At 42.7% G+C, this 144,179-nt stretch overlaps 2 protein-coding genes across 6 annotated transcripts; both read right to left on the bottom strand.

The window, feature by feature from the left end:
- Positions 1-37,191: 37,191 nt before the first annotated feature.
- On the bottom strand, positions 37,192-122,039 carry LOC306711382 (unconventional myosin-VI-like). Of its 5 annotated transcripts, XM_079180308.1 has the most exons (36): positions 121,891-122,039; positions 108,341-108,472; positions 104,064-104,133; positions 103,742-103,815; positions 102,850-102,979; positions 102,427-102,532; positions 102,217-102,272; positions 102,014-102,111; positions 101,463-101,627; positions 98,143-98,223; positions 92,410-92,590; positions 90,012-90,156; positions 81,357-81,514; positions 81,161-81,252; positions 80,067-80,139; positions 74,769-74,896; positions 74,143-74,238; positions 73,677-73,847; positions 68,445-68,483; positions 68,208-68,301; positions 62,990-63,120; positions 62,817-62,894; positions 61,343-61,472; positions 58,942-59,032; positions 56,812-56,962; positions 54,163-54,371; positions 52,825-52,903; positions 51,382-51,542; positions 50,829-50,867; positions 49,850-49,885; positions 48,365-48,403; positions 46,397-46,500; positions 43,592-43,723; positions 41,749-41,775; positions 38,790-39,011; positions 37,192-37,393 (listed from the first exon to the last, which is right to left on the bottom strand). In XM_079180308.1, exons 2-36 carry the CDS (start codon positions 108,452-108,454, stop codon positions 37,194-37,196), a joined length of 3,900 nt encoding a protein of 1,299 aa, XP_079036434.1. In that variant the 5' UTR covers positions 108,455-108,472; positions 121,891-122,039; the 3' UTR covers positions 37,192-37,193. The 5 variants fall into 5 exon arrangements, with proteins under 5 accessions (XP_079036434.1, XP_079036435.1, XP_079036436.1 ...); XM_079180309.1 differs by lacking the exon at positions 48,365-48,403; XM_079180310.1 differs by lacking the exons at positions 48,365-48,403; positions 49,850-49,885.
- Positions 122,040-125,453: 3,414 nt separating this feature from the next.
- senp6a (SUMO specific peptidase 6a) lies at positions 125,454-141,635 on the bottom strand. The gene is given in 24 exon segments (XM_079179763.1): positions 125,454-126,166; positions 126,384-126,534; positions 126,995-127,063; positions 127,165-127,253; positions 127,346-127,425; positions 127,566-127,783; positions 127,785-127,865; positions 128,439-128,531; positions 128,618-128,740; positions 128,832-128,948; positions 129,213-129,406; positions 129,650-129,843; positions 129,960-130,148; positions 130,859-130,892; positions 131,426-131,566; positions 131,895-132,139; positions 133,257-133,641; positions 133,875-133,978; positions 135,042-135,112; positions 136,038-136,199; positions 136,692-136,798; positions 137,474-137,537; positions 138,143-138,239; positions 141,528-141,635. Coding segments are annotated over 24 exon segments (3,258 nt in total). The 5' UTR covers positions 141,559-141,635; the 3' UTR covers positions 125,454-125,947.
- Positions 141,636-144,179: the final 2,544 nt, after the last annotated feature.

Genomic DNA, 144,179 nt, shown 5'->3' with positions numbered 1-144,179 from the left:
TGACATTTAATGCAGATTTCTGTGACTCTTGCGATCATTTCTACTTTGCTATTTGTTTTTTTTGCTGCCGAATACCAGCCCCGTCTCCTGAAAGGTACGAGACTGCATTGTACATTAGATTTTGAGTGAAACACCTGCACAGGAAGGAGGATGGACTTTCACCCAGGAGGCCGCTGTTAATGTCCTGTATGAAACCAAAAGTCAACGTTCCCTTATTTCATTGGCAGCTGTGGCTCAAATAACCGAACAAACATAGTAATCTTAAACCAAACCATGTTTTTTACTAAATATAACAAGGTAGTGTTGATTTTTTTCAATTTAAAAACGCTAACCACTTGTTTAAAACTGTTTAAATACATTTCCCTCAGAATGTAATTGCAGTTTGTGAATGTAACTTGTGTTGGAGACGGGGGTTGCAAATACTCCTTTTCACACTACTTTGTTAGTTTAATCTTAATCACCATAGAAAGGACTTTTCTTGCAAAGAAATAATGTGAGAAATCCTCCTTTTAAGCGTTATTTCCTCGTCCATCTTTGGCTCAGTGCTCTGGTGATTCTGCACTCGATGCATGTTCTTCTTTAGTAAAAGCTCCTTTCTCTTTTTTGCCGATAGTGTCTTATTAAATGTCCTTTGCACAGCTTGACTTATAATTACTGTGGGCATACATTGACCTAAATTGCAGCCCCCTTCTGAGCGGGACAGAGTCTAACTGTGATATCGATCTTTTCTTCTGCTCAGTAATTCTTCAGCCTTTTGAGTTATGACTTCCCTGGTGGCCGATGAGGCTGATTAGCTGCATTGTGCGTGAACAAGTCCGGGATATACTCTCCGAATCTGAGCACAAACTGCACTGTAATGTAAAATTATGCAAAGGTCCGTCTATCAAGCGTTATACAACTAAATAATGGTGAGTTCTATTGTGGTGACGATCGTTGAGACGAAAAGAGATTTCGTCCTCTGGGTCAACGTATGAAATCCTACGATTCATAGCGACAGCTGTGACAGCTGGTTGTGAAATCTCGTTACATGAATTCATTTTGTATTAAAACAATTTAGTAGAAAACTCTATTACTTTTTATACACTTTACACTTTGACTCTTGTATTTAGTCTTTTGTTTCTTTCTTTGTTTAATTACTTTACTCTTATTGCTATTCTATTGTATTTTACATTGGTGTCATTATTACTTCTTTTTCACTATAATATTAATACAAATTATTAATAATAATTGTATTTTTTCATTTTAATGCTTTTTGTTATTCCTCTGTTGTAATCTTTGATCAAAGAATTTCCTTCTGGATCAGAAAAGTTCTATCTGATGTGATTTTATCTTAAGTTACACAACAACTACTGGACGTATACTTGTTGTTTAATTGTTAATCACATGCTCGGTGCTTTAAAATGCGACGACAAGACGTCCTGCAGGATAAAACACAAATGAACCAGCTTCGGCTGCTCGAGCCTCTTTTTAATTTCACCCTTTTTGAAATGAATAATAATAATGAGGAAGCTCAGAACTGAGTGTTAACGATGTTTCATGTAAAATAAATTTGCTTCCATTAATCTTTTTTTTCTTGTGCTGTGAAATTAAACGTTACCTCGACTTATTCATATTCTTCCCAGCTCGTCTTTATTTTATTTTATTTCCACAAAGACGTGGATGATAATAATCTGGCTCGTGAAACAATGTGACAGCTGGTTGTGAAATCTCTTAAATTTGGGTTTAATAATGAATCCTCCAGCTGCTCAGCTGGTAACACAGTCGAGCGTCTTCATAGTATTCAGCAGAGAGCAGCGTGTCTGACAGGGTTTAGGAACTGGATCAGAATTAAAGCCTTTTAAAAGCCTAGAACATAGTTTCACCTCTTTTTTTATTATTCAGAAGTGAACTGTGGAAGACATTCAAGTATCGACTGGTGTAAATGTTCTCCAGTGACCGTGAAGCAGACTCTATGTGAAAGCCAACACGGCTGAAATATATACGAACTCTAACTTCATCGCCTGAAAACCGTTTGATTTACAGGTGAAGTGTGACGTAATGTGCAGAACATTAAAACACAGATCTCTTCTACCAGTTTAACCGGACGGAAGTCGATCTTAAACAGAAAACGGTACGATCTCAAACAATAAAAGGGAAAATTGTCGAGAGTTTGAGTTATTCAAACATTGAAGTTGTCTAGTTTTCATTCCACACTGGCACCGAAACATCCGGCAGCTTCTTTGTTCAACCCTTTGTATCTAAAACAACAACAACTTCTTTCACACAATATAAAGCAAAGTTCTCCTTCACGCTCTGACAACCTTCTGTGCGCACCGATCACGAAGCATTCTTGAGGTTCGTATTAAGCATCAAGGCTGGTTGACAACAAAGCCAAAGTCTTTTCCGAGTGAAGATGATGTAATAATGATGTAATCATGATGTAATGATGATGTAATCATGACAGAGGAAGAAAACGGTCCCCTCAGCGGACAGGAAGTCAGTCGGAGCACGTTATCTCACTACACAAGTAATAATCACCAAAGTTCTGAGTCCATTTATCACACTTATCTCCACAGGCCTGATTCGGTGCTAATGAAAGCCGGCCTCATTAGCAGGTCCGCGGGGTCGTTTGTTGCTTTAATCGCTCTCATTGATTAAGTGGCTGAGACGGAGGTTTCTTCCTGATAAAGTTCTTGCACACGAGTCAGTGGTGGAGGAACAACTCAATGCTTTTAAATTGTATTGTCTAATAAAAAGTAAAAAGAGTAAAAGTACACGTTAGTGGAGAAACGGACCGTTGTTCTGCACACGTGCGGATTAATGTCACAGTTTAACGTTAACCGTCAGAGTGTAAATAAAGTTTAACGTTAACCATCACAGTGTAAATAAAGTTTAACGTTAACCATCACAGTGTAAATAAAGTTTAATGTTAACCATCAGAGTGTAAATAAAGTTTATCGTTAACCGTCACAGTGTAAATAAAGTTTAACGTTAACCGTCACAGTGTAAATAAAGTTTAACGTTAACCGTCACAGTGTAAATAAAGTTTAACGTTAACCGTCACAGTGTAAATAAAGTTTAACGTTAACCGTCACAGTGTAAATAAAGTTTAACGTTAACCGTCACAGTGTAAATAAAGTTTAACGTTAACCATCACAGTGTAAATAAAGTTTATCGTTAACCAAGAATAAAGTTGTACTGACTCAGTAGAACTTGTGTTTCTAGTCTCTGATCTCTGATCATGTTTCATTGTAAACAACCAATCAGAGGAGAGCTAGTAACGTTAGCAGCACCGCTAACGGCTAACCAACGGAGGTTCACTTCAGTTAAATATCATTAAAAATAATAATGAAGAGATTTATTTTAATCAATAATAATACAATCTGTTATTTCCTTATTATTTGAATTGTGTGTTTAAATGAAGAAAAAAAATATAAATGACTATAACAAAGTAAAAATACAACATTTAGTATTTTTGATGTTTTACTGACTTCAGAGCGTTGAAATGATTTTTGGGAATAATATTCTGGATCCTTGATCCAGCTGCTATAATCAAACATCAAAGGCATCTGTATCTGTTAGTATTGATCATCAATGATCAATAATTGGTGAAAACGTGACCGTTGATCTCTGAAAGTTATATTTTGTCCTTTTCCTTCTTAGCGGTGAGTTTCTTTATGATCCGTTGCCGTGAATCCTCACAGAGATGTGTTTTGGTGAACTGATCCTCACAGAGATGTGTTTTGGTGAACTGATCTTCCAGTGGCAGCTGGTTTCAGGCTGCCGTGTAAACGGGCCTCTGGCTCCGTGTTTACTCTCCGTGCAGAATTCATTTTCTTCTTCATCTGTCGGGTTAATGCGCTCTGTCTCTCCGAGTGTGCAGACGAGACCCGAGGGGCCATTCGTTGTGGAGATAATAACCTTAAACTGTAAATATGCTGCGTATCACTCACACGTGATGCGCTAATGACGGAGCGATCGTTTCCCAATTACATCTTAACTGCGGCTGACAGGCAGCTCTCTGTAGTTCTATAACATCAGGTGTTCATCACCAACAGTTCACCCACCCAGCAGCATTTAAACTGTCTGTCGTGTTGGGATGGAATCATAAGCAGCAGGTGAGGTTAAGGCATTTAGCAGATTCTTTATTCCAGTCTACATGACTCAGACTACGACGGTAGTTTTGGTATATATTCCAAAGCTTTTATTTTATTATATTTAAAGGAGAGAGAATCAGAGTCCTGGAAAAGCTCATTACATGTGTTGTGTAATGTGTCGTCCATCTTTATTTGCTTTAACTATTTTGGACTGAATAGAGTTTTGGTGACATTGCGCAACATTTCATCGTGATAACTGGATTGTTCTGGAAACAAAATAATTTAAGAGGACTTTGATCAGAAACAGGAAGTTGTCTCTTAAGCGGTGTTGTTGCCGGAGGAGTCGGGAGGATTATTTTAGGCGGTGAAAGGTTAAAGGAAGGAGGCTCGACGGACTCGATTAAGTGGATTATGTGTCGTTCTGGTCTGGATCCACCGGAGGAAAGCCTCACAGTCATGTCACCTGTAAACAGGTTCACAGATTCTCATAAATTACTTATTTTAAACTCTTTGGAATTAAAAAAAAGGAACAAATGTATTCGATCAGCCCTTGAGCTCGATATTGAGACGAAATGTTTCTAGCGCGGAGCACAAAAGACGTCCATTTGAATACTTAACGATTTGACTCTTTGTATTAAAACCACAGATAAATTCACTTCCTTTTCATTTCCTTTTTATGTCAAGACTCCTTTGTGAATATCAGCTTTTAAGTATTTAATCAAATGTCAGAGTGTGAGCCCAGAGAGCATGATTTATAAATACTTTAAAATAACAATAGGTGAAGCTGGCTTCAGTCCCTGCTTTAATAGATGACACAGAGAGGAGAGATTGTGTTATCACTGAGAACAAAGACCTTGATGTGCCATTAAATACCACAAAACTCAAGTAGTATTTCTGTTACAACCACCATAACGGCTTCTACTACTTCTTAATACTTCTACTACTTATATTTCTGTGAATGAGGCCCACAACAACTCCTACTGAATGTTCTCCTCCCACTCCCGCTTAGTACAACTACTACTGCTACTACTACTGCTACTACTACTACTGCTACTGCTACTGCTACTACTGCTACTGCTGCTACTGCTACTACTACTACTACTACTACTACTGCTACTGCTGCTACTGCTACTACTACTGCTGCTGCTACTACTACTACTACTACTACTACTACTACTACTTGTAGCGGACCCCAGCCGGACAATGGTGAAGCTTACTGATATTTCCAGAGGCCTTTATTCTTGTTCAACTTTCATCCTTCCTTTGATGAACAGAAATATATGTTTCTCCAGAAAACACCGTAAAAGCTACGAAACAGATAAAACATGAGTGAGCTCTTACGAGTTTAAACATTCAGTGGCTTACATTTAAATATACATGGGAGCATTAATCAAACATTTTCTCATGTATACTTATCAACAGCATATGTAAACCCGAAATCTAGTATTAGCCCAAAATTACAGCTGAGTCATTTAGCTATACCCGTTAAGCTAACATTAGCATCTAGTTAAAACAGTAATACAATAAAACACAATAAACACACAATACCTTGTTCCCGTTCCAGCTAGGTGCTTAAACGTTAATTATGAAAATATATTGCAGAGTAATATATTTCATGCCACCTTTCCTTTCAGTCTGTACCGTAAATTTCGTTCTCAGCTTGAAGCGAAGTCAAGCTACCATACTCGGACGAGATATGGCTCTGCTTCCGCTGGCCGAAAGGACTTCAAAATAAAAGACCCAAAACGTAAAAAAGGCACTTACAAAATAAAAGCTAGCAGGAAGTGATTAACTTGAGTAAAGTAAAAGGTTTGTAGGAAATAATCACAGAACCTCTTAAGAGTCCTTTACACTACTACTACTACTGCTGCTACTACTACTACTACTACTACTACTACCACTACTACTACTACTGCTACTACTACTACTACTACTACTACTACTACTACTACTGCTACTACTACTACTACTACTACTGCTACTGCTACTACTACTACTACTACTACTACTACTACTACTACTACTACTGCTGCTACTACTACTACTACTACTACTACTACTACTACTACTGCTACTACTACTACTACTACTACTGCTACTGCTACTACTACTACTACTACTACTACTACTACTACTACTACTACCAGGACGGCTGCTGCTGCTGGACACAGACGGGGGACATAAACACCGGATTAGAGATTAAAAGCAATTTCTAATCTTCTTTTGCTATCGCCAAACTCACTGATGTCTGAGCTTCAGCTGACCTAAAATGAGGTAAAGCCTTCAACTTTCCCCCACTTGTTCACATCAAAACAGTGACTTGTTGGTGTTCATCTCCCACTTTACGGTCTCAGGGAACCAACAAAAAAGAAATTCATTCATTCAGCGTTTTAGATCGATCAGCAAACTGCATTTAATTTCCTGCAGTTCAAGATTGAACGATTAGTCAGTGAATCGAGCAGTTGATCGACAGCTAAAGCTATTTTATTAATCAATTGTTTGTTTGAGTCATTAGATGATAAACGTGAACGTTAGTGTTTTCTTCTTCTGTGGTATTAATACGGTTTTGGGTCGTGGAACAAAACAAGCAATATGCCAACTTTTGGCTTTGTGAAATTGTGATTTTTTTTTACTATTTCCTGACATTTCACGGACTAAACAATGAATCAATTAATTAAAGGAAATGTTAACATCATAAGAAATAATACAAATGTTGGAAAATGTGTCAATTGCTGCAGAAAAGGAAATATTTGTTTCTGAGAAAAGAAATAAAAGTTTGAACCCAACTGGAATTTCTGTCTTTTACTCTCTGTAATCATTTCTGTCTTTGTGCTGCTGTTTAATATGAGGTTTATCTTCTCTTAGAATATTAAATGAAACAAAAGAAAACTCAGACATTTATGTAGTTTAAGTGTTTCTTTTATTTGGACAGTTAAATATAATGTTAACATATGAAACAGAAGATACTGACAGAAAGAACATGAAATACAACAAAAAATATGTTCTACAAAACCACAAGAATTGCAAGACATTCCAACAATGTACAAGCACGTTGAGATAAATGTTTGTATTTATCTTTGCAGTTTAGTTCTTCTTTCCGATCCGAAATAAAGAGTCTTGAGACAAAAACAAGACTTTTCTTTAATACTCATAACATCAGAGCCGTATTGTTCTTCACTGGTGTAACAAACATCTTTTGTCCGAGGCGTCCTCTGAAGCCTGCGACGGCGTAAGCTTCACGACTTATGGGATTTGTAACAAAAGCATGAAAGTACGGTCAACAGAGGATTTAAGTATTCATTTATTCCTCAGAGCCAGACTGCGATGTCACAGCGCACGTGGAGACTCTGCAGCAAAACACACCAGCACCATGAACGTCACCTCTATTTAAGACCCTTTCAAATTAAAATATTTGGCGGGAAAAAAAGGACGAAAAGCAGAAAATACAGCGACGTGAAACTTAAAAGATACAACAATTTTACAGGAATAAAAATAAATAAAACTCAAGATTTAGACCTTTAATCTGAACACACGTGCCTCCAGGTTGATGTGTGTAAGAACCACTCTGACCAGTATAGAGTGGTGGAGCGATGACATGTTTCTTCACTGGACGAGTCCGGTTTACAGGAGCGGAGTTTCATTGTTGTAAATGGCGTCCCGGGTCACGTATCCCTCCGCCTGCTAAGAATACACCCAGCGGGGAACACCTGTGTCAGGTGGTCAGGGAAGGCCTGGAGGGGGGGGGGAATAAACTGGTCGACGTGGTTGACAGATGCCCCCCCCCCCCCCCCCCCCACCCTGCACTCTAGAAAGCCACTAACAGGATGACGCCAGCGCTGCGAGGGCCGCTGGGGGGTAAAGACGGATTATGTCTGAGCAGCAGATAAACAGATTATTCCCTAAACGGTGCCTTCTTTTTTAACCTCGTCACTCTTGCCACACACTCGCTGCTCCTCACTGTCCCTCGCTTCACCCTCTGGAGAGGAGGAGTTGCCTTCTTTGTTGTACCAGCTGGAGCTCAGAGGGCCCTCAATGATCCGCCAACGTCAACTCATCCTGCTGCAACCTGGACTGGACCCATGAGCTCCACCTGAGCTCCACCTGAGCTAGAGGACGCCATCCAGCCAACCCCCCCCCCCAACCCTGCTGGATTTAACTTTTCACACTTTTTGGGAACTCTTCTTCCACGATGCTGTGGGAATTGGGACTCACGCTGCTGTTCGCGCTCGCTCCACAAGCTGCTGGAATCAAAGGTAAGCCTCGTTTTGTTCTCAACGATCCCTTTGAGCCTCGACACTTTAAGTCCTTTTTACAACTTAAAGGAGTCCCGCGCTTTCCCACCTTTTATTCTCTGCAACAAAACAAAGAGGAAAAGAATAACGTGGTCAATAGATAAGAGCAGTCCGATACAAGGATTTAAAGACTATCTGTGGTCTTACTAAACTTGGTTACAATGCACAGCAAAGCCTATTAGGATTGCGTAAGTACTCGGCTGTGACATCACCAAGGTGTTGGACTCTTCACCCGAAGGCCACAAAAGAAAAGTCGGTTTTTGAACGCAGCAGAAAACAGCGAGAAGTTGAACTTTTTGTCTTTCGTCTTTATTCCCCCGAACACACAGCCGGAGTGAAATCTGTGTGCCGGATCACGAACACGTCCCACAATGCAAATGAAAATGGGAGAGCGGGTGATAGAAGCGCTTCACGAGATTCATTGCCAGCTTGGCAACAGCTTGACAATTTGAATTACAGTGAAGGTGCCAGACTTAGTCGTGTATTTTGTGGGAAACGGCTATAAACATGTCAAAAGAGAGAGAGAGAGGGGTTGTTAGTCTCCTGTTTTATGAAATCTGAATATTATAAATAAAAAGAAACATCCTGCATGTGACGTTCGCCCTTCACTTCACAAAACATTTCTTATTAAGCGGCGATAAGCACGCCGGTTGTATTACGACACCCCACTTAACGCCGCCCTAAATACATCCGCTGGATTGTGCCGATCAAAATGATTCCTATGTTGCGGTGCGCTGTTGTTTGGTGGATGCTTCTGGTTCCGAGCACCCTTCAGGTGCAGCGAGTGCTTTTATTTTTAGGACGAGTGGGCACAGAGGAGGGAGAGCGAACCCCCGAACCCTGGCAGGCAGAGATATGTAATGACAAAACTCCACTTTAACACAAAACACAGACGCTTCTATTAGAACAGATTCGTATAGAAAAAGAGTTTCATAATTCACGGCCTTCATCTGGAAGCATGTGTTTCATGTGTTGTAAAATAGTTTTAAAGTATTTTTTCTTTCATGTCTCGGTGCATCAAAGGTCGTCGTGTTTCATTCCTCAAGAAGAAATTGCACTCTGCAGCAAACAAGGTCCTCCAGCAGAGAGGTTGGAAAAAGCTGAAAATAGGCTTCTATTAACACAAATAAAGTACAGATAAAAGGAGAGAAAACTCTCATAACTGCTGCTGGTGATGAGTCGAGAAAACCAGAAAGGCACTCAAGAGGGTGCAGAACTCCGCCGAGGCCGCTTCCACAAGTGCATATGGATGCATGGAACCGCCCCAAAGACTCACGCTGCACACTTCCACCCAGTCTCATGAAAATCAGGCCGCAAGTTTTTTTCCGTAATCCTGCTGCCAAACAAACAAAGAAAGTGAAAACATAAAAAAACACGAAGCCTCGATCGAGAACAGTTGCTTTGGCGCATAGAAGTCATTTAAGAGTTGGTGCGACACCACCACCGATATGTGCCCAGCACTGTTGCCGTTGTTTGCGCTGTTAGCACCGTTAGCACCGGGTGCTAGCTGCCAGCTGCTAGCTGCTAGCTGCCGGCCCGGCTCCAGGTGGTCTTGGCTGTATGGGGCGGTAGCTGCTGCTGCTGTAGTGGGCCAATCACGAGTCAGCGTTAAATCAAAGAACACTTGCGGTGATTGGCTGCCAGTAAAACCAATTAGGTCTGATTAAACCGTTTGAAATAACTGTTTAGTAAACGTGACGTAGCGGTGAACAACAGATCACACGGGGCTGCAGCAGCTGCTCTGTCTTTGTGTGTTAAACATGTAATGTGCTTTTTAGTGGGACGCCTTCAACACATCGTCCCCAAACGCTGTGTTTGATTTAAGCTGCTTGTAGCACCAGACGGGTGGGGTTTACAGCAGATGAAGTCATCTCTGTTGCCGGGAACAGAAAACAACTAAATCCAATTTGCAACTGTTTTCAAATGCTTCCTAAATCTTCTGACATTATTTTCCTTTTTTTGTAGTAAACACAACCCGTCTGTTGCTCTGAACGGAAGGATCTGGATCAGTCCAGGATCTGGTCTGGCGAGTGAGTCTTGACCCTCAAATCTTTTTTTTATTTCCCGGTCTTGTTTCCATGTCCAGAGGGCGGCGGCGGCGTCGGGCGGGACGCGGAGCTGAAACCGGTGGCCGGCGGCTCCGCCGTGCGCCTGGTGGAGCTGCTGAAGACGTCCACACAAACGGAAGGTTCAGGGTTCCAAGTGGACCGACGGCGGCCCAAGAGGTCCGTGTTCTTACACGCTGGAGTGAAAATCTGCCCCCAGGAGACCCTCAATGAAGTGCTCGCCAGCCACCAGGGGTATTACCAGCTCAGAGGTACCGACACCACGCAGTCAGAGTTTAGAACGGATGTGTCGTTAGCTTTAGATTGATCAGTTTTCTTCTTTGACGAGGATTTCTATTCTTCTGGCAGCTTTCAGTCCAGCAGGAGGTTTTGTTGTAAACTTTTAGTGGCGGTGCATTCAAGGACATCCCCGAGACATCGAGGAGCCAATGAAAAGTATTGTAGCGATTATACTGGAGTCTGTTTAATGAGGCAATGAGACGGAGAGAGAGAGGGATGCTGACCTTGAACGCCGGTTCAAATCCCGTCAGAGACATTTCAAAATATAATGTCTTGATTCATTAATTAGGGAAAGTGCACATTAATCAACATTTCAGTTTCTGCCTCAATGTAAATGAGCCAGAGTTAGCTTAGAGAGATCATTTTTGTCCATTTTTGACAAACAAAACACCAAAATAGCTGCTCGAGCTCGGAGTGTTTCTGACCAGATGTGACACCAAAACAAAAATTCATTTCAGACTTTTTTTTTCCTCAGATATTTTTTGACAAGAAGTTAAAATTATAGAATCAACCCACATTCTATGTAGAAGACAATACAAATGGAATAAAATGAAGAATAAAATGTGGCCATTTTAAAATTGTGTTTGCGTTATTGTGATAACAGCACATTGACAGTTTTAATTATTGTTGACCACCAGCTGTTTTCTGAGCTCACACCGTGTGAATGAATGAATGAGTGAATGAGTGAATGTTAATGTTACTGACTGGATTAGAGTTTGTTCTGTTGATGATAGAAACTCATCAGCTTCTATTCAACATGTTTATGTAATCTCTTATTCTTCTCATCTATTGTCTCGTCTTCTCCCTTTTGTTTGAGGCGAGTCTCTCTTCCACAACACGTCTTCTCTCAGAACAGAGGAGAGAAAACATATTTTACTAATTTGTCTATTTGCGTCTCTAGATTTCTCCTAAATTCAACAAAAGTTAAGGTTCGATAAAGCCTTCATGTTTAAACGCATCGCCGTAACTGTGTCTTCAAGCTGATGAAAGAACTCAACAACAAATATAACAAAGATCAAGTTTTAATGTTCTAATTCTTCCCTTTGTTCCTGAGACGATGACGCCGTTGTTGTTGTTGGAGATCACACAGTTTCATGGAACGCGTCTCTCACCGCATGCTTTTAAAATCAAACACCTGGATTTTGTTCTATGCACAAAATACCTTTTGATAAACTTTTTATTTGTTTCACTTGTTGCCAAACGATCAAAGAAAAATCTGTCAACAATTTGCAGACAAAGACGTCCTGCGAGCGATCAAACATCTGGATCTCAGCTGGAATTCAAATTCAGAGACTCGGCCTCATCGTTTGACTCTTTAGTTTGCAGAGCAGGTTGTCAGTGAGTTCCTGCAGTGTGTTCACAAGAGGCTGTGTGTGTGTGTGTGTGTGTGTGTGTGTGTGTGTGTGTGTGTGTGTGTGTGTGTGTGTGTGTGTGCGTGTGTGTGGTCAGTTTGTCAGGAGGCCGTGTGGGAGGCGTTCAGGATCTTCTTCGACAGGATTCCCGGGACGACGGAGTACCAGAAGTGGGTTCACACGTGTCAACACGAGTCGCTCTGCATCTCCGACCTCGCCAAAAACTTCAGCGCCTCCGAGGAGCACATGAGCATGATCCACAGGGTGAGAACCTCCAAAACACCCAAAAAACACCAAAACACACCCAAAAAACACCACAACGGGCTGAGAGAGCACGCCGCTCATCAGAGCTGAGGTTTCTGTTGATAGATCTAAACACTCGCTGTCAACATGTGTCTGGTTTTCTGCTGTAAACTGAAGCATGACTCAGCGTTTTATTGTTCAGAACACAATGGTCTCCACGGTGACTCTGACTTTAAGCTGCAGAGAGGACGAGTTTGTTTTCCAGACAACAAGTTAGCAAACTAACTGTGGCAGGAGGAGAATTATTACCTAAATAATAATAATGATAATAATAATAACCATATGAATTATCATGAATTTTGATAGTGGTATTAATAATAATAATAATTGTTGTTATTGTTCATCAGCGTCTTTTAGCGCTAAGATGACAGAAGACCTTCCTCTCAGTGGTCACTTTATTAGGAACACTGCTCGTTCATGCAGATATCTTAAGTCAGCCAATCACGTGGCAGCAAATTAAAAACATAAAAACATCCAGAAAGCAGCAGTTCTGTGTCGACCATAATGCATCATATTTGATTTCTGTCTCCTTTTATTTGCAACATTAAAACACGAGACAACACAAACCTGTAACATCTGTCGACATATACTTCTGTTGAATATCATATATTATATATATTATATATTATATATTATATATTTATATATTTAGGCTTCTTGAGGGTATTTCACCATCGACTTTCTCATTATTGCTCTTATTTTGTATTTGTTTTGCAGATATATCATCATTAACTATAAAAACACAGTACAAACAAACTAAACACATAAATAAATAAAAAAGCAAAGATTGCAAACATTGTCAGAAATAAAAACAAAACTGTCTGCATGCTGGAAAATAATGAAGTGTGTAAAACTTTAAAAAAGAGAAACGTTTTCTGTTCTGGTGAACAGTCACTCATCTTTATATTCATTCTGAGGAGATTTAATGTGTTTTTACGGCCTGAAGGCTGTAAAACTCCCTCCAGACTCCAGAGGCGACTGCAGCTCAACGTATTTACAAAACCGCAACACACAACAAAGCAATCAGCGCATAATTATATTTACACAAAGTCCAAAGTAGAAAAGACCAGAAACGAGCTAACCGAAGGAATCAGTTAATCAGCTGTTCAATCTGTCCTCAATCTAAAAGCAACACAAACAACCAGCGGCCGCTGACATCATCATCATCACCAACACAATAATCATAATCATGTGGACAATTACCTGAGAGTTAAACGGTGTGTTTGTGTCTCCAGAGGATGAACCGGATGAGAGACCGGAGGCCTCCGTCACGGTAAGCTCCTCTCTCTCTGCACACAGACTCACACAAAGAGTTCATCAAACGTTCTGTAAGTCCTTCATCAGAGACGTGACAGCAAATGAATCAGAAGAAGAAACTGAAAGCTTAACCCAGATTACACGAGGGTTAGGGTTAGGCTCAGTCTTCATTCCAACAGCACCTTTGACACGAAGCGCTTCAGATGTGACCGACAACTATTAAGAAGATAATAATGTGAAGTGGACCCAAGGTGCACTGATCCTCAGCCCTCTATCTAGACTGCAAGGGTTTTACAATTGCAGGAGGGACCCGGGTTCGATTCCCAGGCTGGACGGTCCTTCTGTGTGGCATTTGCACGTTCTCCACGTGTCTTTGTGGGTTCTCTCTGGGTTCTCCTGCTTCCTCGCACAGTCCAACGACACGCAGCTTAGGTCAATTGATAAGTCTAAACTTCCCGTAGGTGTGCGTCCGTCTCACGGGCGTTACCGCGACTAGAAGCATCGTTTTTAGGAGCAAAACACCGGCTCACTCACGCACATCTGGCCCGTCTCATCACCTCCTGGTGGGAATAAGTAGACCTGATTGATGTCGCTCGCAACCGGCAGCAGCGTGATGACGATAATATTCAAATTCAAACGCATTTGTATAGAAACCAAATCAAGCAGAAGCGCTTCTGAGTGCTTTGCATAAAAACGCAATAAAAATGCAGAAATTGTGCAAATATAAACCGAGACATCCATGTAGACATATATACATATAAAACATTACACGCACACATGTTCACTGCTGTAGGTCCGTAGATACCGAGAGACGTCTCACACGTTCCATCGTTCTGACTCTTACCAGGTTGATCACGGTCAACCAATCAAGCAAGACAATTTAGAAAAAACCCTGAAGATATACCGTTTAAAAAACCAACATTTGATGAGCTATATTCATATATATTTAAGACATTTAATGTGATAACATTGTACAAATCAAACCACAGATCCTTGTATTTTCTTTACATACATTCTTGTGTCATGATGGCTGAAATGATCGATGTTTTAATACTTTTGTTCTGCAGAGAAGAGGCGACTCGTGCACCGATGATCCCCGATGAGGAAGCAGGTAGAAACCCTTTATTTATCTATTAGATGTATTATGTCGTTATAAATGTCTGTTGGACACACGTGTGCTGTAATGACCTCTTTGGACCATGAACTGTGAAATGTATATTGATTATATGACTGTAGTACAGTTGCAGTTATGTTTCTCACTGATGCTCCTGATACTCTGTGATTAAACGGTCTCTCTGGTGTAACTTTAGGTGCAGATGTTCAGACCGTCGCCCCGTCAGCGACCCCGCCGGTTCTCACCAGCACCGCCGCCGCCGCCGTCCTCCTCAGCCCCGAGAGTGCCTCTCCAAGCCTCGAGCAGAACCATCCAGTCGAGGAGGAAGAGGAGGTACGAGCAAGCACTTACATTTACACGTTGGGTACAGGCGGCAACCTCCGGTTCTGCCGGTTGAAACCAATGCATTCTCTCTAATGACCACCAGGGGGCGACTCCTCTGGTCGTATAGAAATCTATGAGAAAATGACTCTACTTCTCTCTTGATTTATTACCTCAGTAAACATTGTAAACATGAGTTTATGGTCTCAATCTCTAGTTTCAAGTCTTCTTCAATACAGCATGATGTTCATTTAGTACATGATGGTCCATTTAGAGTCACACAGACCATAAAGCAGGGGATGCTTTAGGGGCGGGGCTACACAGTGATTGACAGGTCGACACTTAGACCCTATTTATTGATGTCTTTGTGTCTAAGTGTCTAACGGGGACAACAATGTTGTAAACCGGTCCAGTGTTGAAGGAGGAGGCTGTGTAGTCCCACATGTCGGTACTAAGCAGGTTTTTCATCTCCCCAGACAGTCGGTTACATCCCTCACAGTGTGTAATCCATTCTTTCCAGTATTTTATATCTTGATTAAAATCGTAGTCTTGAGGAAAACGTCATTTTCTTTTCACAAAGTGTATTTCGTTGAAGATGGCGACCCAGTCGTCCTCCTGATCCGCGTTTCTTTTTTCCTGCATCCACTCCCGTGTGACGGCTTTCTCGCTCTCTCACTTCACGGAGTTATTCATCCCGGGGCCACCAGAGTGTGTCTGGGATTGTCCCCCAGGTATAATGTGACAAAAGAATAATCACCTCCTGCTCCAGGAGCCTTCCTCATTTCTCTGGCAATCTCCCCCCAAATATCAGTCCAATCATCCCGGGTATCTGCAGGCCCATTCCTGTTTCATCTGGACAGAAGAATCATTTTTAGAGTTTTATCATCTGTTTGTGATACAGGATGTGTTTGTTTCATAGCCTTACATTTCTCAGTGAATCTTTATTGACTTCATTTGTATAAATACGTTTAAAACTTTGTCTTCGTCATAAATGAGAATAATTTGAACATCTTAAGGTTTTGGACTGTAAGTCTTTCGGTTAGACTGTTGCTGTGGACGAGTGAGTTTTCCAGATTAACAGATAATAGAAATGGTCGTTAACTGCTTCAGAGTGATGAATCAGAGCAACACGTCACAACGTGATACAGATTAAACAGACATCAGGCTGAAGTTAGTTTCATACCAAACACAGTCTGTTTACTTTCTCCACCGACCGAAAGACTCCACGACAGAAACTGATCCTTCGTTTCTTGGGTCACGGACGTTTTCATTACTAATAAACTATTAAAACCAAACTGGACCAACAACGCAGGGAAACTATAGAAAGGCACTCGGGGACGTCTGCCGAGGACAATATGTTCTTTGAGAGAGAAAGTGATCGGGTTCTTCTTTGACCCACGCTTCACACGTCCACCAAGTTTCATGAAACCGAACCTCGTTGTCGTTCGTTGAGGTAATGAAGCTCTTTTTTATTGTGGCGGTGAACCGACCTAAAGCCAGTTTACATTCTTTACTACGGTAGTTGTTTGGAAAAACCAGAAGCAACCTGGAAGTCTGGACGTTACTAAACAGAAAGTAAAAGCCAACTTTGCATCAACCTTTCAAAAAGGACAAACAAACTGTAGCTGGACTTCCAGCTCACAGACCGATCACGTGACGGTCCAGCTGCAGACGGTTTATCTCACGATCGCTGCTTTCACCGTCCGTCGCGGTGCTGACGGAGGTAGGCTTTATTGGGAGTTTCTGCTCATTGTTATCTGCTGATTTGTTCTTAGATGAAGACGTTCACGCGTCACCTCGTTCCTCTTGTTTCTGTGAAACTTACTGGTGTTTGTGCTCCCGAAGGACTCGGAGCTTCCCAACGTGGTCCCCGAGGGTCCGGTGGAGCAGTTGGTGGAGTTCAGCATCGACCTGGTGGATCCGGGTTACAGAGAGCTGCTGGACGATCCGGACTCCCCCCAGTACATCGACCTGGCTCACCACCTGCAGGACCAGGTGGGACTCTACACTGAACCTGCTTTCATCAAGGCTCTCCGTTCAAACTTTAATGTCCCCGTTTATCATCATTTTATCTTTTTAATTATTCTGTAGAGGTTAGTTTGTGATGAATATTACCGAGTGGCTTTTAGTCAAACTATCGACCTGTTTGAATCAAAACGGAACAGGAAGTAGATTTAAAACAACAGGTCAGGGGTTTGGGGTAAGGTAGACCTTTTACCACGGCTGCAACGCTGACCTGGACCTGGACCTGGACCTGGACCTGGCTGCTGTAATGCAGCGCTGTAGATGTGAATGTGGAGGCACAGGTGGTGGTGAGGCAGCTGCAGAAACAACATTAAACATGATATCTTCTTTTTCTTAATGTAGAATTAGCTGCGGCTAATAAACGTCACAGATAGATTCATGTTTACGTTCTTTTGGTGTAATATCTGCGAAAACTATAAACTATCAGAGTTGACCAATAGAGCACATACTGTAGAAGTTATTGTTCTTAAAAACGCAGTAAGCAGCAGTACTAGCAGTATTAGCAGTATTAGCAGTATTAGCAGTACTAGCAGTATTTGCAGTATTAGCAGTATTAGCAGTACTAGCAGTATTAGCAGTATTAGCAGTATTAGCAGTATTAGCAGTATTAGCAGTACTTTCTCCCTCTTCTGTGAAATGTTAGCGGTGATGTCGCTAACGATGCATTCAAATCCAAAAGGACGCAGTAAACTTCAGCTTCTTTTGATAATAATGTGACATTGTAAACGACAGATCTGCTGTTTTCAGTCATTATTTAAATTCCTATAGATTAAATCACACTTTTAAATGAAAATATGAAAAATATACGATTATATATATATTTAAAAAAATGTTGATTTTAAATACAGATAAAGGTATTCTTCAAAGTATATTAATATTCTGGTTTGGTTTTGGTTGTGAGAGATTAGAAGGGGAGGCAGCAGATGTAAGAATTGTGGGAATATAATTTTAATGTTCAGATGCATTTCGTGACCTTTTCTTCAGGTCAGGTCCTCCTGACCCACCATGTGGATCAGCACCTGTCCCCAGTCCACATGAGTCCCTGTCCCTGATAGTAAAGGAGCTTACACCAGACGGGCCGTAAAGGTCAGAGCCAGAGAAAGGGAGAAGATTACCCACAATCCACTCTTTCTGCCGGCGTTTTTACTTTTAATCGAAGGCCCTCAAATAGCAGAGCGGAGTCGATAAACGAAGTCCCTTCCGTGTTGTTTCCTCATCGAAGGACTCGTTAAAAAAAGCATCGGGAGCCTTCAGCAGGAAGTTACCTGACGAAAGGCCGTAAAGACGATTATGTCGTAAGCGTCCGGGTGCTTAACTCGCCCCAGAGATAGACGTCAGCGAGGCCTTTCTCGTGCTTTCTTTATACGACACGTCGCCGTCCCTCCAGGTTATTAACGAGCTCCCGTTCTGACGGCTCGGAGTTAATCGCATCAGCCTCTGCGGAGAGAGAGGCATCGAACATATAAAGTACTTTCTTCTCTCTACAGATGCAGCACGCGTTTGACAAACTTCCAGGATATAAAGCCATCCACGTGCTGAGAATCAGGTGAGTAAACATCTGAGTGTGCAGAGGATGAGCGGGGACGAATCAGCGAGGCGCTCCGCTGAGCCTTCATAATTTCATTAGATTTTAGAGGACGGCCTGCGAAGAAGACGAGAGGCGGGCAGTCGGATTATGTTTCAGCCTCGACGAACAAGACGTTTAGGAGAAGGAGATGTTTTATTCATATTCACAACAATTTAAACTCCGATGATGACGAAGAAAACGTGGAGAAATTAAATCTAAATGGTTTCTTAACAACGTCATCAGCACCAGTGATGAAGCAGAAGAGTTTTTCTTTCAATCGTACATGTTTATATTCTGTAATAGTGAGACAAAAACTAAGACTTTTTTAAATCGTTTAATGAAAACAGGAAATCGCTGCATTGATTTCTAATTAAAGAGCAAAACAGCATTTTGAGTTAAGATGTGGAGAAACTTAAAACACCAATATGGACAAAAGTGCTGAAAAACACAATGTTGAGAAATAAAACTTGAAGAACTACATTACTTTAATTTAATTTCACTTATCATAACATGGAATTTCCTAACGAAGGACTCAACAGGAACAGTTTCATGGCTTAAATTGACTAAAAACCTTCAGAACGGGCATTGAAGACCATCACTAGTGTCACTAGTGTCACTCATTTAACTTATTGCTTATTTGTGCTCATCTCTTCAGTGATAAAAGAGAAAATGTTGGAGCCAAAGTGTCCTTTCTTTGATATCATCATGTCAGTTAACAGGCTTGGCGTGCAGATCACCCACCAGTTGATGGTTAAATGGTTGAAACTGACTTATTGTGTCCGTTTTGGGGTTGTTGTCAAAATATAAAAACTATTTTTTTTCTGGAAATTTGTCTGGGGTAGAATCTTTCCAAATAAACGTACCCGTCTCTTTCACATGTTTTCGGATCCTTTGGTAGAAACATTCAGCCTCACCATCTCTTTAAAACGCGTCTCTCGTTGGTTAACTAGTCGCCTACTGAGCTAGCTCCAGTCAGGTAGCAGCACCTGGCTTCACCGTAACGTTAATGAGATGCAAAGCCCAAAAGGATTTGGTTCCTCAGGTACGTGACAGATGAAAACCTCGGCTGTCTGACTCCCGTTCTCAAGTGGAAACGCTCAACCGTGAAGCGTTGAATACCTACTTCTAGCATACTACTGTCTTCTAGCATTAAAACACATCATGTTGACACGTTAACGAGGTCACAAAAAACCTTCTGCATGTGTTGTCTCTGACTCAAACATCACAAACACATCACACTTTGTAGTTCAGGTTGTTGTAACGTGTGATGGTTGATTCAGACGCTTCAGTCAAACCCAATGTTTAGTGTAGAATCTGGTTTCTGGCTCTTCTTCACCCTGTTGCTGTTTTTCTTGCTGTAAACAGTTTATTTTTATTTCCAGCTCTTATATCTTCTTTTCTTCTCCCCAATGCAAGCGAGACGCAGGACACCGACGGGTACGTGACACATTCCCTTCAGTCTCCAGCTCACACATGTGTGTTTGTGCAGCTTCCTGCAGCTCAGCTTTTTTATTTTTTAAAATCCAAGTCAGACACAGAAAGGAGGATTAATCAACGCAAAACTGTCCAGACACTTCAACACAAAGTGGGAATGTCACGGTGACCTGAGAGAGAGAGGATGTTTGTCCCGTGAATCTCCTCCTCGTTAAAAAGTTAACACGAGGCGTCTTGTTCTCTCTCGTTATCGGAGAAGGCAGGTGAGCGGCGCGACAGGAAGACTTGTGGATACAGTAATTGTCAGGCTGCTCCCCCCGTTAATTTGCCCCCCCCCCCCCCCGTGGTGTCTGGCGCTGTCACGGCCAATAACACGGAGGCGAAACCTCAGCGGGAGCTCGTCCTCTAATCTCATGAAGGATTCACAACTCCGCCTGCTTTTGTCTGCCAGACTCTCACAAAACAAAGGAAACACATTGTGTGGAAACTATTCGCTGTTCTCCAACAACAAATTATAACGCAGAAAACATTTGTACATTTAGCCAAAACAGTTGGTGTTTATGTACTCTATGTTTTTAATGCCAAACTGTGTTGAATGGAATCACAGACTGAATATGAGAAGTGGGCGTCGTCATCGTGACGTCGCCTCGTTGGTTTGTGGACCGATGTTTTGAAGCCTCGAGTAGTGCGATTTCGCAGTCGCCATCTTGGATTACGGATGTCGCCGTCTTGTTTTTTTGCAACCAGTGAACAGGAAGTGACCATATTAGGACTGAGGAGGAGTGACGTAGAGACACCGTGTACAGAGACCTGTCAATCACTGTGTAGCCCCGCCCCTAAAGCATCCCCTGCTTTATGGTCTGTTTGACTCTAAATGGACCATCATTTACTAAATGAACATCATGCTGTATTGAAGAAGACTTGAAACTAGAGATTGAGACCATAAACTCATGTTTACAATGTTTACTGAGGTAATAAATCAAGAGAGAAGTAGAGTCATTTTCTCATAGACTTCTATACAACCAGAGGAGTCGCCCCCTGGTGGTCAGTAGACCACAAACTTTCACAATAAAAGCCCCAGACTGGGTCACTGTTTATCAGAGAACAAATTCTTCCAGAGCATTCCAATAAAAGCTTTATTGGTCACACATCTGGTGTGTGAAGGCCTTTATTATAATGTAGACGTGGAAGCTTGTAGTGATGTTAAGGCCGATGAGTCTCTTGTAGCTCTGTTTTTGGTCTCCACCGCCTCCTGAGGGAAACATCCGTCTCTTTAGCTGCTAAACGCTCCACCGTGCTCGGCAGCTCGTCTGTAGCTGTCTCGTCTGTTTGCTGCTTAGCAGGAAGCGTACGAGGCGCTTATCAGAGCTCGTTTAATGAAAAACACTGAGAACAAACGAGACAGAACATCTGCCATAGAATGTAATACCGTGAGATAAAAAGAGGCCACAAAGCTCCTTAGAACTGCCGAGTTTGTCCACATTACAAGCAGTTCTTTGAGTCGTCGTTAATGTAGAACGCATTGATCAGTGGAGCCGTCGGGTTACAGACGTCATGTGGGAACAGGAGACAAAGACGAGGGATAAACAAGCCAAACAGCGCATCTCTCTACATGAGATAGATGAAGAGAGAGGTCGTTGAAACCGAAGGTGTAACGCATACAAAGACAAAAGGGAAGAATAAAGCTGTTGTGCTTTGTATTCGAGGGGAAGGTTGAACTCTCCCCGGTAAGAACAGTTCAAGGCACATTTCTCTGCTTTGAGAAGTTAAAAAGCCTTTTAATGTGTGGGCTGCACCCGCACGCCTCCACCGCCCGCCTTCATCACAGCACAGCGAGAACAACAGAAGAGCTGCTCGGAATACATGTTGGGTGACGACGTGATGCGGCAACAAGTGAAGCAATGGAAGTAGGTTTTAGACACACACTGCCTGTTACTCTTTGAAATGACGAATATAAGGCAAACAGCAAACATCCAAAGCATCAGGAAATGCTCCACGTAGACGTCCTCAAATGGATTCAGGACAGCAGCCCCCCTGCAGAGCGGAGCCACGAGACACAAACGGGTCCACTTCAGACAGAACGCTGTCTGAGTCTTCAACGGAGTGATGCGGTGGAGCTTTTCTTTGTTTAGATGCAGAACCAGCACTGAAGAAGTGCAAGGAAATTCACATCATCGCCCATTCTACTCGCTCTCTCTTGATAATGATAGCAGCTGTGCAGAATATAGACGAAGCTTTTGATGCAGTCTCTCTCTTTTTTTTTAAAACAAATGATAGATATTCATGCCTGACATTCTGAGTGTGGCGTTCCTTTACTGCAGCGCTGCACGACTTCTGATTACCTTTGCTGGTCACCTGCTGTGCGTTAAACGGAGGTCCTCTCTCTCTCTGCAGCTCACGCTGAGAGTCAGAAACCCTTTAATCCAAAGTTATTATCAACGTTTTCCAGCAGGCCTGTGTCTTGCGCAGGGTTGATATAGATTAGTTGATGAATAACATTTAGTGTGAAAGAATCAGAGCTCTGAATCACAGACATAATATAAACCCCTTTTCTTTTTTTTTAAGGCCCGGTGGAATCTCGGTGCATTACTCTCTGGTCTTTGAGATTAATTCGCCTGAAATCGACTCGGAGGCGTCGGCGACCGGCGCCCCGGAGTCTTCGGTCGTCTCCGGCCTCAGAGAGATGGTGACCAAGGCTCTGCGTGAGGAGGCTTCACTGCCCATCGATCTGGACTCGCTGAACTTCAAACCAGGTGCCGTGTTTGTTCTTAACAGATGTTTATGTCACTTTCTACTGAACGTAGAGTACAGTAAATGGACTTGCAGCATATTAAAAACTATCTGAAATGCCTTGGTGTCATAGACCTCAACTGTCCAACACAGAGAGCTGGCGGGCAAATGTGAATAATAAATTGGTATTTAATCTAAATTCATGCTTCTCAAGATTACATTTTCTGTTTTTGACAGAAGCGATCCTCCTGCCGGCGCTGACGGCAACCTTGACGGTTGAAGTAGTGAATGAGGTGAGAGGTTTTTATCGATGCTATTGGTACAATATATATACTATACTATACTATACTACTATATAGATACACTGTAGTGTGTTGACTTTGATGTGGTTGTTGAAAATATAGTGATTATAGTGAAGTATGTGTAGAGAGCCTGTGATATATTGTGTATGATATAAATAAATAGTATAATAACATTTAAATTGTACCAAATTACATAATTCTTTCTGGAAACCTTCCTGAGAATTTCTAGTTAAAACATTCGTCCTCTGATTAAATCTTGAGGAGATGAATGTCTATAAGTGAGGTTCTTGGAATACTGTGTCACTGACAAAAAGCTCCTTTTTTCATGCATTAATCACGTCGTTTATTCATCTCTCCGCAGTCCAGTGAGCCCGATTCACACAACGAGTTTGAGGTTTTCACCGACGAGCCAGCAGTGGATAAACCTCGGCCGGTGGTTCCCCTCACCCCGCTGGAGAAGGAAAACGCCCTCGTGACTCTGCTCGATCCCACGGCCGTCCCCGATGATGAGGAGACGGCGGTGGTGACTGGTGGGATGGCAGAGAGCAGCGATCGCTCCTCGGCCTCGGGGGATATTACCGAGGAGTCGGAGGCAATTTATGTGAGTGAGCCCCAGCCATCAAACGAGGAGGAGGAGGAGGGGGAGGAAGAAGAATTGCCGATCATTACGCATGAGATTGAAACCATCCATCACGACGAAACTGGTGAACTTGTGAGGGACTACATCCCGACCCCTCCTGTGATTCTCCAGCTGGAGACAGACGCTCCATATATCAGCCTGTCTCCCAACCTGATATCAGAGGAGGACCTGACTCCCGTTGATGAGGACCATGAGAATCCCAGTTTATACGCTGTTACCCCGACTGCACAGATATCATTGACCACAGCTCCTGCTGAAGAGGAACTGTCCGATGTGGGACTCCCAATCACGACGCTTTCAGGCGTCACGGGCCAGCCGCCGACAGTGAACCCTCAAGAAGACGAAGATGTTAACGTTCTTCCAGAGGACGTCTCCGAGTTGGAAAGTGAAGTTGAATTGCTAGAACCAGGCGGAGAGTTGGTCGTGGAACCCGATGAAGAAGCGCCTGAGCCTTTGCAGCCAACACCCGAGGAAGAAGTAGCTGAAGTTTTAGAGCCAGAGGAAGAAGTAGCTGAAGTTTTAGAGCCAGAGGAAGAAGTAGCTGAAGTTTTAGAGCCAGAAGAAGAAGTAGCTGAAGTTTTAGAGCCAGAAGAAGAAGTAGCTGAAGTTTTAGAGCCAGAAGAAGAAGTAGCTGAAGTTTTAGAGCCAGAGGAAGAAGTAGCTGAAGTTTCAGAGCCAGAAGAAGAAGTAGCTGAAGTTTTAGAGCCAGAAGAAGAAGTAGCTGAAGTTTTAGAGCCAGAAGAAGAAGTAGCTGAAGTTTTAGAGCCAGAAGAAGAAGTAGCTGAAGTTTCAGAGCCAGAGGAAGAAATAACAGAAGTTTCAGAGCCAGAGGAAGAAGTAGCTGAGGAGTCTCTGGTAGAAGATGAAGACACGGTAGCAGCTTCAGAACTTGAAGAGAAAGAGCTTGATGAGGATTCAGAATCTGTTGAGGTTTCTGAACCAGAAGAATCTAAACCAGAGGCGGAAGCAGACGATAGCGTGGTTGAGATTTTGCATGAAGATAGAGTGGAAGGTGGAGTGGAAGTTCTGCAACCGGAAAAGGAAATAGTTGAAGTAGGAGGTGAGGTCAGCGAGGAACCAGAAGAAGATATATTTGATGTGTTGCATCCAGGTCCAGAAGATGAGGTCTTAGAACAAGGAGAGGAGGTAGTTGAACCTGAAGGATCAGAAGAAATAGTACCTGAAGTTCCTGAGGAAATAGTACCTGAAGTTCCTGAGGAAACAGTACCTGAAGTTCCTGAGGAAACAGTACCTGAGGTTTCTGAACTGGAAAATGAGGTGGAGTCAGTTGATGTTGTGGAACCGGTAGACGAAGAAGAAGAAGAAGAGGTCGTTGAGGTTCCAGAACCAGAATCAGACGAGGAAGTGGTGGAGGTTTCAGAAGTAGATGAAGAAGTTGTCGACGCTTCAGCGCCAGGTGAAGGTGCGGTTGACGAATTAGAACCATTATCTGAACCAGAACAGGAAGTGGAAGTGGTAGAGGTTGTAGAGATTGCTCCAGAACCAGGGGAAGAAGAAGAAGAAGAAGTACCACAACCAAAGAAGGATGTAATTGAGAACGTAAAAGCAGAAGCAGAAGAAGAAGAAGTGATCCCAGTACCAGAGAAAGAGCCCACGGACAATTCGGAAACGCAACTTCCACCAGAGGCTGGAGAAGATGTTTCTGCTGTTTCTGTGGAGGAACAAGAGGAGGTAGTTGAGAGTCCAAAGGAAGCATCAGAACCGGTTGATGGCGCCGTTTATGTTATACCACCCACAGAAGAGTTACCCGAGGTTTCAGAGACGGAATCAGAAGAGGAAGCAGGAGTTGATGTCTCAGAGGAGGAGATAGTTGAGATTTATGAACCGGAACCAGAAGAAGAGGACGTTACTGAGCCACCGGCCGAATCAATTAAAATCCTTCACCCACTGGACGGCATGGAGGATCTTCACCCTGGAGAGGATACTGTTCAGATTATTGAAGATAACGAGTTCCTTCCACCAGTCAGACCGGACTATTATCTGCCAGATGAGGAAGATAACTTTGTACCGATAGACATCCAGCCCGCCGAAGAAGACGGAGGTGAACCTGACTTTTCCACGGAGGAGGATGTCGACAGCATCACACTGACAGAAACATCAAAGAGTGATCCACAGTTTGAAACCACCTCTGATATTGTAGCAGGTGAGGAACATGAAATATAATGTGATTAAAGGCAGTGAGCTATGAGCACTGACATTTAAGCAGATAATTAAACATCCGGTGACATATAAATATTCTATTCTTAGGGTTTCAGTACTAAACATATTGTGTTACATGCTGCACCGATGTTTTCTGGTTATCAGACAGGATTTATGGATCATTTTAAACACTATAGAGTAATATCTATGTTGTTAAATCAACGAAAAAGTGGGGATCCAACCCGGAAATGCAGCATGGAGCAGTTTGAATGTATTATACATAATTTATCCTTTTTTTTGCCCGACGTTTCAAAGAGGTGACAGATCCAGACGACCCCGACACATCAGAGGGCACTGAAGGCTCAGAAGACTTGCCGCCGCCGGAGGAGACGCAGCAAAGCGAACCGCCCTCAGAAAGAGACGTTACTGTAACGGCAGCGCCGGCTTCAGACTCCTTCCCTACACCTTCGGCAACGTCCGAAGTGTCCGCGCCCGGCCCGACCACAGACTCCGGACTCTTTGAGGAAGCGGAGTCATCGGAGGATTCTGAGTCCGAGTCGGAGCCGGCGGTCGTGGTCATCGACGAAGACTTGGAAGAGGCGGCGCCGAAAGGAGGCGAAAGCCAAACCGCCTCGCCGGCAGCTGCCGAAGACGGCGTCGACGAGGCGGTTCGGGACCTGACGGTGGAGTTGGATCAAACCAACGTGGCGGCGGCGACGGACGCCGACCAGCTGCTGCCGGACGAGGGGAGCGGCTTCCAACCAGCCGCCGGCGTCACGTACCTGACCACGCCCTCCATGACCACGGCCAGCCACGGCCGCGAGCTGGTGGTGTTCTTCAGCCTGCGCGTCACCAACATGGACTTCTCCGAGGACCTCTTCAACAAGACGTCTTTGGAGTACAGATCCCTGGAGAACACCTTCTTAGACGTGGTGAGTAGGAAAACTAAAAATAAAGTTGTTTAATGGTTGACGTTAATTGACTGTAACGTGATAAATTAAGTTATTGTCTGGTATGAAGTCTGTATTTTAAAACCTGTACATTTTGAAGTGATGGCAGCTTCAAATGTTTGAAATTGTATTATTATTATTTTTTTGCTCTATAAGCTGAATTTACAAACCCCTTTAAATCTGGTCGGCACAGAAATATAAAAGTGAGATCTACTGGAAAGCTGCTGCGCTCTCAGTCATCTGTGAGGAGAATCAGATGCTCTAGCCTCAGTACATTAACATGGCTTATAAGGCCATTTTAGGTAAAAAGAAAATTATAATAATAATTGGGATATTATGCAAAATTAAAGTGGTAAATTTACCAGAAAACTACTGAAATCGGTGAGTTGTTTTCTTCTGAGTCGGGTCTTTTCACAGCAATAACTGGATGATAAAATGGTGATTCTGAACTAAAAGCATGAGAATGTCCTTATTGCTAAATCCAACTGCTCCGTATAATGTAATTGGGTCATTCACTGCAGGAATAATCCCCACAAAGCAGCTGTGTGTGTGTGTGTGTGTGTGTGTGTGTGTGTGTGTGTGTGTGTGTGTGTGTGTGTGTGTGTGTGTGTGTGTGTGTGTGTGTGTGATGAGGTTGAGGTTAAAACGTGAAGCGATGTGCTTCCTTGACAAAAAAAAACAAACTTTTATTCAGAATTTTTTACCATAATCTCAGCGAGTATTCACTCTTTTTCTTTTGCTTAAATTTCTTTCTTGTCAGTTTACGGAATATTCCCCCGGCTCCGTCATTTATGTTTTACCTACGAGATGCCGTCGTGCTCTTGTGACATTTAAAAAAAAGCTTCTGACTGTTAAAAACAGAAACGCTTCGTTTTGTTTGCGGCTTTGTCTTCATTCTGAAAGAGTTTCCCAGAAGAACTCAAGAGTCCAGACCTGCCGCTCTGCAGCTTCTGCAGCTCTGCCGCTCTACATCTCTCTAGCTCTGCCGCCGCTCTACATCGCTCTAGCTCTGCCGCTCTGCCGCTCTACATCTCTCTAGCTCTGCCGCTCTACATCTCTCTAGCTCTGCCGCTCTGCCGCCGCTCTACATCTCTCTAGCTCTACATCGCTCTAGCTCTGCCGCCGCTCTACATCGCTCTAGCTCTGCCGCTCTACATCTCTCTAGCTCTACCGCTCTGCCGCCACTCTGCTGCCGCTCTACATCGCTCTAGCTCTGCCGCCGCTCTACATCTCTCTAGCTCTACCGCTCTGCCGCTCTACATCGCTCTAGCTCTGCCGCCGCTCTACATCGTTCTAGCTCTGCCGCTCTGCCGCGTTGTGAACGGACGTGTTTTGATTTTTTTTGGATGAATAGAGGAAGTGAAGGAATAATTTCAAGCTCAAGCAGGTACGATGCTGCAGCCCTCATTTTACTACAAACAATGACTCGGCTAAAAGAAATGAGGCCGGGAGTCACTGCTATGGGCCATAAATGGGAGACGATGAACTGCTGGTGCATTTATTCTTTGTACAAACTGGTTCAACGGGCCACAGAACAAAACATTTCACCTCTCGTGAAGCACTTCTAACGGCAGAACTGGTTTCATTTCATAACTTTCCACATTCTGGATCAAACAGTAGCTTCTGATCAGCTCCTCACGGGACGCTCACACACTCTGCTGCTCTATCGATGGCGGTTGCTCTCGTGTGAATGCAGCTCTGGTAAGTCTCACCGTTCTGCTCAGCTTCTCAACCGACCCACGTGACCGGGAGATGCCTTGCTCGTGGGCACTGAGCGAACTCAACTCTCTGCTCATCGCTGACGGCGGTGAAACAAACGCTGCAGCACTCGTTAATTATCACATGAAGAGAATATTTTGGCTCAGGATTAAATATATATATCGCCTCGTTAAAAAACAAAAAGGGTTGAGTGTGGGGGGGGGGGGGGGCCCTCACCCTCAGGATTGATTTTACTATTCATGTCGCTGAACAGTTTGCTGACTGCATCAATAGAGGTAATTATGAACGGCCGCGTGGGAATTAGAGGAAGTAGATTGTTAATTGTGCGCTCTGCAGGAATGCGGCGGGGGGGGGGGGGGGGGGGGGGCATGACGTCTAGTTTGAGGTGAAGACGACTTCTTAGATGACAAGAAAGAAGAAGTGAAGCCTCGTTAGTCGTCTCAGTGAGCATCACACACACACACACTGCTGATCAATTATCCACACACACACTCTCACACACACACACACACACACACACACTCCTGTCTCCTCTCTTGTGGTCACATGACTGTTGGTCATGACGTCATAGTTAAAGTGAACTCTTTATTAGAGGGATTTTGATGAAATATGAAAATCAGCTTGGTCACACGTGATGTGTTGAAGGGCAGTCGGAAAGTTGAAAATCTAGAGATAATATATATTTTTCATAAATGTTGTAATTTGGGGATTTTTTTAACGGTTTTGCCGGTTTTGAGGTCCTTAAACAAGCAGGAGAACGAGTAGATCTGAATGTTTGGCTTCACATGAGCTGGAGGACAGAATCAGGTCGTTTCTATGAATTTATGGCTGAAAACGTAGTTTTTTTATCGGCCCTTCAGCTGTTTCACAGCAGACGTTGTTCAGAGGAGACGAAGTGAGTTCATGAAGCAGAGTTCAGTTCTTGCAGGAGTTCTTTAAACCAGTGTGAGTTCCTCCTCATGTCCTGGTGTGGATGAGCTCTCGCTCTCACGTTCAGGATCAAACATGACAAAAGGTTTCGTGTGCGCTCTGCTTCCTCTGCCCTGCAGCTGCTCCCGTACCTGCAGGCCAACCTGACGGGCTTCAAGAACCTGGAGATCCTGAACTTCAGGAAGGGCAGCGTGGTCGTCAACAGCAAGGTGAAGTTCGCCAAGTCGGTGCCGTACAACATCACCGAGGCCGTCCACTGCGTCCTGGAGGAGTTCTGCTCCGCCGCCTCCAAGGACCTGCACATCCAGATCGACACCCGCTCCCTGGACGTGGAACCAGGTCCGGTAGCTTCTTCCACCCTCTGAACCGCAGACCGGCTTCAGGCTCACGTTGTTCTCTGTGATCTAAAGTTCTGCTGCTCTGTGACACAGAACCTTCACTAGAACTAGAGAACTAGAACATCTTCAGTGCAGAATAACTCACTTACTGTGAATCACAAGAACAAAAAGTGACTTTTCTTTGATCATTTATTTTACAAAACTTGGAAAACAGTGAAATCTATAAATCGAACATGTTGTCAAAAAGCCACGAGTGTTTCCAACTCAGATAAAAGATCTACAGGCTGTAAATACTGGAAATACTGTAAATACTGTAAATACTGTAAATACGGAACTATTCACGAAACAATCACATCGTATAATCAGCCGGCGGTGATCAAATTCACTCACTGCTGTGATATGCAGCCGGCCTCATGCTGCAGCTAAATGTAGTATTTCCACAGTAATGCCAAAGATATAGAAACACACCACACATTGGATCATATATATATATATATATATATATATATATATATATATATATATATATATATATATATATATATATATATATATGTGTGTGTGTGTGTGTGTGTGTGTGTGTGTGTGTGTGTGTGTGTGTGTGTATAAATACATATGGATGTACAGTTACACAGTCAAACACTGACCACACGTCGTGGCCTCACATTTCATCCACACAGACCCTCCGGACATGCTAATTTCCCCGGAGTGCGTCTGACGTTTAGTCTCGGAAGCCGTCCGCGGCCGGAGGCTAAATCTTAACATTTCAACGCGGAGCCAGAAGCTGAGAGAAGCTGAAGATCTCATTAAAATCAAACTGCTCCTCAGCACCTCGTGGAGCGAGAGGAGGTCGCTTCATGAATACTGATGGTATATTCTCTTATTCTTTTTCTCTCCTCCCTCTGCAGCCGATCAGGCGGACGCCTGCAAGTTCCTGGCGTGCGAGGAGTTCTCCCGCTGCGTGGTGAGCGGCCGGACGAAGGAGGCGCGGTGTCAGTGTGAGCCGGGCTTCCTGTCGGTGGACGGCCGGCCCTGTCGGAGCCTGTGCGTCCTGAAGCCCGACTACTGCCGAGGAGGCGACTGTCACGTTCTCCCCGGACGTGGAGCCGTGTGCAGGTAAAGAACGCACAACAGCAACGCTATGATCTGTTTCCCACATTACCTACGCTTTTACGTAGCTCCACGTCTTTCCTCGTGGCTCCACGTCGCTCCTCGTCGCTCCTCGTAGCTCCACGTCTTTCCTCGTAGCTCCTCGTAGCTCCACGTCTTTCCTCGTAGCTCCTCGTAGCTCCACGTCTTTCCTCGTAGCTCCTCGTCGCTCCACGTCGCTCCTCGTAGCTCCTCGTAGCTCCACGTCGCTCCTCGTAGCTCCACGTATTTCCTCGTAGCTCCTCGTAGCTCCACGTCTTTCCTCGTCACTCCTCGTAGCTCCTCGTAGCTCCACGTCTTTCCTCGTCGCTCCACGTCGCTCCTCGTCGCTCCACGTCTTTCCTCGTAGCTCCTCGTAGCTCCACGTCGCTCCTCGTCGCTCCTCGTAGCTCCACGTCTTTCCTCGTAGCTCCTCGTAGCTCCTCGTAGCTCCACGTCGCTCCTCGTAGCTCCACGTATTTCCTCGTAGCTCCTCGTAGCTCCACGTCTTTCCTCGTCGCTCCTCGTAGCTCCTCGTCGCTCCTCGTCACTCCTCGTAGCTCCACGTCTTTCCTCGTCGCTCCTCGTAGCTCCTCGTCGCTCCACGTCGCTCCTCGTAGCTCCACGTATTTCCTCGTAGCTCCTCGTAGCTCCACGTCTTTCCTCGTCGCTCCTCGTAGCTCCTCGTCGCTCCTCGTCACTTGTGCCGTATGAGGTTTGTGGTGCGCTCGTGCGTTACTTTGTCTTCTGTGTTTACGCTCCTCACACACGGACTGATCTCTCGCACACCTCCAGCCCTCACCGCTGTAAATCGGCGCTAAGTTGATTTTTACAGATAGAAAGAGTTTCTGTTGCCGCCTTTCTTCTGCCAGAAAATCTAATTTCATCCCCGTTACACGGCAGCACCTCCTGACACAGAGCACCTCGGAGGGTTTTCTATTGAAACATTCATTTCCCATCATCTGAAGGTATTTTTAGGTCACGTTCCGATCATCTTCATCACGTCGCTCTCTCAGACAGAAGGAATCTCATTTTCTGAATCTCCTTCCAGCCGTCGGTCAGTAACGAGATGAACCACGATGTCACCAACACCTCTCTGTGTTCAAAGTACTGAGATCTTTCACTAAAGTACCACCGTGTACAAATACTCTGAAGTCCTAAAGATCAAAAGATCTGCAGGTGTTCAGGACAACTTTTGATTCATCCTCTGGGGACTATAAATATTCCATTTATTTATATAAATATATATTTAAATGTACTTTTGTTCGTGTTTTTTATTAGATTTAAACCCAGAAAAATGAATAAAAAATGACAAAACTCACAACAGATAATATATTTGATCCGAATTAAAATTCTTTATGTTTCTGAATATTTTTAGGAGAATATTGAATCATTCTTTTGGTTTGTCTGCTGGCGGCTGAGCTGGAACTCTTTGCGTGATGATGATGATTTGAAGCAACGAGAGACGTTTAGTCACATTCCTCGTCGTGAATATTGTGATTCATTCTTCGTGTGCAAACGGCAGAAAAGCTGAAGTTGTTCTCCGTCAGAAGTCTGAGGCAGCAGCAGCTTTTCTGTCTGGTTTCGGGGCTTGAAGGGGGTCCCGGGGGGATTTGCCGTCTGTCATTAACACTGAACACCGTTCGGTCTAATCCTGCATCCAGACCGGCCAACAACAGCACAGCAAACAGCAGTAAACACGCAACAGAATCCAGGAAGTTAACACTGCAGAGTTCCTTTTAATCTCATTTGGCAGCTTGACGACACATAGAGCCGCCGGAGGAAGCAACACAATCACTGCGGTGTGAGATAGAAGCTCGTTAATCAAAACCTTTACGTCGTTGCGTTGAGATTCTGTCCTGCACCTTGCTCTCCGTGTCCTCCCGGTACTCCGGGTCACGTTTCTGTCCTGCAGCGACACGCTTTGCTCACCCGGCAGGATGTGTTGGGTTTGGATCGCGGCCCAGAGTCGGCGGTTGTGTAACTTAACAGATTTGGCGCTCGCTGGCTGACTCTGAATGAGCAGCAGGTATTAAAGCTGGTAAGCTTTGTTATATTTGTGTTTGTGACACGCGTCGTAAGATGCTACTCTATAGAAACACAGACTTGTTGTGTCGTTAAAGACGAGTGACGTCAGTATTTACTTTGTGTAATTATAGGTCAGATCGCACATATTTGGTTACGGTTCAGTCCGGTTGAGCAGTTTCACTTTTCTGCATCGTGTGAATAACTAGCGCTGGTGCTTCCTCTTCAGAGGCAACCTGTCAATCACGTGTGTGGGCGGGGCTGTGATGATCAGTTTCTGCTTTACCACACGAGCAGAGCTCCTCAAGCTTCAGGGATCAGTTTACTCTGGGAGATGTTTTCACAATAATGGAGAGAACTCCTAAGATAAGAGATGGATGGATGGATGGATAGATATATAGATGGATGGATAGATATATAGATGGATAGATGGATGGATGGATGGATGGATGGATGGATGATAGATATATAGATGGATGGAAGGAAGTTGTTGATCAGCTGGCTGGAAATTAAAAATACATACTTGTGTTTACTGATTGTGTATTTCTGTAGTTCTGTGTATTTCCACCAATTTTCAGCTGACTACGTATTTGTTTCTACTCTGAGGATTCTCTCTCTTCTCTCTTTTGTAGTCCAACACATCTGCAGCACGTTCAGCTCTTCTGTGAGATCTTCTCTCTGAATCCATGTTTCTAGATTCTTCAGTGCACGTGAAGAAGAGTTGCTGTCGCTGCTCTTCTTCAGTGCACGTGAAGAAGAGTTGCTGTCGCTGCTCTTTCTCTTTCTCACCTTCATTTGTTTCTCTTTCCACAGATACAGAGACAGCTTCTCCCTCCCAGGCCGGGCCAGTTAAAGGGAACATATTGGATCGGACGTCCTCTGAGAATACCACAGAAGGTAGCGAGGTCGTTCCGTTTAACCCCCACACGTGCAATCATGTGCTCCTGCTGCAGGAAAAGATGGCGCTCACTCAGCAAGGCTCCAGCTTTACATTAGAGCTGAACGAGGTGACGGTGTTATCTGATGACGAAACCTGCAGCTTCAGATCCACCGTGAAACACTTCAGCGTTCAGAGATAGAACATCAGCGCTAGAACATCAGCGCTAGAACATCAGCGCTAGAACATCAGCGCTAGAACATCAGCGCTAGAACATCAGCGCTAGAACATCAGCGCTAGAACATCAGCGCTCCTCATTTACTTTACATTTTATCGCCCTCGCCAGATTTCTCTGTGAAGTTTTAAATGACAAACATGAAAACATGTTATGATGTACTAGACTATGACGTTTTTATATACTTTTTGTTTCTATACATTTTTGTATTATATACTATACTATAGTAAATACTAGTTTTCATCACATTTTTAATGACATACTAAATTATGTTTTGTGACATTTTAGACTTTTATGTCATTTTTATGACGTAATTTTTATGACGTAATATACCATAACGATTTTATGACGACATACAACACTGTGACTCTTTTATGACATTTTGATGACCGACCACACTTTGTTTTATAACATTTTTATGGAAACAATGTACGTACTATCCTAGGGTGTCATTTAATATTCCATAAAAACATCAAATGTTTTTACCATGATCATTTTAATCATACAAAACTTCAATGTTTTCATGATCGTCTTTATGAAATACTCTCCATACTAAACTATGACGTTTTATGACATATACTGATTATTTTGTAATGTTTGATATACTGTATTATGACTTTTTACAAGTTATTTATTTTATATATAATATTTTATAATATATTACAACTTTTTATGATAATTTATGGAATGTGAAACTTTGAGGCGTTAAAAACACTGTTCTATGACTTTGGTCTCCACGTCTAATAAACTGATCGTTGTAATAAATCTTTCTCTCTTCCAGACTCAATGACTCAGGACTCAAGGACTCAAGGACTCAGGACTCAAGGACTCAGCAGCAGGGATTCGGGACTCGTCACCGCCTCACAGTTAAGAATCAGAAAACGACGCCGAAGAGTTTTCAGGACAAACTTTGCTCCTCAGAGCGTCTCTTCAGAGGACTTTCTCCTTCAGGACGTCCCGTCACCGTCGTCTGCAGCGGCGATGAAGAGGAGCACAACCTCTTCATCGCGGACCGACCGCGGACTGTTTTTGTACAAACGTTTGCTGCCTCGTGTGTTTGTGTAGTGAACTTGAGATCGAAGCAGACCACACAGGGTCACATAGATCTCTAACGTCGTCACCTTTTCTTGTATATTTCATGTAAATAGACAAAAACAGATTTACAAATGTTTATTGCTGCTTTTCTGTCATTTGGATTTTTTCCTATTTAAAGTGTTCAATGTTCAGTCTTCACATCTTAATAGTTGAAATACAAACTGTGTTGAATAATAGACGCCACGTTGTTCGTTGTATTCGGCAGTGAGGTGAAAGAAGGAGCCGAGAGCAGCGTGAGACATGGAATGCTTTTTTTTATTCATCCGTTAAGAGATCAGCGTTAGAAAAGTGACGTGGACGAAGGCAGTGCTTCCCCGAGGAGGAATGATTGTAACGTGTGGAGGAGACATCTTCATGGTACATTTGAGAAGGAACATATTTAAAGTTCATCACTGATACAAACCAAATACTGAGATGAGAGTGTGACCCCTTTAAAGTCAGCATTAACAGACAGGAAATCACAGCTTCCGCTCAGATTCAAAACCAAACCGGATCTTTGAAAGTCAGTTCTGTTACTGCACACGTGTGACAACACGTCTAGACACGCTTTGACCAGAAGAGCACCGAGTCTTGTCCCCGTTATATCTGGACTATCAGACCGTCGGTGCGTCTCGGAGCTCTTTCCTGCATGTTAATGCTGTTTGAACAAGAGGAGATCAGACGATCGGAGTCTTTGTTGAGCGGAGGAGAGCCGTCCACGGGAGTAGAAAGCTCAGGAACAAACGTGGCACCTCGGGTGAGTTAAAGGTGCGACATCGCAGCAGACTGTCTCTACGTGTTCTACGTACCCGTCGGAGGTCGTGTCTCCTCTTTAGCTTAGTTTGATTTATTGCTTCTCGTTGGAAGTAGAAACTGTTCTTTCCGTAAATAAAACGTTCACATTCCAGCGGAAACATCAGATATTCAGCGTTCCAGTTCGAGATGTTCATGAGATTTTAAAACACTTCTGAGATCAAATGACGTCCTGAAACAGATTCTAAGATGAATCACAATGAACACGTGAGGAATCACTGCGTTTGGCAAATTATGTTTCCTTTGTGTAAAAAGATCAAAATTTGAAAAGATGGTCCAGAGATTATTCATTTATTGTGCAGCACTGATCTGGTCTCAAACAGCCTGCGAGGAGTTGCATAATGATTTCACTTTGCTTAATAAACGCAGACAAACAATAATAATAATAATAATAATCATAATAATCATCAGTGAGCTGAATTACTGCTCGGCCAAAAGAAAACAAACCCAACGAGGGTCAAAGTCAAACGTCGTCTCTCTCATTAGCTTCACACATTAATCACACGCAGCGAGGAGATAAAGAGGAACCAGAACAAATCAACCACATTCTGGAAAGACAAAAGGAAAGAAAGAATGTTTAAAGAATGTTTAAGTCGTGTTTAGTTTAGTCGCTCACGCTGACGCTTTGTGCAAGTGTTTGACTTGTTCCTGTAAGAACCGGAGGAGACGATGTAAACAGCAGGTTTAACGAGGAAGCAAACACACCAGAGACACGTCGGTGTCACAATCAGGAATGCATAATTACAGAGAAATCACCTTGTTTTTTTGGGGAGGAGGAGGAGGAGGAGGAGGAGGAGGAGGAGGAGGAGGAGGAGGCAGCTCTGAAGAAAGAAAAATAAATTCCTACTTGTGGCGTTTAAACCCGTGTTAAAGTAGCAGTAAGGCCTCGTAGTTAAGACAGGAACAGAACTCCCGGGATGTGATAATTTAGTCGGATGTTTCTGCATAAGGTTCAAAGCAGAACGTGGCTCCTCCCCCAATTTGAAGAACCGCAAAGCCGGCGAGAAAGAACGACACCGTGAGGAGAACAAAAGGACAGTAGAGAGAACCTGTTGGCGTCAGAACGCTCGCTCTGCTTACTTTAGGTAGCTGGTGCATTTTGTCCCTTTTGTTTTTAAAAAGTGTAGAAGCCCCTCCCCCTCCACACACAAGCCCCTCCCCCTCCCCTCCCCCCCACAGACCGGGTCTACTTGAGCGCGCTCTGCAGCATGGCCGTGGCGTAGGTGGGCCGCGCCTGCCGGCTCTCGATGGCGGTGCGGAGGTACAGCGTGCCGCCGCACCGATCCCAGAACTCCTCGAACTGCCGGGGGAGGATCTCCGCTCCCCTCTTCCTGGAGAGACCCGTCTCCTCCAGACTCAGCTCGCACATCTCCATGTCGTCCTTCCCTGAGGACGCAAGAGACGGAGGAACACGTGACGACACGACTAAATATACAACTGATGAACTATTTTATCACATTTGAGGACAAACCACACCATGTTTTGTGAACTTTTTATGATCTACGATGTTTTTCTAAACTTTTTAATGACAGACTATATATTATGACTTTTTAATGTCATTTTACACGTTATAATATTTGACATTTTAATGTTTTTTTTCTTTCTTTATGACATTTGAATTAATGAATTAAATGAATCCTAATTAGAGCGCATCATCCGGCTCACCCCACGGTCACTAACGAGAGGACGAGAACATCAGAAGCTATGACCTTTAGGGTCCGACTAATACTTGGAGCACTCGCTACCGTCCCATCAGGGTTTAATGCAATGGAAACGTTCTGTGCTCCAGTAAATAGGACGGACCTGAGATACGGACCATCGTGACAGTATAATGACGATGTGATGTTCTTTGTTGGATTGGTGAATGTTGGACTTGTGTTGTTCATTCTGAATAAAAAGTGGAGCGACTGAGCTCCAGCAGACGACGCGTTGCTGCTCGTTTCCACTCAGTGAGTACAGCTCAGCACATCTGCAGCTGTAGAGGCAACAGCAGCTTCCAGCTGTGTGTGTGTTAGTCTCCCACATCCTGCTGCTGTCTGGACCCCCGCTGCACCAAAACACCGCTTCACTTTTAAATCACACGACGCGGCTTCAACGAAGCTCCCGAACGTTCCTCAGCAACAGCAGACGGCCGCGACGCTCAGAGAGTCTAATAACGGGAACGACGGCGGTCGAGTTCTGCTCGTGGAGAACGTGATCGTTCTGCTGAGGAAGGTTCTCCGTCGCTCTCATCCATCAGTCAAACACCAGCTTCCAGAATAAAGGAGCGCGTTATGATGTTAATATGTTCTCTAATAAAGAATAAACGTGTTTTCCTCGTGGGGTTATGAAACCGGAGCAGATATGATATGCAGAGGACTTCGTGTCCTCGTCTCTCTGCTCATGAACTACGTCACGTAACGTGAATCGATCCGCGCTGCAGCCGTCACCGCCGGGTTCTGATGAGAGCCGACAGGAAGCTGAGCTCTGACGTCCTCCCGGGAACATCTTCACAAATCCCGATCGATGAAATCGTGCCGAGACGTCCGACTCCTCACGAAAACAAAAAGCCTCACATCGCCTAGTGCAGGACCGGCCCTTCATCATTATGATGATGATGATGATGATGATGATGATGATGAATGTGCTGCACAAAGTCAAACGTTCATTAAAATGTCACTTTTGAGTATCGACTTGTCCTTCTACCCTTCCTTCCTTCCCTTCCTTCCTTCCCTCTCTCCTCCTCCCTCCCGCCCCTCCATGTATTCCCGGTTTGTCTAAAGAAGCTTCGCTCCGCACTGACCTGCCACCAGCACGATGGGGTGTTTATCCGGGTGCAGCTCCATCTGCCGGGCGATCCAGGGCCCGTCGAAGTGTGCGTACCACCAGCCCTTCTTCTTGTTCTGGGGGTCTTTGTACTGGTCGCCCGGCCGGATGAACGGGATGCGGAAGTAGCGCTGCTGCCGGTTCATCGCCACCTCGTACTGCCGCGCCGGGATGATGGGCGGGGCCGGGTTCTGCTGGGCTGTTTCATTGGATGCAAAATAAATTTAAAAAAAAGACCCAAAACGTGAGACGTCTTCACTGAAACGACAGCAGGAGTCAGCGGCCATGTTTACATGCAGCCTTGAAGGGGAGGATGGAGAAGCCTTCAGCCGTACTCCTGCTAATCAACCCGAGCAGTAACGCACAGACACGTCTTTACAAAGTGTTACAGAGTCAGTGTACAAATAAAACAGGAAACGTTAGTTTCTGCAGTTAGCTTAGCTTAGCATAAAGAGGAAAGTCTACCAGCACCTTTAAAGCTCACTGAACACGGCGTACTTTGTTTCATTACGATTTAAAAGAGTAAAAACAAGAATTTAAAATGTATTTTTCTAGACTTGCTGCCTCAAAACGAGACGCGTGTTAATCAACGAGCTCCATCTTCTCACAGCGTCAGATTATTAGACTTTTAGACAAATATTAGACGTTAAATAAAGAGCAATAGTACAGATTAAAACAGGAATATGGCTGTAAAATAATAAAAACATGGAACAGAGCAGTGAACCAGAGACATGAAGCGTGCCAGATGTTCATGGAGGGGTTTGCATTCTCATGGAACATAAAACACATTATTATCTACAGAAGCGTGTTTTTAAATAAAGAAACTCTGCAAAAATGCTCATTTTAATAAGTTTATAAATCAAGGAATGTGCATAAAAGACTTTCTTTATGTTGTACATTACGTTAACAGAAGAGGTTTTATTTCTTTCTTCAGTTCATGATTCAGCAGCTCGATGACGGGTTGAATCGGATTAAAACTCGTTAAATTGAGTCTTTTTGCAGCATCAGAAAACTATGAAACATCTCTTCTGTTTCACCGTCACCAACAGAATGTCACCCAAACACCACGAGAACAAAAAGCACTGCACCCCCCCCCCCCACGTCTAGAGAGGAGGAAAGATTCCCAACAAAGAGAACTCAGTTTCTGGTTCTTTAAGGAAAGAATTGTGAGTCACGGAGCGCTCGAGAGCTGCTTCGAGGGTTCAGGGCCGATGAAAACAACGAGCACGAGGATAAGCTGGCAACAGCTCACGCTCACGTCCCGGACTCAAGGAGTTCAGCTTCTGTCTCTCATGACTTCATATTCTACGTTTTCAACCGACGACGACTTCCTGAACAAAGTCTGTAAAAAGCTGCAGTTTCATTTATCTGTTCAGCTTCTGAACGCCCAAAAGTTTGTTATGTAGATATACACGTTATCTGTGCCTCGCCAAAATATAATATAAAGTTCATTTGAAAATAAATAAACTCAACAGCAGGTTGACTCGACAGACTTGAAGCCTGAAATCCTCATTATTATTATTATTATTACTATTATTATTACTATTATTACTACTACTATTATTATTACTATTACTATTATTACTACTATTATTATTACTATTACTATTACTACTGTTTTTATTACTATTATTATTACTACTATTATTATTACTACTATTATTATTATTACTATTATTACTACTACTATTATTATTACTATTACTATTATTATTACTATTACTATTATTACTACTGTTTTTATTACTATTATTATTACTACTATTATTATTATTATTACTATTATTATTACTATTATTATTACTATTACTATTATTACTACTATTATTATTACTACTATTATTACTACTACTATTATTATTACTATTACTATTATTATTACTATTACTATTATTACTACTGTTTTTATTACTATTATTATTACTACTATTATTATTATTATTACTATTATTATTACTATTATTATTACTACTATTATTATTACTATTACTATTATTATTACTATTACTATTATTACTACTGTTTTTATTACTATTATTATTACTACTATTATTATTATTATTACTATTATTATTACTATTATTATTACTATTACTATTATTACTACTATTATTATTACTACTATTATTATTAATATTATTACTACTATTACTATTACTATTATTATTATTACTACTGTTATTACTACTGTTATTACTATTATTTATCGTTAAATGCTTTGATAGCAGTGAGATGAAGATGAATGAGTTTGACTCTTTAATAGTTACATGAATCTTTTTGTAAAGTCTTTTTCTAAACATTCATTCGTTTTCTCTCCACATTCAAACGTTAAACATCAGGTTTAATCAGCAGCTCGTCCTTCACACTGACCCTCATCAGGCCGTGATGATCGGTAGTTAAAGTCGACACCTTCAGCACCGTTTCTCCTCTTCCTCCCGTCACACTCCTGTTAACGTGACCCCCCCCCCCCGCTGAGTATTCCTCAGTGTGGGAGTTTGAATAAGTCGCCTTCGGCTCTTTATCACGAGGTGGAAGTCGACGGCTTCCAGCCTCAAAAAATCGCTCAAATAATTTCTTCCAACACACGTCTCAATAGAAAGGCAGCGGTTGCCGTGGAAACCCCATCCTCCACCACCTGAAGGGAAACTTCATCATCGAGCCGAGAGCAACAAAAACCAGAAGAACCCAGTGATCCCAGTCAGGAGCAGCCCCCTACTACGGTGGGTTAGGGTTAATAAGGTGGAGGTGATGGGGGGGGTTAGGGTTAATATAGTGGGGGGGTGGGGGTTAATAAGGAGGTGATATGGGGGGGTTAGGGTTAATATAGTGGGGGGGTGGGGGTTAATAAGGAGGTGATGGGGGGGGTGGGGTTAATAAGGAGGTGATGGGGGTGTAGTTCTGCTGTTAGTTGGCGTCACACACTGGAGGACACTTACATGCTTTGTTCACAGGAGGAGCACGATCTGAAAGTAAACATGCCAGGTTTTACACACACGGACGTACAGCGACAGGAAGTGATGCAACAAAGTTGCGGATGATGACTGAGCTTTGACGTGGTAATCGTGTTATTCATCACGAGATGAGACGAAACGATGAAACGAGTACAACGAGAGAATGAAATGTATTTTACATCTGCAGAAGATTTACATTAAAGACATTAAAGTTCTACTTCAAAGGTGGAAATATGTGGAGAAATGTGAAAATGAAGCAACACATTTCTGAAAGTAACACAAGCGCTCAGTAAACTCTTTAACAGAGTATACAAGTATTGTGTGCATCAACAAAACACATCAATGAGTCCCAATGTTCCTTCATCACCACGAACTCTGTGGTTTAATCTGACTTAATCACGTACAAATACTCACAAGAGCACCTAATGTGGATTCATACGCCGCTGAAAATAGTCCCCGACAAATGAAACTATTTATTTGTGTTCTTAAAGCTGCATTCTCTCTAGTGTCCACCAGGGGGCGACTCCTCTGGTTGTATAGAAGTCTATGAGAAAATGACTCTACTTCTCTCTTGATTTATTACCTCAGTAAACATTGTAAACATGAGTTTATGGTCTCAATCTCTAGTTTCAAGTCTTCTTCAATACAGCATGATGTTCATTTAGTACATGATGGTCCATTTAGAGTCAAACAGACCATAAAGCAGGGGATGCTTTAGGGGCGGGGCTATGGTCACTTCCTGTTCACTGGTCGCTAAAAGACAACAACATGGCGACGGACAAAAAGCCGACCTCGAGGCTTCAAAACGTCCACAAACCAACGAGTGACGTCGCGACGACTACGTCCACTTCTTATATTCCGGCGGTGGTTTGGATTCAACCAAAGTCTCACAACGACTAACAGACGGAGGCAGCAGAAGACCAGCGCCGCCCCGTGTTGTGAGAGGTTAGATCACTGTTCCTGTGAATGGAGTCATCAGTGAAACAATAAAGAATCAAACATGTCTGACCTCTGATGACGGACCGCTCCTGAATCTATAAGACCGAGTCAGATTCACACCTCAGGTATGTACACATGTATCCGTCAGACGGTGTGTGTGTGTGTGTGTGTGTGTGTGTGTGTTCCAATCAGCAGTCGGCGCACAATAAACGGCTCCGAACAAGAGCTCTCTGTCGTCATGACAACCTGGCGGCGGCGGGCGGGAGGTGAGAGTCGGTTTTGTTCGTCGTGTCTGAGCGACGAGTTCAGGTCACCGGGCAGAGTTCACACTTTACACGTCCACGTTCAAGACTTCAAAGAGACGTGGAGACACGTTTGTAGCCATATTTCTGTGACTCAACGCACGAACCACTTCATCACACATGAGGGGAGAGAAGGAGAGAAGAAGAAGAGAAAAATACAAGAAGAAGAGAAAGAAAATAATAGATAAGAGAGAAGAGAAAGAAAGATACGATACAACAAGAAGAGAAAGAAAAGAAAGAAAAAAAATAAGAAAAAAATAAAGATACAATACGCCAAACTAAGCTAAACTCAGCTAAGCTAAGAAAAGATAAGATAAGATAAGCTAAGCTAAGATAAGCTAAGCTAAGAAAAGCTAAGCTAAGAAAAGATAAGATACGCTAAGATAAGCTAAGCTAAGCTAAGAAAAGCTAAGCAAAGATAAGCTAAGCTAAGCTAAGCTAAGCTAAGATAGAATGTGAACAGGTATTTATAGAAGAAAAGCTCATATTTAAATCTTCCATTGAAGCCTGTTGGTGGTCTGGTCCTGATGAAGTCCTCTACCTGTGATCAAACCCTCACTCTGCAGTAATGCGTAGCGACGTCGTACCGTAGTCGGTGACGGATTTGGGCGCTCGCTGCTCCGTCTCCGTGTTTCTCTTCTTGTTCTTTGACTTCCAGGCGTGGTAAACTTTGAGCCGGCGGTGGAACTCCTCCCTGCAGGCGGCCAGCAGCTCGATGTCTACAGGAGAACAAATAGGAAGACGACATCAGCACGAGGACACGTCAGGAGGACATGTCTTCTTCTTCCTGGTCACACAGGTTCTTTCAAGTAGGGTTGATTCTCAGACCAACAGCAGCTGCTTTCAACCATTTCATTATATGACTTTTAGTTTTCTGGTTTCATTTCAAATTATTTTCACCTGCAAAAATTGGTGTTAAAACCAGGAGACAACCTCCGGTTCTGTGTTAAAGCTGCATTCTCTCTAATGACCACTAGGGGGCTGGTTGTATAGAAGTCTATGAGAAAATGACTCTACTTCTCTCTTGATTTATTACCTCAGTAAACATTGTAAACATGAGTTTATGGTCTCAATCTCTAGTTTCAAGTCTTCTTCAACACAGCATGATGTTCATTTAGTACATGATGGTCCATTTAGAGTCAAACAGACCATAAAGCAGGGGATGCTTTAGGGGCGGGGCTACACAGTGATTGACAGGTCCCTACGTCACTCCTCAGTCCTAATATGGTCACTTCCTGTTCACGTCCACTTCTTGTATTCAGTCTGTGGTTAAAACCGTCATTTCTTTTCTTTATCGATATCGGGACTAAAAACGACGGATTGGTGCGTCCCAAACTAAAATATCTTTGTATGAACCAATAAGATTCCTCTTCACTGTCCTCACACTGTTTGTTAACGACGAGCCTCACAACATGATTACAGACAGGTATATTGATTTTTGTTAATTTCCTCTCTAGAACTGCCACAACAATCAATATCTTTACAAGAAAATCAATATGTGTGAATGTGGTGAAGCGGCGTTAAGAGAACACACTTCATCAGGATGATTCCGATCATTTCAAACAGTCAATGCATCATCCAACAGTGATCAATGAGATGCTTAATGCACACTAAGTGCTTCGGTAACCTGAGCAGAAGAGGCAGACAAAATATAAATGAAAAAAAAACAACAACTTTGCAATTTAGCGTGTGGAGCAGAAACCACTGCAGGATAAAAACAGATGTGAACAACCCCATCGCCGCTCTGTTACGTTTCATTCTGCAGATCATCACATCAGTATTCAATCTGCCCGTCTGTCTGGGAGGCGAGGTGTGTGTGTGTGTGTGTGTGTGTGTGCATCAGCTTCTCCACACACACACACTCGTTTCCCTCTTCGTCCTTCACGCTTCCAGCGGGAGGATGAGGACGGGTGAGCTCCGGGTTAAGCTCCACATTATGAGGGCGAAACAGAAGGAAGAGGTGGATATATTCGCTTTAGCTCCATTATTAAACCATTATCTGCCCCGAGAAGGCGGGAATATTAACACACCCACTATCAGGGTGAACTTATGTTGTTGAAGAAGTATTTACGTCTGTTACTGACCACAGCTTACATGTACTTGTCACACATGAAAACATCGGGATTGTTTTATGCCCGATGATACAAAACGACTGGTAATGACTCAATAATACTAAAATGCTACATTTAGCAGCTTTAAGCTGCTCTGAACGAGACCTTCATCTGCTTTCTAAATGTCAGTACGAAGGTTAAGTGGTTCTCATCGGTCGGGTATGTCACGATGACAGAATCTGGTATTGTCGTATTTACTTTGAAAGCGATACCACCGCGGCATCATCACGGTGAGTTTTTTTGTCCAAAGAGCGGCGGATTCACTCCCACGTGAGAGAAGTGGCCATAAAACGAGGCCGAGTTCTCAGAACATGAAAGTGAAGCAGGTGTTTCTGTCAGAGCGGGTCTGTTTGGTGGGAACGAGGCTAAAATACTTGTGATTTTGATATTTTAATGGCCTTACAGTTTCGACCTGATCAGAAGTTAATTGTGGGTCATTCAAACGTAACCAGTTCATCCTCTGGGGAGCAGGAGTGTGATCAGTATGTTTCAGTACAACCTCCCTGTTATGTTTGGAGATATCTCGTGGACATTGTTGACATTTTCACTTGAGAGTGGTGCTCGAGGAAAGTTTACAAAAAGTGCACAAAATCAAAGGGTTCATCCTCTGGGAAGCATGAATATGCTTTTGATACGTCATGCGTACAAGTGAGAATTTTGTTCTGATGTTAGTTAATCGTCTGAGGAAATCAAATTATTTAGTTTTTCAACATGTTTGGTAAACTTTGAAGTTGATCAAAACATGGATCATAAGGATCAAACAGGTTCATCCTCTGGAGAGCAATAATGAGCTCCAAAATAATCATTTAAAGATAAGATTATTAAATATCAAGCCTGCAAAGCTTACAATTTGGCTGGAGCTGCAGGGGAAAGGTCAAGCAGTGAGACCGTTGTTAGGACTCATCTTCTGGGGACAATGAACCCTCATAACAAAGAAAATAGAACGATGGCTATTGGCAGATAATTTGTCATCGAGCATCGAGGGAAAATGTTGGCTTAATAGTGGTGCAAAAGCAAAGGTCATGTTGTCAGCACAAGGTATTTGAAACCTTCCTCTGGGGACCAAGACAAATTATAAATTCCATGTCATTCTGACCAACATCCCCTCTGGACCACAGTGTTCAAAACCGGCCTGTTTAAAGCGCGACGATAACTGAACAGAAGTGTAAACGCTTGCTGTCTTTGTTGCGGGTACTTCAAAAGATTTGCAGGTTTTTTCCGGTGTTTATTTTGGGGTGAATTCCATCGACGCCATGTTGCCGATGACTCGGCGACACTCACCACACGAGGTGTTGATGGCGTCCCGCAGCTCGGCGTACTTCCACTTGCTCAGCTCGTACTTCTTGGCCCCGGCAGCAGCCTTGGTGGCCTGGACCTGTGGACCTCTAAACAAGACAAGGGGGGGGGGGGGGGGGGGGACGCCGGAAAAGTCAGAAAACAAATATCCTACCAGCATTGCATTGTGGGAAAAAAACCCGGCAGCAAGGGGAACGTAAGAGGACGGCGTCATTCGCTTCAATCTGAATTTGAAGGATTTGCAAGTTATGTTTTAACTTATTAAGAACTAGATGGGTGAAGTTTACAGATAGAAGTACAACAAATAATTATTATAATAAATAATATAATTTGATTTAATGCCCAATGTTATAGTTTGAGACCTACTGACTCCAACAAATACTATTAATCCTGTTATATATTTGTCATTTTTACGTCAGTTACGTGTTGTTAAAGGCAGCGAATAAGTCGTTCCTCTTACAGTAAACTCCACCCGACCTCAGAGCAATAAGGACAGATTCAACACAACAGTATTAACATTGGTTGCAGACGTTAAGGTGAAAGCGAGGAACGAACGGGGAGTCAGATTAGCAGCATCGTAGTCAAAGGAGGAAAAAGAAAGATGGCTACAATAGAACTACAGAGGGTTTGAGATCATTGTTAGAATGCATGCCGTCTCAGTCGCCAGGAGTCAAAATAGCGCCTCGTTAATCCGTGACCGGGATTAAGAACACCGGGGAAATTGGGAGGCGGGACCCCGCTGGTTCTCTAATCCTATTGGGTGTCTCTGGGGCGAGGGGGGATGACATCACTCACGGCAGTAATCTGTGGAGACGAGAGCGTGACCGAGGCTTCTAGTTCACTGGATGTTCAAGAGGTTAAAAATACCTCAGCAGATTAGCACGAGGTGAACACGACGAGCTACCGACAGCTGCACTAAAAACAAAGTTCGGGAAGGATTTAATAACTAAAAAGCTCAATATTGGTTATTAGTAGTGAACCGTAGTTAACTTCACAGTGTGAATAAAGTTTCACTGACTCAGTAGAACTCGTGTTTCTAGTCTCTGATCTCTGATCATGTTTCACTGTAAACAACCAATCAGAGGAGAGCTAGTAGCGTTAGCAGCACCGCTAACGGCTAACCAACGGATGATGCCTTCAGGCTCTGCTCAGTGAACATGAGTACTGGCTGAAGCTACATTGTAACGTTATCATGATGCGTTCACGTCATCTGTAAAATGTAGTTTTGGTGATAAACTTGAATAAATCCAGTAGTTTGAAGGAGATGTTTTCACATGAATATAAAATAGATGTTAGAGATGAATTATGATGTTTAACTTCTAACACGAGCTCTAAGCTCATTATAATCTCCTTAAAGCTAGTGTTGAAACACCAACAGGTTCCGTTTTAACCATTTTGTTTTCTTTGAAACATCCAGAAGTCAGAAGCAGATCAGATGACGTCATGACTTCGTCCCAAGTCGTGTTTTCTACTGAATGAGCCTCTCAGAAAATGAAAGAGTGAAGGAAATGAATGGTTGATCATAAAACAATAAAACAAACTAAACCACACCGATGTGGTCTGGTTTAGAAGCAGCGCAGCAGGAAGTGCGTATTGAGGATTATTGATCAGACTTCTCAGTAGATCTATAAACACTGACTCCGGTTGGAGCTGACGGTGTTTTTACTGGAAAAGTGGAGTAAAAATCAGGAGTTCTTCACATTTAACGAGCAGGTTCAAACGTCTGCAGGTCGACGATCAACGAGACGAAAGGTGCATTAAAATAAAGATTAAGATGAAGAAGAAGAGGACGAGACCTGCAGCGGATATCAAACTGTTCATCAGAGTTCTTCAATTAGATCAAAATCATCAACGAAATCAACGTTGGGAGGATTTCTGCCTCTCGTGTGATCACAGATCTGCTGCATCGAGGCGATCGATTGATGGAGATTCGTTCTGAGCGTTCGTACCCACCTCGCCAGCAGCTCAGTCATCTCTTTCGCCATTTCCTCCCTAAAAAGCACCACGTCAGCGGTTTCACATGTTAGTAAAACGTTGGATCAGGTCGTTTCTTGTTTACAACCAAGTATACAAAGTACTGCACAGAAATACTCATAGTAGATAAATAACATGAGGAAGAAGAGGAAGAGGAGGCTTTAGGAGAGAAGAGAAGAGAAGGAGGAACAAAAGAATGTATGAGAGTGATGAAGAAGAAGAAGAAGAAGAAGAAGAAGAAGAAGAAGAAGAAGAAGAAGAAGAAGAAGAAGAAGAAGAAGAAGAAGAAGAAGAAGAAGAAGAAGAAGAAGAAGAAGAAGAAGAAGAAGAAGAAGAAGAAGAAGAAGAAGAAGAAGAAGAAGAAGAAGAAGAAGAAGAAGAAGAAGAAGAAGAAGAAGAAGAAGAAGAAGAAGAAGAAGAAGAAGAAGAAGAAGAAGAAGAAGAAGAAGAAGAAGAAGAAGAATTTGCAACAGAAATAATGTTTTGGTTGATTCCACCAAAAACATTTTGATCTCTTTAACGGTGGAGCGACTACTTTGATGTTTACGGACGTTTTATGTCACATAATATTTAATAAACTGTTCACAACGTGTGTAAAGACGGAATCTAAACACTCAAACCTGCTCCTTTAGTAATGTATTTATGTATTGTATTGTGTAGTACTGTGTTGTACTGTGTAGTACTGTGTTGTATTGTGTAGTACTGTGTTGTATTGTATAGTACTGTGTTGTATTGTATAGTACTGTGTTGTATTGTAGTGTTTGCTGTTGAACTGTGCTGATCATATTAGGACTTTAATAACCTGCTCAGGGACTACAGATGAAAACAAGCTTTAACGTTGATTAATGAGCACCGACCCTGTTAAATAAAGAGATACCTGAAGACTTCAACGCACTAAAGCTACTTTGCAGCACTTTGTGGACTTAATTACATTTCCTCCAAAAGCATGAAGCAGCATGAACAGGTGAAGGAGAGAAGAGAGGAAGAGGAGGATGAACGAGGAAACGAGAACATGGAGAAGTCATCTTTAAGGTAACAGTCTGTCTGTTCTACATGTTCTACATCTTAAATGATTCAGTAAAATGAGTCAAAAATAAAAAGTTGTATTCATGTTTTTTCTGCTCGTTTTCAGTCCGTTTGTGAGAGAAAACACATTTAATAAATACTAAAGAGATATTAGTAAAACAAACTGTGTCAGAACTACAAAGTGCTGCGAAGCTCCAGCGTCCTCGACGTGAGGACGAGGAACGGGAACTAAAAAACACGCTGAGAACTTTGAACGTCTCAGGATGCAGCGCTGAACCGGTTAACAGATCTCAGGAGGGACTCTCTACAGAGAGCTCAGAAACACAGGGGTGTGTGTGGTCCCTGAAGGTGTCGTGTGTCGGTACTGAGAGAGCTCAGAAACACAGGTGTGTGTGTGGTCCCTGAAGGTGTCGTGCGTCGGTACTGAGGGGAACCTACATGGTCAAGCTCTTGAGCTTTGTGGTTCCAGCGGAGCTGCAAACAGAAGATTGTAGGATTATGAGACGGAGCGACACTGAACAATAAAAGTAACAATAAATCAGGAGGAAGGTGATTGTTCTTCTGATCAGACGACCCGGATTCATCAAACAGCTGGAACATCGTCACAAGATGGTTTAACGTGATAACGATCTTTAAACGTGCTTAAATCTCTAACGTTGGTTAATAGTGACGATGTGTTTCAGACTCATGTAGATCTGTAGCACACAAGTCATTAAGTCAATGATTTAGTTTGAATATGTTTAAATCTGTGTGTTTATTTATTTTAATTGTCATTTAATATTCTCAGTTGATGTTTTTATTTATTTGCATCACTGATATCTGTTGTGCTTCAATTAGTACAGAATATTATCATCGTTTCAAGAGAATAATGATTAAAAGAAACGTTAATCTTTGTTCTTAATAAATGAAACTAACAGAAGAGTTCATATGTATTTACTCACGTGTTTCTTTAAACACAAAGCCTTTAAATGTGTGTAGTTCTGCAGCGTTCTGTGTGTCTGTTGATCAGAACGGCTTTAACTGGTCAACTGTTCAATGCAGGACGTGGTTTATTCTATTTATAGCACATGTCTAAATGTCAAATATATAAATTACAGAGTTGTCTTTAAAGGTCACTTGAGACTGAGTCATGTGATTATTATTATTATTATTATTATTATTAGAGATTTCTCCTCATGTTTGATAAAAACGGGCCCGGATCAGGTTTCTGGTCACAATCAATGTCGGTGCAATAAATGAAAAGCATTGAACAGTTAAAGGTTCTTCTATGTGAATGAAAGATGGAAGAAGAAGAAGAGAGCCTTCTGTCAGACGGCTGGGTTGGGGGGGGGGGGGGTGTTACAGCATGCAGGGGGTGTTACGGGTTAAAGGGGGATTGGGGGTTAAATTAAAGGGCTAATAAATGTCCGGGTCTTACGCTGCTCTCTCTGGGGACGATGGAACTGAGGAGCCGTTACTGAGAGGAAAAAAAAACAAAAGAAAGAAGAAGAAGACGGTTAAACATGGAGAGACGGAGTTAAACCACATCGACAGGAAGCTGTTGAGAAGAACTCCTGCAGAAGAAGAGAGAGGAGCGACCGCTCCTCAACGCGTCACACAGTGATGCATCATCAACAGTAAAACATGCGTCACAGAACATTCAGCGTGTTTCTTTCCACAGCGAGTCAAACATCACAGCAGACACACTGTGAGAGAGCAGAACACAAAGAGTTAACTCTCCATCCGCATTATGAAGACACTTTACCTTAGAAGTCTTTATAGAATCATTTTTACAGTATAAGTATGTTTATAACGCATTAAAGACAAGAAACCAACCACAACAGAGCCCACATCTCCTACAGTGGAGAACCTTTGACCCGTTACAGACAACTCCTGTTTTTTTATGCTCAGAACTGAAATGTCCTCGAGCCCAACGAGGCAGGATGATGAGGTTCCTGCTCAGAGCGTCACAGCATGAAAGCCGGGTTTACCTGCGCAGGCCGGCGTCGTTCTGCGCCTCCTCTGGGATGAGCTCCGACTCGCTCTGGGCGATCCTCAGCGCCAGCTCCCTGTCCCTCCTCTCCTGCTCCAGGACGGTCTGCCGAGAGGCGTCCTCCTCCCGCTCCGCCTGCAGCTGCAGCTCCATCTCCACCTGAACCACAGGAAAAAGAGTTTTAACTGCCTGCTGCACCGCCCGGAGAGTCGTCGTCTCTCCGCCGCCGGCGACACATGTTCACGAGCTGGAAGTGTCGGTGAAGGACCGTCTACCATCTGCAGGTCAGATGAGATCCGGCTGCTGCGTCCTTCACTTGACAAACGTCGTCTCTTTAATAAACCTGACGGCTCCGTCAGGAGTGAGACTGTTCTACGAGCCAGCTGTTTACAAATGCAGATGTCCTGAAGAGCAGATGTTTGCAGCTGTATCACAAAACAACAACAACAACAACAACAACACGCTGTTTTGTTTCAAGGTGGGCCGTGATTGGCTGGTCACACACAGCAAATGTAGCTAATATAGCTAATGTAGCTAATGTAGCCTCCAGAGGTCTCACTTCTTTCTTCTTTAACTTGTTTTTACTTTTCAAACTTCCGTCTTCACTCGAGGATGTTTATTAGACTTCACACATCTGGACACACTTGAGACTTTATATGTTTTTTTTTTCTTTATACTTCTTAATTAAAAGCTGTGATTTGCAACATGACATCATCACCGGTCATGTGACTTTGACAAGTTTTGGACCGACGGTTTTACCGCATTACTCATATTCTCACCGATACATTATGGAGAGCAACAAAATAAGTTTCAATCTATATGCAGACGATACACCGGTTTATATAACCAAATAACCAAATAACCAAATAACTATATAACGGTATATAACGAGTCGGTCCAGTTCTACGGTCTTTACTCCGACTTCCTGTCTGTCAGAGAACCGACTTCATACTGTTGGCTTATAAAGCAGCGAATGCTTTATTACATTGTGAACCATCCGGACCCGTCAGGTCTGCTTCCTGTCCCCCCAGACTCAAAACTAAACCCGGACAAACAGCGTTCAGTCTTTAGGATTCATACATCTGAAGCTGGTGGAGGTGCGTGAGGTCTGTATGGAAACGCAGCCTCGGGGGCTCCGGGACGCCGGCCAGCAGCTTTGATCCAAACGGACGCCGCGCGCCACTAAAATCTGCACCTGATCCGGCCGGGTCGACGCCCCCCCCCCCCCCGGGGCTCCACTGGAACCGGGCCTCAGCCACGGCAACAGACGGGCTGGACGATGAACATAAAACCCAGAGAACCGTGAAAGCCGCCGTCTCTCTGCTCCGCCACACAAACACAACGTGTTGGCATCGGGAAGCAAGAACGTTGCATCTGCTGCAGGTTTTAGATATCCGTCCTGCTACTCTGGACGGAGGTTTAACCATCTGCTAACACCCACCTGCATCTTCCTCTCCTCCTCCTCCCTCCTCTTCCTCTCCTCCTCTTCCTGCTTCCTCTTGTGCTCCATCTCGGATTTCCTGACGGAGGGAAGAAAAACAGAAAGAAGGGGAAGAAGATGAAAGAAGGGAAAAAAAAAGACAGAATCATGAAGAGAAAGAGAGAAAAGAGCAGCGAAGGAGACAGAACAATAAACTTCTTCTTCTTCTTGTAGAGATCACGTGTTCTCCTGTCTGGTTCTCTAAACTCATCCACTGCAGGAGAACACTGACTGTCACCACCGTCCCTTTGAGCTGGTTTCTCTGCTCTTTGCCTCTTTATTTCTGTCGTGCGCTCACATGAAACCAGACGCTCTGACATGACTGTTGTCCTCTCGGGTTCAGGCAGGAAGTGAAGGTTGTTTCTTCTGCTGCACACAGGAGTGACGTGCAGTCACAACCTTGTGCGTAACCGTTCGGCTCTAAGAGGAACTAAACAAGGCGTGTCGGTGACTTTTATCTTCTAAACGACCTCCGGTCTGTGACCTCCAGCTGGATTCTTGGGACTTCATAACTTGCCAGCGGAGGAGACCGAAGGGACGGCAAAGTGGACCATAAAGTGGAGTCCGTCATCTCTAATGTCTTACATTAGCGGGCAGCGGTTTGTGACGAACACAACGGTCCCCCATCAGTCCTCCTCCAAGACTTCTCAGGAGGAGGGCCGAGAGGACGGTCACACGACCGACACCGTCCGGGATTCAGACGCCTCACCGGCAACAGATCTCCTTCATTCTCACATGTTTTTATACTTATTCCTGCTGAGCTGCACAAAGAGGATCTGGAAGTGCCTTAAAGGGACAGTACTGATGTTCTGTAGTGTGTGTTTGAGGTTCTTCACAGTCAGGGTTCTACTGCAGGAGACGAGCTTATAGAACCAGCACGAGACCAAAGTGATGTTCTGCTGCGGGCGTATTTTAGACTCCTAGTGAACGCTGTATTTAGAACGTTTCACCTCTTTACCTTGCTGTCAGACACCGAAACTCTGAGTATTGAATCAATTAAAACAAGCCTTTGCCTCTTCTGTGCTGAGATGACGTCATGTTAAACGTTTATCTGAACCGTTTGACTTCTTCTCTCTCGTGGTGACGAACGTTAAACTGAAGCAACAAACCCGGCTCGTGTATGAAAATACATCCCTGTGGCGTCGTTATGTAAATCCTTAAAATGAGTGGACACTGAGTGCTTCTGTCCACTGCAGCAGTTTTTCGCCGGGTCGAAAGAAACGCAGACAAGTGGCTCTTAATTTGTTGTTTTTGCTGCGTACGTGACGGCAAAACCACCAAAAAACCTTCAACACTCACATCTTCCGGTCGTCCTCCTCCTGCTTGCGGCGCTGCTCGTCCTCCTCCCTCCTCTTCTTCTCCCGCTCCATCTCCTCCTCGATGCGTCGCAGCCTCTCGCGCTCCTCCTCCTCCTTCTTCTTGTCCTGCATGGCGACGAGCAGCTGCTCCGACCGGGTCACCAGGGCCTGGTACTCGTGGTCGATGTCGATCCGGGTCATGACGGTGCGCTGACGGGACACGGAAGCAGAACAGAGTTATAATTATGCATTCAGGCCTTTATCTGGATATGTTTCCCACCCAATACAAACTCAAAACGTCCTCCACGTTCACCGGCTGTCTTTAATCATATCGGCCTCTTTGGAGCGCCTCGAGTTTGGTATTTTGTGGCTACGCCATCTTGGATTTTGTGCCGTGGGCATCTGAAGCTGTTATCTACGCTCTCCTCAAAGATTTAACCTGAGAACACAGGAGCTGCTGGTCTCCTGCTGCCTCCTTTCAATCCAGACTATAGTGTATAGTTACTGTGTATGAGAAGAGGACGTAGTCATCGTGACGTCACTCGTTGGTTTGAGGACTGATGTTTTGAAGCCTCGAGTTTGGCGATTTGGCCGTCGCCATTTTGGTTTTCTTCGCAACCAGTTAACAGGAAGTGACCATATGTGGACTGAGGAGGAGTGACGTAGAGACGCCCTAAAGCATCCCCTGCTTTATGGTCTGTTTGACTCTAAATGGACCATCATTTAGAGTCATTTTCTCACAGACTTCTATACAACCCGAGGAGTCGCCCCCTGGTGGACACTAGAGAGAATGCAGCTTTAACACTCTTCAGAACCGGAGGTTGTCTCCTGATCGAGACACATTTTCAGAGCTGTGTTCATGTCCAAAGAACGCTCCTAACACCAGAGTAACCGTAGTCACTGACGGGTGCTTCACCGCGGTAAATGTCACATGATTTAGAAGAACAAACTCGGCAGAGAGGAGCTGCTGTCACTTCAAAAACCTTCTTCTCTCTGCAGCTTTGTCGTGCAGCGACTTGGCTGTCGGAGGATAAAAGGTTGAAGTGACAGCGAGATGCGTATGAATATTCATCTGCCGCGAGACGGCAACACGTTTTGCAGCGACGCCTGAACACACCGCCGGTGACCCCGTGAGAGTCCTGAGACGTTGCAGCTTCAGTGTCTTGTCTGCAGCTCTGACGTCCTCGTAATCACAGCAGAGAACTTCCTGCAAAGACGTTTGTCGGCTTTTGGCCGCGATCGTTAGGATTTACGTTGAAGGAAATAAAACTTGCTGGAAAAGATTTACGTGTTCTCGCTGCCTTTTCTGAGGATGCAAGCAAACGTAAATCTTTTTAAATCAGATAAATCTTTCACTGGATCACAAACTCCTCTAACTTCTACTGGATGCCGACTATTTGGAGTAAAGTTGAGCGTGTTTGATCATCCGACTCTCTCGCCTGGTGTCTCACCTGATGTGCAGGAGATTTATTTCCTCGCTCATCAGACCTGTTGACTTTTACTTTTTCCCTGACGCAGCGCTCATTTAAGTAGAAGAGGCGGCCACTTTAACTATGAAAGGCTGCAGGAGAAGCCTCCTCTGTGCTTTATAGCAACGCTACGGAGCCCTGGAGTGGACAAACAGAGAATAGATAAAGAAACCCGGGCCACGCTTTATTCATGCACATAATATCGAGAGACAGAACCACAGACCATCCTTTCTCTGCAGTGCTGCTGCTACAACAAGTTAAGTTGATTCTGAGCTTCCAGGGCAACATTTGGTGCCAACTCATCAGAAATGAAATCATCCTAGAGAAGTCATAACTGGATATGAAACCTCCGAGTCAGGATATAATCCACAAGCTCTCAATATCCTCTTTAATTGCCTTTTACGAACAATATCCCTGAAAAAAAATGAATAACTCATCCTGAGCTGAGGTTAAGTTTAACAAATGATTCTCTATGCAGGGCTTTCTACAGCCAGGGGGGGGGGGGGTGTTAAAGCTGCATTCTCTCTAGTGACCACCAGGGGGCGACTCCTCTGGTTGTATAGAAGTCTATGAGAAAATGACTCTACTTCTCTCTTGATTTATTACCTCAGTAAACATTGTAAACATGAGTTTATGGTCTCAATCTCTAGTTTCAAGTCTTCTTCAATACAGCATGATGTTCATTTAGTAAATGATGGTCCATTTAGAGTCACACAGACCATAAAGCAGGGGATGCTTTAGGGGCGGGGCTACACAGTGATTGACAGGTCCACGTGGAAAGTTATATAAACCGTTTAATAAATTGGAAAAGCATCACAAGCTGGACTTTTACCGTTCAATATATATAGATATATATATATATCTATATATATATATATATATATATATATATATATATATATATATATGTTTTTTAATAATTCCTGGGGATCAAATCTGTTCTCGTTGCGTCTAACAGCACCGGCTGTCTGTCAAACTGCTCCGCGTGCGGTTTAATTTCATGCTGCCCGTCATTCACCGAGAGGAGGCGGAACTCTTGTCAAAACGGGTTGAAACAAACCCCCACATGTGTGTGTGTGTCACAGCAGACAGCACAACAAAGGCTGAGGAGGAATTCAGGCTTTATGGGGGAAATTCATAGATAATAACAACAATAATAACGGCGTCCGTCCCTCCCCCACCTTGATCTGGACCATCAGGGAGTCGATGGCGGTCTCCAGACCCTGGATCTGTTTGCTCATCTCCTGCTTGCCCTCCTTCAGCCCGGCCACCACCTCGTTGAAGCGACCCATCCTCTTCTTCAGGTTACGCACCTTGACCAACCCGTCGATCCTGAGACACACACACACACACACACACACACACACACACACACACACACACACACACACACACACACACACACACACACACACACACACACACACACACGTTGGAGGTTTTAATTTAAACTGATTTTTGTTCCATAAAGTCTTCTAAACAGTGAGGCAGCAGAGTTTTAGTCTCACTTCCCACAATGCAACTTGTTTTCTTACTTCTTTTGTACTAATTACATAGTTATTACTCTTTTGTTTAAACATGATTATAGTTGTATTCTTGGTGTTTTTTGTGTCATCGTCTCATCATATTTAGATTAAATCAGAATCAGAAGCCAGCGAGTTAAATACGGGAAATAAATTACAGATCACTCTTCAAAAAAAAAACCCTCAATCGTGTTCCTGATGTTTGATTCTTGCGTAATCCGGTTTGATGAGCGTGAATCACGTCGTCGTCTGATCAACGAAGTCCGACTGATGTTTCCATTTCAGGAGAAATGTTCAAACACTGATCGAGAGGAAAGTCATTTTGATTTGGTCGTTAAAAAACTGACTTTTACCTCCATGTTTGTAGTTCTGTTTTTGTCAGTTATTATTATTATTATTATCATCCTGTGTTATTCGGGGAGAATCTCCGGAGACCTTTCAGGTGAGAGGAACCTGAAGGCATCATTACTTTAAACCGACAGAAAACACAGAAGAAGAAGAACGATCGACAGAAGAAAATGACTCCGATGATAAATCTCCACTTCAGCAGCTCTTCATCCACCAAACTACACGTTCACACAGCACTCACACACATCTATACAGTTATTATACAAACATGGAGGAAACGGATGTTTTTATGGCTGTTGGCAGTGTTTCCTGATGGACTGAAACAAAGAACATTGAACCTGGTTTTATCTAATATTTACATTTATGCTCTGGAACATTATTTTAGGACTAAAAACAGGAAGTTTAGGACTTCACATCCAAAAAAAACTGTAATTTGCAGAAACAACAACGTTGCTTCACATCTGCTGCTGCTGAGTGAAGTTTCACTAAATCTGAATCTCCGCCCCCCTCATTAACACCCCCCCCCCCCTCATTAACACACCCCCCCCCCCCCCCTCATTAACAGCCCCCCCCCCCGTAATCAGCAGCGCACACAAACACAATCACACATCCTGTTAGCAGGAACCTGCAGGTTGCCAGATCAGACTAAAACCCCCTGCAGAGGAGGAAGAGAAATCACTTCTTCACCTGAATACTTCATCTGTCCTCCCACCTGCCTCCCCCCCCCCGCCCCCTCCCCCGGGGCCCCGCTGTTTATCACCAAATATCGGAGGTAATAAGCAGAGCTGCATGTGTCACCAGGTGTGTGTGTGTGTGTGTGTGTGTGTGTGTGTGTGTGTGTGTGTGTGTGTGTGTGTGTGTGCGCCAGGCAGACACTGCTGAGCTGTGAAAGTGGCAGATAATGAAGAAGAAGAGGAGGATGATGAGGGAGCGAGGGAGGAACTGGAGGAAGCAAGGCAGGGAGAGAGAGAGAGAGAGCAAGAAGGAGACGCATGTAATGAGGAAGGTGAGGAAGAGGGGAAGGATGGAGGAAGAGGAAGGATGGAAAGGTGGGACAGAAGGAGAAAGGAGAGGTTGAAGGATTAGTATGAAAAGGGGGAAGGACAGGAGGAAAGAAGGTAGAGAAGGAGAGAGAGAGAGAAAGGATGGAGGTGCTGGAAATATGGAGGACAGGAAAGGGAAGGAGGAGAGGAAGAGGGATGGGAGGATGAGGAAAGGATGGAAAGTAAAAGAGATGAAGCAGCACGGAGGGAGGGAGGAGAGCAGGTATATAGGAAGGAAGGAAGGAAAATAAAATTCATTTTGTGTAGATCAACATCATAAGTTGGCCTCAGAGGGTTTTACAATCTGTAAACATGAGGAAGGGAGGAGAAAGAGAGGAAGGGTTAGTGGGGGGAGAAGATTAGGAAGAAGTAGAAGGAAGAGAAGAAGAATCCTCACCGAGGTTTGTGCTTCTTCCTACAGAGCCACATCCGAACCGTCTTCTGCATCTTGATGCAGGCGCTGGTTCGATACACAATCTTGTTCTTCACTGAAACAAGAAAGAAAGAAAGAAAGTCAACTTCCTGCAGACGTCACCTGTGAAGGAGGCAAATGTCTATGAATAAGACCTTCATGGTGTAAACGTGACATGTTTCATCTGATTCATTTGCACGTAAATCAACATTTTAAACTGTTGATGAATAAGTATTTTCTTTCCTGAGCTTTCCGCATCATGAAGGCGTCGACCAATCACGTCGTGCGGAACGAGTCAACGTTACATTAATGAAACAACAGCAGAAGTCGGCACCAAGACAGAAAACTTTATTCGTCCTTTCAACCTTGACGAAGGCAGATCCTTCCGTCTCTACCTTTCAGAATAAAAGCCCTAGACGTATAGAAGTCACACGAGCGTTTCTTATGATGGTGTCGTTTATTCCTCATGATCACATGATCTGCTGTGATGGAGGTGGACCTTGAGTTCCTCTGTAACGGAGCCGTTCAGGTCCTGTGTTTTCGGGTTTCCTGGTATTCTCTGTTTTCCACTCACTCACTGCCAAGTGATGATCAACTGATCGATCGATCTTTGGCCCCGAGGTGTTCTGGCACCGTCACGTATTGAACGAAGCAGGAACACGGTGTTGATTATGGACAGAAGGCTCAATACCAGAGCACCACTTGGAGGCCCCCCCCCCCCCCCCCCCTCGTTTCTCTGGGACTAAACCCAGTGACTCCGAGAAAAGTTGTGAAGTGTGAGCTGCTGTTTGATGCGTAGAAAAGAGTTCAGAGCCTCCTTTAGCCCACTCGTGTAAACGACCAATCAGTGTTCAGACCAGCAGGAGGAGAGCTAGCGTTAGCTTAGCGTTAGCTGGATGTTGTTGAGCCAATGAAGCAAGTTGATCAAAAGATGGAGATAAAAAGAAGACGAGGGAGATCTGGAGGGATGAAGGGTGAAAGATAAATAGAGACGGCCATCGATTACATCGCCGCCATGCTGCCAAATTCATTTCATCTCGTTAATGCCTCAGAATAATTAACGTCTACGCCGTCGATAACGGAACCAAACTAATGACTTTGCATTTTAATGAACACAGGACGAGTATCTACTAACTGCTGCTGGGACACTATAAGCGTTTATTTAATCTTTAATAGGATATGATGATGTCCTTTGAAACACTCCATCCTGCTTTTGGGATTTGATCGATAAAGAGAGTGAGAGGCAGAGATGGAGTGAGGAATAAAGACAAAGATCGGTGTAGATATGAAGAGAAGAACAGACGAAGAGACAGAAAGAGAGAAACTACCAGAAAGGTAATGGAGCCATCGAGAGCAATGGCGGCAGACACAAACACAGAGCAGCGTTATGACAGCACTGAGTGACGTGATGAACCCGAGGCAGCAGACAGAGCTAAGCCTCTGTGAGCCGTCTGTGCACAATCAATCAGACAAGCTAGCTCGCTAACTAGCCGGCTGTCCTCTCCGGATCCTTACGTCTGTAGTCTGTAGTCTGTAGACTGTAGTCTGTAGTTTGTAGACTGTAGTCTGCAGTCTGTAGTTTGTAGTCTGTAGTCTGTAGTCTGTAGTCTGTAGTTTGTAGTCTGTAGACTGTAGTCTGTATTCTGTAGTCTGTAGTTTGTAGTCTGTAGTTTGTAGTCTGTAGTTTGTAGTCTGTAGTTTGTAGTCTGTAGTTTGTAGTCTGTAGTCTGTAGTCTGTAGACCGTAGTTTGTAGTCTGTAGTCTGTAGTTTGTAGTCTGTAGTCTGTAGTCTGTAGACCGTAGTTTGTAGTCTGTAGTCTGTAGTCTGTAGTTTGTAGTCTGTAGTCTGTAGTTTGTAGTCTGTAGTCTGGTCACGTTGGTTTAATGTTTAAGTTACGACAAGGAACTTTTATTTTGCGTTGATGTTGGCGGTCCCTGTGGACAGAAGAGGTAGTGTTTACCAGCGACGCAGTTCCTTGACCAAAAAAAAAAAACAAAACAAAGAATTTGGGACATTCATTCAAATTCATGACTTTATATTTCAGAGAATATTCCGTTTTTGAGTTCTTTCTCTGAATATTATTTCCTTGTCGACGGCTCTGCGAGATGCCTAAACACATAAGAAATGAAAGCTCCTAATCGTACATGAATCCTCTGCAGTGCTGCTCAGTGGTTTGCACCTGGTTTACTGGTGTAGGTCCGATAGAGGATCAGGACTAAACTGAGACCGGTTCAGGACCGGGTAAAAGTTCCTCATCGAGAGCAACTTCAGCCTTTATAACCACCGTTAACCGACGTGTTCAGAGAACTTTAGCACCTCCACCATGTGAGCACGTGAGCTAACAGAACAAAGGGGGTCCGGACCCTCTGGACAGACGCTGCTTACGTTTGATGACGGACAGAGAGCACCACTGGACCTTCTTCCAGCGGCTGTGGATGAGCCACGTGTTGACCTTCTTCACCAGCTCCGCCAGGTGGTCCGGGTCCGACTTCATGATCTGGTCAAACTCTTTAAACTGAAAACAGAAGGAGGGGGGGGGGGGGGAGAGTGTAAAACACAAACAGTGAAGCAATAGCTCTACTAATGTCCTTACAGTCAGTGCAGCTGATTACACACACACACACATACAGGAGGCTGTAAACCAGCAGCACTTCCTGAACTAGAGGTGAATCTCAAAAACAACACAAAGATGTGTGACTTTAATCTCAGGTCAGTTCTGAGATGTTTCTTGCAAACGTATAACTTTATCATCTCAGAGAACAGCTGCTTCTGAGCTCTCTCTCTGAATATTAATGTTTATTTTGTGCCTACAACGGTCCTAATACACAGTTATAGACAGTCCTATGTGATGCCTAAAGAAATACAAATAAAAGGCAGCTCATCGCAAAAAATGATGCACAGAAATAAAATGTTCTTGCAAATTTATGACTTTATATTTCAAAGAATATTCAGTTTGTACAAATAACAATGAAAGCTCCTAATCGTACCGATGCATGAATCCTCTGCAGTGCTGCTCGGTGGTTTGCACCGCAGCCAGATGATGAATACCAAGAGCATCGATCCATCAGTAAACCTGTGGTTCCCTCTACGAACATCAGCTTATTGCCAAACACTGCTCCTATTTAGTACACATGTTGTCATTTTTTCAGACTCTACAGTCAAAGTAATACGGATTCACATCTGCACGTGAAAACCCGATCCACATTTCACTAAAGCATGAAGGTTTGTATTTATTCTGTTTGTCCTTCAAGCATCTTTTATAAGCTGCTAACACACGAGCTGATATTCGCCGTGTCCTCTGGAAACCTTGAGTCAGCTGCAGCTGCTTTCATTGTTCAGGCAGCAGCAGCAGAGTCGTTATTTCTCTCGACGTCTCCTTGTTGTCAGTTTACCGAGTTTGATTTCTGACAAAAAGGGGGGGGGGGGGGGGGCGGGGGGGGGGGGGGGGGGGGGGGGGGGCAGCTGACCCTCGAGTATCAGGAGTCCGGAGCTTCTCGCCGTTGTGAGCAGCGTTCATTCTGACAGACCGCTGCGACCGGCTCCTCCCACGCTACAACAGTTAAACACAAGAACCGTGTGACGGTCTCTCCTGGAGGGACGTGAGGAGTAATGAAAGCGTCCCAGTTCAGCCTGCAGAGGACGTCGGTATTAATTCAGTCCTACAGAGTCACAGTTACACGCTGTGTACCGAGGACCTCTGCAACAAACACCCCCCCCCCCTCCACCAGAGACCACACGTCTAACCCACATGTGATGAATTATTCAAATAAATACAACACAACACATCTGTTGGCTCACCTCAGCAGCCCAACACCACTCGTGTGCGTTCACACTGAATCTATGATTAGCTGGGTCTCACCTTGCCGGGCCGGAAGAACACTCTGGTCAGACCGAACTTGTAGTCGTTCTCGTTCAGTCCCAGAGCTTTGAATAGAGCCTGCAAAAGAAACACGGAGGAGCATCGATGAACATGGGAACGTGTTCGAGGTGCCGATGATGAAAAGCTCGGCGGGGGGGCTCCGAGGAACCGACCTTGCAGAAGAGCCGCGGGTCGAGGCGGGTGAGTTTGGGAGGCATGTACTGCTGGTACATGTTGTAGAGTTCGTGGAAGGGAGCCCTGGAGGGGAAGCCGCCCTGCATCAGGTCCAACACCGACACCATGCCTACAGAGGAGGGAGGACGGCGTTCGTTACATACACAGCTGAGGATCGAAGCTCCAAGAAGTATCAAAAACTCTGGCATCTGGTTCATTTTACTCTGTTTTTACATGTTTCTTGGCTTTAAGCGTACTTCAACCCTTTTGTGTTTTCATGTAAAGCAGTTTTTCTATCATTTCCAGACAGACAATCATTAGTTAGTGATGTTTAGCACAACAAATCCAATTATGAACCTTTACCTTTGAAATAAATGTGATCAAAGCAGCAAACCACATCTAACCAGTGAAGCCAATTAGCGTCATTCGTCGGCATCGTTTACTCTGCTTGTGATTTTAACTCTGTGACCCGGCTCCCGTTCGTCAGCTCCGTCTTGTCTGTGATTACGTCGTGAGGACTTTCCAGACTGTTCCCTTTGACATATTAGCTGAACTTGTTTCCCGGAGACCCCCTGTTCTCCCTCTCTCTCCTCACTTTGCTGTGAAAGCTGATATCAAAGGGCTCATTTTACAGAACTCTTTCACAGCAGACAGGCGCCGCTAATTGCCATTCAGTGTAAATGAAACACTCCTGCGGCGGTTTGAAAATGCCATCGAGTCACCTCAGAAGTCATTTTCTAGTGTTGAGTGTTTTTTGTGCACAACATTGAGTACATTCCGTTTCACAGCGTTACGTCACCGTTAAAGAGCCGGAGGACATCCGCTGGTTCTTAAAACGCATCGACTGATTCTGGAAAAATCCAACATTGCAGCTCGACGCGTCATGAAACTGTAGCATATTAACATATTAACAGTTAGCCTTCATCCAAACTACATAACACAAACGTTAGCACGATGCCAAGGCTACTGAAAGCCACCGTTAGCATTAACGCCAATGCTAGCGTTTGCATTTTATGTGCTGATGTTGGCTCATCATTTTAAAACACATTTCAACACCAAATGCAACAAGGAAAATATGCATAAAACCTCTGGGATCCAACCTGCTTTAGTGTATTGCTTTAGTGTATTAGTAGGTGGGAAAAAATTTGATATTTGACCATTTTTCATCGTATGAACAAACAGAAGTAATTTGTCGCTAAGCTGAGTTGGACTCTGTGATCTGATCGCGTTCAGTTTGTATCTTCATTGTTCAATGTTTTTAAGCAAAGCTGGCAGCAGACAGCATTTGCTTAAATTAGATGGGAAATCCTACAGAAGATGAATTTTGTTCTCATGAGTTTTGATGCCAATTGTGTGGAGAGGAAACTTGGAAAGCAAATTACAACTTCCTCTGTCTCTCACAGCTGCGATAGTATAACTCTCCTCTTGTGTATTCAGATAACGCTGAACACTAATTGCTGCCCCCGAGGTGCACATCTCTCATGTGAGACCTCCGGTTATAATTGCCGTACAATTGTTTCCCAAAAGGAAACGCTAATCTTTGTGTCGCCCTGAGCCGAGACGTCTTAACTGTTACATCAAGGCAATGTTCATCCCGGAGTCCTTTTAATGGGGAAACACTTAACACAGACGCCCGATCGCTTAAACCTGAAGCCTCTTATTGCAGCCTAGTGGTTCTAGGAACCAGAGATCTTGACCATATAATCCTGGTGTTAGTCTCCCTCCACTGGCTCCCCATAAAATCACCCACTGGTTGTTGAGCCAGTCGCCAGAATTGTTTTTGCCATTGTATGTTTCTGTAAAACTGCTGAATACGTTGAATCTCGACGTTTCTCAACCAAAAAAATATGTTTCGTATCGGCCTCGTGTGACGCTAGCAGAAACGCGTTGTGGTTGTGAAACGATTGGCTAGTTTTAGGTTGCTGGATCGCATGTCACAAAGCGTTTGTGTCCGGTAAACCAGAGCGCGGACCAATCAGCATCCCGTGAGGAGCTACAAAGAGAAACGACTCTTAAAGAGGTTAGCGTAGCTTCATTTATAGCGAGACTGGAGAGTATTTCTTCATTGAAAGAAGAGCAAAGGACGACTCCGGAGACAACAGTTCGCCTGCCAAGTGTTCTTTGAAAGTGCCTGAACAGTTTCCGATGATCGTGGTTTGGACCAACGTAGCTACCGTATACAAACAACAAGCGCCTCTTAGCGGACTTCCTGACGCTACGAAACAAACGGAACGTCAGTGTTTTCTTTTTGGTTTCTCGCGGGACATGACCAGCGGTCACCTGGGTGAAAGTCCTGCGTTTGTTTGACCCTCAGTGGACGTTTGTTTTAATGGAGCGTAACTTTAAATAACCGTCTTTGTAACTTGTAATACGACCTCACTTGCTGCGTAGACGCCCACAATCACGGTATCCGTTGTTTGCGGAAACGTAAAAATGCCAATATTTCTGTTATCAAGTCACTTTATTAAGTCCTCCTTCTAATTTCTAATTTACAGGGTGTTGCTCAGCCTCGATATGTCACTAATTTAATTAAACTGTATCTGGTGCTTTCTGCTCAAAAGAACAAGCTCGAGGCCGCTCTGCTCACAGAATCCAGCCCCGTCGCAGGAAGCAATTAAATCTCGTTTCAGGGATCCAAACCATGATGCAAAACTTCTTTTTGTGTTTATCTTCTTGTATTTGGTTTGTTGAATAAACCAGATTAACGACAGAATTTGTCAGGATAAGCGTCGGACATACTGGGAACAAAAACAACAAATCACACCAGAGTTGAGACAGTTTCAAGTCTTTTAAAGCAAATTAAAGTTATTCCCACTAAAGGCTCGGAGGTGAACCCCTTTAAAAAAACACCGCTGTTCAAATATGGATTATTGTGTGTCTTTAAATGGTGAATTTGTATTTATAAAATAAATTGTGTTAATCCACGAAGGCAATTTGATTGTGGGCAAATAAAAACAGGAAACAGACAGACAACGAGCCGCTCGACCTCCGAGCCACAGCCGCCGCGCAACAACGTCTCTTTGTAGGATTAGTGAACTTTCGTCATGTTATTTTGGGATTCTTGCTCGCCGTACTTTCCCCCATCGTGAAGCCAGCAGTGTCATGTTGGCACACTGAGGCCTCCCCAGTCTCATCCAAACTATCAACACTTCCATTCCCAGTCCAATAAACGTGATAAAGAACTTGGCGGGGGTGCAGTATCTGAACAGGGCATCGTTGAGTTTGTGTGCTTGAGAGCAGAATCGGACTCTCTGAGGATATTAAACCCGAGCTCATCATTTCTTTTCTTCCAAATCTGAGAGGGGGGGGGGGCACAGGCTTTTTGATTTGGGGATAACTTTAAGAAAGTGGTTTCAAAGTCACAAAGCAGCTTCACAAAGACAGGAAGCACAGGACGCAGGAAATAACAACCGCCAACGAGAAACACGTGATCTGGTTAAAAGGTTGTAAAATGTGACCGGATTCTTCATTTGTAGTTATTTTTGTTAATTTTCTAACTAAGTTGAACTTTGGATGAGGCAACAACTTCTTCAGACCAAGAAATAGATTCAGATTTATTATATTCAACGCGTCTCAGAGTTTTCAGTCCGTCTCATCTTGGAAGAATCTCTTCGCTGCAACAACACAACCCCCTAAGCTTTATGCTAATGAACGCACGACGATGTCACCAATATGCAAATGAGCGCATGACGTTTGGAGCTAATGCTAGCTTCTTTTATTAGAAAAGAGCTACGGACACACACAGGACACACTACATTGTGTGTTCCACTGTTACTGCTGTTGTTGCTCCGTCCACCGTTTCCTCTGCCGGAGTAAATAAGTGAAGAACTTCCATTGATGCTCTTTGGTAACTGGTGATAGCTACCGACAGCTAACAAAAAGCGCTATCCGCTTCCTGTTCTGGTTGACGCGATTAAATGAAACCTTCATTTTTTACCATGAGATCGTCTCCTTTGGCAGACAGATCTGTACAGAGGAAGTGAGGCGTCTCTGTCTTTACTCTGTAGACAACACTGTCAAAGTTTACTCCACAAACACTCGTCTGTGGCCACTTCAAAAGTTCTCAAGAGGCTTTCTTGAAATCAACGAGGTGAACTTCAGTTCCAGACACAAGAGGTCTTTGCTGGCTGTAAACGTTTGGGCGGTGAGTCACTGCTCATGTGTTCCGTCCTTGGTTCTTTTACCTTTTAGAGGGTTTGTGTTTATTCACCGTTTTATTTCTCCCCCGGTGAAGACACTGTTCTGTAGACTCGCGTTTTCACCAAACAACAGTCGGTGTGGGTGGAAGGGGCAATAAGAAAAAGACGGGATGTACTGACGGTAGATGTGTTGAAACATCCTGAAGAGAGATTATACAGAAGAGAGAAGTCGCAGGAGGACAAACCTACGTACCAAAGAAACGTGTTGAGACGCTTTACGGTGAAACGTTCTACACAGAAACAGGATCTATTTGTACCATTTAAGGTTACGATAGTTCAGAATTTTATAATTTATTTTAGGTTTTACTTTTAATTTCATTTTAGTTTGGTTTCATTTGGTTTTCAGAGTTTGTTTACAATATTTTTCACTGTTTATTTACTGTTTTAGTTACTAAAATAACCCGGGTACCGATAGAGAGCTGAAGCGAGAGACGAGTAAGAAAACCTCATTCAGAATCACAGAGATGTTAATCACACAGGTGGAGACACTAAAGACGTCATTCTAATGTTAAACCTTTGACAGTAGAACTCAATGAACCAGCAGAGAGCTCCTTTAACTTCATTAGATACTCACATATGTTAGAATATAGATCGTAAAGGAACATGTTTCACTTTTGTTTTTTAAAAAGCTGTCATTTAAAATGTAATATTGAGAATTGACATCCAAGTATTTCCCAGGAATTATTGCCCAAATCTGTTTCCAGCTGCCATCCCAGGATTTAAAAGTACCACTGAAACTGTAAAAAGGAGGATATTCCTCTGTACACACTAATAACATCCACATCACCACCTGGACGTAAAACTAGAGGAGAGGACATGATGTTGTACCACTTAATTGATCAAATATCAAGAATAACGTCATCAAATTAGAATAAACTTCATTTTTATGATTATTTATCATGTGAATTCAGGGAATATGTGCTCTGTTCTGGAGTAACAACCTGTTTTAAATGGCAGGAACACGTTCAACCCTGTTAATAATGAACATTCCTGACATCAGGAGGAGGCTCTCACTGACCGGAGCACTGCAGCTGGGAGAGAATCTGAGCTCCTTCAAACTGGTGGCTGATCATCTTCAGGTTGGGCTTGATGCAGCGGATGAAACTGGAGCCCTGCAGGAGGAGAACGAGGGACACACGGAGAGACCGAAAATCAGACATTAATCACGTTGTGACTCGGGGACACACTCAGGAGCACCGCGTCACAGTAATGAGCTCATCTTTACTGCAGGATGTGACATCGAACCAACACTGACCGTGCTGCGCAGCTTCTCCAGGAGAATATTCAGCTGGGTCTGCAGAAAAACAAGGGAAAGAAGAAAACACATTGTGTGATTAATGCAGAGACAAGAAACATATTGTGCGGTGGTTCATGTAGTTAACTTTTATTTCCACGTAATGACAAAGACAAAGCTGTGTATCCAACACGAGTCATAATGTTATGTGTGCTTCTATATACCTTCAAATAATATATGTTTACGTACAACATTTCAAATAACGTGACCAGCAAATACAAAAAGGAATAAAAAAGAAATACAGCTCCGAAGTTTATCCTGAAGATGATCTTTATTCCCACCAACAAATATATATATATATATATATATATATATATATATATATATATATATATATATACACACACACATACAGTATATACGTATATATATATATATATATATATATATATATTGTGTTAGCATTCATTCCAGCCAAAAGAAGAACATGGCGGTAATGTTACCTGCTATGAATGCTTGTACTCCTATTGACTTCGGCCTCTTGTGGCCAAAATGAGAACTACAACAACAAACCCTAAAAAAAACATTTTCCTAGTAAAACTTTCTGTTTCACACATTAAATAAATAAATAAGAAAAGTTATTCTTGCAAAACTTTTTTACTCACTTCCTCTTAAGTGATAAAAACATTTAGATCAGACTCCTTTTTTACTACCTTTCAGGGCTTCCGTAGGTTCAGCCTTACTTTGAGCTTTTTTAACTGTGACAAATCTTTTGATCTCTTGGTTTTTATTATCACTATTTCTAACTTCTGCCTCTCTGGGATTCCGTACTTATTTCACTATATTTAGCAGTAAACTCACGAGAATCATATAAATACCAAACGGTGTAGTTTCAGCATTTATGCAGAGAAAGAAACACTTCTCAAGACACAATCTGATTCCTCTCACTGTTCGCTCTCAGCTCATCAGACACGAATGTAAAGCCTTCTGAGGCTAATTAGTCACTCGGGATTTTGGACTAAACAAATAGTTTTGAAGAGTTATAAATGGAGGTGTAAATCTATAGTCAGTCGAGCACTTTGACCGGACATATAACCGTCCTTTTCACTGTTATTGTACTTCAAGAATTAATCTGAGACAGTTTGAGATGCTGCTGAGGTTGACAAGAGAGGACCGAGAGAGATAAAGCCTTTCAGTTTGGTATGCATTAGCAGGAATCCTCTTACTCGGCAGGCTGTCGAGGGTCAAGACGGATTAACTCTTTACATTTGATGTGACTCACTTGGAAAAAAACCCCCAGCAGTGCAGGGTTTCTGATAAGCAGAACCTTTTTAGAAATGTGCATCATCAACATCTTAGTTCCAACGGCTGAACCGTAAAGTTTGTTGCGTTAGCTTTACTCAGCTCGGAGGCCCAGTCGGGTGGAGCTCCTGATAAGGGTTTTTGTCTTTGTGTGGAAGAAAACCCTCACATCGTGAATAATTTTAAAGTGTGAATTAAAAACTAAAGAAAGACTGTTACAAAAGAAATTCTTCAATCATCAAACTCTTTTATTATTGATGAGTCATTAATATTCCAACAATAGTGGGTCGGCCCTTTCCCTGCACGGTCTGCAGCGTTCTTCACCTCATAACTTCTCATTATGTTTAGTGATGGTGATGCATTATTCAAGCGCATTCTAGCAAGGTTGTTTTTTTCTTCAAGTTATTGTGGACATGAGGTGCATCAGTGTTATGAGAATGTGAATATATGTCAATGTAAATACGGGTAAACTGACGAGGGTCAATGAAGGGACGACGCGGTGAAGTCGAACAAACGGTGATAGATTGTAGAGAAGACGTGCAACGGCTACTAGGAGCAATTAGCAGCTACTAGCAGCTACTAGCAGCAATTATCAGCTACTAGGAACCATTAGCGGCTACTAGCAGCAATTATCAGCTACTAGCAGCAATTATCAGCTACTAGCAACCATTAGCAGCTACTAGCAGCAATTATCAGCTACTATGAACCATTAGCAACTACTAGCAGCAATTATCAGCTACTAGGAACCATTAGCAGCTACTAGCAGCAATTATCAGCTACTAGGAATCATTAGCGGCTACTAGCAGCAATTATCAGCTACTAGGCGCCATTAGCAGCTACTAGCAGCAATTATCAGCTACTAGGCGCCATTAGCAGCTACTAGCAGCAATTATCAGCTACTAGGCGCCATTAGCAACTACTAGCAGCAATTATCAGCTACTAGCAGCAATTAGCAGCTACAAGCAGCAATTAGCAGCTACTAGGAGCCATTAGCAACTACTAGCAGCAATTATCAGCTACTAGGCGCCATTAGCAGCTACTAGCAGCAATTATCAGCTACTAGCAGCCATTAGCAGCTACTAGGAGCCATTAGCAGCTAATGGCTAGTAGAGCCATGACAATAAAACCATTTATTTTTTATGCTGTAAGCTCAATAATATAGTTTAAATGTATAGTAGTGTGTAATAATGTGTAATAGTGTCTAAATATAGAATATGACAGACTTGGTCTCTTCCTTTATTTATTTGCTTTATTTATTATCACTTACATAACTTCATTTTATCTGCAGCGGCCTTAAATTTGTCCAAATACTTGAGCTAATAAAGAATCTCTTTTAAAGTTATTACTTACATCCTCGTTTTCATGCGATCTATTCCTCAGTGATCAACAACAAACTTTTCATAAGTATCCCACCGTTGTTGTTTTTTTCCCATTCAGGCTAAAAGAGGGTCGACTTATGTCTGGATGAGCCGTCGGATCAAGACTCTTGTTCTGGGGTATATTGAGCCGTTATTGGGGTATATTGAGCCGTTATTGGGACAGAACACTGTCTGGTTATAATGAAAACCTCCACGTCCTCCGCAGCCCGAAGTCTCTCCCGTCACCTCGACTGACTCCAGATTTATCGGCGCTCATTCCCACCATCCGCCCCTCTGTTTTCGGATCCTTCTCTCCACCTGTTGAACTTTAATCACAGCTCGGGTGGAGAGAGAGGGGACCGAGGGCAGGTTTTAGGAAAACACTTCAGGTAACCGAGCTCACAGGTAATAAAAACTCAATCTCCTCGGAGCCCGGTTCAAATCCACCCTGAGACGAGCGCCGAGGCTTCAATCTTCTAAAATAACTTTTCTAACTTTGTAAAACATTTAAAGGCAACATTTTATATTTTATATTATTAGTTTGTTTGTTATTTGGTATCAGTTGGTAAATTAACTTTTGGCATGATTATTATCTTCAGGAGAATACCACTAAATATCCACTAAAATGCCGATAGTGTCACATTCATAATATCATCAAAAACTAAATGTTACCCTTCAGACCCTCTCCAGGCTGTGTTGATGTTAATATTCTGCTCCTTCATGCTTCTCCACCTTTGTCTGACTGTATATCAGTAGTGGACATAGATACCGTGACATCACCGATTGGTGGCCTAAGGTTTTGAACCCTCGAGTTTGTCATTTTGGCCGTTGCCATCTTGGTTTTTAACAGTCACCATCTTGGTTTTTGGCCGCTGACATCTTGGTTTTTAGCAATCCAGTTTTTCTGACCATCGTCATCTTGTTTTTTGTCCTTCATCATTTTGTCACTCACTTTTTTGTTTTTAGCAGTCATAACCTTGGTTTTTATCAGTCACCATCTTGTTTTTTTGCTATCTTGGTTTTTAGAAGTCACCATCTTGGTTTTTAGTTACCTTGTTTTTTTTCGCCGTTACCATCCTGATTTTTACCAGTGACCATCTAGCTTTTTGGGATGTCACCATTTTGGTATTTGGCCTTCGCCACCTTGGTTTTAAGCAGTCACAAGCTTGGTTCCTGGTCGTCTCCATCTTGTTTTTTTGCAACCAGAAGTGACACGAGTGAGTGGAGCTCAAGTTCACGCTGAGTAAAACATTTTTAGGAGACAAAATTGTCACAAATAACTTTCATGAACTGAAAACGGTGAAAGGGTTAAAGGAGGAAAACATGGACATCAATCACCATGTAGCTCCGCCCACAAGCATTCCCAGGTTTAAGGTCTACTTTACTCTTAATGGGACCATCGTTTACTATATGCACATAGAAAATTGTGACTAAGTGACATTTTAAAACAAAATAAATTCAGCTTCTAATGTATGATGCATCAACACGTTTCCTGTGCGTCTCAGTCAAAATAAAATAAAACTAAATAACCCAAAGAACAGGGCGACTGCCGGGATAAAACAAACACATAATGGATTATTTTCATGGAGTTGAGAATCTGTCAGCTCTGGCTGCAGGATCTAACTCCTCAGTGATGGACAGCGTCCGTACAGTCTCAGCGATGTGCTTCACATATAAATCACGTCTCCGTACACATGAAAGGATAAAATATGTGTACATCAAAGACTGCTCTCTGACCTCCGATAACAGAGCCGGACATCATTCCCTCGGGGGGTTGTGTGCTTTTGTTTTTAGTATTTTTAGGACACGTGGTGATCGAGTGGAGCCAAGCGCTGTGATTTTGTGTCGTTGCCTTTGGTTCGGTGACACATTGGAGCACATATGAAGGTGAGATGCTGAGCCGGATGAGTCACAGTGAAGGAAAGTAAAGAAAAAACTCCACCAACAACAAAGAAGCTGCTCTCTGTTCTCTCAATGTGCTCTGGAACTCAGTGGAGCTTCACACGGAGAGAGAATTGCACTTCCTGTTCTGACGGAGAGACTTTGTGTTCCACTCAGACGGCGCGACATCTGACCGATTTCTGGATTCTTGAGAATAATGCCGACGTCAGTGTAGAAGAACTTCATAGAACCACACTTCTAAACACCAGAACCGTCTCTTTACTATGTGCTCATGGGCTTTCTGTAACGGTGAACCTGAGCCGGCTTCGTCCTGACCATGAGAGCCGCAGTCCGTCAGACCTCTTGTTAAAAGGTGCTGCGTGATGCGTTTCTACGCCTCCATAAATCATTGATCCCCGATACGTTGGCGTCATCACTGCAGCTCTGGCAGCAGGAGGTACAGTAGGTCTGTTGTTGCAGAATGCAGATTTTATGCCCCGTAGTTTATTTTCGGTCCCTTGCGTTTTGTTTTTCTTGCATATTTGCGGAGTTAAAAATAGAAGGGACGACACGTTGTTTTTAAAAAATCTACTATGAAGGTATTCGTGGTGTTGAACCCATAAATGAAACGACATCAGAAAGGTTCACTTTCTGCTATGAAATAAGCATTTCAGGTCAACAAATTCTCTTCATTTCAGCCAAAAAAACTCACCCTGAACTTGTTGCCGACGCTGATGAAGCCGAGTTTTCCCGCCTTCTGCTTCACGTCTTTGCTGTTGTTGGAGTTCTCGAAGAGTTCTCGGACGAAGCGGTCCTTGGACTCGCTGACCAGACACTCCAGAGACATGTGCAGGGCGTCGTTGTTCTTCTCCACGAACTTGGTCTAAAAAAAAGGAACAAGTTCTCAGACTTCATTGTTTACGATTCGTCCGGCTGCGTCTGCTCACTGAACGGGTGAATCAACACATATCAGGATATATCAGACTCACAACATGCGGCCTCATTTAGACGAGACCGTTTAAAATGCATCACCTCATCTGAACGGTCTCTCGCTTTGGTCCGGAGTGTCCGGTGAGATTAAACAAAAAACTAAATAAATAATTTTTGTGTGACATTCATTTTCAAAAGACGGCTTTTCCGGGAGAAAGCCGAGCGGAGAGAGTTCTGTGAACACGCACCGTCTCGTAGCACACGGCTCCTGCAAAGTGTCTGATAATGAATCCTTCATCATCCCTCACGTTCCTGTGGACGGACAGCTTAGACTTCCTGGGTACCTGAGGGACACACACACACACACACACACACACACACACACACACACACACACACACACACACACACACACACACACACACACACACACACACACACACACACACACAGGAAAACACTTAGACTCAGCAGACTTCCTGCATATTTTCCATTTACAACGACGTGTTAACTCCCGCTCCCGTCAATCACTCCGGGCTGGAAATGAGGATTAAGAGTCAAGTGTTCAGCTTCATGACATCATACATCTGATCTGATCATAAGACCTGAACCACCTTTTGGACTAAAAATTAAAAGGACACGGACTACGTATTGTTTTTATGTGAAACACAAAGGGGATAATAGTCGGAGAACAAACTAAAACAAGTTATTTAAAGGTAAATGTGACAATTTATGGACAACTGGTCTCTCCAACTCCATCTTCCCTTCCTTTAAAATTAAAGACAAATCACAAAAACAACAACAACGCAGACTTCAACTTCTTATTCAAAGCCCCAGTTTAGAGGAACAGCTTCCTGTCTGGGAGCGGACTCACGGTGAGGCGGAAGTGGTTCTTGTGTTTGTTGTGAACGGTGTCGGTGAAGTGCTGGTCGCTGGGCTGAGGGAGTCGGTTCTCTTCGTCCAGGATGTCCAGGACGCCGACCACCTTCGCCTCCACCAGGTCTGAGAGAGAGCAGCACGAGAACACGGACGGTTAGCAGTTAAAGGAACCACCCGAGGGCTAACGGGCAACACCGCCAATTCAATCAAGGAAACCATTAAAAATCCAATCACAGTCGAATCCAATCCGAGCTGTGGAAACATTAAGAGTTTCTCGTTGACCTGGTCGAACTCAGAAGGTGACGGGGAAGCAAATTGTTATCGTTATTTTAATTGCATTACCATTATTATATTATCATTATAATATCCGTACAGTGCTGAACACCTGGAGGTGCAAACGTGGTTCATTTCATCCCGACGATAGAAAAGTCATTTCAACGGTAAAGAATCTCCATCGATCATCATCGTTCATCAATCTTTAAGTTCATTTATGCAAATCAACGGTCAACTTCAGCTAAAGCGCAGTTCAAGTTAAGGACACAATGAGCAGGTACTGTTGTTAAAACGTGGTATTATTGTCACAACTGTACTACTCCTACTCCTACTACTACTACTACTACTCCTACTACTACTACTCCTACTACTCCTCCTACTACTCCTACTACTCCTACTCTTCCTCCTCCTACTCCTACTTCTACTACTTCTACTACTACTCCTACTCCTACTTCTACTACTCCTACTCCTACTACTCCTCCTACTCCTCCTACTTCTACTCCTACTACTCCTACTCTTCCTCCTCCTACTCCTTCTACTCCTCCTACTCCTACTACTACTCCTACTACTCCTACTACTCCTACTCTTCCTCCTCCTACTCCTACTACTACTACTCCTACTACTCCTACTCCTACTACTCCTACTACTACTCCTTCTACTCCTCCTACTCCTACTACTACTACTTCTACTCCTACTACTCCTACTCCTACTACTCCTACTCCTACTACTCCTACTCCTACTACTCCTACTCCTACTACTCCTACTACTACTACTCCTACTACTCCTACTCTTCCTCCTCCTACTCCTACTACTACTACTCCTACTACTCCTACTCTTCCTCCTCCTACTCCTACTACTTCTACTCCTACCACTCCTACTTCTACTCCTCCTACTCCTACTTCTACTCCTCCTACTCCTACTACTACTACTCCTACTACTCCTACTCCTACTACTCCTACTCCTACTACTCCTACTACTACTACTCCTACTACTCCTACTCTTCCTCCTCCTACTCCTACTACTACTACTCCTACTACTCCTACTCCTACCACTCCTACTTCTACTCCTCCTACTCCTACTTCTACTCCTCCTACTCCTACTACTACTACTCCTACTCCTACTACTCCTACTACTCCTACTCCTACTACTCCTACTACTACTACTCCTACTACTCCTACTCTTCCTCCTCCTACTCCTACTACTACTACTCCTACTACTCCTACTCCTACCACTCCTACTTCTACTCCTCCTACTCCTACTTCTACTCCTCCTACTCCTACTACTACTACTCCTACTCCTACTACTCCTACTCCTACTACTCCTACTCCTACTACTCCTACTACTACTACTCCTACTACTCCTACTCTTCCTCCTCCTACTCCTACTACTTCTACTCCTACTACTCCTACTCCTACTACTCCTACTCCTACTACTCCTACTCCTACTACTCCTACTCCTACTACTCCTACTACTACTACTCCTACTACTCCTACTCTTCCTCCTCCTACTCCTACTACTACTACTCCTACTACTCCTACTCTTCCTCCTCCTACTCCTACTACTTCTACTCCTACCACTCCTACTTCTACTCCTCCTACTCCTACTTCTACTCCTCCTACTCCTACTACTACTACTCCTACTCCTACTACTCCTACTCCTACCACTCCTACTTCTACTCCTCCTACTCCTACTTCTACTCCTCCTACTCCTACTACTACTACTCCTACTCCTACTACTCCTACTCCTACTACTCCTACTCCTACTACTCCTACTACTCCTACTCCTACCACTCCTACTTCTACTCCTCCTACTCCTACTTCTACTCCTCCTACTACTACTACTACTTCTACTACTACTACTACTCCTACTACTACTCCTCCTACTACTCCTACTCCTACTACTCCTACTACTACTACTCCTACTACTCCTCCTACTACTCCTACTCCTACTCCTACTACTTCTTGAAGGACTACTTAGTAAAACATGGATTAAATGAGTCTGCAGGGTTCTCTTAACATGATCTTAAATAAAGAACTATGTCACACATTAGAGAGTGACTTTAACACACCACAAGTTAAAACAATGAAGCGTTCAAACCCAGAATGATAAAGAACACAGCTGCTGGATGTGCTCTGGAAAAGGGCCAATGAGCGCTGGAGTCCAGTAATGAACCCCTGCGGGCTGGAGGATCGATCGATAGTGTAATAAAGAGACGGAGCACTTCATTTAGAAGTCGGCGTCGGGTCGTAAACAGTCGTATCTCTGTTGTGGGCGGCTTTTAGCAAGACTAACAAGGAGGAAACATCCGGTAGCACCGCATCAACACGAAGCTGTGAAACGGATCTGAAACACAACGCAGAAGCAGCTGATCCCAAGTCAGCGACGCGTCCACAGGAGAGGTCAACAAAGAGTGACTTCAAGAGGACGACGTTAAACTGAGCTCGTACACGCAGCAAATATACTTTTATGAACCTTCAATGACATCCTTTAAAAATGTCTCTCCGGTCACAATGCAGTGTATTTTATGGGATATCTTCTTCCACACAAAGCTCCCCGTGTGTGACGAAGAAGAGGCCGGACTCCTGCAGCATACGTCAAACACGGCGTCACAAACACTAGTTAAGTGGTGAGAAAGGTCAGAGGCAGTGAACCCGATGAAAGGCCTGGAGAGGTGTCGGTGTACACTACTGCAGCGCTGCACTGACTGAGCATGACTCACCGCGTCTTTCTGAGTCATGAATCGGAGATGCACAAAGCGGATACAGACTCCTACTCACAAACTCACTGCGTCCAACTAGCCGAGACCACGGACCAGCAGCCAGACTTCCTACTCAACACCCCCCAGAGACATCCCTCCATCCCTCCATCCAGCATCTCTACCAGTCTCAAGGAAAAACAACATGGACACAGACGGGGACAAAGCGGCCATAAGGAACGAAGCGTTAACAAATAGAACTGCCCGTTTGGACTTGAAGTTTTTTTTGTCTTTCACGAAGTCACGTATCTCCCGTCTGTACAGATTCAATTTCCTGCAACATCAAGAGTGAGTTTCATGTGCTCTCTGGTGTTTGTGTGGACCGAGTAGAACACACAACAGGAGCCCGAACAAACAAATGCATTTGGGTAATCTGCAGTTTCTACAGAGCTCATTGTAAACAGTGTGACTGCCGCCTCCCTCCAGCTGTCTCCGCTGTAGTTCAGCATCTGATACCGATGCTGTTTCACAGAGCTGGACATCAGCAAAAAGCATAATTAACCTCCTTCACCTCTAAACCAGCTCACCATCCATCTGCCTCCCTGTTTACGGAGACGCTGCTCAGTCAGGACAGGAGTTCACGTGCTCCGGGAGCTTCCATCACTCCGTCTGTCCGTGAAACAGCACCGAGGCTCCGGGGTCAAGCTGTGGAGCGCCGGCTCTCGCAAAAAAATAGAAAATAAAACCGAGGGCTCGGAGCCAGCGGCGCATCAAGGCCAATAATGAGCAGCGTTCTGCAGCCCTGGGCTCGCAAACACAACCTCTACTCCTGTGTGAGAAGACTGGAACCTCAGAATGAGCAATTTAAAAGTTAAATTAAAAAGAATACTACAAACAACCAGGACCAGCAGCAACAAGCTCCAGAACCTCAGGCAGTGACTCGACAGAGCATTAGAGGTGAAGTGATACCTGCAGCTACGTTTGCAATGCTGTACGAATCCAGATCCAAGTTCTATTTCAAGTCCTTCGTCAAGTCCCAAGTGAACGCAGACAAGTCCTGAGTCATCGGCCAAGTTAAGACCGAATAGTCTTTAATCTAAATCCCAAGTTAAGACCAGAGAGTCAACGCAGGAAAGACACTTTTCACTTCGTAAGTTAAGACGTGAAAGCTGTACGTCGAGGTCTGAGCTCAGACAGAACGGTTTCACGTTCAGTTCCAAGTTCAGAACTTCAAGTCCCATAGCGTGACTGGGAAGTCTCGAGTCAAATTTCAAGTCATGACCAACACAAGTCCCAGATAAAGACAGAAAGGTCTAGTTCCAAGTTAAACACAACAACATGCAAAACAAGGAGCACCAGGTCGAGTTCAGCGTGAAGAACTTCACGTCGTATAACAAGACTGGGAGGTTTCAAGTCTAGTCCCAAGTTACGAGCTACAAGTCCCACGTCAAGACAGGAACGTTGCAAATAAGTCATAAGTTAAGATCTAAAGGTCCCGGGTCAAGACCGGGATGTCCCACGTTAAGTCCAGAGTCAAGGCGAACAAGTCCCAAGTCAAGACCCAAGTCAAAAACTACAAGTCCCACGTCAAGAGAGGAAAGTTTCAAGTCCCAAAGTAAGACCTTCAAATACCAATTAAAAGTTGAAAGACACGTCAATTTAAGAACTACAAGACCCCAAACAAGTTACAAGTCACAAGTTAGGATCTAAAAGTCCCAAATAAAGACAGAACAGTTGTAAGTCATGTCCTGAGTTTAGCATGACGAGACCCACATTGAGGAAAGTCTCAAGTCAAGATCCGAGTTAAGACCTTCAACAGGACTAGAAGGTTGTAAGTCAAGACCAACAAGTATAAATGACCAAAAACAAGACAGGACGGCCCGTCAAGTCCCACGTCAAAACAAGGAAAGTTACAAGTCAGGATTCAAGACCTTTAAGTCTGACATCAAAGATTTAAAAACAGTTGCAAAGCATCTCAAGTTAAGAACTACTAGACCTACAACAAGATTCAAACCAGGGAGAACGACCCCGTGTCTGAACACACGGACTGCAGAGAGCTGATGAATTCGCTGCTCTCATGTATTTTTTAAATGCTTCTAGACATTAAAGCACCATCTGAATATGTGACACAGCCTGACTGTGTAGTTAGTAACGAGTACGGACAGCTTTCTGTGTTCTTCTTCCTCTTCCTGTGTAGCTTGAGCTCTGCACACATACAGTCATACAAATCATAAAATAAGCAGGAAAACACTCAGATATGGAGGTCGAGCCACCGGAGCTGCTCTGAATGCAGGAAGGTTTATCGTGAGAGCGGCGTCTTCGTACCTATGCAGTCCTGATTGTCGACGTAGTGAACCTCGTTGACTCCGAGCCCCTCCCGCTGGTACAGCTCCTGCTCCTGGAATGCAAAACGAGACATTTCTAATGAGAATCCATAACGAGATCCGTGTTCGGCGTTCGTCTAATGAGGAGGAGGAGGAGGAGGACGGGGACTCTGTGGGGGGCTTTCTAGCCCGGAGGGCTTTCTAGCTGTCTAACAAAACGCCGCTTAGACCGGAGCTCTGAGCTGCTTCACTTCCACGCAAAGTACAAACGAGCGTCTCACGAAGGCTGCTGCTCTCATGGTGGACGTTTTCTAACAGATGTTTCTGGACGCTAACAACTCCACGTATGTAAAGAGTTTTAAGGGTTAACATTTGACGGTTGTCATCATGACGTGTGTTAATGATGCTTCTTTCAAACTCATGAATATATAATCATCTATCACGATGATCGTTAATGATCCAAAATCGTTGGTTTCTGCGACTGAACCAGCGTTACACAGCGGGGTCGTGTCATCAGACCTCGGTGTGGTCAGCGGAGCACTAAAGCTCTAAAGAACGATAGTAACGTTACGAGGGCCTCGGCTTTCCGCCGCCGGCTCAGCGTTGGCGGAGGTTTATAGCACTTGAGGGCCTTAATAATACGTCTAGCATCATTAGTTTCCAAAACAGAGACGTGGAACATTCTGACGGCGTCGGGTTTGGTGTCTCTAATGGTTGTTTGGGTGCTGAAGACGTCTGTAAATGAAGAGTTTCATCCAAATATGAGACACAAAGTTCACGGAGAGCAACAGAAAACTTTCTACATCCGGTCATTTTTAAGAGAAATCATGCAGGTTTCTTTTTTAAAACGGTAATCACCACAACACACACTTTCATAAAGGGGAAACTACACCGTGACACGGAATGAAACGCTCCTTTGAAAGTCTTGATTTCATGTCTTCAGGTGTCTGAGCTTTGGAAACTGAATAATGAGACCTACTCTCACAGTGAGAGAAGCACCTAAACGTCTGAATCAAAGCGCTCTGACTTGCGGCTGTCTGTCGGTGCCGGCTGGCGACCCTGAGGAGGCGTTTGGAGGTGAACGTCGGCTCTCACCTCCTTCAGGATGCGCTCGTTGAAGAACTGCTGCAGCTTCTCGTTGCAGTAGTTGATGCAGAACTGCTCGAAGCTGTTGTGTTCAAAGTACTCTGTGGAAGGGAAACAGCAGCGGAGAGTCAGAGGATCATCACGCTAAACATTCTATATAAATATAAATATATATATTGATAAGAGGGTTCCGATGGGTACCGACCGAAGCCGGCGATGTCCAGGACACCGATGAAGTTGGCGGAGGACTCGAAGGGGAAGCACTGGTTGGCCCGCGTCACCACGTGGTCGAACAGGCAGCTGTACACGGCCTTCGCCAGCGCGTCCCGGGCGTTGTTGGCCTGCTCCACTTTGAGCGGCACTCTGGAGACACACGGGGATGAAAAAGTGACGGTCACACGGTGATTCATGAGAGAGGAGGAGGAGCGTTTCTGTGTGAAACGCATAGAAACTACAGCGTTTATCAGCCATTATCGTCAGATTCCCATCTTTCCGACGGTCTTTGAACACTTGGAAACACGTTGGATAGATAGAATCCAGTGTTTTCATTGGTTCATGATGTTCGTGTTAGTGTTTTATATTCCTGTACATTTAGTATCTTTGTGTCTTGGACACCACGACATTGAACCCCGTTATCGGTTCTTTAGCGTAACGTTGCTAACTTAAAGATCTATATATCTTATAACGATATATATATATTAATATATATATATATATTGTGCTGCGTATCGCGTTGAGCTGATGGCCTGAAGTAATGAATGTAAACATGGATCCGTCTCCTCCTTCAGTGTAAACGAAGAGGACTCTCCGAGCAGATAATCAGATAATTGTGTTATTGACAGCTGAAGAAAGAGAGATTGGCTGTGTGTGTGTGTGTGTGTGTGTGTGTGTGTGTGTGTGTGTGTGTGTGTGTGTGTGTGTGTGTGTGTGTGTGTGTGTGTGTGTGTGTGTGTGTGTGTGTGTGTGTGTGCAGGTATTGTAATTGCTTTTGACTGTGTGTGTGTGAGTGCACGGTTCAATAGCGGCAGAACAAAAAGAGGAGCGATCCGATGGCGGAGGCCAGATAAAATGCAGCGCATTAATCTGCTGCGAGGCTCAAGCTTCTGCTCGGGACTTCAGCTGCAGTGAACTCAAGGACACGGCAGGAAACAACTCCCAGAGCGCCGACTCCCAACACCCATCCATCCATCCCTCCATCCATCTCTAGGTGAGGAATTATCTCCTCTGCACACACCTTTTTAAGCCACATACATCACTGGGAATACTGGAGCCTGATCGCTGCAGCTTTTCTAACACTTCAGGCTGTGATCAGACGACCAGAAGTCCCTAAAGCTGCAATCAGGAAGTCACTTCTGCACCTGTACGCTGCCTGCAATCCCATCAGATTTATATATATAAATATATATATTTATATTTATATATACACACATGAATGTGTTGCATTCGTGTCCCAGGTTTGTGGACACACAATCAAACAAAGGTTGACATAATAAACTAAAATCAGGCGACAACCAACACAGAGAGAAGAAATAAATGAATTAATAACAAATAAAAAACAAATCTGCATTTCAGATGTCTTTTATTAAACGTTGACGTTGTGTTCCCTACATTCTGTTTTGTGGTTCCTGTACTTTATTCCTGTACTTTAACTTCTTATTTTTTTATTATTTAATGATCCTAATGAGTCCTGACTTCTACACCGCGTCACTTTTACATTTATTGCCCAAAACGCCTTCGTGAAACACATCGTTTCCATAAAGAAATAAAATAAGTTCAGAGAGAAATTCAACCTGCTCGTTGCTTTTTAAGGTTAAACTATTTTTCAGTTAATTCGTGACTATGAAGAGTTTTATGTTGAGTCTTATTGAAGCCATTATTATTTCTACGTTGTAATAAAGTACATTTATGACGCTCAAATAGCAGTTTGCTCTGCAAACATCAACTCAATAAAAAAAAACATCTCAGCAGCTAGAAACCGACTTTAAACCTCCGACTTGTCGTCCATCAACACTCCCACAGCTCCTCACCTCCACCTCCGGCCTCTCGCTCCACCTCCATGTTTAATTCATGCCGCCGGCTCCTCCGAGCTGGAGCGCCGCCGCCGCCGCCGCCGCAGCCAGAGGTGTTAATACGCCGCTCATTTAAAAACCAAGAGGTCTAAATGCCAGGGCAGCAGAATGTCAGAACACTAATGGTACAAGTAGCCTAATATGTATTCCCCATGAGCCTCTGTGAATCTTTCTCCATCTCAGTGTAATTACTGCCGTCTGCTCGTGTAGGACTCGAGCTCTGCCACTCCGTCCTCAAACGCACCACACGAGGACAAGTTCTACTTTAAAATCGACTTTTTCAGCTCTGAAATGTACCGAAAACATCCCGATTCTGTCCTCCGTTAAAGATCAGCTACAGGTGGGAGTTTGAGGGCACGGCCACTTGTTTTTGACATTCAGCAACGTTTTGAAAACTATCTGCAGAGAGGACGATTTCAAAATAACGATGTTAGTGATAAAAAGAACTTCCTGTAACCTGTAAACCTCCCAGTGATCACTCGCTTTAAATGTCAATGCAGCAAATTGACTCTTTTTAAAATAAACTTCCATCTTCACAGGAAACAACTTACAGATTTAGAAAAAGATCGTTAAATACTTCGGTTTAGAAAAAGATCGTGAAATACTTAGGGTTAGAAAAAGATCGTGAAATACTTAGGGTTAGGAAAAGATCGTAAAATACTTAGGTTTAGAAAAAGATCGTTAAATACTTAGGGTTAGAAAAAGATCGTTAAATACTTAGGGTTAGAAAAAGATCGTTAAATACTTAGGTTTAGAAAAAGATCGTTAAATACTTAGGTTTAGAAAAAGATTGTTAAATACTTAGGGTTAGAAAAAGATCGTTAAATACTTAGGTTTAGAAAAAGATCGTTAAATACTTAGGGTTAGAAAAAGATCTTTAAATACTTAGGGTTAGAAAAAGATCGTTAAATACTTAGGTTTAGAAAAAGATCGTTAAATACTTAGGGTTAGAAAAAGATCGTGAAATACTTAGGGTTAGAAAAAGATCGTGAAATACTTAGGGTTAGGAAAAGATCGTAAAATACTTAGGTTTAGAAAAAGATCGTGAAATACTTAGGGTTAGAAAAAGATCGTGAAATACTTAGGGTTAGGAAAAGATCGTAAAATACTTAGGTTTAGAAAAAGATCGTTAAATACTTAGGGTTAGAAAAAGATCGTTAAATACTTAGGGTTAGAAAAAGATCGTTAAATACTTAGGTTTAGAAAAAGATCGTTAAATACTTAGGTTTAGAAAAAGATTGTTAAATACTTAGGGTTAGAAAAAGATCGTTAAATACTTAGGTTTAGAAAAAGATCGTTAAATACTTAGGGTTAGAAAAAGATCTTTAAATACTTAGGGTTAGAAAAAGATCGTTAAATACTTAGGGTTAGAAAAAGATCGTTAAATACTTAGGTTTAGAAAAAGATCGTTAAATACTTAGGGTTAGAAAAAGATCGTGAAATACTTAGGGTTAGGAAAAGATCGTAAAATACTTAGGTTTAGAAAAAGATCGTTAAATACTTAGGGTTAGAAAAAGATCGTTAAATACTTAGGGTTAGAAAAAGATCGTTAAATACTTAGGTTTAGAAAAAGATCGTTAAATACTTAGGTTTAGAAAAAGATTGTTAAATACTTAGGGTTAGAAAAAGATCGTTAAATACTTAGGTTTAGAAAAAGATCGTTAAATACTTAGGGTTAGAAAAAGATCTTTAAATACTTAGGGTTAGAAAAAGATCGTTAAATACTTAGGGTTAGAAAAAGATCGTTAAATACTTAGGTTTAGAAAAAGATCGTTAAATACTTAGGGTTAGAAAAAGATCGTTAAATACTTAGGTTTAGAAAAAGATCGTTAAATACTTAGGGTTAGAAAAAGATCGTTAAATACTTAGGGTTAGAAAAAGATCGTTAAATACTTAGGGTTAGAAAAAGATCGTTAAATACTTAGGTTTAGAAAAAGATCGTTAAATACTTAGGGTTAGAAAAAGATCGTTAAATACTTAGGTTTAGAAAAAGATCGTTAAATACTTAGGGTTAGAAAAAGATCGTAACATTTTTAGTTCGGTTTAGAAAAAGATTGTTAAATACTTAGTTAGATTTAGGAAATAACTTCATACGTTCTCCATTATTTTCCGTCGGTATAGCTACGAGCGCCGGATGAGAGCAGCCTGCGTGGGCCGATGACAGATTTCTAGAAAGTGTTTCAGGTAGAAAACGATCCGGACGAAATGAAGTCAGAGAAGTGTCGCTGAAACGTAGATGGATGTGTTGAGACCACAGAAGTTACGTCTGGCTGCCGGGTTGACGGACTAATCCCACCTCCACTCTCACCGGAGGTTAACCTCTGACCTCACTGTGATTGGCAGCTCTTATTTTCTCTTTGCCGGGTCTTTGCTCAGGTTTCCTCCCGCTCTGTATGAAAGTAACTCCCTCCCCCTTTTTACTCACCCGCTTCTCCCTCATTAATCATGTTACTTTACCGGTCCAACGAATAATTGCCTTCTTCACATACGAGTGTTGTTTCATTCGGAATTGTGAACTGTTGAACTCTATTGATTTAAACCGAGAGGTGTTTCTGTTATTTAGGCTTTCCTCATTGATAGCAATGGGGTGGACAAAATAATAGAAACACCTGTACCAGGACTGGAGAAAAATCAAATATCACAATATTACTTTACCAAATATGACGATATCTCAGCAATGTGCTGAAGCTTTATATCATTTTTTTTTTATGTACAATCATCAGTACCGAGTATATAAAGTGACAAATAATAGAAGAGCTACTATAGTCTGGTAAATTTAGAAAATTAGTTTTAAAACCAGGAAAATACAACACTTTTGCCATATTACAATATTAACATACAAAACCTTTGACAATACCTAGTATCAAATCAGAATAAAGACATAATATTAAGATTCTTCCCAGCAAAGAAGTACAGGAAGTACGTTGCAGGATCTCTCAGTTATTTGTTTGTAGCAGCTTTTGCAAAAATGGCACCAAAGTTTGTGACTTTTTTAAATATTATTTTGCTTCACACTGTGGTTTTACTCTCAGTGGAATAAAAGCTGATCGAGTCCAGGACGTCTGTGTGCAAACGCTCGGATTATTTTAATGTTACTCAAACGTTTATTCTTGTGTTTATCACGTAAAAGAGATCTCAACGAGGGAAACCTGCTACATGAAGGTGAAATGTTTCGCACCTCTTCTCCGTCTGTTACACTCTCACTCTTTTCTTCTTCATCGTCTCCTCTTCCTCGCCTCCATCACACAAACAAGCCGGTTTACATGGAAACAAACACGTTTAGTTGCACTTTAACTTCACGTCTGTTTCACTTTGCTTTACCGTCGTTGCACATAATTAGATTCCTGTTTGTTAAAATACACCGAGCAGAAAATAATACACAAATAAAAGGAAACAAAAAGACAAATTATAATTCTCTCCCTCTCTAAATCCAATCTCCCTCCCACACTCTCTCTCTCTTTACTCCCCCTCTCTCTCAGCCACACACACACACACACACACAGACACACACACTCCTGCTTACATAACAGACAAATAACTAACCAGCTTAAGTGATGCAGCCAGCTGGCAGCGCTCCAACACGCCGCCTCTCTTCACCTACTGGTCTGGTTTCTTCCACTTTTACCAAATCAAAGCCGTAATCTGTGAAGTGTTTTCGTATAAATAAGATAAGACCGAGTCACCGCTCGCTCGACATCTGCTGCTCTGAATGCGTGTGTGTGTGTGTGTGTGTGTGTGTGTGTGTGTGTGTGTGTGTGTGTGCGCGGTCTGAGAGAGAAACTCACTCAGTGAAGTAAGTTTAACGTGAGCAGAAACTCCATCGCTGTGTTTCTAGGTTGTTCTCTTGAGTCAGTGTTGAAGACACTCGGCGTAGATCAGACGTGGATGTAGTCGTCATGACGTCACTTCCTGGTTTGAGGACGTTTTGAAGCCTAACGTTCGGTATTTTGGAGGTTTTAGACACTTTTCTGAACCGGAAGTTGCCGCCTGGTTGACGTCCCACCAGGCGTGTGTCTTGGCGTTTTGTCAGTGATCGATGGCCGCCGTTGATTTATGGCCACATTTGGCTGCTGTTTAAAGATCAGATGTCATTTCTAAAGGAGCCGGTCCACCAGATGATTGACAGCTCGCTCTCCTCCAATCAGACGTCGGCATAATGAACCCTGATTACAGCCGATTGGATAAACTCGTCGCTCTGCGTTGCTCGTCTTTACCACAAGTTCTACAAACGTCTCCAAATTCTAGTCGAGCTGTTTTAGTCGTGCGGAGTATTCTGAATCTATTTAGATCTGTATCTGACCCGTCCTACTTCCATATTCACACTGTCAGGATTGAAATAGTTTGCACGAGATTACACCAAGTCTGAGCATCACTGCTAGCCCAGCTGAAGATGAAGGCTGCTCTTCCCATAAACTGGGATGCTTTGTGCAGCTTCCCCTCAGTCCTCCTGAAGGGGATGAACATGTTGGAAGACTTTTCTCTTTTTTCTTCCTTCCATCCCTTCAACCATCTGCCGTCACCAGAAAGTCTGCCGCCTCCTCCTCCTCCTTGTGCAAAGAGGATCTTTTGCTTTCTCAGTCAAAAGGTTTTTCTTTTTTTTGGCTTTAATGGAGAGAATAAACAAGTTGGAAGCGATTATTCTCATCAGCTTTTCTTTCCTTCCACCATCTGCCACCAGCAGAGAGCCCGGCGGCTCCGTCTGCTCCAGACGAACAGCGACCTCTCCGGCTGATCGTCGTCCACGTCCAGCCTGCTGGAGCTCCATTTAAAGATGCAGCGCGGAGGATTTTCAACAGTTTTCTTCTTTGCTGTCTGTCAAACTCCTCCATCAGTAATCCAACATCCAGAGGTGATTGCTATTTATTCTGGGCTTGTCTTTACAGATCAGGAGCTGCAACAGGCTGACGCTTTTGTTTTATATTTATGTACACCGAGACGTACAGATGTGGAACATTTAATCTGGGAGAGGAACCTGAATAACAGCAGAGCGGAGCGATGCCAGACACATGTCCGTTTACAGAGCGTGTACCTGGCAGACGAAGACGAGGGGAGAGCAGCTTCTAATTCCTCTGCTCCGCCGATGAGAAATAAACATTAGCGTGGGAGGTTGTTTTTTTTTTTTTTTAAATGGAGGCGGGTGGCTTTGGCATTCAGACGGCGTGCGCTGAGGCCGAGCTGCCGGCGGAAACAATCGCAGGCTTTAGAGCGACGGGGCTCAGAGGCTGGAGGGAGCACGGGTGTGTCGGTCTGTCGGTACAAAGAAAACACTTCGGCTCTAACGCAACCGAGCGGAGGTCGACTCACCTGTTGACATTACACTGAGGCTTAAAGTCACAGAGAAGACGTGTTTTACACCGTTTATGACCTCAGGTTCACCCTCTGCTGTCAGCACGGCTGACGTTGGCTGTGTTAAACTGAAGTGCTCTCACAATGATCGGCTGCAGGCAAAAACATGCACATGCTGATACGTTTCAGATCTGAGCTCATAAAGAACTGATTGCAGGAATCGTTTGACTGGAGAAGTATTAATACTACTCGGTACTGGGTTGTTGTTTGGTTTTTATCAGCTAAATGTAGTAAAAGTATTGATTGATCAGTAAGATGTTCTACTATTAGTTACATTCCACCACTGGTTTTGTCCGACCGACATGAGAAAGCGCAGCAAGATGTTCCATCTCCAGATGTTCTATCTCCAGATGTTCCATCTCCAGATGTTCCATCTCCAGATGTTCCATCTCCAGATGTAGATTAGGCCTCTCGCAGGTTAGCATGCGGTGCTATCGGAATGCTAACGGTGAGGACACAAACACGGAGCGGGCGAGTGGAAGAGGAACCGGCTGGTGTCCTTGTTTTAGACACAGGAAGAGTCCAAAAGATGAATAAATAAACCCACATATTCACACAGAGGACCTCCCGCTGACAGATTTACATCGCAGCGCTTCTCTCCTCTTCTCTCCATGAATTGTGCTTTTATTCACCTCGCCTTTCCAAATAGGGTCCATTAATAATAACAGAGGAGGATGTTTTCCATCAGCGTAATTTGTGATCCTTTTCTGGAGGAAGCCGACCATAAAGGTCACCTCCAGAGAGAGAGAGAGAGAGAGAGAGAGAGAGAGAGAGAGAGAGAGAGAGAGAGAGAGAGAGAGAGAGAGAGAGAAAACAGGAATCCCCTTCACGGGAGAGGAGAACGTCTTCCTCTACTTCTGATACGTTTCTTCTTCATGTGCTGTGTGTGTGTGTGTGTGTGTGTGTGTGTGTGTGTGTGTGTGTGTCTACAGAACACCGAGGATCAAACGCTTTCATATTCACACCACAGAGATCATGCATCATGCTGTGGTTCTTTTGCTGCCGGGAAAAATGTGTTCAAGTGATCAGGAAGTGATGACGGTGATATTTTCAGAATGCACGCAAATCCATCTTTAAGAAGACATCACAGTCATTCACACTGTTCTCACCTAAAGGTACCAGCAGCTGCAGACTACCATCACATGGACTAATTGTGTTATATATATACACATATATTATATACATACATATATATATATATATATATATATATATATATATATATATATATATATATATATATATATATATATATATATATATTGTATGTTCTACCTGGATGATAAACTCATTACAGACTAAATCTCCCATAATACACAGTTTGACCTTTCTGGTTTGTTATGTGCAAAGATAACAGCAGTGAATGTTTGAGGCATTGAGTGTGTGTGTGTAGGTGTGTGTAGGTGTGTGTAGGTGTGTGTGTGTGTGTGTGTGTGTGCTCTTACTTGATGACCGTTCCTTTGGCGCCCCCTGCCGTAGTGAGCATGACCCTGGAGGTGAGGCTGACTCTCAGGTCCTCCTCCTCGAGGCCCAGCAGCTCGGCGCAGTGCTCCAGCGCCTGACTCGACTGCTTCTTGATGGTGCAGCCACCTGGAAGACAGGGAGGAGGGCAGACATGAGCCCACGCTGACAAAACCAGCACCGGGGGGGGGGGGTCGGACCGGTCCGGATCCTGAGGGTTCTACTAAGAAACCACCACAGCTGCTGCTTTCACTGACAGACCATCAAACACTAGAGATTTATACTTCAATAGAAACGATGGAGGTTAAATTACTCTGCTTCAGTGCACAACGTGATCACAAGGCATTCTGGGTAAAAGACCTGCACTCACCAAACGCTCCGAGTGAATACGAGTTTCCTCTGGTAAACAGCTGTGTGTGTGTGTGTGTGTGTGTGTGTGTGTGTGTGTGTGTGTGGGGCTTTTATTGTGAAAGGTAAGAAGGGATGGATCTGGTCTGCGCTGCATTTTGTCAAGATTGAAAGAAGTGATAAAGTTTTACACTATGTTTTGAATACGTCCGTTCCTCACAACCTGATTGGTTGATGCTTATTATTCGCGACGCAAAACTCAGAAAAATGAACCTTTTTCCAAAAAGCAATTTAATTAAATTAAATCTGTTTTCACAGACATGAAGGTTTAAAAAAAACAAAGTCACCAAAGAATATAAATACTGAAGCTACTGAAGAGGAGAGCGGCTGAAACATGTGAGTAGTTTAATATTTATAACACGTGGAGCTTCTGTATTTTACTCCACGTTGGAGTTTAACAGGCTCTCTGTGTGAGTCTGTGTGAGTGTGTGTGAGTGTGTGTGAGTGTGTGTGAGTGTGTGTGAGCTCCTGGGGGGGTTTACTTTCTCTTGTGGCCCAGAAACACAAATAAATATTCCTGAAGAGCTTCCCTGAAATCAGAGCCTCCAGAGACCTCAGACTCCGGATGATTGCCTCCTCTGGCTGAAGGCGCCGCGCTCGCTTTACTGTAAAACACGCCTCAGCATCGGCTCCCGCTGCGACAACCAGTCCGTTAAACAGGCGCCCCGCTGGGCCCCGCTGGGCCCCGTCTTCCACCCCCGCGCGGAGCGAAGGAACGAGGGCGGAGGAGCCGAGAGCTCCGGAGCTCCACGGCTGAAGTTCAAAGCCTCCGTAGAGCTGCGTGGAAGCCGAGCCTCCCTGGAGCGGTTCGCTCGCAAAGAAAACCGCTCAGCAGAATGAGGCGTGAGATGAGGGAGGAGCCACTTGACATGCAGAGAATACGACACTTCAATCCTTTTTGTTTCTAATTATGTAATTAATGAATATAAATCCAAGCCATAAGTTTCCTGTAATGATTCCTTTGGGTTTTAATTAAAGGAAAATCCAAAAGGTCGGGGAGGGGGGGGGGGGGGATGAATATTACAGCCATCAATCAAAAGTGCAGAAGTCTTGAGGGATGAGATCAAAAATGGCGTCTGCCTTTCAGGAACCCGATCTGGAGCGGAGACGCCCGAGAGACGGATGCTCTCTGATACAGAAGAGCTTCTGTTTGTCAGCAGGATTACGGGAAAAACCACCGGTGAGATCTCTCTGATGTTTGTTATAGCAGCTGGTCTACAAGGATCCAGAATACTTCTTTACACCACCGTCCCAAAATAATTTAAACCGCCAAAAATACTAAATGTTGTACTTTTACTTTGATATAGTCATTTATCATGTTTTTTTCTTCATAAAAACACACAATTCAAATGATAAGTAAATTAAATATTGTGTTTTTATAGATTAAAACATCTGTATATTTAACACGAGACTAGAAACACGTTTTACTGAATATTGGAGGAGAACGATCGTCAGTAAAACTTTATTTACACTCCGATGGTTGACGGTTATAACGGTAGAACTTTATTTACACTCTGATGGTTAACGGTAGAACTTTATTTACACTCTGATGGTTAACGGTAGAACTTTATTTACACTCTGATGTTAACGGTAGAACTTTATTTACACTCTGATGGTTAACGGTAGAACTTTATTTACACTCTGATGTTAACGGTAGAACTTTATTTACACTCTGATGGTTAACGGTAGAACTTTATTTACACTCTGATGTTAACGGTAGAACTTTATTTACACTCTGATGTTAACGGTAGAACTTTATTTACACTCTGATGGTTAACGGTAGAACTTTATTTAAACTCTGATGGTTAACGGTAGAACTTTATTTAAACTCTGATGGTTAACGGTGGAACTTTATTTAAACTCTGATGGTTAACGGTAGAACTTTATTTACACTCTGATGTTAACGGTAGACTGTCATTAGTCTGAGGTTCTCATGCGTGGACATCGTGTGTGATTCCAGGTGTTTCTGCTCACCTGAGGTGCTTCCAGCCTCCTCAAAGTCGATGTTTCCGAGGTGCAGCACTCCGGCCACCACCCTGAACAGGTCCAGCTTCTCCGTGTCGTCCAGGCCGATCTTCTTCATCGCCACCGACATCCTGTTGAAGTCGACGTGGTCGTCCAGCAGCGAGTCCTTCAGGGGCCCCGACTTCATGTGCTGAAGAAGAGGAAGAGGAAGAAGAAGAAGAAGAAGAGTTACTGACCGACGCTTCAGCCTTCAGTCACTAAATAAGAGCTTCTTTCCTTCTGACGCAGCAGCTGCATCCTATTAAAACATCGGACTCTCACCTCCTACCAAACTATTCTTCTTCTTCTTCTTCTTCCTTTAGTCGTTGACTCTCTACCTTCATTCTTCCTCTTGTTCTTCCTTTCACACTTCTTCCCTTCTATCCTTTCCTCACTTATGCCCTTCTGTCTTTGCTTCTTTCCCTCCTTCACTCTTATCTTCACATATTTATTCTTTTATTCCTTCTTAATATGTTAATATTTCCTTCTCTATTTATATGTATCTAGTGTTTGACTGTTGCAGTATTTTTGATTTTCTCTTACTATGTTTATTGTTATGTTCATAAACAATGAACCTGTTTGTAATTCATATAAATCAATATTTCTCGTGCGCTTGTTCTGACTTCTTCTGCCCCCTGGTGGCCAAACATGTAGCCATGCAGCTTTAATGTTCTTCTAGCTGGTTGCTTATGAAATACTGCACTTCAGTGAAGGAAATGTAATACTTGTACAGACGTAGCAATAAAGCAGATGTTTCATCTGACAGCCGGTACGTCTTGTGAGGAGACTTTTACCGAGAACACAACGTGTGCTGAGACACGAGCGTCACTTCAGTTTGAGCGAAACGCTCCACGTTTCCTACACGGCAGAAGGAAAGCAGGAAACCACACAAAGAAGTCCAGAGGAAGATAAGAACCAGGACGTTCACACCAGCGTGAAGAAGAAGGACGACACCACAGACCCTCATCTAGCAGCCAGTAACCATCTCGCGTCTTTCATTTCATTCTGCTTTATGTCTCGTGTGGGAACAGAAATCGGTGTTTCCCTTCAGCCGACAGTGAGGCTACTCTAAACACAACGCATTTAATCGGATCGCCTCCGTCAGATGGAACGTGATGTTCTGTTGCTTCAGGCTGCAGAGTTGTGTAATGTGTTGTTTGTTCTCATCACTGGTTGTGTAATATGTGTGCGTGTTGTTGTTGTTGTTGTTGTTGTCTTTATCATAAGTACTGCGGGGGAAGAGATATAATAAGACTAATAATTAGTCAGAGAATATTTACTCCAACAGCAGAGCTTCGGTGCCAGAGCTGAACATTTCTAGTCAGTTTATATTTTAAATGAAAAGCAGAGAAAATATAAAATATATTTCATATATTCATGTATTTATATTTGTGTAACTATTGCTGAGTAAACAAAACTGTGTCACATGTTACATTATGTTACATTTATTCATGAAATGATCTTCAATTAGGGTTATTTATCGTCAAACTACTATTTCTTCTTCTTCTGTTTACATCTTTGAGTTGGTTCTCGTTAAAGTTACGTACTGTAGAAGTATAAGTATATGTACGAGTATATGTACGAGTATATGTATAAGTACGAGTATATGTACGAGTATATGTATATGTATAAGTATAAGTATAAGTATAAGTATACTGATGTATTTTATACTTTAATGAAGAAAAGCAAAGTGATGTTCACACATCGGTGGAACGTGAGCTCAAGAGCAGAATCCTGCAGCTCCGAGCAGCAGCATTCATCACATGGAGATATATTAAATGATGCATAAGAATATTAAAACAAACCATGATACATTATTAAAGAGCGCGGACATGATGCAGGCGCTTAAAGAGAATGTTTCAGAGGAAGTTATGAGCTCAACTATGAATTTATATGATTGGATTTATAGATTTTCAATCCGTGTTCCTCTTGATGGAGATAATTAATAACGCTGCGCTGCAGGGAGATGCCGTCTGCAGCGTCTGTAATGGAATACGTGTGCATAATTAATCAAAGGCTGAGGGCGAGAGGAAGGAGCTCATTTCACACCGCGGCCTTCTTCTTATTAATGCGGCGCATTAGAGGTCTTTGTGCCGAGGCGCTCGGCTAATTCACAGGTTTGCTGATATATATTTATTCTAAATATCTTATGTTGAGATCATCTTCACTGGGTCGTAGCATCGTAATTAAATAAACACATATTCAGAAAGGCGTTCTTCTCCGTTTCTCTTCCACCTCGGCTGCTTGAGGTGAGAACACAGGTCAGGACTGAAGAAGAGGAGGAGACCAACCTGCAAACCTCACACCTTCAATGGTTTCATTTTCTACAGCAATGATCTCAACACTTCGTTCCACTGTAGAGTCTGTTAGCTTTGGATATTTTTTGGGAGTTTTAAGACTTTTTTAAAAAGCCTGGAAGAGACAGATCACTTTTAAAGAGACACATTCTTACTCTTAAAACTTTAATTCTAACGCAATGAATCAGTTCTACTTGGGGCCCTATGGCCGCTTCTCTAAAGATATACAGTGTAATATAATATAATATAATATAATATACAGTATATAACTGTTTAACTGGGTCAGTTTTCTGACTGACTACAGTTTAGATATTTAATTATCTCTCACGGCCGCAAGGATTCACTCTAAAGCCTGAAAATGAGACTGAATCACTTATTAAAACATTCTGTCGTCTTTTACTGAGTGAATCCCAAAGACTTTGTAGAACAGCTGTAGTACATCTGTAGAACATCTGTAGAACATCTGTAGAACATCTGTAGTACATCTGTAGTACATCTGTAGAACATCTGTAGTACATCTGTAGAACATCCTGCATTAGTGGCATTAGTTAGTCAACATTGGGCTTCTCTAAGGAGAGGGACTAGGGAGAGGGACTAAGGAGAGGGACTAGGGAGAGGGACTAGGGAGAGGGACTAGGGAGAGGGACTAAGGAGAGGGACTAAGGAGAGGGACTAGGGAGAGGGACTAAGGAGAGGGACTAAGGAGAGGGACTAAGGAGAGGGACTAGGGAGAGGGACTAAGGAGAGGGACTAGGGAGAGGGACTAGGGAGAGGGACTAGGGAGAGGGACTAAGGAGAGGGACTAAGGAGAGGGACTAGGGAGAGGGACTAAGGAGAGGGACTAAGGAGAGGGACTAGGGAGAGGGACTAAGGAGAGGGACTAAGGAGAGGGACTAAGGAGAGGGACTAGGGAGAGGGACTAAGGAGAGGGACTAAGGAGAGGGACTAGGGAGAGGGACTAGGGAGAGGGACTAGGGAGAGGGACTAGGGAGAGGGACTAGGGAGAGGAGAGGGACTAAGGAGAGGGACTAGGGAGAGGGACTAGGGAGAGGGACTAAGGAGAGGGACTAGGGAGAGGAGAGGGACTAGGGAGAGGGACTAGGGAGAGGGACTAGGGAGAGGGACTAGGGAGAGGAGAGGGACTAAGGAGAGGGACTAGGGAGAGGGACTAGGGAGAGGGACTAGGGAGAGGGACTAGGGAGAGGGGAGGGACTAGGGAGAGGGACTAGGGAGAGGGACTAGGGAGAGGGACTAGGGAGAGGGACTAGGGAGAGGAGAGGGACTAAGGAGGGACTAGGGAGAGGGACTAAGGAGAGGGACTAGGGAGAGGGACTAGGGAGAGGGACTAGGGAGAGGGACTAAGGAGAGGGACTAGGGAGAGGGACTAGGGAGAGGGACTAGGGAGAGGGACTAGGGAGAGGGACTAGGGAGAGGGACTAAGGAGAGGGACTAGGGAGAGGGACTAGGGAGAGGGACTAGGGAGAGGGACTAGGAAGAGGGACTAGGGAGAGGGACTAGGGAGAGGGACTAGGGAGAGGGACTAGGGAGAGGGACTAGGGAGAGGAGAGGGACTAAGGAGAGGGACTAGGGAGAGGGACTAGGGAGAGGGACTAGGGAGAGGGACTAGGGAGAGGAGAGGGACTAAGGAGAGGGACTAGGGAGAAGGACTAAGGAGAGGGACTAGGGAGAGGGACTAGGGAGAGGGACTAGGGAGAGGGACTAGGGAGAGGAGAGGGACTAAGGAGAGGGACTAGGGAGAGGGACTAAGGAGAGGGACTAGGGAGAGGGACTAGGGAGAGGGACTAGGGAGAGGGACTAAGGAGAGGGACTAAGGAGAGGGACTAAGGAGAGGGACTAAGGAGAGGGACTAGGGAGAGGAGAGGGACTAAGGAGAGGGACTAGGGAGAGGGACTAAGGAGAGGGACTAAGGAGAGGGACTAGGGAGAGGGACTAAGGAGAGGGACTAGGGAGAGGGACTAGGGAGAGGGACTAGGGAGAGGGACTAAGGAGAGGGACTAAGGAGAGGGACTAAGGAGAGGGACTAGGGAGAGGGACTAGGGAGAGGGACTAGGGAGAGGGACTAAGGAGAGGGACTAAGGAGAGGGACTAAGGAGAGGGACTAAGGAGAGGGACTAGGGAGAGGGACTAAGGAGAGGGACTAGGGAGAGGGACTAGGGAGAGGGACTAAGGAGAGGGACTAAGGAGAGGGACTAAGGAGAGGGACTAGGGAGAGGGACTAGGGAGAGGGACTAGGGAGAGGGACTTCAGTCATATTGGCTGTAATGAACAGACTCTAGCAGAACTGGCAGGAGTCTAGATTTACAGAATAATATTTAAAAAATGAACTTTGGTTTCACAAAAAGAAGAAAACTTTGGATTTATTTGAAGGTGCAGATGTGTTGAAACACAGGAACAGAGGAATCTAAGAAGTCCCAGAGAAACACAGAAACCAATGACGAGAGGATGCTGAGCAAACAGCAGAGAGGAGAAGTTCACAGAGAGACGGAGGCGACTGGCTGTAAATCAAAAGGTACAAACTGAACGGCACACGAGAGGAAAGCAGCGAGCAGGAGAACCGTCGCCGGAGGCAGTAAATCTCAGCTGAATCTGCTGAGTCAGCTTTTAAAGGAGACGCTAATGTTGTTTCGGAGAGCGATTGTTTCCTTTGTTAACGGCCCGAAGGGGCGATGACGGGTCGGGCTTGTAACTAAGATTGAGACAGAAAAACAAACAGGACACAAGAACAAACTGCAGCTACGAGAACAGGCTGATCGTCTTCACCGGACAATAAAAAACATTTAAAGTTATTGAACCGGATTAAACATCTGCACTCGCAAGAGAAAGAGAACGAGTAAGAGGTACCGACTGACAGAGAGAACCGCGTTCCACCATTTTATTCTACATGACCAGAAGAACCTGAATAAACTCTCTCATCTCTCGTCTCGTTCCCTTTGAAGAGAGAAAGTTTCATCGTTCAGGTGTTTCAGGCTAGCGCTCTTATTTTGAAATATCTAAACTCTTTGTGAGCTTCGTGCTCGGTTACTTGAGTTCAAGTTATTCATGTGGCGCCATTTTCTTTAAGAGTGGGGATATAAAACTACAAGTATACTAAGTACATTTAAAAATGGAATAATATGTCGTATTATTAAGTAAAAGTGACTTTTACTTGTTTTCTGCTCAATAATTCTGATCAAACTGCTGCTTCAGCTGAAAGACGGAGCAGTAAAGTGATGATAAAGTGAAGCGTCTGTTGGTTTCTCCTCACATGAAGGTTTTCTTGAAGTCTCTCAATAACTCCAATAGAAAAGCTCCACATTGCTCTGATAACTTAAAACATTACCGAACAAAACGATCTAAACTTTGTCTGTTTCTGCGGTTCAGGAGAAGAACAGGAGAAGAACTTTACCTCGGAGCTCTTGCGGTTCTGCAGCACCTGCTTGTCCGTGTCTTTGGAGGCGAAGAAGCGAGTGCATCCTCTGTTCAGGTACTGCAACACAAAGAACCACAACGAGCAGAACTTCAGAGGACAAAGAGAACAAAGAGGACAAAGAGAACAAAGAGCTTCCGTGTAAATGCTGCACAGAAGAAAAGTCAATCGGCTGTTTTCCAACTGGTGAGGAGCGAATCAACCAAGAACAACTAATTATCATGATTCAGAATACGATGTTTGATTCTCAGTAATGTTTGTTGAGTGTAAACGTTGAGTTTGAGAGTCTCTCTCGTTCGTGTGCGAGTCTCGAGATAATTAGAGTCGCTCCACGTTTCTGTTGGTCTCACCATTCATCTCAATAATTAAATTAGCATTCGCACAAAAAAAGAAAAAGCAATTGATTCAGGTTTTGTTAATGTCTTCCCAACAGCTGTCCTCCGACAGAGACAAAGACTCCGACACCAACGTCCTCATCCCGGGGGGGGGGGGGGGGGGGGTTCATTACAGGAGGAACATCGGGGACGACTCAGACGGGACACATTCTCCGTCAGAGAGAAATACGGTCGTGTGGTGTTTATTGTGTCACGTTCATCTGTCCTTGTCTCCTCCTTTCCTCACACCTTTGTCCTTCATCCTTTCCTCTTTACTTTTCTTTACTTCCTGTACTCGTTTGTCCTGCAGTCGTTTGTCATTTGGGACCACAGACGGTTCATAAGAAGTGGACGTAGTCGTCGTGACGTCTGTCATTGGTTTGTGGACTTAAAGTTTTGAAGCCTTGAGTCCGCCGTCGCCATCTTGTTTTTTTGCAACCAGTGAACAGGAAGTGACCATATCTGGACTGAGGAGGAGTGACGTAGAGACGCCGTACACGTCTCTGGTAGAGACCTGTCAATCACTGTGTAGCCCCGCCCCTAAAGCATCCCCTGCTTTATGGTCTGTTTGACTCTAAATGGACCATCATTTACTAAATGAACATCATGCTGTATTGAAGAAGACTTGAAACTAGAGATTGAGACCATAAACTCATGTTTACAATGTTTACTGAGGTAATAAATCAAGAGAGAAGTAGAGTCATTTTCTCATAGACTTCTATGCAACCAGAGGAGTCGCCCCCTGGTGGACACTAGAGAGAATGCAGCTTTAACACTTCATTCTTGCCACGATTACGTTTTTTCCTACAACTGCTTTACTTCTTTCCTTCTGTTCCTGTCCTCTTTTTTCTTAGCTTTCCTACTTCCTTCCTTCCTTCCTTCCTTGTTTCCCTCCTCGTTTGACTCTCTTTCCACGTGCATGTAGTTATGTCCACCTTTTTGGTTTTCTCTCCTTCACACTTAATTCTCTCCTTCCTTCTTTTCATCCCTCCATCCTTCTTTCTATCATTGATTCCTTCTTTTTTATACCATCCTGTTTTCTAGTTCCTCCTTTTGATACTTCCTTTCCTCTAACTTCTCACGTTATCCATGTTTGTTTCCTTCCTTCTCTCTTATCTCTCCTTGTGCCCTTCCTCGAAAAACCATTTTACTCTGTGAAGGATCTGAGAGCTTCTTCCACCACACACACACACACACACACACACACACACACACACACACACACACACACACACACACACACACACACACACACACACACACACACACACACACACACACACACACACACACACACACACACACACTTTGTGAATCACTTAACACCAAAGACTTTCTTCCTGTTTTAAAGTTTGACCCTGAACGCCTCTCTCTGCGCCGTCCGACCTACAAACTAAACTTCTAGGAGTTCATCACAGACGCTGATCTTCCTCCTCAGATCTTCCTCGTCTTCCTCAGATCTTCCTCGTCTTCCTCACATCTTCCTCCAGCAGCAGAGGAAACCGGACGGATGAATCCATCAGAAGACTGAGGGACGAGCAGTGAGCTGCAGGGCGTCGGCACGATGACGCAGGAGAGAATGAACTATTGAATTGAGACGCAGCCGATAAAAGGAGAAAGCATGACTCAGCACTTTGTTCTGGATCTGCTTTAGTCCAATAAGGAAAAAGGAAGCATGTGTGTTCAGCTCTTTTTGTTATTACTGCTATTATCAGTTATTATTAAACTATTTAACAGTGTGATCATCACCATATCTTTATGTTTCAACTCTTAGAACCAACGGATGTTTCCCTTTATGTTCAGGATAAGTTCATCTGTGAATTCAATCAGAATCTTCAGTATTTACAGACTTCTAGTAACTTGTAGATTTTGGGGATTAAAGAGTTAATTGGCTAATTATTGCTGCTTGTGTTTTGGGCTGATTCCAGTATTAATAAACAGATTCATTTCACTGGAAGCTCGTTGATATGAAACTAACTTGACGAAGTGTTTAGTGTTGAGTTTATCAGGAGATTTGCTCCATGAATAAATGTTTTAAACTTGTTTCTTTCTGCGTGTTTTCATCAAACAGACTCGATTTGCGTCGACTAGCTTGAAGTTAATATTTGTTTCTTGTCGAGAATAAAAAATGCTTCTTATGAGAAACCATCTGGTTTCTGGGTTTGTTGACTTATTGGTTCAACAATCCTTTTGATTTATTTCCTGTCTTTCCCCTTGTGCATTGATGTATGTGTACAGTATATATATATAATATATACTTATTGTTACTGATCTCTTCTTTCTCCTGAATAAAGTCACGATCAGCTCATAAACGTGTGAGTGTGCAGCTGCAGAATAGAGTCACGGGTTTGTTTGTATTGTATTTAGTATTTAGTGCCAGAGAGAGTTTTCCTCCTGAACACCGTTTATGCCTCTAAATGCTGAATGTGCATCTGGGACTCTGCACGCACAAATAGTTTAGCATTTATTATTTTAAGGCTCTTCTGGGACGAGCATTGGAAATTAGCAGAAGCTTTAAATGCTGCGATACACTGCATTGGATAATCCTGTAACTCTCCATGTACATAAATAAACATGAAATGAAAGGAAAGTAAAACCGCAGGGATTTTCATGGAGAAATACAAATAATCACGCGAAAAACGTCATAAAATTCAAAATGGCCGACTTCCTGTTGGGTTTAGGACAAACCTCCAAGAGGCTTTTTTGTACGTCCCATCATGTTACATCTACCGACCGAACTTCATGCAGCTGAGTGAAACACAACGATGGGGCTGCTCAAACAGCAGCTCCTGTGTCCTGAGAGGTAGAATCAGTGTTTAGTGAGTCCGCCGTCTTTAAAGTCTGTTTCTATAAACTCGTGTACCGTAGTAAAAACACTGCCTGTGGAGAAGAAGCTCGACTAAAGAACCGTCGACGTGTTCGTACCCTGAACGTGTCCGGGGAGCTGAGGTGGAACTTCTGCCGGATGTCCTCGGAGGCTCCGGCACACAGTCGGTAGAAGATGTGGTAGTTCCTCTCCTCTTTGCTTTGTCTGCAGATCCTCGACTTCTCCAGCAGGTAGTGCGACACGAAGCCGCCCACCACGGCGTTCTGAAGACACACGAGACGCATTTTAAATCTCCTAAACACCAACCGACTGCTTTAGCCTCAATCAAAAGATCAGAGATATCAATCAAATATCAGTAAAATCTCATTTTCTATCTGTTTAAATGGAGGAATCAGCTGCTAATAAAGTAGGAAATCTAGAAAAATCCAGAGCAACACAATAGAAATGTGTATAAATGTAAATATTCTGATTTATCGCAGGTCTGCAGAGACAAAAGTGATCGTAACTGCAGAAGCGGAGGCCTCATTACTTTGATTTTTTACGCTGTGTCAGCGTCTCAGATTGTGTTTATTACTGAATAAACAGTTCACGCTGAAGAACCACAGCGATCAGGCTTCATGTGTAATTCACAGCTCTTTGATAAAAGCACCTTCTCGTTGAAGTGGATCTCCACAAACTTCCCGAAGCGGCTGCTGTTGTTGTTCCGGACCGTCTTTGCGTTTCCGAACGCCTCCAGCAGCGGGTTGGCTGGAAAACACGACGACAACAACAACAACCGGAGTCAAGAAACACAAACCGGAGAATGAATCCAAAGTTATGATGAAGAGCAGCGATGAAGAGCAGCAGTCTGACCTTCCACTATCCTCTCATCGATGTCCTGACCGGTTCCATACGAGCTCGTCAGGTACCTGTCCGCAGAAACACACTTTTATATCAGCGGTATGTGAAGTTATATATATATATATATATATATATATATATATATATAAATATATATTATATTGTTGTAAAGTGCAGTGAACACAGGTACAGTGAAGCATAAAGACGCAGCGTCGTCCTCACTTGAGCACAAACTTGGTGTTCTCGGTCTTGCCGGCTCCGGACTCCCCCGACACGATGATGGACTGGCTCATCTTCAGGACCTTCATGTCTCGGTACGCCTTGTCAGCTGGAGGCAGAAGCAGCAGCGGTTACATTACCGCCGTCATCATCTAAACGCATATTAATCTTTTCAGTCATTTCAGATGAAGTCTGAGGGAAACGCAGACACAGCTGTGACGTGTTCAGAGGACTGTGGGAAGTCTGAGCGCTGACTGCCGCCTGCTGGACGAATGAGGAACTACAACAGGAGACTATTTAATACGTTTCCCTTCATCTCACTGTTTTAATAGTTATTCACACTGTTTTATTTATACACATATATGCACAATAAACCTGGTTCCTACAGAAGCGCTCTAGAGGGAGAAGCAGAGGATGTTGACTCACCGATGGCGTAGACGTGAGGCGGCAGCGTTCCCAGAGAGCGACCTCGGTACTTACTGATGGTCTCTGCGGAGTAAAGCTTTGGGAGGTCATAGTACGGGTTCACCGCTATCAGGATGTTAGCTACAAACGTCTGGAGGAGAGGAGGAAGAGGAGAAGGAGGAGGAGGAGGAGGAGGAGGAGGAGGAGGGCAAACATCACTTAGGAACAAACGTTGTTCAGGAGAAGACGAACCTCTAACAGAATCAACGCTGCAGCCTCGTCACTGAATGTTGAGTCAGTGTTCTTTCCTACATTTCCCAGAAGCCCCGTTGAGTTCAACAAAGTGCTTCAGATTCCTGCTTTCAGGACTTAAAGACAGACAGAGCGGTTTATTGATTCTACGTCTTCACTTTAACTGCATTTAAATAACAGAAGCTCTAAATAATCTCCTCTAATCTGAATAAGTAGATTATTAATTGTTCTTCTCACAACAAACAAAAACAAAACATTCTATAACTTATTCTGTTATTTTCCCAAATAAGATCTACATCACATCCTGACAATACGAGTTTATAAAACAATGTTAGCGTCCTGGACGTCTTCTTCATCCCCGTGTTTCACAATATGAGATTATGTTTTAATGTGTCTGTTGCTGTTTGATCTCTAAATGTGTGAAGACTCAATAAACTGTGAATGAATCCATAAATATGATGGAGAGACAGTTCCCTCTGCAGCCACTAGAGGGCAGCGTGCAGCACCGAGTCTGATCCCCATTCAGCCTCAGATTACATCATCATCACCTGTGTGTGTGTGTGTATGTGTGTGTGTGTGTGTGTGTGTGTGCGTGTGTGTGTGTGTGTGTGTGTGTGTGTGTGTGTGTGTGTGTGTGTGTGTGTGTGTGTGTATAACTCACATAAATCTTGTCTTTGCTGTATCTCACGCGGACGTTGTTGAGCAGAGTGGCTTCATTCAAGTACATCAAAGAACCTGAGACACAAAAAACACTCATTCAACAACAGCAAAGTCATGATGAACGTATGAAAGAAAAGATTCACATTTACAAACTGTGGCACATTGTGAGAAGATGATGCTGATAATATACGATCTGTTTATTAAAACAGGAAGAACTTCACACCATCGTGATGAAAACAAGACGCAGAGTTTGACTTTCAGAGGAACAAACGTGGTCGAGTAACGTTTAGAACACTTCAGAGAATAAAGACGGAGGAACTCACAGTTGTCCTCCACGTGTTTGTTCACGTCGTCCTCAGCAGCAAAGACCTGGTTCACTGCAGCCTGGAACGTCTGCAGAGGAGGCAAGGAAAGGAGAGTTAAGGCAAGGAAAGGAGAGTCAAGGCAAGGAAAGGAGAGTCAAGGGAAGGAAAGGAGAGTTAAGGCAAGGAAATAAGAGTTAAGGGAAGGAGAGTTAAGGCAAGGAAAGGAGAGTTAAGTGAAGGAAAGGAGAGTTAAGTGAAGGAAAGGAGAGTTAAGGGAAGGAAAGGAGAGTTAAGTGAAGGAAAGGATCGTGAATCAAGTAAAAAAGATCAAACAAGTAAAACTGAAAATCTATTCATTGTCTTCTTCGAGTGAAAGGATTATTTGAGTTTCATGACACAGAAAGTTATCTGTGATTAGATCATTCATGTGTTTCTAGTAAATTATAATGTCCTCCTCCTCCTCCTCCTCCCTCCTTGCTTCCTCCTCCCTCCTTGCTTCCTTGCTTCCTCCTCCCCCCCCCCCTCCCCCTCCTCCTCCTCTTTCCAAAGTATCAACATCAAAATATACTTTAAATACCAAAAGTGAAAGTACTCATTCTGCAGAATAATATATATAAAATAAGTATTGATGCATTCATGTGTTCATCACTTCTGGTAGTTTAATCTATAATTATACATCATCATTTATATTATGTATTAATGTAATATAAATAGTATAGAATACTTCCTCTCAGTTTGCTCTTGTATTTAATCTGAACCTGAGGTTCAGTCGCCTCATTCTCTCCAGCGGAGGCTCGCTGCACATTCTCAGCCCAAACTGGACGCATTCCACAACGCTGTGAGGAGAGAAAAGGGAGGAAGAGGAGGAGGAAGAGGAGGAGGAGAAGCCAAACACTGTTCACCCTTTCATCACCAGCGAGGAGAGAAACAGCGACTGGGAGCAGATTGTTCCAAGAGGCCGTTAAACCTGCGCCGCCATCTTTGCTCTGAATTATGTTTAACAGTTAAAGTTGTAACCTTTATTTTAAAGGCATTCATGACTTGAGGTTTCTAACTTGTCACCAGGAGCTCGTGGACGTTGAGCTGAAGACGTGAACACATGAGTCACGTACTCAGCGTTAAACTGCAGCTCCTCAAACGGCCACTCGAGGCTCTAAAAGCGAGTGAATCTCCATCAGATGACTGATAATAATGATGATAACTGACGCTGAGGCCGATCAAACTGTGATTTACGGGACAAAGAGTCGTCCATTGTGGGCATCGAGCTCTGTGTCGTCACACGCTGGCACAGACTGTCCTCGGCCGGACAGACGGGACGTTGTTCTGCATGAAGCGATGGTGGACAGTGTGAAATAATGTGTCGGAGATCTGATGCTGCTTCAACCAGAGGAACAAAGACTCCACCGAGCAGACGCCCCGGGTTCAAGACCACAGGTATTCCAGCGTCACCGTGAGTTAACAGATCTTAATCTCTTTCCTTCCCTTGACTCTCCTTTCCTTCCCTTAACTCTCCTTTCCTTCCCTTGACTCTTCTTTCCTTCCCTTGACTCTTCTTTCCTTCCCTTAACTCTTCTTTCCTTCCCTTGACTCTTCTTTCCTTCCCTTGACTCTCCTTTCCTTCCCTTGACTCTTCTTTCCTTCCCTTGACTCTTCTTTCCTTCCCTTGACTCTTCTTTCCTTCCCTTGACTCTTCTTTCCTTCCCTTGACTCTTCTTTCCTTCCCTTGACTCTTCTTTCCTTCCCTTGACTCTTCTTTCCTTCCCTTGACTCTTCTTTCCTTCCCTTGACTCTCCTTTCCTTGCCTTAACTCTCCTTTCCTTCACTTAACTCTCCTTTCCTTCCCTTAACTCTCCTTCCCTTGACTCTTCTTTCCTTCACTTAACTCTCTTTTCCTTCCCTTAACTCTTCTTTCCTTCCCTTAACTCTTCTTTCCTTCCCTTAACTCTCCTTTCCTTCCCTTGACTCTCCTTTCCTTGCCTTCACTCTCCTTTCCTTCTCTTGACTCTCCTTTCCTTAACTCTTCTTTCCTTCACTTAACTCTCCTTTCCTTAACTCTTCTTTCCTTCCCTTGACTCTCCTTTCCTTAACTCTTCTTTCCTTCACTTAACTCTCCTTTCCTTAACTCTTCTTTCCTTCCCTTGACTCTCCTCTCCATGTGTGAGTTCTGACTGCAAAAATAAAGAAAATGGGTCAAAGATCCACGACTCAGCAAAGATTTGAATTAAAGACGGACCAAAATACACAAAGACACGACCCAGAACCCAGAACTATACAACAGAAAGTACTTTGTGTCTTCAAAATCAAACTAGTACATCGTGATCCAGGTACTGCCGTCTGTGTGCAGCGACATTCCTGAGAAAAGGCCTCCGAAAATCTACGTTTGAGCGTCAAAAACACCCACGAAGAAGAGCGCGTCTGTGACCGTGGAGACCCAGAGTCTCGGCTAACAGCGACATCAGCACTCGATCCGGTTAAAATGAGCTTAAAACACACTGGAATCACTCTACTGTACATGATGATGATGAATAAATAAAGTCACCATCAATCATATGTAAATAAAGGACAAAGAATAATAAAGAAATGGCAACAACTGCGTGAAATTCAGTGTTTTATCCGCGATAACGTCCGTCGTCTGTTTGAGCCACGAGCAACAAGCAGAACACGTGTTAAAGTATATTTAGTTACTAGTTGTGTTAAAGTATATTTAGTTACTAGTTGTATTAAAGTATATTTAGTTACTAGTTAGAACACGTGTTAAAGTATATTTAGTTACTAGTTGTATTAAAGTATATTTAGTTACTAGTTAGAACGCGTGTTAAAGTATATTTAGTTACTAGTTGTATTAAAGTATATTTAGTTAGAACGTGTTGGAACAAGATAACCTGAGAGCGTGAAATCAGTTTGAACTGAATCAACAGCATCAACACATTTGAGTCAAGTCAGAAGATTTAACAACATGTCACCGTTTGTTATGTTGGTTTTTTTGTGTTGCTTTTTAAAATTTTATTTTTAAATGTTTATATTTATTTATTATATCTTTTTATTTATAATTATTTATTTATAATTATTTTATTTTATTATTAATTTTGTTTCTAATTATGTAATTTCTGTTATTAACTTCCAACGCGTATTCTGAAAATCTATAAACACACACACACACACACACACACACACACACACACACACACACACACACACACACACACACACACACACACACACACACACACACACACACACACACACACACACACACACACACACACACACTGAGGAGGCTCTCGGTCACTGAGGCATTCTGGGAAAAACAGATTACGGAGACGGAGCTCGGTGGGTTCCCACGGCGACGGGGCTCTCAGCGACATTAACAGCTTTGCCGTGAATTAGCGGCGAAGCGGCTAACGAGGAACGTCCGTTTGTCTCGTTGTGAAGAGACACTCGACTTCACATGAAGCACAGCGGAGCCGAGAGGTCCGGAGGTGAATCATTGAGGGAACGAAGCTTTACTGCTGCCACAGCTGAGAACTCCACCAGATCACATTAAGAGACTCAAACTCAGATAATCATTAACACACAGGAAGCTAACGCTGAATATAAACCCTTTCATACTCTTATGAAAGAAACACGTATGTTTACATTTCAACCTTCAAAGAGTCCGATTTAGCACCAACAACGTCCGATGCAGCAGAACTACAGATATCCTCTAAAACCTGGCGCCTACATCCCCCACAATGCAACTTGAGATTCAGGCGTGCCACGCTGTGTTCACGGTGTTAGCGTAGCTTAGCACCAATCGATCCAGACTCCGTTCAGAAAACAAGTATTTTAACAGTTGTTAGCTTGTCGCCTTGAGGAGAAAACTAACAAAACATGAATTCAGACTTTTTACAAATCTGCATCATAACGTTGTTATTTCGGCTTCTTCCTCGTCCGTTTATTGTGATTAAACCACAGCTGAGTCTGAGTATTCTGGGTTCATACAGCTGTGGTGAGTGTCTGGATAGACACACTTATGAACCATAATGTTTAAATTATTAAGATTTGCTTTGTGTTTGGTGTGAACACAGCATTATGCTAGTTAGGGGCTAATGTAGCCCGGAGCCGCTAGCCTGCAGCAGAGACGAGCACCTTCTTACCGAACTCCGCCTCCAGATTATTTTATCTCGTGTAGTCTTCAGACTCAAGTGACATCACATGAGTCGTCTCAAAGCCGACAAACCGAACTGGCAGAAGGAAACGTTTGCTCAGAACAGAACAAAAAGAAGAGATGAACGTATCCGTGAAGGTCGGCTCACCTTTCCCTTCTTGAGAGGTTCGATGCTGAGGCTGTCGGCTCCGATGTCCACGATGGTTCCCAGCTGGAACCCGTCCGCTGGGTGGGGCGCCCACACCGGCTTCCCGTCCTCCATCGCTCTGCTCTGACGCCTCTGGAAAAACACCACAAGCAGAGCAACGTTTATTAAAAGGTTGCTCAAGAAAGTTACAGCATCTCTCTCCTGAAAAGGTTCCGTCAAATGATAAATAGCGGATCTGATCGGATTAAATCCAAATGAAACAAAGCGGGAAAAAAAGGAAACTTTTGTCTCAAGTTGATCCAAACAGCTTTTAGGTAATATTTCCAAATAAAATGTAGATATCTTCATATGTACTTCTTCTTATACATTTTACTACTTTGTGTTCATGCAGACTTTATTAAAGACTTTATTTAATGTTGGATTAACTCGTCTCCATGTTATGCGGTCGGAGATGAATCATTGAAAATCTAAAGAACGGGAGCGCTCGTCAAACGGCATCGAGTCTCTCGTGACGTTTGGCTCGGAGCTCTCTGGGGCTTTGTGTGGAAGCCAACAAACCAATTACAGTGTTATTGAGTGAAACCAGCAGCTGACGGTCTGTTGTGGTGCTGAAGCTGATCCCTCAGGGACGAGCTCTGATACTCACAGCCCAGAATAAACCGAACCGGACAAAGTGTTGCTGCTTTCTAATCGTCTCGTTCAGGAGACAGTCTCGTGTATCTTCTGTCATCAGTGCTGCATTACAATCAAAAGTTATTAAATATTAACGCCTTTAACGGCTGGCTAGTTAGCTAGCTAGCTTTGCCTGTTGCGTTACATAAATACAGTCGTTTAAAAACACAGGAAACAACTTAGTTAAGTTTAGGCAACAAACATACTTAGTTAGAGTTAATAAAAGATGGCGGAATACTATTTTCCGAGGTAAAACTACGAATGTCTGGCTCGGTCGACTTCACATTGACGCTTAGCCCGACCAAGCTGCTTTAAAATAACCGTTCATTAAAGCCGCTACCCCTTTCAATTAGCTTATGCTAATCGCTACTGCTAGCTATGTGTATGCTAGCGATTAGCGTAAGTGATTCACAGGCTAAGTGAAAGGGCGACGGCTACTTCTCTACTCTCAGTACGTTGGTTTTAAAGAGATGTGGTGACGAAAGACTACAAACGCCTAATGGCTCCAGATCAGCTGAAGTTTAATTGTAATAGCCGTGTTTCAACCGGTAGAATTCAAATACTTTGCACTAAAATGTCAACGTTAGGAGCCGAATCCATCAACGGCACAACTACATACACACCTGCATCGTCTTTTAGCTTGTTTGGGGGTTTATTAACTCTTTAAACATCAACACAGAACCAAAGAAACATGTTTAACAGAGTCAGACGTCATGAATGACTCGAGGTCACTGAGCCGAGTCGTGTCTTACAGTTTCCATCCAGCAGCTCTCTCTCTCCAACATGGTGGCTTCCTGCCAACCTTAATGACAGCACTGAGTTTCTACGGGAACGTGAAATAACGAGAGGCCTTTAAATTCAATAAACCAGAACCATGTGGGAACAACGGGCCCCGTTATTGGTCCTGGTGTACCTGCAGGCTCCGGTGTTCTTCACTCTCCGAGTGGCGACGAGAGTTTAACCTCGTTTGAATCGGTGGAAGATAACGGAAACAAACAAGCGTGGCTGTGGAAGCACCGCCACAACAAACACTGTTTAAATCTACTAACAAGCACCGTGACGCCTCACAGAGCTCCATTAGAACACATGGATGAGCCTCACTGATGCTCCTTCATCACCAGGAACACACACACACACACTCACTAGAGCACCTGATGTGGATTCATCCGCCGCTGAAAATAGTCCCCAACAAATGCACTCTTTCCTCCTGTTTGAGGAGATTTGTGATGAAACTTTCTGTGTTTTTAAAGATTTCAGTCTTCAGTAGGAACCAATGAGCTGAGAGCTGCAGACAGGAAGTCATTTTCCGACAGGTTAACGGTGTTTTAATGAGAGTATTTATAGTATTTGTGGCAGTTTGCGTCTGAAAACCAGTGACGGCGCTTCAACTAGTTCCTGAGATGCAGAAAGGTTCACAAACACGTGACTCAGTCCGTGACTACGACGTTCTCTCGCTTCTCTCCGGGGAGAACGAGCTCAGCTCGAAGGCCTGAATGTAGAGGAAAGGTTGCTGGTAACTCATTGTCGGGGCTGTAAAAACGTGAACAAAGCACCAGACTGCATTTCACTTTGTGATATCTAATGAGAGAAGCTCCGGACAGACGGTACCGACCCGCAGTCGTGGAGGTTAAACTCTGAACCGGAACCAGAACCTTTAAGTTGACTGTGAAGATGGAAGTCTATTGTGAAAAGACGAGCACGTAACGAGTACAAACGCGAACGTGTGGCTGGACTTTAGCAGGAAAACGCACCAACTTTTCATAAGATATCATACGAACCGTTGTGTGACGACACGCTGCAACTAATAAATCAGTAGAAGAAGAAGTATTCAGATCCGTTACTTTGATAAACGCAGCAAGACCACAAATTAAAAATGTTCCATAGCCCGTATTCAAACTCTTACTTAAGCTAGAGGTACTTTAAAGTACTTTAAAGTACTTTAATGATACAGCAGTCTGGCACCAGCTAGTGTTGAGTTACTAAACTGTAATGTCTCTTATCTCTGAAGTGTAGTAAAGTATTACAGCATGAATTAAAAGTACAATAAAGTAACAGTACTGGAGTAAAAGTATTGAGTTACTTAAAGAACAAAGTGTTGATTCAAACTCCCTCAGTGAACTTGTATTACTAGTAAAGTCTCTTTGATGAATGTTTTCAACATAATAATCTGACATCATGAATGAAATAAAGTTTATTCAGATAAATCATCATCGTCTACCAGCACACAGGAAGTGATGTAATCCTGAGACGCCAATAGAAACTGGATGAAAGAGGTAATAAACGTGGGTTATTGGCTCAACCTTGGTAATTAAAGATTCTGTGACTTCCTCCTGGTAGTAAAACAGTCCTGACCTCAGATCTGTTAACAGGAGACGACCTGCAGTGAAGCCAACGCTTCATGTGTTAAAGCTGCATTCTCTCTAGTGTCCACCAGGGGGCGACTCCTCTGGTTGTATAGAAGTCTATGAGAAAATGACTCTACTTCTCTCTTGATTTATTACCTCAGTAAACATTGTAAACATGAGTTTATGGTCTCAATCTCTAGTTTCAAGTCTTCTTCAATACAGCATGATGTTCATTTAGTAAATGATGGTCCATTTAGAGTCACACAGACCATAAAGCAGGGGATGCTTTAGGGGCGGGGCTACACGGTGATTGACAGGTCTCTACCAGAGACGTATACGGAGGATTTTCACCTTTTTCTTCATTGCAGCTCTAATGTAACATCGACTCATATTTGACTCATTGTGCAGCTTTACGACAGTCAAAGGATTTCATGTGTTTCTGCTTCACTGATATGATTCAACTTAATTATTGATTATATTGTTATATTGTTATAATTAATATAAACTTTTTATTTGCCGCATGCACAGTAAAATGCAGGAGGCATAATCTCTAAAAGAGCTATTTAAATGATTAAAACTATAGATATTCTGTATGTAAAAAAAAGTATTTAAATACTGACTCAGCTGTGTAACTCTTCCAGCATATAAAACATGTAAATAACATCCTAACACACGTCTGCTTGTAAAACATGTAAATGTTGAGGACAGAAAGTCCTCACGTCTTCTTCTGCTCATTTTAAATTCTTCATCAAGTCTGCAAGCTTGTAAATTATTCATCAAATGTGAATTTCTGACTTTTCAAACCTTCATTTCCTCACATTAAAGCAGAGACACGGCAGCTCTGATCCTCACGCTGAAGCGTTTCATAAAAAGCTTTGAGCTAAAAGGAGCTTCACTCTATTTGCAGACGCTCGATATTTAAAACAATCCGCAGCTTCACGGCCGCAGCGTAGCGTAACATCTGGAACATTATTTACATTAACGCCGTCAGTGAGGAATTAAAGACGCTGAGAGCTGAACATCTGCTGATGATGAGGGTTATATATTATTATATATTTATATATATTCATGTTCTGGGTTATATATTATTATATATTTATATATTACTATATATTCATGTTCTGGGTTATATATTATCATATATTCATGTTCTGGGTTATATATTATTATATATGTATATTCTGGGTTATATATTGTTATATATTTATATACTGGTTATATATTATTATATATGTATATTCTGGGTTATATATTATTATATATTTATATACTGGGTTATATATTATTATATATTCATGTTCTGGTTTATATACTGCTTATAAACGGGTTATATTCTGGGTTATATATTATTATATATGTATATTGTGGTTTATATATTATTATATATTCATGTTCTGGGTTATATATTATTATATATTCGTGTTCTGGGTTATATATTATTATATATTCATGTTCTGGGTTATATATTATTATATATTCATGTTCTGGGTTATATATTATTATATATTCATGTTCTGGGTTATATATTATTATATATTCGTGTTCTGGGTTATATATTATTATATATTCATGTTCTGGGTTATATATTATTATATATTCATGTTCTGGGTTATATATTATTATATATTCATGTTCTGGGTTATATATTATTATATATTCGTGTTCTGGGTTATATATTATTATATATTCATGTTCTGGGTTATATATTATATATTCATGTTCTGGGTTATATATTATTATATATTCATGTTCTGGGTTATATATTATATATTCATGTTCTGGGTTATATATTATTATATATTCATGTTCCGGGTTATATTCTGGTCATGATGGTGTCTACTGGAGGAACGGTGAGCGAACGAAGATCATTTGAGGGAGAAAATGCAAATAAACCGGATTAATAAATTCAAATGGATTTAAAACAAGTCTCGCTTTAAAGAACATCTTGAGGACAATGACGAGGGTTTGCTTTGGTTTTTGATTTGGACGTCTTCAAATGTCTCGTTTTGTTCGAGCAAAACCCCCAAAAACACACCTGTAGGATCGGATACGACGAGAGGACAACAAGCTGGAAGCGACACAAGTCGTCCTTCACAACAAAGAGACTCAACGTCTCATCATTCACATCCTTCACATATTCAAACACATGAATGCTGCTGAATCAGCTGCTCTGCTGTGAAGCCAACATACACGATCAGAGCAGAAAGAGACGACAAACTGGAAATAAACTGATATTTATATTTACTGCAGGTTCTGTGGAACTAAACCGTCACTTTAGCTCAAAGAGAAAAACGTCTTTTAAAGAAAGTTTAAATCAATGAAGACGCTGGATCTCTGAAGTTTGTCCTCTTGGAATGTAACTAAGTACATTCACTCTACTCAAGTACTGCACGGCAGTACAACTTCAGGTACTTGTACTGAACTTTCATGTAACTTAAATATTAAACTTTGAACTTCATATTTGTTAATATTAATAATACCAGTGACTTTAAAGATTCAGATTCTTAATACAAAATGTAAACCAACTAATAAACTGGAAATGATTAATATTTCTCAAACAGAAACTGAATCTATTCCCATCTATTCAGTCTGGCTTTGATGTAGTGATTTATATTTTTATTTATTTAATATTTATTTTGTATTATTTTTGTATATTATTATGTATTTACACACATTTTATTTCTAATTATATTTTGCTCTAATTCTTCTTGTTTACTGTTTATCCATGATCAGTATATTCAGAATTTAATTATTTATATATATATATATATATATATATATATATATATATATATTTATGTTATTTTTGGTGCATTAGTCTCTTCAGCTTCTCTCCATTTGTCTTTTTTTATTGTCAATCATTCGTAAAGCTCTTAAAAGTGCATTTAAAAGGTTATTTAAAAAATAAAAACTTGATTAAACATTGATATAAAACTGTAAAAAGTTTGACGTGCACGACGTCATCGGTCAAAGGAAAGCATCGAACTCTCTCGACAGGGAGTCGGGTGTACTGTCCCTTTAAGAGAAAACCCTTTAAAAGAACAAACTGAGTTCAGTTCAGACGTGGAGCTGCAGCAGCTGCTAGTTAGAGAGTCTGAGAGGACACACACACTCACACAGGAAGTGTGTGTGTGTGTCTGTGTGTGTGTGTGTGTGTGTGGACAGACAAACAGCTGATTGTTGGAGAGGTGATCTGTGGTCACGTGATGTGTTCAGGGACCCTGAGGTCAGATTGACAATCACAGAGCGACAGGCTGTCCTTCAACCCTACTGCACGGGTCTCCAATTAATATATACTTATATATATTTATACATATATATATATATGTATTTATATATATGTATATAAGGTCATTAAATCCTAAAAAAGTACAAACGTCAAAGCTTCTCAAATGTGAGGATCTGCTGCTTTTCTTCGTCTTATATAATAAACTGAATATCTTTGATCATTTTCAAAGGTTTAATCGATACAATGATCTTCAGTTTAATTAATATGAATCATTTCTCTTTCTGTTATATGTCCAACACGTCCGATTATTTATTTGCTTTGTTTTGAATAAGTATTATTATAACTAATATTATTGTTGGTCATTATATTTTGTATTATTGTAATTGTGACTTTATTTCCCCGTTTCCTCCTGAAATGTTTTAAAGTGGTTCAACACTTGAAGAATCTGTTTGTATAAATAAAGTTTATTAAGATGATAATAATAAACATAAAGTCACGTTTTCCCCTTTTGAAGGATGACAGCAGAATCAAATACTGATGATATATATTGAGCGATACTTATATTTGATGCATTCTGTCATTATTTAGGAATAAACAGAAGAGTCGTTCTGTCTCAGAGCGGTAAACAAACACCGGTGACCTTCTCTTTCCTTTTGTTCCACAGCTTCTGGTTTCTTTATTAAATGTCAGGACTCTCATTATGAATATTTCCCAGCATGCCACACCCACAGCAAAGCAAAACCACAACAGGGTGTGTTCAGGGACCGCAGGTGATTCCTTTCAATGAGGCAGAAACACACACACAGCAGGCAGATATGCTCACGATTAGCCAATGATTCTGCACCAATAGAATGTCTTAAATGTTTATATTTATGGTTCTTTTTCATTATTTAATGTCATCTTTGATGGAAAACTTTGTCTTTAATAACTAAATCTGAGCGGATCTTTTGCTAAAAATGGAAATAAGAAGTTAACTTTTCTTTTTCAGCCTCAAAGATCAGAAGATCACATTTCTGATGATTTCAGCAAAAGCTGACAGGAATTCGCTGAAGTTTTACAAAAACTCCCACAAAGCGGTTTAAAGATTGACGAGAGGCATCGTCCTCGAGGCGAAGTCTAACGCCAATAAAGTGAGTCACGAGCCGCTGAAAGGTTGAACGTTACAGAGAGGCTCACACACGACTTCAGACCAGGAAGTAGAACTAGAAAACCCTCTCAGACACCTTCTATATGTAGTCACTGGAGGCTCAGATAGAAGCTTTGATCCGATTGGTCAGTCACCTCCTTTGAGACTCATTCTAGCCGGATGTAGAAAAACTAGAAGCAAACAACATGTGAAAGTGACAAAGAGACAAATGAACACTTAAAACAGAGTCAGAGTCTGTAACTATAACTGTAAATATAAAAGGATACAGAGACTCTTTTAGGAGTCTATAATGTGTGTTTACTGTGACAGTGAACTGAAGATCGCTCTCTTCAGACGTCATTGAACCGCTAGCACAGCTAGCTCGTGCTAGCGCTCACGTCATTCTAAACCTTATTGATGAGCTCACTTTGATTCTTGCTTCCCTGAAAATAACTGGAGATGGAGTTAACCTTTTAACCTTTAACTGAGCCAAAAGGTTTCCGTAATGATCGCACGAGTTGTTTAGCGAGGAACAAACAAATTTAAAATATCTATAAATAAATAAATCTTTTATGTCATTTTTATGTTCGTAATAAAGAGTTAAAAACAGTCTCTGTTTCTGATAAAGTCGTCTCATCGTGGAAGTCTTTGCAGCGTTTGTACTTTCCTAAAACGTTCACTTCCTGTCCTGAAATCTCCTCTGGAGGTCTTGTTTTGTGGAGGTCTTGTTTTGTGGAGGTCTTGTTTTGTGGAGGTCTTGTTAATCGGTCCTCTATGCGGTCACTTCCTCGCAGCAGATAACCAGACAGACGTGACGCCGAAGAAGAAAGAGAGGAAGCGTCCGGCTCGGACACAGCGAGGATCAAAAGCACCGTTGACTCATTCAGCCAGCGGCATCATGGGAAAAAACAGAAACGTTCTCCCGTGTTTGCGCAGCGAAGACAAATCAACCTGAAGACGAGTTCCTCCTGAACGAGTCCAGAGAGGAAGACGTTACGTAACAGAGCCGGCTTTGAGCAGAGAGCTGCTAAATACAACAAGAGATATCTGAAGGAAAAGACTAATATTAGAAAATGTTCCCAGGAAAAAAGAATCTACTTCATCCTGATCGTAAAGGCCGCTTATTTTACCAAGAGACCAATAATATGGCCGCCACAAAGAGCCCAATAATCACCAAACCACCATCTTTAATTAGAGGAACTAAACTACTTGATACATCAGCACCAACCGGAATATATTCGTATTATCAAGTATCTAATATAGGACCACAACCAACGAATACTTTCATTATTGATTCATATTTTCTAGATTAATCGTTTAGTTTAAGAGTAAAATAAAAAGTGAAATCTTTCTTTCTCAAAGTCCATGTCTTTAAATGTCTTGTTTTCTACAAAACCCAAAGATATTTCATTTAATACGATATAAAAACAGAAACAACTTTTTGTATGAATTATTTCTGTGAAGACAAATTACTCATCGTTGACGCTCAAAACCAAGGATTCATACTTTTGTTCATCTTTGATGGAATAGTTCCTATAATCAATATAATCTATTTGTCAATGAGAAGTTTGGAAAAAAACATTTATTCTCGATCTGTAACAATAAGTCGATTATCTTTCAATATTCAGTGAGGATTTTCTGCTTTTCTTCTCAAATATTACAACAAACTCAACACGATTTCTAACAATGTTCTGACATTTTACAAACCAAATAACTTTATGAATCTAGAAAACAATCTCGCAATGTTAGCGAAGCTAAAAAACACTTGAATCAGCGCTAAAACTAATGGACTCATCCGTGGCCCAGAATGCATCGCTCCACCAAGTTTCATGAAAATGAAGCCGGTAGTTGTTCTGTAATAATAAGCAGTAATTCAGACTATTTAACTCTTCAAAATGATTCTAAAACAGGAAGAGAAACAAGTTCAGAGCCGTGAAGTCAACGAATATTTAAGAGCGAACGAGCCGGATTAACTCGGCTCAAAGTCCTCGTGACAAAAGCCAGAGAAGCTAATGAGCCATGTGACCAAACCAGGACCAGGAAACAAGATATAATATACTGAGTATTATAAAGAGAAGCTCCGTGAACTCATAGCTGGAGGCTGAAGTGTTTCTCAAGCTCTCATCTTCTAGAGACACATTCAGACGAGCCCAAACACAACATTACCCAGCATTCAACAGTGGCCTCGTCTGTACCGGGAGAGGCGTTTGGGTTTCAAAGGTCCTCGACAACACGTGACCCCCCTGCCCATACACACATACACACACACACACACACACGATCAGCTGACCCCCCCCCCCCCCCGAAAGTGTGCACAAAGCAGCGGTTCTGAAAAACTGTGATTAAAGCAAACGGACGAACGTCTGCTGCTAAAAATAAAACATCACGACTCTAAAAACATGTAAAAATAGCTGAACTCCTGCCATCAAAATACATGAGGACACTTTTTAATGAGACTCAGAAACATCTATAAATATTCATACTTTCACTGGTGAATGTTGGACACGTTTCCCTGTAGAGCTGAAGCTTAATGTGCTGAAGCTTTCTGAGGAACAGGGTTTGGTTTGTTTCTCTGTTTTTAAGCTACTGGTTGATGAGGGTTAAATTAAAAACTAAGAAATAAAATCATAGACGTGAGGTAGAAGCTCGTTATGTTGAGAAGTCAATGAGAACAAATGTTTGAGGTTCAGAGTCACAACTAAAGAGCAGAGGAAGCAAAAGTCCAACAACAAAGCCTCAATTTCTGCCATTTACATGAGTACAGTATTTCCAAAATAAACTCGTCTACCCAGGACACAAACGTGCACGTGTGTGTGCGAGCGTGTGAGCGTGTGAGCGTGTGTGAATGGGCGAGCGTGTGTGTGAGCGCGTGTGTGAATGTGTGTGTGAGCGTGTGTGCGAGCGTGTGAGCGTGTGTGAATGCGTGAGCGTGTGAGAGTGTGTGTGAGCGAGCGTGTGTGTGAGCGCGTGAGCGTGTGTGAGCGAGCGTGTGTGTAAGCGTGTGTGAGCGTGTGAGAGCGTGTGTGTGAGTGTGTGTAAGAGCGTGTGTGTGCGAGCGTGTGTAAGCGTGTGTGTGTGAGCGTATGTGCGTGTGAGTGAGTGCGTGTGAGCGAGCGTGTGTGCATGAGCGTGTGTGTGAGCGTGTGTGTGTGAGCGTGTGTGTGTGAGCGTGTGTGTGTGAGCGCGTGAGCGTGTGTGAGCGAGCGTGTGTGTAAGCGTGTGTGAGCGTGTGAGAGCGTGTGTGTGAGTGTGTGTAAGAGCGTGTGTGTGCGAGCGTGTGTAAGCGTGTGTGTGAGCGTATGTGCGTGTGAGTGAGTGCGTGTGAGCGAGCGTGTGTGCATGAGCGTGTGTGTGTGAGCGTGTGTGTGTGAGCGTGTGTGTGTGAGCGTGTGTGTGTGAGCGTGTGTGTGTGAGCGTGTGTGTGTGAGCGTGTGTGTGTGAGCGTGTGTGCGTGTGTGTTTTAACCAAAACACAACAGCAGCATGCGGCTCCTCCCTCCTCCCTCCTCCCTCAGGCTAGACGGCGTGTAAGTGGACACTGCTCGTCTCCTCACTGACTGGCTCACGTTCCCTCCTCACTCACTAACTCTCCTCCATCAGACACACGACACGGCTGAACTCTGCTGCTCCATCAGCTCCACCCGGCAGAAAGTGAGAGCTGCCGAATCTGCTGCAGGGCGGTTAGCATTAGTTAGCATTAGCCTAGCTCAGAAAAGCTCTGACAACACAGCTCTTATTTGTGAGCAGGAGTGAAGTTGATGGTTTAGAAGACGCTTCAATCACGTTACGACATTTTAAACAGTTTAATCTGCGATTTCACACGACTGAACCCAAAAAACCCGCCGGCGGGATTGAAGAACATGTTTTCTTTAAACCATCACTACGTTTATCAGAGCCAGATGTAAAAACTGTCATTATCATCAGAGTTTCATCTCTCCGATGGTCTTTGAACACATCATGTGTGCAGAACACTTCCATCAGAAAAAGCAGCCAAAACAAAGCCTACAATAGTGAAACCTCATTAAAAAACATTTTATTCTTCATGTTCTCATAAATGTCTCCTCTAATAAAGAGTTCACTTTAACCAGGTGGTGTAAAAACATTAAACTGTGAAACTATGAAGTCATGATTGATTCATCTGAGACCAACAGTCATGTGACAAGAAATCAGAGAAACTGACTGAACTACAGGAAGTGAACACAGAGAGGAGAGAGGAGAGAGGAGAGGAGAGAGGAGAGAGGAGAGAGGAGAGAGGAGAGGAGAGGCTGGAACATGTGAATAATTAAATATTTATATAAAGCACGAGGAGCCTCCATTTTTGTATATTGCATAATATCTATATATTGCATAATGTATATATATACACACACAACTTCCACAAAGAGTTCATCACATCTCTTGACTCCAACATCCAGAATAAACTTCCAGGATGTTCCTCAACAGTTCCTCTCAGTACGACACAATACGTCTGATCAGAGTACAAGTACACGGAGGCGTACTTCTCTCTCTCTCTCTCTCTCTCTCTCTCTCTCGTGTACACACGGACATCTTTAATGGACGAGGATGCACATAAACAGCTTATCCTGAATGAGACACTTGGACCTGAGCCGTTACCCAGCATGCCAAGCACCTTTCAGGAAGTCACGTCTCTGCAAGCCAGAAAAACAAAAAATAAAAAAAGCTCAAACATGTTCAGACTTCTGACTAAATGACTTTAACGTGCGCATCACTGAGGCGTCCGGCTACTCCAACAACCACTTCCTGAAGACTTTGATCCCTGAAGTGACTGAACTTTGGGAAGGACAGCCCGCTTTACAATAAGCACCATTGTGTGTGTGTGTGTGTGTGACATTATGTCAATAAAACGGCCATAAAAGAAGGATGTGGTGAGTCAAAGTCCCGTCAGAAGTCAGGAGTTTGCTGTTTGAGAGAACTCCACCCGAACGCATGCATGTAAGGATCACGTTTGCATTATGTTTATATGATATATAAATACCACAAAACTGCATTTATGTCCTCAAAGAAACACGAGGGACACAGCAGGACATAATAAAAGACATAATGTGCTTTTTGAGGAATTCAGACAGCTTCAAAGCAGCTTTAAGAGAATAGAATCTCCTCAATAGTCATTTCAAAAGCAGCTTCAGCATAAAAGCTCTGGACAATAACAATAAGCACAGAGAGCTCTTATGTAATCATGCAACACACACACATGAAACACACACACACACACACACACACACAGCAGCTGAGCGTGCTGCCTGCATGCACATCCACACCTATGAGGAGCAAACATGATCTTTATCATCGCAATAATATCACAAAGGCCAAAAAACACCAACCAGCCCTCTGCTTTTCTTCTTATGCAAAGCATGGCCATTGATTCTTCTTCCCAGGCCCTGTGTGTGTGTGTGTGTGTGTGTGTGTGTGTGTGTGTGTGTGTGTGTGTGTGTGTGTGTGTGTGTGTGTGTGTGTGTGTGTGTGTGTGTGTGTGTGTGTGTGTGTGTGTGTGTGTGTGTGTCTAGGCCGCAGCCATGCTGATACGTTGTGAGATGTGACATGTTGGTGCCGCTGTACCAACAACACAGCCTCGCATGTTCTAATGTAACGAGGCTTGTGCTAAAACGCTCGTTATGCTAGATATGTGCGTGCGCGCGCACCCTCCTCCTCCTCCTCCTCCTAGCTCCAGTTTTCCAGACGACGAAGCCGAACCTCGTTCAGAAAACGTGAGAATTTCGGAATCGCGTCGCTTGCCAGTCACACACACGCGCCATGCACAGTGATTCGTCACTTATTCTGATTAGGGAGACAATTGCCGTGAATTCGGCTTGAATATAATCCACAGAACGTCACTATTTTTAGGAATAATCCCACTTTTAAACACTGTTTGCCTACGTGTTCTTTCACGGGAGAACACCCTTCGGCAGTAAAAGTTGGAGCCTAGTGCAATAAAAAAAAGAGACACGGTGGATTATTTTAGTGCCGAATGGTAGAGCGTGTCATACTTATTTAAAATATATATTTAATGATGTTGTTTCATATGCACGCCTCTATTTATCCCCATAAAAACTTTAAATGGACGCATATTTGAAGGCAGTCTGGCTACCTTTCAACAATAGTGTGTTGACAGCCTGCCGCGGCTAACATCACGCTGCAGCGGCTCTGTCCGTGTTTCTTACCTCGTCTTGAGCTCGTGAGCTCCCGGTACTTGTGTCTTAAAATCCCCGTGACAGAAAAGGGTTCCACACCCACCACCACCCACGCAGTCTGGTGGTTTGTCCCCGGATGATACGGTGTCCTCTCCCCGGCCACACACTCCTCCAGACTCCCGCAGCAGCACTCCTGGGAAAAAACCGGCCCCGTGACGTCACGGGGCTGGATGAAAAGAAGTGTCCCACCAGGGGGCGCTGTGCCGCGCTTTAAAGGGTTTATTATCATATGTACTTTATCTTTTATTTTATTTATTTATAACAACGATTTAACAGTGTATTTTTTATAATTTTAATTTATTTGTACTTTTGATATATATATATTGTAGAATTATATAGATAGTAAAAGGGTATTATTTAAAATTATTTAAAAATTATTTATTAAAATAAAAGTTTTATTTTATTATATTTTACAAAGTCCTTTATTTTCTATCTTTTTTTTCTATTTCTTTAAAAAGAGAAACTGTAACGTACACATTTCCTCCCCAGGGATCAATAAAGTATTCTGAATCTGATGCTGCAGTACTTTATAGAAGAAGTACTTCCAATACCACAGAGTAAAAATACTTTACAAGTCCGGCATTCAGAAATGTACTTAAGTAGAAGTACAAAAATATCAGCATCAAAATATAATTAAAGTACTAATAGTAAAAGTATTAATCATGCAGAATAATATATATATATATAGATATTTTATATATAATTTTAATCTTGCAGCTGGTAAAGTTGGAGCAAATTTCGTATTAATTTATATTTATAATTCTACCGATAAAAATCTGCAAACTAACTAAAGCTGTCAGATAAGTGAAGTGCAGTAAAAAGTGCAATATTTACCTCGAAGTAGAAGTATACAGTAGCATAGAACAGAAATACTCAAGTAAAGTACAAGTACCTTAAAATTGCACTTAGGTACAGTACTTGAGTAAATGTACTTATTTACATGCCAGTTCAACAGTGGAACGTAACCAAGTACATTTACTCAAGTACAATACCTAAGAACACATTTTCTTTGAATACTTCATACTCTTTGGATCACCACAGTCAGTAGGGTTCATCCTCTGGGGATCATCAACGTCTGAACCAAATTTCATGACATTCCATCGTGTAGCTGTTGAGATATTTCACTCCTTTAATGTTTATTTTGCTGAAGTCATTTGTCTTTATCGCTGATTTAAATCCTCCTGATTCCACTCAGAATTCACTTTTATATTCTTTATTATGTTCCACGTGTGTTCTATGTATGTTTGTTCTGCGAGGTAAAGGTTCTTGCTATGATCATTGTCTCCACCGCTCTACACTCTCTGCTGCCATGTGTGAGCAGTGAGACCTCGAAGACGGATTAACGGGGATAACGTCAAAGACGACAACAATGGTGCTAATCTCTGTCTGCTGCTAATAGATTAAGACAATGAAAGGTTATGTTTAAATATGCAAATGAAGCGGTTTCATGTCAGGTTCAAAGGTCTTGTTTCATCTCTTTGACATGTTGGAGTCAAAGGCTGCAAAGCTACAGAGTCACCTTTAATCAGATTATTCATAAACATGGAAGACATTAATCTGCTGTTTGTTTTTAGTCTGTCGGTTTATTTTTTGCAAAATTTATTATTTTAATTTTAAATTTGTTTGGTTTGTTTTTTTAATCCTTGAAAATGAGAAATATTTCTGGTAAAATAAAGACTATATGAAATAAAAACAACGTTAAGTTGTTTATTTACCGTAAAACACACCACCAGGTCCACGTGGTAGCGGTTCCGGAGCTTTCGATCGCATCACATGATCTTCATCAGAGAGTTTGAAACATTGTTAAATGTTTTTCCATTTCTCTGAGCACGTTTTTAGATTTCTACTGTTGGTTTTTAAAAGTTGAGATTCAGAGTTCTTTCCTGACAAAACCACCTCACCGCCAGGTCCATTTAGTGTCCGCTCTGGAGCTTTCAGTCAGATCACATGAGCTTCAACGGATCCAGTTGTCCAGAACATCTGAGAATAATCCGTTCTATGGTAGGTTGAAATGACGAGGAGGTAAAAGTAAAGACAGAAAACCTCAAACACTAAACCATCCGCAAGACAACTAAGCTAACTCCATCCACAGATGAAGACCATGAGATGTGGTTGAAAGCCCTGAAAGAAAAGCTAGTAAGTGGCCTTAGGTGAATCACAACAAGAAATTAAATTTGCCTCCATTTTAACATCTCTTTTATTTATTCTTTTAATTATTAATATTTAAAGGATCCACTTAACGAGCTCATAAGTGCGACGACAAAACACGATTCAAGAGTCGTGAATGTTTCAGTGTTTCAGTAACGAAACACCGAGTCTGAAGAACGATCACTCAACACCCGACTGAGAGCTGAGAGCAGCAGAGGACACGTCGAGGCTCCAATCAGAAGCTTTTTGTGACTCTTTAGAGGCGCTTTCATACAAGTTTACAAATCTATATGTTCTATATTCTTATATATGTCAACAAATCCCACAAAAAAGACCAAAACCAATAGTTTAGTTCATCTCTAAATACTTTCTGACTTCCTGTCTTTGGCTCTCGGCTCCAAGCTCGTTGTTAATCCTTAAAAAGTCTAATTTCTTTTATGAAACGTTACTTAAACAAAAGGGACAAAGTGGTTTACATTCAAATAGACAAAAAACTATTTAGTACACCAGAAAAAGATGCATAATCACATACTTTGTGCTTGCATACTGCAGCTTTCGCAGTACTGTTGCATGCAGTATGCATTGCACCTTCTATATGCACATATGTACTGACAGTGCAAAGGATTGTGGGTGAGAACAGCCAGAGAAACATGCTGGTATTTAAGGTATTCAACACACTAAGTATCGGGACATATTAAATCTGTTTTCTAGCACTCTGCATATTATAATAGCACGGATATTAGAAGCCACACAGAGCTAGAATACCAGGATGTTTAACAGGTCGTGACCTCCTCTGGCTGCTCTGACCCACAATCCTTTGCGGCAGCAGATAAACCAGCGTGAGGGCGAAAGTTCAAGGTGACATATGAGGAAGTAGTCCGCTCATCCCGGTAAACCCATGTTTAATGTCACGACGCTATGCATTGTGGGAAGGCAGACTCATGTAAAAGGTTCATAAAGAGAGTCGGAGTCTAAAGGAAAGTCTGAGTGTAGATTGAGATTAAACCTACGGATTAAAAACACGCTGACTGAATACAACAGCACGTACTCTGTAAAGGCAGCTGCAGTGTGTACTAATATACAAGTATGAGAAGTGGAACACAGCCAGTACATTTGTTTAGGGACTATTTTCAGCAGCGGATTAATCCACATTTGGTGCTCTAGTGAGTATTTGTGGTATATATACATACACATATTACCACTTTACTGTCACTGATGTCTTCTGTGATGTCCTGTTTCAACAGTTAGCTTTTTATTAAAGTTATATTATTTTGGGGGGGAAATACTTCTGTACTGTACTATAGTACACAACACAGTACACATGGATTTTTGGCCTTTTCATGCTCAGACAGTCTCTCGTGTGACATTTCTTTCGTTTCCATTTTTTTATTTCCTTTAAAAGAAAATGAAACCTCCGAAACTTTATTTAATAATAAAAAAACTAAAATGCATTCAAGACTTTTCCAGATTTAGTTTTCAGAAATAAAAAAAGCTTAATGAAAAGAAGTGCTGCTGCTCTTTAATGCTGAATAATCATCCGCTCCACATGGACGAGACACAACAAGCACTGACTACGCCTGACTCCTCACACTTTCTTCTTCTTCTTGGGATAAATAACAACAACGTCCTCTTTTCTTTCTTTCTTTCTTTCTCTTTCTTTCTTCTTCCTCTACACAGCGACACAGAGCAACAGATCGTCCATCCATGGAAACATAACTTAACTTCATGACGGAGGCAGAAAGAAAATAACGGTAAATTACAAAGGCAGCAGGAGGAACTCCAGCAATATTTACATTTTATTCCATACAAAGTTAAAGTCGATGTCTGTGGTTAACGGAGGGAGCTCAGGACGTACAATCGGGTTCAACCCGCCCTCGTTTCAGGGGCCGATGGGTAAGCTCCCAGAAGTCTCTTCTATCTCAGGCTCTCCGGGAGAGCCGGGCGGGGCCTGGACTTGCCCCGCCCCCTTTTTGTCCACTTCCTGCTGCTCTTTGATCTTCAGGATCAGCTCCTTGATCTCCTCGCGCTTCGTCTTCATCCGCTGACCCGGAAACCACTCGGACAAGTTCACCGGAAGATGGAAGCTGGGGATCGGATTCTGTACGAAAGAAAGTATTTTATTTAGTTATAAACGTTAAAAGATGAGACCGATATCAATAATAAATGTATCTACTTATAAGTGTGTGTCAAAGCTGGATAGATGTTCTTCCTCTGATCTTTAGAGCTCCATTAAAAACGCTCAACAATGAAGAAGAGAAGATAATAGTTTGTAAAGTCCTGCTGTGATTAAAATGTGTTGGAGTCGCTCGTCTCACCTCGAAGAAGCTCTCCACGTACTGCAGGACGTAGACGCCACAGTCGCTGAAGTTGTCCTGCTGAGGCACTCGGGGACTCGAACCCTTCATCGCGTCTTTACCGAAGCTCCTCTGGCTCTCTTTACGCACCTCCCACTCCACCTCCAGGTACCTAAAACAAGCGCACACTCGGTCACCACCGGGGACAAACACTCGACAACAACCAACAGGAAGCGTCAGAAAACAGTCTCAGTGACGCTGGAGAGATATTAACGTTAAAACCATTATTATTGTTCTGTGTACGATGTTCTGCTGTTGGCTACAGCTTTTAGCTTTCATTTGTTCACGAGTGAGAACATTAGAAATACACAGAATGATGTATTATGAGCCTTTGATCTACAGAGAACTTATCACTTTGATACCGGAGAGAAGTTAAAAACATGAAGATTCTCAGATAAGTTCTGCAGTTTTAAAGTTTCTTTTTGTGGATTTATGGACATTTGTTCTGGATGGACATCAGACATAATGAAGAGAACTGTATGGTGTGTGTGTGCTCATAGTTCTGTGATTGATGACTTTGAGAAGAAGAACTGCCTCCACGACATTAAATCATTCAAATAAAATCCGCTCACTCTCTGAGAGTTTTCACCACCGTCGACCTGGCCGGACCTCGCAGGGAATCCATGATGAGGATACAAGGCCTGAAGAAGAGAAACAAGGGTCAACAAACGTGTCTCTCTCTCTCTCTCTCTCTCTCGGTGCTGCCACCTGCTGGTGAGAAGCCAGAAGTGCACTAACTTACTGTTTGCAGAGGTTCAGTCTGGCGGCCAGAGCGGAGGCGTCCGATCCGGGCGCGTCTTCAGCCAGCGTCCCGTCCTCACTGCACTCGTCCTGGAAGACACACAGACGGGAACTCATAAAGAACTACAGTCCCCAAAAAGACTACATTCAGAGGAAGACAAACAGGAAGTGAGGACGAGTACCTGACAGGAGCTCTGGTCGTCTGAGAAGGTGTCGTCGTCTTTAGTCGAACTGTAGCAAACGCTGATTCTCTGCAGCTCACCTGAAGGAAACATGTTTTAATGCGACGGGTTCATTTTCTGTATTAACCGTCGTGGATTCTCAGACGTACGATAACTTTGAGTGAATAAAATACGTTTTAATGATAAAAGTAATGATGTTCTGGTCCAGACGGAGACTCACTTGTGTACTGCTGCTCTGGATCCGCCTGGCTGTTGCCAGTCCCCGTCGTGGTCCCGGAAGCCTCCGGTCCTCCGTCCGCGGAGGGTTCTCCCTCGGTCTGACCGTCCGTGGACGCCTCGGGGACGCCGGGGGACGGGTCCTCCTGGGAGCCGTCCAGCCGGTCTGCGTCCGGGGACAGAGGACGGCAGTGCTCCGGGAGGTTCTCCTCTGACGGGGGGGGCGCCGTGGTGGAGCGGGTTCTGATCGTAGACCGGACCCCTGAGACCCGGGAAGCAGATGACGGCGAGGTACCAGTGAGCTCTGACAACACGAGACATTCAGTTAACACCGGTTTAATATACAATCATCATAATTAACACCGGTTTAACCAGGAAAGAGCCAAAGAGCCAGAGGACTCCATCTATGGTGCCTTGGTTACATATCATTCATACTATCATATATATATATATATATATATATATATATATATATATATATATATATATATATATATATATATATATATATATGATAGTATTATATATATATATATATAATTTTGTGATTATAAAATTAAAAAAAATTAATTATAATTTTTAGAATTATTTAAATAAAAACATTTTATATATATATATATATATATATATATATAAAATATTCTCTATTTTATTTTTTACAAAACAAAAATATTTTTTTTCATTTAAATAATTCTAAAAATTATAATTAATTTTTTATTGATATAAAATCAAAATGAGAAAATATTTTTTTAGTTAAAAAAAGAAAAAAGATAAAATAAATAAATATAAAAAGATGAATTAATTAAATAAAAAAAGAATATAAAATGAAATAAATACACTTCAAAGTGAAGAAGCTGAAGTTGTAGAGAAGACTCACGACTCATTGATGGGAACAAAGATGAAGTCCTTCTGGAAGAGGTCGACGTGACGAGTCCACGTCTTCACCCGGTTGTGTTTCCTCTTCTGGATTCTGGAACAAATGAAAAAGCACAAGTTTAGAGTTCGAGCCTCCGGCAGCAGAACGGTGACGGCGTGTGAACGTCTCTGCAGCCTCACGGCAGGGTGGCGGTGTCGGGCGCGTTCCTCCGCTCCCTCTGGTTCAGCCTCTTGTAGAAGAACGAGCTGAACACGTGGATTCTTTGTGCGTCGTCCTTTTTCAACTTCTCCAGAACTAAATATCTAAACGCAGACAAACAAGAGGAGGACGAGTCAAACACAGATCTGGTATTTTGTTCTGCGGAACGTCGTCGTTTTAAATCCAAACGCTCACTTTAAATAAAAGTCTATGATGACGTCGTTGAGGAACTCTCCGTCGTTAAGGCAGTGGAGGTCTTCGTTAGTGACCGACATGCCTCCTTTGGCCGGAGGAGGAGGATACACCATCAGCCTGGAAGAGAAACACACCGTCACACCGCTGGAGTCCACCGGAGGAGGCCGAGCATCGACGCACCGACGGATCGGGACCCGTTGATCCACAGAGGACGACTGGGACCGCTTCATTCCCAACATTAGAATCAACATTCATTGTGTTTTAAAAAACAACATTTCCATCTGCTTTGCACACAAAGTGAGGCAGCAGCTGAGTCACCGGGGAACAAAACCACACATTCAACCTCAGCACGGCAGGAAGGAAGAAGAGCGAGCTGCTCACTTGACGATGGGTCCGGAGAAGGTGGGCTGGAGGTCGGTCATGTCCTCGTCGTCGTCTTCAAAGTACCCTCCGGTGTGCTGGCGGGTCGCCATGCGTGTGCGTGCGTGCGCGGTGACCGGGCTGGCCGGGGGGGCCTGCGTCGCCTTCGTACCCGGGGATCCCTGAGAGGCTTTGTGAGGACTCGGTGTCTTCTCCTGCACAGAGAGACGGAAACGAACAACCTCCCCTCGTTCACATCGGCTGGTAAAGATTCCAAAGAGTGTTTTTGTTTTAAATTCCTGCAGATCTTGTGGAAGAATACAAATCACTTTGGACAGAAATACAAAACAAATAATTCACTTCTTCAGCTTTTAAAATACGAGCTTCTTGTGTTTTATAACATTAGAAACTGAATATGAAGACACGACGATGAAATGGTTCGATTGAGAGCGTCTCACCTTCTCCTCCTTCTGCTTCAAGGCCTTGTTGAAGTTCACCAGGCGGATGTTGGCCTCCTCGAAGGGCAGCTTTGCGGGGAAGTTGCTGAGGTTGTTGGTCCGGCCGATCTCTCCCAGGATGTCCTCCAGGATGGCCTGCTCCTTCATCACCAGGCCGTTCTCGAAGATCAGGACGATGAACTTCTCGTCCGACTCTGACGGCACGGAGAGGCAGATTGTTTGATTGTGCTGTAGCTATTTGTGTAGTTTGGTACTCGTACTGTATCATGTGTGTAGTGTGGTAGTGTAGTTTGTGTAGTGTGGTACTCACGGTCCCCGGTACAGTCGTACCAGTGAGGTTCCTTCTCCTCCGACATGTCGAGCTGCGTGCGGAGCCGGACGCACTCGGCCGGAGTCGTCTGGAAGAACAAGACCGGAAGCTTCCGGACGCTGCACCACTCGCAGCTGATCAGCTCCGACGCCCGGAGACAGATGTTCTCCACGGTGTTTCGCTCCGAGCCTGACGACAAAGAACACACACGATGAAAAGATTTTAAAACCACGAGGAGGAGAAGATCCAGCGCTGTGACTTCACCGCAGTACAGTTTGTATGATTGTCCCTCTGCAGATGAATGCAGTCACACAGACGAGTGAAGCTCTAGAATAGAGTGGTCATGTGATTATTTACTAAAACGATAGAAAAATAATGTTGGCTGACATTTTTTAAAGGGCTAGTTCAGATGCTTAGTAGTGTGTTTGCATGAGGTTCTTCTCTATAGTCAGTGTTCTGCTCCAGGAGATGTTTGGAGAACATATGCTCTACATAGTTGAGATGTTAAATCATGTTCTAGTGACGGCAGTCTGGAGTCTTTGTAGAGATCATATGTTCTGCTGTCTGGTTCTATAAACTCATCTCCTGCAGTAGAACACTGACTGGAGAAGAACCTCACACTAACACTCCTAAACATCACTGCTGTCCCTTTAACTCCCACATGAAGTTAAAATAACTCCAGAACGAGTCGTTGGTTCAGATGTTTCAGCGTATTTTAAAAAGGCACGAAGCTTCCACATGTGTGGACTAATCTGTGCCGACCGGCAGTAAAGTGCAGCGCTGCGTCTTCCTGAAACATCGGAGCGCGGCGCCGTCACACTCCGCTGACCGTCCGATGCAACAGCTCTGTGTACACAGTGTTGTATTTACTGAACTCATTACTGCTGCTTCAGGCCTACCTTCAGTTTCCAGCTGGATCTGCTCGATGGAAAACTGGAAGAGAAAGAACGAGGAATGTCACAGTGGAGTCACTCGGCTGGAGTGATTATGTCCCTTTATAGAACAGTTTAAATCCAGGGGTTCAACACACATTACACAAGTGTTCTCTTGTTGTCGCTGATGTTCGCCGTTCATAAAAACTTTAATTAGTTTCACATTAAAAGCTCTAAATGTTCTGGGAACATAATCTCTTCACTTCCCCGCGAGGCTTTAATTGTGAAACTTCAGGAGGAAGTGCTGAGTGGTGATTATTAGAGACGTTTAAGGATTTCTGATCAAATTCCTATTTTGTTTTATTTCTTTTTTGTCGTCAGTTCTTCAGTGAAAACATTAAAATATTCTGAAGCTCCAAATCAGCTTTTATTTATTATATTTTAAAACCTGGTAGTGAAATATAGAATACATGCAGCTGTGTTTGTATAACTGGAACTTTTCTGCACACCCTGTGAGGTTTTAAAAGTGACAGAATGTTTGGTTACGTGTGACTCAACGCGCTGAAACATTTTTTTAAAAACCAGAGTACTCACGACGACGGGCTTCGTCACCATCCTGCGGAGAGTTCCCACTCTGACGCTCCGACACTCCAGAATGATGCTGTCGCACTTGTTGGACGTGAACTTGGGTTTCTTTGGCCTCGGAGAAAACTGCTCGGGGGGTTGATTCCCAAACTGAAAGAGTAAATACAAAAAGAAGAGACGTGGACTTTAGGGACCAGGAATACAGCCGCAGTCGACTAAACATTTCAGGACGTTAAAAAGAACGTTTTACAGCTCGAGCTTCAAATATTCTGCCGTCTCGCCGAAGCTTTACAAATAAAAAGCTGCAACAAAGACGGTGCGTTTCCTGAAGCACAACTCAAGGTTCTCACAGTCCTCCAGACACAATAAACAGACGTAGACGGAGGTAACGTTACTGTAAAGTACAGTTAAGATCAAGGCTACAGAGAGAACAATGAGCAGATAGACGCTCTTTGTTGGAGAGTGTTAAACCGCTCACCTGATCCTTCATCCGGGCTCTCCGCGGTATCGTGATCTTCATGTTGATGTCCTCGAAGAACTCGGTGTTGTGCTCCTCCTGCTCTCCGGCGCTCTTCACCGCCGCCTCCACTCTGCCTCCGGAGGGCGCCGGCGAGGAGTGAGCGGAGTCGGCGGGTCGAGGGGAGACGCTGTCCAGCCTGTTGACGCTTCCTGTGCTGGCGTTGTCCGCTTCCTCCTCCTCGTCATCATCGCTGGACAGGACGACTGGGGAGGAAACATCACGCGTTGGGAGAATGAGTGCATGCTTGAACATCTTTGACATTTTCTTATGGAAAAAAAGATCCTTTAGGTCATTATAGTGAGAAACTATCTAAATAATGACAAAATACTGAAAAAGAATGACTCTGTATGCAAATAGTTATAATAATAATGAAAAAAAACTTTCCTTGGTCATTATTTTGAGAATGTTTCTCATTGTGTTGCGATTCTTAGTCCTTATTTTAAGAAACTACGTCATTATTATGAGATACTAAGTCATTATTATGAGATACTAAGTCATTATTATGAGATACTAAGTCATTATTATGAGATACTAACTCATTATTTTGAGACACTAACTCATTATTATGAGATACTAAGTCATTATTTAGAGATACTAAGTCATTATTTAGAGACACTAAGTCATTATTTAGAGATACTAACTCATTATTATGAGATACTAACTCATTATGTAGAGATACTGAGTCATTATTTTGAGATTATAAGTCATTATTTTGAGATTATAAGTCATTATTTAGAGATACTAACTCATTATTTAGAGATACTAAGTCATTATTTAGAGATACTAACTCATTATTATGAGATACTAACTCATTATTTAGAGATACTAAGTCATTATTTAGAGATACTAACTCATTATTATGAGATACCAACTCATTATTTAGAGATACCAACTCATTATTTAGAGATACTAAGTCATTATTTAGAGATACTAACTCATTATTATGAGATACTAACTCATTATTTAGAGATACTAAGTCATTATTTAGAGATACTAACTCATTATTATGAGATACCAACTCATTATTTAGAGATACCAACTCATTATTTAGAGATACTAACTCATTATTATGAGATACTAACTCATTATTATGAGATACTAACTCATTATTTAGAGATACCAACTCATTATTTAGAGATACTAACTCATTATTTAGAGATACTAACTCATTATTATGAGATACTAACTCATTATTTAGAGATACCAACTCATTATTTAGAGATACCAACTCATTATTTGGAGATACTAACTCATTATTTGGAGATACTCAAGTCGATCCTCCAGAATCTTTCCTTCTTCATCAGAACGTTTTTTACTCACTGGGGTCGTTGAGCTCGTGCCGCTGTGCCGCCGTCGCCCTCTTCCCTTTTTTGGCCGGGTGGTTCCTGGCTCCGTAGCAGCTGGACGTCCCGGCTAACAGAGGCGTCCTGCCGTTGCTGGTGCTCACGATCCGTACGGGCAGAGGCTCCCCGCGGGGCCCCCTCATGGTCGCCGCCGGTTTGTAGAAGTTCTGCTGCAGCGGACCGTTGGGTCCGGGGCACGGCTGGGACCGGATGGGGGGCCGGGGGGTCGGGGACGTCAGCGTGGCCGGCTGACACGGCGGCAGCAGAGCCGACCCGGTGCCACAGATCTGACACTTGCTGACGTCCTCGCTCGGCTTGTTGCACTTCAAGCACACCGTGCGGTAGACGGTCGGCCGCAGAGGCTGCCGAGGAAAAAACTCCCGTTAAAAGGTGGATTAATGGATTCCACAAGCAGCTGACGAACAACAACGTCTGACACATTAGATTATGAATGTGTTACGGATAACATGTTGTACATTTAGGAAACGTTTGTCGATGTTTTCGTGATCTTTTAGCTCCGTTTTGGTCTCCGACAACTCCTAAAAATAATATCTGACCAAATGCTTTCTGGGTAATGTAGTCCTAAGGCTCTTACCTCTGCTGCTTTGGCCTGCGAGGGGAAAGTACAGCAGTCCTCCAACGGCTTCCTCTTCTGCTGGATGCGACGCTTCACGTTCAGCGTCTCCTCATCTGAAAGGTCTAACCATAAAACAATCCACTTACTGATCTGATCCAAACTGTGACAGAAAACTACAGAACACCTCCATCAAAGCTGTGATTCGGAGCTGCTTATACATGGTCACGTCCACACAGATGATGTTGGCAGCAATCAGTACTACTGACAGAAGCAAGGACCAGCGTAAGAACAGTTAGTAAGAACAGAAGACAATAATGGAACTTCTTCAGAGATCTGTTGAGCGATGTTTGCATTTGTTTAAACCCTCTGAACCCTGAAACCAGCCGGCGGGATGGAAAAGCATGTTTTCTTTAAACAATCACCAAAACTCCAGCGTTCATCAGAGCCAGAAACTGTAGAAACTGTCATGATCATCAGATTTTTATCTTTACGACGGTCCTTGAACACATCATGTGTGACCAACGCTCCCGTCAGAAAACACAGTGAATGTTTGTGGTTTAGTTGTATAGAACTCTTACATTTGGTTCCAGACGCGAGGAGGAGACACAACGAAGTCAGAGGTTCTGATATTTAATAAAAGACTTTATTTATCCGTAATAGACGGTCAGAGGAAACAGTTCAGAGAGATTTCAGTGAGTAAATCAAAGTGTTATTCTGAACACAGGGACGCTCTGTGTTTTAATCTCTCTCTGACTCACATTTTGTATCTTTCAAAACTAAAAATAAATGGACGATAAAAATTGGGGAAACGCTTCCCACCAAGGTCACCTACATGTCATATCTTATTTCCGTGCTCGGTCAGAGAGCGAGTGTTTCATAAGCTGCTCCTCCCTCAGCGAAGGAGCTTTGAGGATTAGATGTGGGAGGCCTGAGATCTCCTCCTCGTCTGGCAGGAGCAGCGAGGAGGAGATCTGCAGACGCTGCTGGCTCACACACACACACACACACACACACACACACACACACACACACACACACACACACACACACACACACACACACACACACCAGCAGCTTCTCTTCAAAGAACAGTTTGAGAACAACTTTAAAGAAAAGAGTCTCCTGTGTGACGAGAGTGTGTGTGTGTGTGTGTGTGTGTGCGTGTGTGAGAGCTGTGGACTCTACCTGAGATCTCTGGACAGGTGAGGACGATGCTGTCCACTTCTACTGCTTGCTGTGTGGTGGAGAAGTCTTTTCTGCAGCAGAGAGAGAAAAAGACAATGTGGTCAGTGAAGAGTGATCGTTTGTTCTTTTAAAATAGAAGTCTATGAGAAAATGACTCTACTTCTCTCTTGATTTATTACCTCAGTAAACATTGTAAACATGAGTTTATGGTCTCAATCTCTAGTTTCAAGTCTTCTTCAATACAGCATGATGTTCATTTAGTAAATGATGGTCCATTTAGAGTCAAACAGACCATAAAGCAGGGGATGCTTTAGGGGCGGGGCTACACAGTGATTGACAGGTCTCTACCAGAGACGTATACGACGTCTCTACTTATTCTGAAACTAAAACCTCCTTAAACAGATGGTGACTTTAGGTATTAATCAAACAAACAGGAGGAAACGGTTTGTTGGGACTCTTTCGGTGCTCTGGTGAGTCGGTTTGGACTGACTTTAACATTTCAAGCTGTCGTTACTGTTACGAACCACGGCCGCAACTCAGCTCTCTGTTAATGTAGCATTAGTCAGTGTTCATTCATAATGCATCACGACAGGAAACCACAGTCTCTCAGTGCGTCAGCAGAGATGCACCAACACACGAGATGAGATCCAGTGAGAGAGAAGCAGCTGGATCAGAGTCTTACCTTTCCTTCAAATCGAGGCCGCTTGAAGATAAAGATCAAAAAGACACAAACGTCTCACTGATGCACCTCAATCAAAGGGATTCTTTTCTTTACACCACATGTACTCAGAGACATTTAAATCACTTTCATCTACATCACTTCCCCCCAGAAGGTCAAACTGAGGATAAAGTTAAGGTTCACGCCTCGGTTATTCCGGCCTGAGAATCTTCCTGTTTTTAAGTTTCCTCCAGCATGATACTTCCTGTTCACTTCCTGTTTACTTCCTGCCACATGACGGGAAGTGTAGTTCCTAAAGCGTCGGCGCTGCGTCTCACCTTTGGACCGGTTTGCGGACTGCAGAGGGCATCTGAGCGTGCTGGAAGTGTCGGCCCTGGAGGACGATTCCCGGCGACGGCGACGGCGCCTGACTGATGATGAAATAGTTTGTTCTGTTGGGGATGATGGGGGGGGACGGTGCTACGGAGAGGGGGACGTCGCTGCAGGAGGGGTACATTATTTACTCATTAATTACCTTATTAATACATTATTTATCTTTTACTTTATGAGATTTAAGATGGCCTGTAAAGCACTTTAATACCTTTTTTATTATTGTATTTATTTAATTATCAGACGTTCCCGTCACTGAGTTCACAGGAAACTATGTGATAAACAAACTCAATCAGAGTGAATAAGATTCATCTGTTTCTATAAAATGCTTCCAGTAAAAAAAAAAGACATCAAACTGGTCTAGAAAGTCATTTTAGAATAAGTATTAAATCTAATTCTCATGTTAAAAAAGAAAGAAAAAAAAACTAAATTAAAAAGAAAGATTGTGATGAATCTTTGGTACGTGTAGATTTATTATTTAAAATAAATAGAAAGTGAAGACAAACGTGACTCTTCTCACAGAACGGTTTTCATTAATAACCAAATAATCACATTCCAGACTTCATATAAATATAATATATACATGAATATAAATATAGTACCTGAGTCTTTTGGGCGCCAGCTTGTTCAGAGGCCTCATGTGATTATTTGGCCGGTTTTCATAAGTTCTCAACGGATCAGAAGACGTGAAGTGTCTCAGAGCAGGAGACTGAGGACACACACACACACACACACACACACACACACACACACACACACACACACACACACACACACACACACACACACACACACACACACACACACACACACACACACACACACACACACACACACACACACACACACACACACCTTGTATTACAAGTTTTCTGAAATGTGATTAAATATGCAAATGAGGCTTTATATAACGGTAACTTTTGGTGAATTTAGTAGAAATCTACAAACGTAAATAGAACTGAACAAAGCATGAAGAGAAGTCACCAAAACATGTTTATTAGCTACTTTAACCGGTTTATATCTGACAAAATCTAATGTGAATGATCCTTTACAGGACAATCAGAGGCCACGCCCACTCACAACAACAACAACAACAACAACAACAACAACAACAACAGCAGCAGCAGCCCTGGAGGCCTCCCAGAGCACCCCGGCAGCGGTGGCTCATGGACTGCCGGGGTCCTTTGGGGGCCGTCCTGTCTGCAGGACCAATCAGAGAGCTCCGCTGGGAGACCACATGACCAGCGGTGAGAGTCAGAAAACGAGAGGAGGAAGAGGGAAAGATAAAGAAGACGAAGATGACGAAGACGGAGACAAAGGGGACTAAGAGGAAGACCAAGAAAAAGAAGAAGAGGAAGAAGACGAGTTCAGGGAGGAGCGTTACCTTCTTCTCCTCGGGGGAGGAGCGCTGCTGCCGGTCCATCTCCTCCATGCTCACCACGCTCACACTGAGGACACACAAACAACACACACGTGTTCAGACTACGGTCTGTGTGTGTGTGTGTGTGTGTGTGTGTGTGTGTGTGTGTGTGTGTGCGCGCAGCGGTAGATTAAACTGCTTCATCAGAGAACTAATGAGACAGAAGCTCAGCTGTTCACGACACACTTTCACATTAAACGTATTAAAAACTGTATTTGTGAATCTATTACTTGTTTCATGTATAAAGTAAAAACGACCTCATTTCTTTCTGGTTCCAGCTTCTCTTCATTTTAGGTTTTACATCGTTATAAACAAAATATCTTTTGGACTGTTTGACATTTAAAAAGCTTATTATTGACCTTTGTTATTATCTAAACTGCAAAGATTAAGAATTGATTGAAATATCGTAATAATATAATTAATAAAAGTGTCATTAGCTGTAACTCTAGTCTCCTAAAATTAAGAATAAATGTGCAAAAAAAAAAGCGTTTCAATAGTTAAAAATGTACAAAGAAAGTTGCATTTCGCTGCAGCTTTTTAAAACAGTTTCATGATGACGAGGAAGCTCTCCTGTCCTGATGATGAGGGTTCACATGCACACGGTGCGTTATGGTCGTTCTTCATCATGCTTACTCATGGCTCCGCTCCTCTTCACCGTCACCAGAGAGAGAGAAGCTCCAGTTGTTGTGCTTGTAGCCTCCGTCTCTTCTGGTCTCTGATCGATCCAGAGCTTCAAACAGATAAAAACACACAAGACTTCAGGTTAGCGTTTATCCCTGAATATAGAAAGTAATTAGCCGATCAGTTGACGGTATTAATAATAAGTTTGTCTTATTTCTTTGTCTTTAACTACCAGGATTAATCCAGGCACTGTCAAACGTCATGCATGATTTAATGCTTAGAAGAATTAAGAACTGATCTTATAGAGTTTGTCAAAATAATAAAGCTTACTTTTTATCTACTGTTGCCCAGATTTCTTTATCTAAATGATGCTGCTGTCCACTTGCTTTCCTTACGTACAGAATATGTCTATAATAAAGGAACGGTGAGCCGTTAAGCTCACAGACGCAGCGACTCTAAACTCTGTAACGTCTGCTGGATGTCGCTACGTGTTTTCCCTCGAGGCCCCGATTCTCCAAATCAACAGAAATGTGTGAAGTGAATACCAAAAACAATGGCCGATAAAAACCACACAAAGCAGAGGACTCCAATGTGAAACTTCCTTCTTTAAAGCAGAGAAACAAAGCGACTCCTTCCTCCTCTTACGTCTTAAACCCAGCGACCTCTCACTCGTCACCGTGTTGATGGGAGTCATCCATCTGGCTGTGAGCCCGGCAGGTAAACATCAGATAAAACCTCCATCTTGCCTTAAAAGCTGCGTCTTTTTTTTGTGTGTGTGCCACAAACCAACCCCCCCCCCACAGACACACACACACACACACACAAAGCTTCTGCTCTTCCTGTGCAGCTGCACAAGTGGATAAGCAGACGTTGAGGAGATGCGACAGAAAGAAGAACGCTGCCTGTTTTTAAGTGCATCACCCATTTCAGGGGTCATTTAAAAAAAAAAATGACAAGAAGAGGTTCAGAATCCATGAATCATGTTATGATCCCAGAGACAGTCATCTGGATCAAATGACCAAGTGAAGCCGGTTCTAATCTCCTCTCTCACAGAGTCTGGATCCAGAGTCTGGATCCAGCTCCATGAATCACGACCAAAGCTCCCGATCGTGCCGGTGAGGAGGACACCGGGCTCCCCGCTGAGCTCCGGGACACTCCTTTATTCTACCACGGTGAGTTTTCCTGCAGCACAAAATCCACGAACAGAGACGATCTCAGAGGACCCACAGACACGGGTCATCCAAACAGACTGAAGCGAGCGGCGTCAGTGCAGCCCGAAGGAGAACTTTGACTCACGTGATCAAATCCAAACAGCTCACAACACTCAAGAGGAAGAGGAACTCTTCTGTATGTCAAACATGAAGCTTATCAACCAAAACACAGGATTCCTAATGAGACCACCAAAAAGCTGCAACGTGAGATCATTTCCTCTCCTTTTTGACACCAACCATGAACCGCAACGTCAACGGTTCGAGTCCATCTGGCACGCTGTGTTGCATCTCCACATTATTGCTGTCCATCAACAGCATTAAACGCCCTGAAAGTATCACACAAAGCTGATTACAGCTCACTACACCAGCAGCCCGAGCACGCCCGATCCCTGAATGACTCCTAAATGGATCTGCATGATTTGCATGTGAACATTTGGGAAACTTGACACGGACAACACACATCTGCATATCGCTCCTGTGAAACGAGACCCTGCAACTAAATATCTTCACCGATACGTTATTGTTGCCGGGCAGGTTTCCTGTTAAACCGCGCTGGATGTTGAAGCTCGAATACGAACTGAAACAAGTTTAAACTGTCAAGTAGAGAAAGTCTCGTCTCTTATTGGTCCCAAATGTAGACTTTTACATCTAAACCTGGTTTGTTCTTGTTCTGCTGCTTGTGTTTAGACAACAATAAGGAACTTTAGCATCTTTTGTTACCAGATAATGACGGCATTGCTCTATATTTTTCTTATTATTTAAAACACATCCCATGGGCGGCTGTCGAGTGGTCTAAAATATGAAGACCGTTGTCTTTTTCTAACCACTTCTCCTTGATCTCAATGTGAAACATTGTGAGGTTGAGAATAGATAAGTGACGGACAAATGAGGATGTTATTGACGTGCGTCGCTTTAAATGTTGCTGCCACACGCACGACATCATCTCCTTACATATATAGTTTAATTCCTTAAAAAATACAGCAGGTCACTGTAGTTTTTTATCAGACAAACAGGAGGAAATAGGGCATTTATTGGGGACTACTTTCAGTGGCGGATTAATCCACATTTGGTGCTCTAATGAGTATTTGACTGAGTCTGAATAAACTACAGTGTGTGTGTGTGTTCATGGAGATAAAGGAACAACTTTATCATGGAGATAAAGGAACAACGACAATGTGTTTTAATGGAGATCTAAGAGATAGTTGATACATTCACTGTTGGTTTTGGTTGTTTTATGAGATTTTTTGACATGAAGAAAAATATAGAATATGTCCACACTTCCCTCTTACAGACATAGTGGTTTAAAAAATTATTATCATTGACAAATTAGATATTGTTTTTCGTCCTTGAACAAAAGTTAACGGTACCCTAGGAGGCTACATCTCCACTCCTCATGCCACTGAGCAAGGCAGTAGTGACACATTTAACCCACTCAAGCTCTTCTTCTTCTTCTTCTATTTTAGAATATCTCACACTTCTCTCTTATAGAAATAGTGGTTTAAAAAGATTATAACTGACAAAGTAGATACCGTTTTTACTCCTTGATCACCCTAAAGCATATGGCTAAATGCCATCATGACACTGCCACTGAGCAAGGCAGTAGTGACATATTTAACCCTGTCAGTGAAACTCCTCACTTAAATGTGTTTAATTATGTTTTTATATTTATTTATTTACGTTTTTAAGTAAGTGACCTCTTAACTTAAAATGTGAACTATGAGACAAAGTGAAGATAATAATAGAAATGACAGTTAAAGCATTGAAAACACGCTGTGAACATTTTCTGTTTACAATTAATGATTAGCCAAGCTAATAGTCGAAGCTAACACGTCAGCATGCTATCTTAGAGGCCACTTAACGTTTAATAACGTTTATTATAAAAGTGTTTATGTGTAGTAATGTGTTGTTTAAACGTTATTTGGCTAAAAAGCCGAGAAAAACAAAAAATAAAAGGCAGGAAAAAGGCCCGTCTTACATCCAGAACCAGCTAACGTCAGCGCTAACGGTGCTAGCTTAAAGCCACCTAGCATTAAGATGCTAACGTTAGCCACTTATTAGCTCCACACATACATTTGTTGGACCGTTAAAACTGCGGACCCAGCAAAGCAGGGATCTCCGAGGACTGTGTGGTTTCGGGGGGGGGTAAAAAAAAATGGCGACCGGAGCACCGGAGTGTCACAGCTTACCTTCGAGGAAAAAGCTTCGATCGTGGGCCATGTTTTTATTCCATGATCCTCCTCAGATGATAGGTGGTGCTCATCGGAGACCGGATCTATGTAGCAGCTCGACTGCTGCTCCGATACACCAAAGCGGGGAAAGCTAACACACGAACACACGTTACTACCGGAACTTAAACTTTGCCTTCAGAATAAAAGATTTCCCCCCTTGTTTTGCAATAAGATACAATTAAATAATCCTTTATTAGTCCCGCAGTGGGGACATTTACAGGATTACAGCAGCATAGTGGAGTATACATATACTGTATGTATATATAAAAAATATATACAGTTTAGTGCAAACAAGAGAAATGGTAAAAAAACAAAAAACAGTAAAGAATATTAAATATAAAAATCCACAATAACTAAAATATTATAAATACATTTTGCTTTAATATTGACAATTTGTGAAATTGTACATGTACAATTGTTCAATAAAAAAAGAAAAAAGAAGTACAATTTAAACACTAATCTTTAAATTATAGAATGGCAAGAGGCAGTGATGGAGGAAGTATTATTCATATATTTTACTTTAGTAAAAGTACTTATACAACGCTGCAAAAGCCCTTCATCGAAAAAGCTACTTCATTAAAAGTATGTAAATATAACCTGGATAACGTGTTTTAAGTATTAAAAGAAATATCTCCTGTGACTTTTGTACTATTATCTATTATATCATTAGAATATAATTATTCATGCGATAATGTAAAAGAGATTATAAATGTTTTAATTAGTTTTGATCTCTGATCATTATTTTTGTTATGGATTAATCTGCTGAGGATTTCATCCATTCATTAATTTACTGTTTGTTTTGTGAAAGTAGTGAAAATAGTGAGAAATGTCATCAACATTTCAGTCTAAAGTGACACCTTTACAATGTTTGTTTTTTCACTTGTTTTATTTTGAAGGTCATTTCCGGAAGTCCCTGTTTTAACCTCGGTGGTTTGGATGTCTACTAACCTGCTCTGTGCACGAGCCTGGAGTGTGTGTGTGTGTGTATGTCAACTTTTTATCCCGACACAGACATGCACACATTTGTATTTTCTGCAGGAATATTAATGAAATTAAAAATAGCTCATTATAATATTATATTGTCATATTTTAATAATTATGAGACAATGTCAAAGGATGGAAAATTAAAAAAGAGTCAAATAAACAACTTACAATACATTTTTTACTATAATTATGAAATATTTCTAAATCCCAATGGAAATATTTATTTATTTTGTATTCATTTATTTAACAGCAGGATCCTGTGATATATATATATATATATATATATATATATATATATATATATATATATATATATATATATATATTATTAATTGAGTAATAATTTATTATACGACACAGAGATACAAATAAATGGCAAACAACAGTCTGGAGGTTATGATCCATATTGTTCTCCGGTTACATGAAGAGACGATGATCAGAGGTAGGTGGCGATGTTCCTCATTAAAATGAATGAATAATAACCATCAGTATCATGATGTCACTGCAGACATTGTAATCTGACTGCACTGCACAACATTTTTATTTTAAACTGTATACCCTAAAATGTTGTAGATTAAATAAATTAAATATATTATGCTATTTTCATTTGTTATGATAAGATGATTTCTTACTATAGCCATATAGTCATGTCACTGTTATAAAGAGCTTTTCATTGTGTTTGTGCACAGATTAAACAGAATTAATGAGCTTTAGAGGTGTTGGTAGGTGTATTCTTGAACTTGGAGCCATGCTAGCTGTTTCCCTCTGCTTCCAGTCTTTATGCTAAGCTAAGCTAATTGCCCCCTGCTTCACACTTAACACACTGACATGAGATTGCTGTCGATCTTCTCATCTAACTCTTGGAAAGAAAGAAAGGAAATAAGCATCATTTCCTACAATGTTTAACTCGACATGTCGTTGTACCGTTAGCAATGCTGCAGCTGTATCAAAGGAGAGCACAGCACAGTTTCCAGCAGTATATATATAAATATATATATAAATATATATAGTTCACGATCATTCACAGTGAAATGTGCAGCGCTGCAGCTCATTAGAGTGAACTGAGTCATGGTCTCCTCCGTTAAAGCCCTGAGATGATGATCACACAGCGGCTCTCGTCTGCAGAGGCTCGAATTGATGGAGAGTTACAGATAAAACAGGAGCGGTGGCAGCTGTTTGGTGAATGTGTGAGTGCAGGAGGAAGTCTGGGTGTGGTGAACCAGTGAAAACATTTACATTATTATTCCATTTTGCCATGCAGTTCTGTGCAGACATTCATGTTCCCCAGATGATGAATCCCACGGATATTGGTGATCCTCTGACGTTTCCCCGCAGCGCTACCATGACGTTAACGTTTTAGGCCTCTATCAAAATATCTCAAGAAATACTGGATGAACATTTAACAGAAATTCATGTTCCCCAGAGGATGAAACCAACTAATGTTGGTGATCCTCTGCCAAATCCTACCATGATATTACATTTTAAGTATATATACTTAAATATCTCAGCAAATATTGCATGAATTCTCATGACGTTTTGTACAGACATTCACGTTCCCCAGAGGATGAATTCCAATAATGTTGGTGATCCACTAGCATCGACTGCAGGTCAAACTTTTCATGGTTC

Source organism: Pholis gunnellus (genome assembly GCF_910591455.1).
Source record: "Pholis gunnellus genome assembly, chromosome: 19".
Taxonomy (NCBI): domain Eukaryota; kingdom Metazoa; phylum Chordata; class Actinopteri; order Perciformes; family Pholidae; genus Pholis; species Pholis gunnellus.
Note: the sequence above shows the minus strand (reverse complement) of the source record. Positions and strands in the feature narration are given on the sequence as shown.

Bases quoted from the DNA above. Each gene is read 5' to 3' on its own strand.
- LOC306711382 (XM_079180308.1), bottom strand. From the start codon at position 108,454: ATGGAGGACGGGAAGCCGGTGTGGGCGCCCCACCCAGCGGACGGGTTC. The intron at 90,157-92,409 runs GTGAGCAGAAAC...CCTGTCTTCCAG, and splicing joins GGAGGCTGGAAGCACCTCAG to GTGGCTGCACCATCAAGAAG. The intron at 39,012-41,748 runs GTAAGTGTCCTC...CCAATGAAACAG, and splicing joins TCCTCCTGTGAACAAAGCAT to CCCAGCAGAACCCGGCCCCG.